Genomic DNA, 144,179 nt, shown 5'->3' with positions numbered 1-144,179 from the left:
TTCTAAGCTTGACTGCACTGTGGATGGTTGAGTCATGCTTCCTCACCTCATGGAAAAGTAGGAAGAGGAGGAAAAGAAAGAGGAGGAGAAAAGAAATTCTTTCATCCTTTTTCGAGGGAACCAGGTTTTTTGTGTGGATGTTCCTGAATTTTTGAGTGAATCTGTGCCTCTTTGTCTTTGACTGCTTTAAACTCTACCAAAGAAAGAAGTGAGAAAATATATGAAGATGGCACTCCTCCCCCACACTGGTTTATGTTGGGATACTATGTGCTTGGCACTAGGTTAGGCATTTGGTAGATGCAGAGAATGGTTGACTTTTTCCTGTGCTCCATGAATTCACAAACTAGTTCTTAAAGAAAGAATGCTGTATTTGAGGAAGAATATCTGTTTTCTGGAAACATAATGCAGCAATAGGTTGACATGAGTTTCCAGGTTAGATTAAATTAACATTTACTAGGTGTCTATTCACTCTATGGCATGCATTGCTGCAGGTGCTTTCTTATCCCTTATCTGTGGGGAAAACAAGGCTTTCTTTCCATAAAAGGAAATTGGGACCCAGAGAAAATGGCTTCCCCACATTCATAGAGTAGATGGTGGAGTTAGTCCTGAGTTTTGCTCATGATGAAAGTGGCTCGTGGTTCTTCAGTCATGCGACCACCATCATGGGAGAGGTGGGTTGCATGGGGGGGTAAGGAAATAGGCTGGCCTAACATGCTTAAACCGAACAGGCAAGTTGAAATGAGCCTCTAGTCCTGTAAACACCTACTTCTCATTCCTTCACTTTAGGTCAGGGAGGACAGGTTCACAGCGCTCTTGCTGCCTGGAAATCTGCAGAGTGTCATGCGACGCTTCTGAAGTATGAAGAGGATTTGTCTGTCATGGATTCTGTCATTAAAAATAGCACTTTGGAAGACTTAAAATGAAATTACTTTATTGAGACACATGAGGGCGCTCGAACAAACCAACACTAAGAAGATGTTGCCTTCAAAAAAAAAGTTGTGAATTCTGGTTATTTTAGGTTGGCCCATGTTTCAGGCCCTCAAGATGTGTTGTAGGGGATAATATATGATTGCTGTCTACAAACACACCTGACTTAGCAGGTAGCTTTCGGATTAGTGTGGTTTTATGTATTTGGAAGTTTTACCAAAGTACTGAGTTTCTCATTCTATTGCTAGCTTGTAAGAAAATAGGTTGCAGACAAAGTTTCTTAATTATTCTGCTTAGTGCTGAGGGGAAGGAAAAAATCTGTACTTGGATTGTTCAGGGCAGATAAGAGGAACATCAAAACTTTTTTCTGTGTGTGTGCAAACCCTGGTTTTACTGGTCTGATTTGTTAAGTCTCCTGCTCAGAGAACCAAAGGGCCAGCTACTGGTGAGTGGCTTTTTTTTTTTTTTTTTTTTAAGATTTATTTATTTATGTATTTATTTCTCTTCTCTTCACCCCTCAGCCTGGTTGTCTGTTTTCTGTGTCTATTTGCTACGTCTTCTTTGTCTGCGTCTGTTGTTGTCAGCGGCACGGGAATCTGTGTTTCATTTTGTTGCATCATCTTGTGTCAGCTCTCCGTGTGTGCGGTGCCATTCTTAGGCAGGCTGCACTTTCTTTCGCGCTGGGTGGCTCTCCTTACGGGGTGCACTCTTTGCACGTGGGGTTACCCTACGCGGGGGACACCCCTGCATGGCAGGGCACTCCTTGTGCATATCAGCTCTGCATGTGGGCCAGCTCCACAAGGGTCCAGGAGGCCTGGGGTTTGAACCATGGACCTTCCATGTGGTGGACGGACACCCTAACCACTGGGCTAAGTCCGTTGCCAATTGGTGAGTGTTTAGAGCCTTCCAAAGTCAAGAATGTGGATGGTTTAAAAAAGGGATTCTATTTCAAGGTGGTTGTAAGCACTGCTCCTCATTACTGAAAAAAAGTTCTTTTATCCATTTTTCTACTTAACATTCTCTCTTCCATTTCTGCACAGGGTTCAAGGTTGAAGAACATTTCACTCTAGTTCTGGCACTTTTTGTGTCTATCTTACAGCTTGGAAATCTTCCAAAGTAGTCTTGGAGGCCGACTTGGGAACAAACCTGTGCATGAGTGCCTTCCTGTTTCTTGGGCCTGACCCAATCCCTCTATTCCTTTGTGAAGAAGGGGTTTGCACTCCATTAAATGATGGTGTTGGTTTGGAACGCACGAGGGGGCAGGCTTGTCAGACTGCACATGGATGAGAAGGAATGTCTTGTACATAGTGGTCAGTGCAAACCTACGGCAATTAGTTCAAACCCCTTCTGTCAGAGGGTCAGACAATCAATTCATCTGTCAGTGAGTAGTAATTAAGTTCTTGGTGCCTGGAATGGTGTTAGTACTGTGAGAGTAGAGAACATCAAGTTGTCGGGCAGGACGTGGATGCATGAACAGAACACAAGGCGGCATATGTCCAGTGTTAAACTGTAGGCTCTAAAGAATAGGCCTGATTGATGATGCCAATGAGTGTGCAAAATAGAAATTAAAAAAAAATTCACTCCAACAACACGTGCTGAAACATCATTTTGACATATTTAGCCTAAAGCTAGCTTGTCATTTGCAAAATGCTGTCCAAGTATAAAGAAGTGTCTGCAGCCATTCCTGAGTGCTAGACAAATCTATTATTACTAGTTTATTGGCTGAGAAAAGGAGGTATGGAGAGGGAACAGCCTTTATGCAAAGGTACCTGGCAAGCCAGGCAAAGAGCCAGACTAGGAGATTATAGATTTCCTTGCCTGATGTTTGGAAATCTTGCCAAGAAATTTATTATGGAAATTCAGATACATTTTATAATAAAGTTGCATTTAATATGCTTAAGGCTAAAGTGCAGTTAAGATAAACCAGTTCCTGGCTCTGGGTGGTTACCATGGGAATAGCAACATATTCTGATTATTATATCAGAGTAATAAAGCTCAAAATGCAGAGTCAGAATTTATACTGTAAGGGTTTTATAATGGTAGCAAAAGTGGCCACCAAGTGCCGTTTCATCTGCTTTCATGGATCGTGGTTCTTGTCAGCTGTTTGGGAAATGAACTCTCACAGACCTTTTAAAAATTAATTGTAAGGAAATTTAGTGGAATAAATTTCCAAGTGCAAAGGAAATGCACTCTGACCTTAAGGCAAGCATTTTCTTAAGCATGTCATTCTGCACTCCCTAGTGACAATAATGGGAAGAGGGGAGAAGAGAGAAAAGATTACAGTTTTGGAGGAAGTGGGAAATCCTGAAGGCAATGAACGTCATCAGTATGGTCACTGCCCCTAGGAGAGGGAAATTTAACTCAAAGAAGCACGGGGTAATGGAATATTATTCTTTCCATACAGTAAATTTAATTATATTTTTATTGCTTCTTCTCATCTTTGGCCTTATAGTAGTTTCTTCAACATTGTTGTAACTGATTGGCTTTACTGTTTCTCTTTGTTATATTAACAAAGGAAGGGCAGTTTCCTGTGTGTCTGTCAGGAGGACAGGCTTTATCCTTTTCTTCATTTGGTGTTTGTCACTCATAGACTTTGGTTATATGGAAAGCAAAAGGAAGTGAGCCACATTGTTAAAATCAAACACAAGAAGCATAAAAACAGTGTATTGTGACCCGATATTAAAACAGACATTGAAAATTAGATTGATTTTAAGGAAGGATGAACGTTTTAGACTTTTTAAGTCATAAAGTCTCATTTTTTTTTTAAACTCCAAAAAGGCAGAGGAGCGGATGGACAGTCTAGACTAATTCCATGAACACAGATGTCTTTCCAGATCATAGAGAAAGATGCCTGGAAATGCAGTCATTTCTCCGAAGACCCATGTCTTTCCCTCAAGCACAAGCTCTTTATCCCATCCCAGGCTGAAGCTGAGGAACACGTGAGCAGTTGCCTCACATCCACAGTAAGTCAAGGCCCTGATAATTTGTTCCTCCAACTAATCCTTGCATGTCTCCTTTCAAACAAATGAAATGTCTATAGAAGACCTTTAGAAAGTGTGAGATTTTCTTTCAGTCCCTCTCAAACCCCTTAAAATGTTGCCTTTTGCCATGAATTAGAAAGAACCACTGTAAGCTCCAAGCTCCTTTTAGAAGCCCTGAATGGGAAGCCATCAGCTGTAAAATAGGTTCTGTGAATGGCTTTTCACAGGCAGGGGAAAATTTGCCGAGAAAGAGCTGTGCTTTCCTGCAGGATCCTCTGCCAAAAAGGACTTGCTACATAGCTAAGAATCTAAACTCTGCTGAGTCTGTGGGCACCAAGGGCTTATGGAAGGTGGGATGGGGCACCTCCCCACTCCACCATCAAATTAAATAACTGTATCCAGCTGCTCTTCTCAGGTTAGCTCTTAGGTTCATAATTTTGGTTCCTTTTTGGTTGGAACTCCTACAGCTCCAGGGTATGTGTTGCGTGTGTATATGTAACATACAAATGTGCACATCATAAAAGCGTACATCAAACTATGACCTTGTCAATGTAAGCAAAGGCTTTTATAAACTTTAAGCTCTCTTGCCATTGGAGCCCCTGAATCACAGCATAGCAAACATATTAAAGTGCATCCACGTTCCATGCTAAATATATTTTTATGTAATTGTATATAATGTATTAAACTGCAAGCTCACTACTTGACATAATGTTATGTTTTGTAGACATATACTTAAATATCCGTATTTAAATTTGCAGGGTTTTTATTGATTTTTTTTTTCCTTGGAGCCAGCCAACTTTCCCCCCAATTCTCAATCACCTTTAAGGCCTTGAAAAAGCTGGTATTGGCACTGGACACTGTTCCATAGTACCTAATAAAAAAGTGGCTCTGAGTTTGGGGTTTAGGAAGCAGTTATCAGATATGACCCGGAGACAGGTTTATTTAAACCAACTTTTCCCAGAGTGTTTTTTCCCAAGAGGCATTAGTGCTATGAAATGCACCAAGGAAAAAGGACTTCATGTTCAAAAGTATTTTGGGGGGAGTTCTCCATGAGCCCCACCATATTAAAGTTTCCCAGAAATCTTGCAGTAAGAAAGCATTTAAATTTTTTGATCCAATGTTTCTATATTTATTTGATTCAGAACCTTTTTTTTTTTTTTTTTTAATGAGGATCACTTAGTAATGTCCTGCAGAACTATTGTTCCTTGGAGCTAACTTTGGGGAATGCTGGTTTCAAGCCTATTAGCTTCCACTTAAATCCCCTGACTTTGATCCAGTATGAAACAAGCTTTCACCACCGCTTCCCCAGGCTTCCTTCTTTACAGCAACACTCTTAATTAGATCTACTTTAACTTGAGTGCCTACAAGGTTTTGGGTGCTTAACATATCTCATTTAATCTTTATAACAACAGTATAATTAATGTAATACAGGTATTATTGTGCATTTTATACCTACAAAGAAAATGAGGCTGAAGGAAGTACCTTCAATAAGAAGTAAAGTCTTTTTTTTTTTAAATTATTTATTTATTTTTAAAAATTACATTAAAAAAATATGAGGTCCCATTCAACCCCACCGCCCCCACCCCTCACCCCCCCCACAGCAACACTCTCTCCCATCATCGTGATCCATCCATTGCACCTGGTAAGTACATCTCTGAGCATCACTGTACCTCATAGTCAATGGTCCACATCATAGCCCACACTCTCCCACATTCCATCCAGTGGGCCCTGGGGGGATCTACAATGTCCCGTAATTGTCCGTGAAGCACCACCCAGAACAGCTCCACGTCCCGAAAACGCCTCCACATCTCATCTCTTCCTCCCATTCCCCAAACCCAGCAGCCACCGTGGCTACCCTTCCCACACCCATTCCACATTTTCTCTGTGGACATTGGATTGGTTGTGTCCATTGCACATCTATGTCAAGTGGGGGCTTAGATTCCACATGGATACTGGATGCACTCCTCCTGCTTTCAGTTGTAGACACTTTAGGCTCCATGGTGTGGTGGTTGACCTTCTTCAACTCGATGTTAGCTGAGTGGGGTAAGTCCAATAAATCAAAGTGTAGGAGTTGAAGTCTGTTGAGGCTCTGGGCCTGGGTGTCATATTATCAGTCCAGAGATTCAAATCCCCTAAATATATCTAAAACCCCAGCACCAACTACAATTCCAATAAAGTAGCGTGCAAGTCTTGTGAAAAGAGATCCCCTCTGAGTCCAATTCCATCACGCAGAAACACCACCTCCAAAGAAGGGCCATCTGCCATGGCAGTGAACCCCATCTGCCATGACCATAGAACCCGTGGGTCTCTTTATTCCTCAAAAGAATCAATACCTGGGGTTGTATCTACTTTATCTGTCTCTTAGACTCTGCTCAGTTGTGCATAAGGGCATTCCTTCTGACAACCTCCAGACTCTTTTTTAGAGACTCATAGCCTTATATTCTCATTTCTCCTTTCCATTTCCCCCTTACATTAGGTCAAACAGCATTTTGAAGTCATGTTATTATATGTAGACTGGGATATTCTGCTGATCCGTATTGAACCTTTAATTCAAGGTCATTTTCTAGTTGCATCTTCAGCTGGTATGTGGTAGTGATCCCTCGTAGCACTGTGCCTGGGAGTTTCCTCCTGACAGCCTTCATGTTACTCAAATGTGGCCACTCTCACAGCCAAACTCAGCATGTAGATGCAGTGCATTCCCCCCAGCGTGGGACATGACACCCGGGGATGAGCCTCCCTGGCACAGAAGTAAAGTCTTGATTCAACATTGAGGCAAGCTGCTTCCCCAGAATTTTAACAATTGGAATTGCTTATAAAAGCAAACTGATACACTTTATTCAAAAATAATTTTATTTATGAATCCAGGAATGACAATGTCCCATTTTCATTCTACCATCATTTACCTCCATATACATCCTCAATGTATTACTTTAGGAAGAGTAACAGAAAGGATGTGTTTCTCTTTAGATCCCTGAAAATGCTATCTTCTTCTGAACAAAACTCTTCCAACCCGCCTGATTGAGCAGAGTAAGGTGGGAAGTACCGTGGTCACTCCTGTATGGTGTTTCTTCTCCAGCATGGCATGTTTTCTCCGCTGCTACCAATGCTGTCAGGTTGTCAGGCCAGGCTGCACCCAGAGGCTTAGGAGTGCAGCTCCTTTTGGAGTTTTTCTGCTGGGCTCAGTTCCCAATTGGCTCTCTCCCTACCCTGCTCCTTCTAGTAATTGCTGCTGAGCTAGCTACTGGCTACCCAAAACACTGCAACAAAACAAACCCAACTGAGTTGCTCTTCTCCCTGTTTCTTTCCTTGTCCCGTTGAAATCTCTTATTGAGAATAGCCCAAGGTCTGGTTGTGGGTTATTTTCTTGACTTGAGAAACTAGAAGGAGGGGGACAATGGCTGTTTTGATGAGTCTGGTTGAGTGCAATTTTCCCTTGGCTTTCTCTCTGCATAAAGAGAGGACCTTTAGAGTTATAGTTCTTACTGCTGCTCATTTGAAGGATACCAAGTTCTCATTCCTCAGAATTGCTGGGAAAACTCTAAGCTTTGCCTTTCTCCAGGGGCACATCTGGTAAAGGTTGAAGAATCTAATTTTTTAAGCACCTCTTTTCAGATAAGGGCATTTTTCTGCCATCCAAATATTTGATTCTGGATTAGAGAAGCTCTGTGTGGTTATAACCTTCCCATGCCTAATTTTTTGGGGGAGGTGCAGAAATTTACATACACATGCTCTCTAGGCTTCATAGCTGTATGAAATGACAAACTAGAAGTCAAGTTATTGAAATGAAAAGCTTTATCCATATTTCTTCTCCCCCCCTCCCCATTACATGATATTGTAAGCCAAAATCATGAGCAGGGACAGGGAGAAAGTATACATTGTACAAAGTATACATAAGTATACATTATACTTAGGGCATTTGATATGTTATGAGGGAAAAGTTCAACTACGTTCTTATGTATAACATTATATTTAGTCCTTTATTAATATAATTAGTATGGCTACTGGAAATTACAGTCTAATTTTAAAAAAATAATTTTATTGACATAGTTTACAAACCTTATAATTCACACATTTTAAGTGTACAATTCAAGTGGTTTTTTTTAGTATTTTTACTCATTTTCTGCCCATTGTCTCCTTGTTTTTTCTTTAGGAGGCACTAGAAACTGAACCTGGGACCTCTCATATGGGAGGCAGGCACTCAACTGCTTGAGCCACATCTGTTCCACAGTCTCATTTTGAACAGATATCCATGAGTGTGCTGAGTACTACAATTCAAAAATTCAAGACAACATTCAGATGTAACCTGGTGTGGTCACAGAAGGTTTCCTAGAGGAGGAGGTGTTTAAGCTGAAGTGTGAATAACTGAGAAATAGTTAAGCAATGGTGGGAGCAGGATGGTGTGATTGCACAACTCCAGGAATCACAAAGCATAGTCTACATTTTCTATGAATATGATGCCTTCTCAGTTAAGTAGCCCAGAACATGAAGTGTATGAAATGGGGGGTGGGGGGAGTGGGGGAGGTAGGGAGAGGGTTCTCATTCTTTTTTTTGAGTCCATATTTAAAATTTGTTTTTCCTATTAAAAAAAATCAACCATCTATATTTTTATTATTCGGTACAAATTTCTCTATAGTATTCACTTTGCATTTGTTAAATCTCCTTTGTAGCTGTGGTAAAGAGCATTTGTTGGCTTTTAAGATTGTTTATTTGTATCTTCTCTATGTTTTTTGTTTGTTTGACTTGTTAAAGATTTGTTCAATTTATTGAGTGTTTTTAAAGCAACAGGTTTTTTGATTTTTCTTCTAGATTATGAGCTCCTATTTTTATCTTCATTAATTTATTTTTTCTGTTTTAAAGTTTATTTTGCTGTTAATTTTATAGACTTTTTGATTGGAATCTTAATTTATTAATTTTTTGTTATTGTGCTAAGTATATACATTTCTCCTGAAAACTATTTTGGCCACATTGCAAAGATTGTGTTTTGTGGTACTCCTATTTATCAATTTTTCCCAGTAATTTGTAATTTCAGTTTGGATTTCCTTTTTAAATAACTAAATATTTACAATTCCATGTGTGGGATGAAGGGAACCAAAAGGAGCTTGGTTTTGGACATAAGTTGGAGATACTTAATAGATATTGAAGTGGAGATGTTGAGTGAGCAGTTGTCTGTACAAGTCTAGTGTTCAGGAGCCAGGAGAGAGGTTTAGACTCTCAAAATGAAACTGGAAATCATCAAAGGATATTTAAAGCCTAGAGATTGGAGGAAATCATCTAGGTTCCCCTGAGGCAAGCCATCTCCTATAGGTCATGAAAAGGAGGACGATCAAGCAAAGGAGAGTTTGAAATAGTGGTCATTGGGGGTGGGGGTGGGGTGCATAGCCAGTAAAGGATGGGAGATTCCAGGAAGCTTCTTGTAATTTGAAACTGTCACTGGATACATAAGGACTTGTGAATCTTGTATGTAATTTATACATTTTAGCAATATAAACTATTCTCTATGTCCCATTAATTGCTTTTCATCGTGAAATCTATTCTGTCTGCCATATTTGCATTCTTTTCAGTTGCAATTGAGGAATTTATCATTCTATTTCCTTTTATTTTAAAATATGCCCCATGTTCCACTTCCCTTCTGAACCTGTATCTTTACGTTAATGTTACAAGTTCTTCCTTTAACACAAGATAATAACTACAATAACAATGGACTTTAGTCTGTGGTTATACTCCTCCCTTATGTTTTTTCATTCCTCATTCTTAGGGGATTAGGAATTATGTTTGCTCTTACTGCTTCAGTCTGAGAGAGGACTTAGATATTATGGGGCAGATGGAAGGAATTGTTTTGCTTGCAGTTGTAGATATTCCTTGTTTTGGGGGGGTGGACTTGTCTATCATTGTTTTGTTGCTTGTCCAGGGCAAGCTGGAAGAACAGGAGAGTGAGAGTTGGTCGCAACTCTGCTTGGACTCAGGGCTCAACTGGTATATGAACAATCTGAAAATTTAAGTCTCTGTGATTGATATGTATATATTTACAGGGTATATTGAAAAGTATAGGTTCAAACAAAAAAATAGAAGAACCATAATTAGGGCAATTATAAATGAGCATAACTATGTCATATTGGGGAAACTATCATATCTTTCCAAATAGGGCCCACAGAAGGGGTGTTGATTTCATGGGGCTGTGCACCTTGCCGCTAGACATCTGTAGAGCCCTTGGGAACACTCTTGTTTGAGGCTTTGTTTATTGTGGCATCTGTTTTTCTAATATATCACTAATAGTTTGACATATCTGAACTTATGTTTTTTTCTAGGGATTTGCTAGCATTAATTAGCATTTATATTCTTCCTTAAGAATATTAGCATGCTATGACTTCCACATTTTCCACTCTCACCACTTCCCAAATTGTTATCTGGGATTTTAGATACAGATTCATACTAATATTTTAAAGTTACACATCAGTAATTATTTCCATTAACAGCAAGTTTTTATTGAATTCTTTAGTGACCACTATTTAGGTATTTTATATTTTCTTCTTTTAAGGCACTTTTTTTCTTGTTTGTTTTGATGGAATATACCCTTCAGTCATTCTTTCAAAAAGGTGTCTGGTAAACTTTCTGAGTTCTTACATGTTAAGAACATCTTTACTTTCGTCTCATTTAATGACAGTTTGGTCAGATACAGAACTTTATATTCAATATAATTTTCTCAGATAATGGAGATGTTTTTCCACTACCTTTAGCTTCTTGTGGTGCTGTTAAGAATTTTGATGCCGATTTAATTTGCATTCCTTTGAATGCAACTCTCCATTCCTTTGAATGCAATCTATGTAAGCTACTTTTAAAGTTTCTGGATAATTTTGATTTTCCTGTTTATTTTTAGAGATCTAAAATTTTACTGGAATTCATTTAGGTATAGATTTTTTTGTTTTGATTTAAGTTGTTTCTTTTATTTTTGAAAATATTTGAATAATTTTAAAATCATTAATATGATTCAAATTTTTAAATGCACAAAAGATTATTTGGAAAAACTGTCCCTCCCACCCTCATTTGAACTCTCCATTTCTTCCCTGGAGTAACTGATGTAATCAATTTCTTATGTATCCTTCCAGAAGTATTGCCCTTCCCTTGTTTGTCCACCCCTCCAGAAATGGTAGCATATTATTAACACTGTTCCAAGTTTGTTTTCTTTTTCATTTCACATCTTGGAGATCCTGGAGATCAATTTAAATCAGTGCACACATAGCCATTTCTTCTTTTTGGTGCTTTTATAGCATCCCTCTATTATGGTAAAAATGTAACCCCAATTTTTAAAAGTTTCCTGTATTTGAATACCTGTGTGCTTCCCAACTTATTGTTAACTAAAACAATGTTGCAATAAATACCCATATATATTTTTTTATTTTATGCTTGTGACTATATCTTTAGGATAAATTCTTAGAATAGAAAAAATTTCTGGCAGTGAAATTGGTGGTTCAAAATGTACATTTAAAATTTTGACAGATTTTACCTAAATTGCTGGTCATAGACATTATATTAATTTATGCTTTACCAGTAATATGAATACCTATTTTTCTAAAACTATGACAAATTATTCACATTTACAAGTGTGATGGATAAAGAATAGCATGCTAGTGTTAGAAAAATTGTAGGTTTACAGAAAAATTGTGTGAAAAATACAACATTCCCATATATTCCCTCCTTTTCCCAATTATTCATACTTTGTCTGAGTGTGGTACCTTTGTTGAAACTGATGAAAGAAAATCATTATTGTAATAGTAATTATAGACCAGAGTTTACAATAGGATGTATTTTTTTAAACATTTTCATTTCTTTTACTTTGAATGAAGATGAGCATATTTTAATATATTTAAGGGATATTGGTGTTTCCACCTAGTGAACTGTATGCTAATTCCTTTCAATATTTTCTTCTATTAAATTATCGGTCTTTAATTTATCTGTTGGAGTGCTTTTATATATTTGGAATGTTGTCTTTTATAACAGGAATTGCAAATATATTTTTCTGAGTTTGTCTTTTGATTTCTGTTTAGACTAGTTTTTATTATGCATGTGTTTCAAATTTTCAAATTTTAAAAGTTTTATGTGGTCAAATATTCAACCTTCTTTTAATCAACTTTACTGAAGTATAATTTATATACAATTAAATTAATTCTATTTACCTACCTCCTATATTTTTTGAGATAATGTCATATCTTTTTCTTCTGTATGTTACAAACCACACTTTAGTGCTATTATTTTAACTCGCAACTTTTAAAAAATATATTATTTATTTATTTTCCTCTCTTTCCCTCCCCCCACCCTGCTGTTTTTGCTGTCTGTATCCATTCACTGAGTGATATTCTGTATCTATTTCTCTTTTGGTCTTCTCTTTTCTTTTTTTCCCCTCTAGGATTCACTGGGATTTGATCCTGGGGACCTCTGATGTGGAGAGAGTTTCCCTGTGAGCTGCGCCACCTCAGTTCCTAGTTTCTGCTGCTCTTCCCCTTCATCTCCCTTTTGTTGCATCATCCTCTTGCCTCATGACTCACTTGCCTGGGCACTGGGTCACCGCATGGGCACTTGGCTAGCTGTGCGGGCACTCAGCTTGCCACATGGGCCCCAGCTTGCTGCATGCACTGGCTCACAACACGGGCACTGGCTCTCTGCACAGACATGCTTTCTCTTCTTTTTTCACCAGGAGGCCCCAGGGATCAAACCCAGGAACTCCCATATGTTAGGCGGAAGCCCTATCACTTGAGCCATATCCTGCTTCCCAGCTTGCAACTTTTAAATAAATTAGGAGAAGGAAAAGCATACATTTTATATTTATATAGTATTTACCTTTCCTGGCTGTTTTCACTCCTTGTAGATCCTAGTTTCTATCTGGCATCTTTTTTTTTTTTTTCAGACTGAAGACTGTCCTTAAACATTATTTGTAGTACAGTTCTGCAGACAACAACTTTTCTCAGGTTTTGTTTTCTTGTAATGTTTTCATTTCACCTTTATAAATGAAGGATATTTTTGCTGGATGTAAAATTATGGATAAGATTTCTTTTCTTACAGAGCTTTAAAGATGTCATTTCATTCAATTCTGGCCTCCATTATTTTTTATGAGAACTTAGTAGTCATTATTTATGTTCCCCTACATGTAATATGCCTTTTTACCTCTGGCTAATCTTAAGACTTTATCCTTGATACTAATTTATGATGATAATCCTAAGTGTGGTGATCTTTATAGTCATCCTGCTTAAAATTCACTGAAACTTTTGGATCTAGTAAGTCAGTATTTTTCATCAAATTAGGGAATGCTTTAGCCATTATTGATTCAAAATTTTTTCTCTCCTCCTCCTGAAATTGTTATTACACATGTTAGGCCATTTGATATTTTTCTACAGATCCTTAAGGGATTTTTCATTTTTCTTCAATCTTTTTTCTCTATGTCCCATTGATACAATAATTTCTATTACTGTCTTAAAATTTGCTGACATTTTCTGCCATCTTTAATATAACATTATGCCTATCCAGTGAATTTTCTTATTTTAATAATCATATTTTTTACATGCAAACTGTATCTATAATAGCTAAAAGTATTATTAGCTGCAGAATTAACCAGCCCAAACTTTGTGAGTTAAAAGAACAATATATTATCTCTTTCAATTCCTTGGATGGATTTGAGCAGTTCTCATTTGGAATCTCTTATGTGCTTGCAATTAGGTGTTGGCTGGAGTTGCCATCATCTGAAGGGTGACTGGACTAGATATCCTAGATGACCCACTCACATTGTGGAAAGGTGATGGTGGCCATCAGCTGGAAGCCAGATTGGGGTTGTCAACCACAGCAGCTTCATGTTGCCTTTCCACATAGCCTGAGATCTCACAACATAGCAGCAGATTTCTCAGAGGATGCCTACCATGAGTGAGTGGTCCAAGACACACAAACTGGAAGCTATAGGGCTTCTTATGACCTAGTCTTGAAAGGCTCAGAATGTCATTTCCGTTTTATCCTGTTGGTCAAAAAGTTCTAATGCCAGCCCAGATTCCCTGGAATGGGAATTATTCTCCACCTCTTGATGGGAGAGTGGCAAGTCACTTTAAAGAAGAGCATGTGGGATGGAAGATATTATTGTAGTTCTTTGGAAAGTACACTTTGCCACAGCTTCTTTTTTTAAAGATTTATTTATTTATTCTCTTTCCCCACCTCCCCTGCCTTGCTGTTTGTGGTTGCTGTATGCTCCATGTCTATTTGCTGTATGCTCTCTGTGTCTGCTCATCTTCTCATTAGGAGGCACTGGGAAACAAACCTGGGACCTCCCATGTGGGAGGGAGGCACTCTATTGCTTGAGCTACCTCAGCTCCCTGCTTTGTTGGGTCTCTCATTGTCTTTCCTCTTTGTGTCTCTTTGCTGCATCATCTTGTTGCATCAGCTTGCCATGCCTGCCTATCATGCTAGCTCACCTTCTCCAGGAAGCACTGGGAACTGAACCTGGGACCTCCCATATGGTAGAAGGAAGCCCAATTGCTTCAGCCACATCTGCTTCCCTGACACAGCTTCTTTAGAGTCTTTGCTAAATATACCATCTGGGCCATCTTGGGTTTAGTTCCTATTGATTAATTTTTTCTTTGATGAGTTAAATGTTCTTGTTTCTTTGTATGTATTGTGGTTTTTAATTGAGCACTGAACATTTGGAATAATACATTGCAGAGATTCTGGATTCTGTATTCTTTCTCTGAAAAATTTTGAGACTTTTTTTTTTGCAGGCTGTGAAATTATTGGCTTATGATTTTGAATCTTTGTAGGCTTAATTTTACCCTATGTTTGGGTGGATGCATAGAAAACCCAAGATGTTTCCCAGCCCCTAAAGATCTTGGTAGGCTTAGTTTTAGGCTTTCTGGGAGTAGGTCCAGAATAAGTCTTACTCTAGGGCATGATTCTTACCAAAATGAAAACTTTTTTGGTAATTCAGTCTGATGTCAAGGTATTAATGAGGTGTGTTCACTGTGGCAGGGCCAGAACTCCCTGGTACTATTCTACTTTCAGCATATCTCAACCTCTAGAATCTCTTTAACAGTTGCATCTGCTAAGCCTTGAATGGAATTGTCCTGTGCAAGTATAGCGCACTCTTCAGCCCTTGACTCATGGAAGTCCCCCAAGCAAATTTTTGCCATTCCCATCCCTGCACATCTTCCTTTTCCTTTTATGTCTTGCCTTAAAGAAGCTATCATTTCAGCTGCTCCGAATCCTGTCTTCTTGTCTCTTCAGCTCAGCAGGACTGCTGACCTCTGCTTATATCTTGAGTTTTCCTTCTCCCAGAATTTGCAAGCTCATCTTCCCTGTTATCCAATGCCTTAAGAGAGTTGCTTTGTATATTTTGTTGAGTTTTATAGTTGTTTATGATGGATACACTAATGTAGTATCAGTAATTCCATCATGGCCAGAAGCAGAAATTTATCAGTCTCTTTATTTATGACTTCTCTCTCACTTTTGTGTTATATTTAGAAAAACTGTCTTCATTCTGATATTATAATAAGAAATGCTCCCATGATTTTGTTCTAGTACTATTTATGGTTTTACTTTATAAGGATTTTAATCTCTGATCCATATAAATTTATTTTGATGTAGGTTATGAAATATGGAGCCAATTCATTTATATTACAAGCTGGTTACTCTGTAGTCACAAAACCATTCTTTAAAGCATCCTTAACTTTTAACCATTAACTTAAAATATATCTTATGTAATTGACCATATTTTAATTCTTGTTTGAGTTTACTTCTGTACTTTCTAATTTGTTACATAGTTCTGCCTGTTCCTATACTAGTACATCATTGCTTAATTGTTATAACTTTATGATGCATTTTTAAATATGATAAAACTATTTCCTCCTTATTAATCTTCCTTTTCCCAATTGTACTGGCTCCTATTATTTATTTTTCCATATCATTTTAGAATCAATTTGTATAGTTGAAAAATCTCATTGTTATATTTTGCAGTTATAATTAAAGAGAATGGATATCTTCAGTTGTCATTTTATTTGCTTAAGTATTCTTTTGCTTCTCTCAGTAGAACATTTCATGTTAAATTTATATCTAGGTTCATGTTTTTTGTGCTATTTTTAGATCATTTGGAGGTCATTTCTCCAATATATCTTCTAATTGGTTGTTGTTTTTGTGTGTGAAATCCTTTGGATGAAATATATGGGCATCTCTTCCTCATTTCAACCAATTTTTAACAACTTCTTTAAATCGTACACGTTACCCTTTTAATCTAGCAATATCACCTTTGCAAACTAAAAAAAAAGTCACAAAACAGTAACAAGTACTATTTATTACAATATAATCCCCGCACTTTGAAAACTTAATAAATAATACTAATCCCCTTTGAGATCCTGAAGCAATTGGAGACTGTGAATGCTTTGGACAATCATTAAGCATCCCAGGATGATGATCATGGGCTATCAGCAATGTGATCATCAGAAACATCCAGTATGGCCAGTGCATTTCTTTCATCCCATAACTACATCTGGAACTCTGGGAAACAGCCATTATGGCCCTCACTTTCTCTTTACCACTCTTTTATGGAATTTGGATCCATTGCTCTTTGGATCCTCTGTATTCACCTCTGATTGCCTGACCAGCTTGGTAGCAGGCATAGCAGCTCTGGCACCCAAACTCCCAACTTCTCAGGCCTGAGTCTTGGGTTTCCCACTCCTTCATCTTTACTCAGGGAAGTTAAGAGCCTGATTGCTGGCATTCTTGGAAATCGGAAAAGGACTGGTGTCTCAGCTCCCACCTTTGTGGGAATTTCCTCTCTGGAGCTCTCTGTACCCACATAGACTACTGTGCAGAAAAAAAGGAAGATCATAAATACTCCTTGCAGCACTGAGGGTGCTTAGCTCTAGCTATGTCCAGGGGCAAGTTCTTTCTCTCTGATGCTAGTGCTATCACTGATATAAACATTCTCATGCTGCTGCTACTGTTACTGTGACACTTTTATGTCTTCTAATCTGACAATCTAGTGGGTACCAGGCCAAAAATTCAAGGTCTTGGAATAACTCATAACCCTGAAGGGATGGGGTCACTCTTGCTTCAGTTCTGGATGCATGCTTTTCTCCAGGTGCTTGTGGGCCATACCTCTTGCCTGTGGCTATTGGTCACCAGCTTGCATCATGGTCTTCCACTGACTGAGATGGCGCTCTTTCTCCTGTGCTTTCAAAGGGACTTGGTATTATGAAACTTTGAGAAATGATGAAGTAAAGCATTGTCTCTGGACAGTCCTTGTAAAAATGCCAATATGTTCCTTAGCAGAGTCATAGGAACTCCTTCCAGCATTCACCAACAAATCTGTTGATTTTATCAGATTAGCTAGGTTGCATAATAGCATTATGGTGGAACTTAACTTGGGGGCAGCTTAATTTTGATGGAGGAATAGGTTTAGATTTATTTATCTTCAATAAATGAGTTGCCGAAGAAGAGAAAGAGAACTATAACCATTGATTAAAAGACATATCCTGATTTTAAAGACGTTAAAATGTGAACAGATGTGCAACTTAGAATCAATGAATTATGAAAAAATTTGGATTCATGGCTTTCTTTAAACATGGAAAGATCTACCAACATTGGGACTGTATTGACATATCACAGTGATAAAGCTGGAGTAGAATACTAGCTGCTCCTTTTGTTGACTTTAAGTTTTGCATTTTCCACAGTCCCCAACTGGCTTAAGTTTTGTAAATTCTCCCATGGAAACAGAAGGGCTCCTTGCAATGTTGATGAAGATACTTAACATTTCATTCTGCAGCACTGGAATTGTGAAAACTTCACCAGTAGCTGAAGCTTCTATGGATAATAATAGATACTTTAATAAAGTTCATTTGCATGACTAAGAAGACTTACCTAGAGATGCCGCCCAGACTGATTTATCTTCAGATAAATTCTTACTTTCAGAGGAAGAACCACAGGAAGTATGGTTGTGGTAGTCTTAGAACAGCAAATTTGTCCCTCTTCCCTGATTCCAAATAGTCAGAAACATTGAGGTCCTTTCTCAGAGTACAAAGTCTAAAATGTTGTTTTAAGTAATTAAAGAAATGGACATTTATGTGTCTAGTGGGTTTTATTTTTAATGTACAACCAGGAACCTAAAATATTTTACTTTTCAGTTGAATACTAAACACGTAGCAAACACAACTACATATTTGTTGTGAATGCTACTCTTTAGCAACATAACAAGATCCTCTTTGGAATGTTTTATGCTTTTGATTATGAATTCTAACTTGTCTGCTATAAATACAGCTATCCTTGCTTTCTTTACTGCCTCTAACTAACCAGGCAGACCTTTGCTGACTCTTTTTTTTTCATTCTCTTATTAGTTTTTTTAAAAGAAAAAAATTTATTTAAGAAGTTGTGAGTTAACAAAACAATCATGCATACCATACAAAATTCCCATACATTGCCCCACCACCTTACAGGGTTATGACACATTTGTTATAAGTGATAAAAGAACATCATCATAATATTATAGTCCATCGCTTATATTTGGTGTGCTTTTTCCCCCACAAACAATTCCTATTATTAACACCATATAGTAGTACATGTTACAGTTCATGAGAGAACGTTATCATATTTGTACTGCTAACCACAGTTCATCATTCACCTCAGGGTCCACCGTGTTATATGATTCCCTGCCTTGTACGATCCATCCAAAGTATACCCTCAGTGGCTCTTAGTTCCATTATAGAGATGTGCTGTCATCAGCTCAGTCCATTTCAGAACATTTTCATTACTCCAAAAGGAAAAATCCTATAACCCCTTTAAACTCCCCCATTTTTGACCCTTAGCATAGATATAGTACCTTCTTTGCCATTGCTGTGAAAATATTACAATATTAACTATTAACTATAATCTCCTTAACACATTATTTGTATTTTTCCCATGTATTTCCATATTCTTGATACCTTTTAATAGAGGAACATTCTTGTATTTGGACTATTAACCAGAATTATCATCCACCACTTAAAACATTATGTTATATAGTCCCTAGATTATTCTCTACCTTTCTTTCAATTGACATTAACCTCCCTAGACTACCTCTTTCAGCCACAATCAGGTTTAAAATCAGCAGTGTTGATTATACTCACTAAAATGTGTTACCATCAACTCTAACCATTTCCCCGCATTTATAATCCCCCTTATTAAACATTCTACATACATTCAACATCAGCTCTCCCTTCTCTATCCATATTCTATCTCCTTCATGAGTTTACTCATTGTATTTATTTCATATTAGGAAGATCATACAATATTTGTCCTTTTGTGTCTGGTTTATTTTGCTCAACATTATGTCCTCAAGTTTCATCCAAGTTCATTTCTTCTGACAACTGAATAGTGTTCCATCATTTGTATATACCACATTTTATCTATTCATTGCTTAATGGACACCTGGGTTTCCATCTTTTAACAATTGTGAATAATGCCGCTATGAACATGGTGTGCATATGTCTGTTCATGTCTTTGCTTTCAGTTCTTCTGAATATATTCCTAGTAGGGGAATTGCTGGATCATATGGCAGTTCTCTATTTAGCTTCCTGATTTGCCGGCTCTTTTATTTTAGAACTTTCTGGACCAATTTATTTTAGGTTTGTACCCAGTATTTATAGAGGATGTTTGGTATTTCCCAGCATGTGTTTCTTCTAGGGTTTCTTTTGTCTCTCCCAGGCCCACAGTGCTTTATGCTCTTTCCCAGAAGGTACACAATTTCCTTTCTTTCAGCCCACTTATTTCTGTAAGATATCTTTTCCCACTTGTTTCAAATACTGAAACCCAGTTTTGAGGCCTCAATCAACTTTCCTCGGTGGAAATTACTACTAAAGTCTGATAGTAGATTGTCTCTAAGCCTTAGTTTTTGGTATTGTAATTACATTTTCATGTTTCTCTGTACCCTCAGTGAATGTGATATAGAAACCAGAAAGTCTAATCATGGGTCCTTCCCTAGCTAGAAAGGCAGTTACTAGCTGTGGGTTAATTTTTCTGATGACTTCATTTTTTTTTTTTTTTTTAATTCTGTTCAGCATGAATAATTTGGGGGAAAACACTTTTTTTTTCCTTTCAAGAAATTTCAAGTACATTATGACCATTATTTAGAAACAATACAATAGTTTGTTTGGGTCTTTTGCGTACAGTATGTGCATGTGTTTTTCTAAACAGATGCTGAATAATATCATCAGAAGGTCACATATGAGGCAGAGTACTTAGAAGAATGCTTCAAAGCACAGCAGACTTTAAACAACTTGCTAAATCCATTGTTTATTAAAATGAAACAATGGGAAAGAGGAAGTGGTGGAAAGTAGCTTGGTTAATATTAAATGAAAGTCATCCTTCTCTCCCCCACAAGATATGTCAAACCTCAGTGAATTATAAGCCAAATGAAGTTTTGAAAGCCAGTTCAGAATTCTTTGAACCAAACCAAAACAAATCACAGCTCTCACTGCTTGAATTTGATGTAAAATATTTTGCTAGGCTGTTTACTACAGACCAGAGGTAGATTCTCAGGGTCAACCTTGGGAGTATTTGCCAAATGGGAGAAATGGAAAAGTTGGTACAAACTCTAGAAAAGTAGCTTTAAGAAGACAAGGAAGATTTCCTATTTAAGGGAGATGATCTGGGTCCTAAGGTCACTCAGGGCTTGCTTTTTAATGTTCTTTCAAATAAGATAAAAACATCTTCTCCCATCAGGCTGAGCACTCCCCAGGAAGTCAAGCTACCAGGCAGAGGATACAGGGTTGTAGGGATACTGATTGCTGGTTTCCTTTCCCAAGCATAAAGAACAAAATACATTCATTCCTTCATAGGCCACCTAGGTGAATGCCAGCTCATCCTTTCTTTGGGAATAATTCAGTTATCATCCCCAAGCCATGCAGTCAGGTTGCTCCTGAATTTGAGAAGCTCAGACTTCTCTGTCTTTTGTTCTTCAAATCCTTCCACTCCTTCAAACACGGCTCAAGTTCCACTTCCTCCATCAATCTCTTCTAACTTTTCCTGTCCCTCAAATTCACTCGTATCTCTAGTCAGCATCACATTACAATGACCTATTTTCCAATATCAATTCAAATATGTGTATTAATTCAACATTAAGCTCCCGTAGAAAAGGGACCAAGCCTTTTAGTCATTCTGCACTATCCCATAGTGCCAACTAGAGCACATGAAGGCATCATAGAGTATTTGCCAATTGAAGGCTGAGGAATTGTCACCTGGGTTATGCAACTTAACCTGGGGTCTCCAAGTCCCATAGATACATGTTAAACTGCCTAGTCTGTCATATACTTTCTATTAGGAGGAAATGACACTGTCTTTGTATGACTTCAATGTGAACAATGGCAATGACCTCCTATCACTTATTGCCCATATCACTCCTTAGTAACTTGCCTTTTACTTTCTTGTAAAAACTCATGGTATATTTCCCTTTTGAGGCGTTGTTTGCTTGTCTTATGCTTTGTTATTTTATCAATTTACATATCAGAAGTTGAGCCAGTGTAGCTCAGTGGCTGAACAACTGCTTTGCATATAAGAGGCAAAGGGTTCAGTCCCAGGTACCTCCTAAAACAAAACAAAACAAAACAAAAACAAAAAATGAAAAACAAAAAACAAAAATCAATTTACATATCAGAGTCACAGACTTTTAGTATGCCTCACAGTGCCGTACACAAAGAAGGTCTTCCATTAACCAAGCTGTGATACAGATATCGGAAGCTGTGCTGTATTCTTTGTTGCAACCTTCTGCCATAGAACCACAGAATACTCTTCATCCTGCCTGAACGTGGCCATGGACCATAGTGAGCATGAAGAAGCTCAGGTTCAGGTCTGCCTGCATCCCAGAAATTGCTTTACAATTCTGTTATGGCTTTGTAGCATATCATGTTTGCCCATTAAACAGTTCCATGATTTCTTTGGACCATATCTGCAGGTTTTAGATAAAATATGTTTTCAGAAAATTTTAAATGCAGAGAAGATGAGAAAAATATTGGTAGGGAAAGACTCTCATTTCCATCAAAAGTCCATGCTTCTTCAAATTATTCAAGGACTTCTGATGGAAGCCATCTCATAAGAGATGCCTTTTCATGTTGAACTGAGGCATGTAGCTGTTCCTATGATCTTGGACTCTGAGAAGCTTCATTCTTGGGATGAGACCCCTGCCTCTGTCCCTACTTCTTGTCTCATCTCCCTTGCCCATGATAACTGTACAAAATACCAGTAGTTTTTTTTGGAAACCAAATCTAATATTGATTTATTCATCACATAACTGAGTACCTATGATATGCTAAGTACTTTGGGTGCTGAGCATGTTGCTCCTCTCCTTAAGAATCTATCTGACTTTCCTTTTGACTAAGTTAAAATGTATCTTCCAGCTATCAATCTCACTATTCCACCCATATTCCCTATGTTTGAGCCCCGCCAACATTCCATGCCGTTCATACCTCCCTGCCGTTTACCTGTAGCATCTCTTGCTTGAAACATGCTTTGTCCTCCTCTCTGTCTGGAAAATACCATCTTATTCCTCAAGACCCAGCTCAGATCTCACTCTTTTGAAAGGGCTTTTCACTCAGACTATTTTAGTAAGGGTCCTCAGGCCCCCATAACACTTTGCTCATAATTGTGTGTTGGCACTTGAATTGTGATTATGTGCTTCTTTGTATTAATATTTCTCTCACTCCTCTGCCTCTAGTAGGATACCTAGTCCTTGAGGGCAGAACCTGTGTGCTACTCATTTCTGAATCCCCAGTCCTTGGTGCATTATAGATAATACATGTTTGCTGAATGAATAAATGAAGAATGAGTGCTGTCAAAGCAGTTGAATATGCACAAGTTTTGATCTGTGAATTTGGTAGAAGTCCATGTAGTACAGTTTGAGGGGAACTCTCCCTGATTTCCTAAATACCTTTTCCAACTGCCCTCTGATACTTTGCATATTGATGGCAGAACATCTCCTTTAGTGGGGGAAAATTACCTTCATTTTGCTATTCAAAGAAGACTTACTACTACCAGGGCAACTGTGGTCATCTTGGACCTGCACTGCATAGATTGCTGCCCACACCTGAAACTCCATCCCCGCTCCAGGTAGGGGAGAAAGGAATGTGAAGCTTCATCAGTCTCTCTGGGCAACTATAGTCTAGGCCTGCACGTGGATTATTACACATAGCTGTGACACTGTCCCTAGCAAAGGAGAAAGTTGGAAGAAGCTTCATTGGTCTCTGGTGCAATGAGGGCAGTTTGAGACTCCACAGCTTATAGCACCAGCTATATACTTGGCTCCTACTGCATAACCAGCAAGGGAGAAACAATAGGAAGCCTTAAACTAAAGAGAAAAACTGCACCCAGAATAAATACTCTAGTAAGCCAAATGCAAAGACACCAACAAAAAATTACAATCCACACCAAGGAACAGGAAGCTATGGCCTAGTTAAAGGAACAAGATAAGCCTCCAGATGACATAAAGGAGTTGAGACAACTAATTATAGATATTCAAACAAATCTCCTTAATAAATTCAAAGAAATGGTGAAAGAGATTAAGGATATTAAGATGACATTGCACAAAGAAGAATTTGAAAGCATACATAGAAAAATAGCAGATCTCATGGGAATGAAAATTGCAATCAATGAAATTAAAAAAAACATTGGAATCATATAATAGCGATTTGAAGAGGCAGAAGAAAGGATTGGTGAGCTTGAAGAAATGGCCTCTGAAATTGAACATACAAAAGAAGAGATGAAGAAAAGAATGGAAAAAATTGAACAAGGTCTCAGGGAACTAAATGACAGCAAAAGGCATGCAAACATATGGGTCATGGGTATCCCAGAAGGAGAACAGAAGGGAAAAGGGGCAGAAGGAATATTTGAAGAAATAATGGTAGAAAATTTCCCAACCTTATTGAAGGACATAGATATCCCTGTCCAAGAAGTGCAACATACTCTCATCCAAAAAAACCCAAATAGACCAACTCTGAGACACATACTCATCAGAATGTCAAAGGCCAAAAACAAAGAGAGAATTTAAGAGCAGCAAGAGAAAAGCAATGCATAACATATAAGGGATATCCAATACGATTAAGTGCTGATTTCACACCAAAAACCATGGAGGCAAGAAGACAGTGGTCGATATATTTAAGATACTACAAGAGAAAAACTTCCAGCCAAGAATCTTATATCCAGCAAGATTGTCTTTCAAAAATTAGAATATTCACAGATAAACAGAAACTGAGAGAATTTCTAAGCAAGAGACCAGAATTTCAGGAAATACTAAAGGGTGTGCTAGAGTCTGAAAAGAAAAGACAGGAGAGAGGGACCTGGAAGAGAGTCTAGAAATGAAGATTATATCAATAAAAGTAACTAAAAGTGTCAAGAGTGGTAAAAATAAATTATGACAGATAAAACTCAAATAGTCAGAAATAAAGTTAACCAATGATGTAAAGCACTTGTGTTCAGAAAACTCAATATTAAAAGAAATTTAAAAAAAGGCCTAAAATTACTGGAAGAACATTACATGCTCATGGATTGGAAGACTAAATATCATTAAGAAGTCAGTTCTACTCAAATTGATATACAGATTTATGCAATCCCAATAAAAATTCCACCAGCATTAAAGAAAAAATTGAAAACACAATCTTTAAATTTATTTGGAAGGGTAAGGAGTCCTGAATAGCCAGAAACATCCTAAAAAGGGAAAGTGAACCCTCATCTCCAGACTTTAATCATAATACCTACCTATAGTGGAAAAACAGCATGGTACTGGCCTAAAGTCAGACACAATAGACCAATGGAACCAAATTTTTGGTTCAGAAACAGACCCTCACAGGTATGGTCAAGTGATTTTTGACTAACCTGTCAAACTCATACAGCTTGGGCAGAACAATCCATTCAACAAATGGTGCTGAAAGAATTGGATATCCATAGCTGAAAGAAGGGAAGAAGACCCCTATCTCACACCTTAATCAAAAATTAACTCAAAATGGATAAAAAAACTAAAAATAAAAGCAAGAACCATAAAACTTCTGGAAAAAATTATTGGAAAATATCTTCAAGACCTGGTGGTAGGTGATGGAATCTTAAAGAAGGTAAGGGAAGGATTGAGTGGCCTATTGATGTTTAATGTATGTAGAAATTTTAATTAGCTTTATTGTAAAAGTGTGGAAATGTATAGAGTGGATGGTAACACACAGTGAGTAACAGCTAGTTTATAAATGGGGATGTGACTGAAAATGATAGTCTAGTTATGTAAATGCCAATTGACAGAAGCTTGAGAATAATCTAGGAACTGGAAAGCACAGCAAACCAAGAGGTGGATGAGAATTGTGGTTGATGGTACAGATTCAAGAGTGTCCTTTGTTAGCTAGAATAAATGTGTATCACTACCGCAGGGTATTGGGAAAGTGGAGGAGCTTGGAAAATGTACAACTGGAGTGACCTATGGACTGTGGTTAGTAGTAATAATATAATATTCTTGCATCTATGCAAAAGATATACTGTGTTGATATTGAGGCAGTATGGAAAATGTGAGCCAAATGTACACTATGGGCATGGCAATAATCAGATGATATTATTTTATCTGTAGCAAATGACACACCACATTGTGGTGTGTTGATAGAGGGGTGTTGTTTGGGAATTCTGCACATGTGCATGATTGTTTTATAAGTTTACAACTTCTGCCATAAAAAAATATATTTAGAAAATAATAATAGGGTGGGTTGGGGGAAAAACACACCAAATATAAGAATTATGATTAGTAGTAAGATTTTGGCAGTGTTCTTTCATAGTTTGTAACAACGTCTCATGACAATGCAAGGTTTGGTGGAGGGTTGATGTGTAGGACCCCTGTATGATGTTATGCATGTTTGCTTTGTAAGTTCACAACTTTTACTATACACTTAATTGTTTATGTTCATATATAAATGATATAAAGATAATAATAATTGGATTGGTTAGGGGAAAAATACTTTGTTTAGTATTTTGACAATGCTCTTTTATCATTAGTTAAAAAGGTTTAAAAACAATGCAAGTTATTGGTGGTAGGGTGAGATGTTATATATGCTTGTTTGATGTTATATGTTTGTTTTGTAGATTCACAACTATTAGACATTTATTGTTTATGTATGTTTGTGTATGAGTGATATATTTCAATAAATTTAAAAAAAACACAAAGGAAGACTTAATATACAGTTACCCTTGTGAGAGTTTCATTCACATTGAGCAGTACATAATGAATACCAGAGTTCTGCCTGAGAATAGTCTTTGGTGGATGAATGGGAGGGAATGGGAGTGGAACATTAGGGTCCTGGGTACTTACTGGTTTGGTGGAAAATATCATGGAAAAGGAGGCTGGGTGTTCCAGGATGGTTTCTTTCAGTCCCTGCAGGAACTCCAAAGTGGGTCTCTAAGATCACTGTGGGAGAGAGCTGCTTAGTACAGGTATGTGTTGACTTGTCTTAGTTATACCATCTCTGATATAGTCTATTCACATGGTCGCCAATAAAGTATTTAACCCATTAGTTTCAGTCATTTCATTTCTTAATGGGGGTTATAACATATAACAGAGAAATCAGTTGTAAGGATTAAATGGGATCAGTCATATGAAAAATGATGCAGCTCTTTGCAAATGAAACTAATTAGTAAGTATTTTGCACTTTTTTCTGTTTGGCATATAATGGGTATGCTTTTTGAATGCCACATTTGCTTGTGCAGTGCGCAACTTGGATGACTGCACACAGTGGTTGGGATTTCTATAAACCTGTTTCAGGATTGAATCAGGAAAAGGGTTTACAAGCAGAATGTATGAACCACCTTTTCTTTGATCCAGTGGGTAATTATACTTCCTAGTTTCTGATGACCTGACCCAACCCAGCTGTCCTCTCTTTTTCCTTTTGTCCATTAGCACATACCCCTTATTTTCCTAGAACTCTATTGTCCCCCTTTGGATACCTAGTCTGCATGACAACAATGCAGACTAGAGAGGACGATGGCTGAGAAGGGCTTCTTGGAGCACAGTCATCAGCAAATATTTTCAACAGCCACAGGGGACTGGCCATGGTGGAGTCTTTTTAGGAGATTCCCCTGATCCAACGTTATGCCTGGTCTGGCAGTTCTTTTCCCATCTAGAGGTTTTCCTACTACTCCTGAGCTCATATTATTACTCGCTTTAATGCTGATTTGATTTTTGAGAAATTGTCTCTCCTTTCTGAGTTATTGAGCGGGAGTGTTGAGTTAAGTATAGGGAAAGACTCATTCAGGGAAAATAATGGGGTACAAGGAAGGCTGGAGCCCATCCTTTTGAATGCGCTCTTGGGCATCATGGAGAGGATTCCTTAGTGAAAACAGCCACCCTGTCTTCAGATTCTACCCCTGCCTCCCTGCTGGCAAGTGGTCTCCCAGAGCCAGAGTCTCCTAAATATGCCTTGGGAAATGGTAAACAGTGGCCCACAGGCTGCAGTTAGCTAACCACACTGTCAGAATTTCTTCAGTGAAGAGGGGATCCTAGAAAACAGGAAGCTCATTGTTGCAGGTATCAGCATCTGCTGCGCTAAATGTTCTGTAAGTGCACCTGAACCACGTACAGAAGTGGTCGGTGCCCTGGTCTCCATGTCCACACCTCAGCTTTCCCTGAGATCTGGTGATTGGCTGACATGAGTGGAGAAGGACTCAGAATTTGCAGAAAGGTTATTCTACCAGCATGTGTGGCCCTGTCTGGTGTCTGTTTCCTGACTCCTTTCTCATGTTTCCAGTTTGGCAGAATCAGAATTTCTGATACTTAAACATTGTCTGACCTAGCACCACATCCTGCCCTGTCCATGCTTAAGTATCATTGGCTTGTCTGACCAAAGGGGAAGTGGGATATCTACCTAATGGGCCTAATTGTGGCACATAAGGATAAAATCAACAGAATACTATGATTTGAAGGGAGCCAGTACAACTTAATGGCATAACAGAACAGGAACCCAACCAGAGATTTGGAAGCATAGTTTCTGATCTAGTTACACTCCTTGGTGTGTGTTCCTTAAACAACAATAAAATGTGCTTTTTAATTCTAGTATTCAATATTTTTTAGTGTGAGAGGTTCAGAAAATTTACCCAAATGCAAGTATGTGAAAAAACACATACTCGTTGTTTGTCATTTTATTGAATCATGAGGGCAAATGTCTCAGAATAAGTCTAGGGTACAGTGGGAGTCTAATAAGAATTACTCTTATGTATATCTGTTTTTAATTCAGGGATCAACCTTGAGAAAATCACTTAATTGCTCTGAACTCGAGACTTGCCTCTCAAAAAGTGGTCCGTGAGCCAGCAGCATTTGCATCACCTGGAAGCTAGCTAGAAAAATAGAATCTTACCCATTGCAACAGACTTCCTAAAGCATAATCTGCATTTTAACAAGATTGCCAGTTATCTATTTATACATGAAAACTTGACAAGCACTGGTATAGAGGAAAGAGCACCAGATTTTAAAATTTATTTAGACAGTATTGTTTTATGGGTCTTGATATTCCTGTGTGACTTTGGACATGCCACTAAAATTCTCTGACCCTCAATTTCTCTGAGAACTAGGAATAAAAATATCTTTCTTAATACCATGGGGTTTTCATGAATCTCAAATTAATTTCTAATTGCATGCACACTCTTTGAGTGACTTTTGTGAGTCTGGCCCTGTGGTAAACACCACAGGGGACAGAAATGAATAAGACATAGTCCTTGCATCCAGGAACTCAACCTCTAGTACAATGAAAAAAATATGCACGAAAACACTTTATAAATGCAAAGGGCTAAATGTTAGCTATTATTAGAATTAATAGAGGTAATAATACTTTTCCTATTTATGCTGCATACTTATTATTAAACTTAAGTGAGATAAAGCATGTCAAAGCCATTTAAAGAGCAGAAAAGTCCTGACGTAAGAACTTATTATTAGTATTATTATTGCCATCACTGAGTGAATGATAATTAAATCCAGAAGGGGAAAACCGAGATTTAATTACATTCACTCAGGCCACAGAAGATCCTAAGATTTAAATTCCAAACTTGGGGCTCTTGAGTTGAACATACCAAGGGATTCTTGCTTGGCTTTTGGTTCTGCAGGGGGGCTGCATTGAAAATGAAGTCTGTTAATACTTCTGCCATTACAGACTATCTGATCCTAGAAGCAGGGATTTCTTTGCAGTTTGTTGGGGACCCACTGAAATGCATCCACCTGTGAGGTGGAATGTTCAATCTGATGGGCAGCTTGACAACAGCACTACCCTGCAGATGAGGATGTGGTCAGGTAGAAAAAATACAGGAGGCTGAGTTAGTTCTGCAAGGCTCTCTGTTAGGACACGTGCTCAGGGGCAGGTTCCTGCTTGCTGCATTACTGACCAGGGAGCCCAGGGCGTCATGTTGAGCCTGGAAGCTTGGAGCTGGCCTCCGGAGAAACTTGAAAGTCATCTAGTCTAACCTCTGCATTTTCAGGCAAAGACACTGTCACCCAGAGATTCGACCTCTTAAATAACTTGCTCCAGTGAAAAAGTGGGAACTCAAAAACTTAAGTTCTCCTGACTCCCCTCCCAGTCCAGTGACCCCTCATTATATTGTGCTGCTTTGGAGGATGACCTTTTTTCTTTTTTTGCTTGGAGCAATGTACAGGGAGGGAGACAGGCCTGACCGCAGTTTTGACCTGGAGGTGTGTCAGGTCCCTGTCCTTGAAAGGCAGATGCAATCTCACTCATCCTCCTCCCTGGCTGTGGGTCTTCTCTCTTAATGCTGCTGGTGACATAGTCAGTGCACATTTTATTGAAGCAGGCAGAAGGACAAGGTTAACATTTCCCTCTCTACTGTCCTCATGCATGTTGTTTATTCATTTGGGACATACTTAACATGGGCTGCTTTGATTTTGAGGTATTCGCCTATGTGTCTGTCTTTCCCACTGGGTTCTAAGGCTCTAGGGCACTTGAGGTGGCAGCCTTACTGCTGAAATCCAGCTGAGTCACTTGGAAGCTCTGTGATCTTGGGCAATTCTTATCATCCCTCTGAACCTTATTTGTTTTGCACCTGTAAGTTGAGAACAATAATACCTACTTTACAGATTGTGAAAATTAAATAACATACAAAGTCACTGAACCATTGTTGTTACTGATAACTCACATCTCTGCTACTTTCAGATGGGGGTTTGAGAGGGACAGTATTTGATCATCCACAGCCATCCCTCACTTCCCCATGCTCCACTCATCCAAACAGCCTCCAAAAGGAAAATGGCCTGGACTTCTAAAATTATAGGTTTTGAAGGAGTCACTTCTTCCAGCTACTCATCCTTTCCTTTGCAGGAAGCCCGGGTCTGCTTCCTTACAGATCCTCAACTACCATCTCCTTTGACCATTTGTTATTGTGTTTAAACTCTGGATGTCTCTGGTCCCCTCACTTCCAAGTTCATACCCATTTTGTTTTGCAGAATGATGACGAATCTTTCAGGAGACAAATACTGCCTGCTTGCTTCTGCATGAAGTAATGTGTGCCAATTTGAGAAGATCTGGATGCCATCTGGCTTTGAACTTTTACCTAGGCCTTGGCTCCTTTTTCAGGCACATTTATAATCATAGGCCTTTTGAAGCCCACAACTGGAAGTGATCTTCTCCTTTGATCCTTTGTTTCCTGTGTTGCCCACCTGGATTATATGCATTTCACAGACAGGCAAGCTTTTTCTGTTCCAGCCCCCAAAGTACTTTGCATCTAGTAAGAACTCAACATATAGATGCTTAATTCCTGTTTCTTGAACTTGGTGTTCCTCCTTTAATCAAAAGATGTTACCCCCATAGCAGCAGCTATAAGAATTCATCTGAAGCAATGTTTTAGCTCCTTACCAAGGAAAATGCCTTATTAGCCCACTTAGGGTAGAAGTTGAGCCTCCAGGACCTGGGTGTCTTTTGTTGCCAAGGTTTCTGAAGGAGAAAGATACTTTGCATAACAGAGGGAAGAGTATTTGGAGTTAGGGAAGAAAGGGTGGGATTCAGGTGGAAGGTGGTAGAGAATGGGGAGAGGAAGAGAGGGACTCAAAAGACAGTGGTGAGCATGATGACAGAATTCTGTGCCCTTTCTGTTATCACCACTACCTTGATCCTCAAATTATACGAGAAGCTGTGGACATTGGTGAAAGGCTCATCCTGTCAGTTGGTAGGAAGACAGATCTATGTATGTTCACAGATGCATGGGGGAGGAGGATGGAGGACACACACTTTGGACTTCCCCAGACCATGGAAACCGAGGTCTAGTACGATGTGTGTTGGCAGTAGTAGTTCACGGAAATGAAATCTAGAATGTAAGGAGCAGAAGGCCCCTAAGCTGACCTCTGGATTATACTCATGTTGAGCCTGCAACAAATGAATATATTTAAAACTATATCCTACCAGGGCATTTTTGTTTTCCTTAAAAGGAAATTTCAAGGGGAAGCTGTTGGTACCAGAAGTTCACTTTGGGTCACCTCATCCAGGAGTGTGTGCAAAGTCCATCATGACCAGCCATTGAGCTGACTTCAGGGACTTGGGCCACTGATGTTCTCTGCCCTGCCCTTATATGGTTACATATAGGTGGTAGCTACCTTATGCTACCAGGCATTGGGATAGTCTAAATACTGATTGTGCCATTGGTAACTACTACTTGCCGTGAACCACCTCCTCTCAGGCTGAAAGCAGTGGAGCTAGGCTGGCAGGTGATCTTACAAACCTTTAGAGCATAGAGTTCACACTCAGCTTCATTCCCTGCATGATCAGGATGAGGAGACTACTATCAAATCCATGTGGATACTTAAAAAATGAACAGATGAAGGTTTTGGAGAGCTTTCTCAAATTATTCCTTTCAAAGAGCATCTCCATGGTTTTCCTGTGCTTACTGCAGGACAGCAGCAAATACAGTAGCACCAATGGTAAAAATTCAATATTAGAAATAAGAAAGAGGGTATATCTTAGAGAAAGAGGTGATTTAAAGTGTAAAAGAAATATTATGGATAACTTTATGCTAGCAATTCTGAAAATATTACACAAATGAATGATTATCTTAAAAATATAAACCACCAAAGTGACTTGAGAAGTATAAAACTGAAAAAGGATAGTAGCTGTTTTAGTTTCCTGGCTGCTAAAAGAAATATTTTACAATATATTGATTTTAAAACAGGAATATATTGGTTCATGACTTCAGAGGCTAGAAGGCTTGGTATCTTCTTGCTGATCAGCAATCTTTGAGGTTCCTTGATTTTTCTGTCACATGCAATACACATGGAAGTGTTTTCTCCCTTCTCTTCTGAGATTCCATTGAATCCCTGCTTCTGGCTGTTTTCCATGGCTTCTCTTTCTGTGTCCAATTTCTTTTGCTTATAAGGACCTCAACCATATTGGATTAAAACCCACCCTCATTCAGTAAATAATAATGTCTTCAAAAGTGTTGTTTATGAATGGGCTCACACCTAAAGGAGCAGGGGATGGGATCCAAACATGCCTTTTGTTGGGTACATGATTCAAGCCCCCAATAGTAGCTGTAAAAAAATTTTTAAAAAGTATTTACAGAACTACTTCTTAAAAAAAGATATGGGTATGGATAGTTTTACTATGTTCTCTTTTTAAAGAAACCCAGAAATCATTAAGGAAAAGAACTGACATTTGGTTACATAACTTAAAAACTTTATTATGGCAAAAGGTATAACTAAAGTTCAAAGAGAAAATGATAAATAAAGAAATACGTGCAGTAAAATGTTATATTTTTCATACGCTAAAAGCGTTTACAGATCTTTACCCTGTAGCATGCCCACGACCACTCTCAGGTTGTGTACTTATCTCATTTCCAGTTTTCTTGCTTCTTAATAAATGCTACTCTCTTGCCTACCCTATGGTGTGTCCTTAAATTCTTTTATATGACATAGCCAAGAACCTAGAGGCCCAGGATCCAGAGCATCCTGTTAACATTTCTACTTGAAAGGGTTGGTTATATCCCATGCTCCTGTAAAACTTGTAAAAATAGAATAAATAGCCTTCACCAAAAAATGCTTTTGCAGATTAATAAGAAAATTCACCTAATAAAATAGGAAGAGAATATGAATACATAAGAGATGGGATACACTTTGTTAATAATACACAAATAGATACAAATCCTTGCTAGGAATCAGGGGAAAAAAAAACCCTACTGAAGTACTGAAATACTGTATTTCACATATCAGATTGGCAAAAATGAATGACTTATTTGAACCTTTAAAGAAGGCTGACAGGAAAATGGGGAAACTGGTCCTCTCTTATACAGTTGTTGGGAGTGTAAATTATTACAACTTCTCCAGAAAGTAAATTGCCACTATTTCTTAAAAATAGAAATCGTGCCTACTTGTTGATCTAGCAAACCCAGTTCTAGGAATCTCACTTGCACCAATAGCTACTAGCTTTTAAAGACAAATGTACAAATGTGTTTATTGCAGCATTGTCTATTATAGCAAATATTATGGAAACAATTTGGATGTTCAGTATAAGGGATAATTATATAAATCACAAAGATTGTTATTACCCAATACTTTTTTCAGGTCCAAATCTTTGGAACCATCCTTTATTTCTCTTTTCCTCTGTATACCACATCTAATTCATCAACATATTTTGTTGGTTCTCCTTTAAAAATGATGCCAAATCTGAATGCACCTCTTCACTTCCATAGCTACACCTGATCCAACCCACTACCATCTCTGCCCTAAGGATCCTAACAGTCTTGTAGCTGATATCTGACTTCCATTCTGTTCCTCCAGTGGTCTATTATGTGTATTGGTGCCAGAAGGAGCTTTGAAAAGGTAAACTGAGTGCTACCTTCTTGCTCAGAACCCTCTAATGTCTGTCTTCCTATTGTACTTAAAATGCTTTCCATTGTACTTTGATATCATTGTACTAAAAATGATATCAAAGTTCTGAACAAGGTTTACAAGGTGTAACCGATCTGGCAATTGACCATTATTCCACCTCATTTCCTACCACTCATTCCCTTGCTCACTTCTCTACCAACACTGACTTCCTGCTGTTCCTTGACTATGTCCAAGGGTCTTTGAACTTGATACATTGTTCCCCAAGCTATTGATATGAGTTTCTCCTTTACCTCCTTCATGTCTTTGTTCAATTTTATCCTTCTTAGGCCATTCTATCTAAAATAGCAATTCCCTGTCTGGCCCTATCAATGTGATGGCACATTCTGAGGAAATATCAGTCCAAAATCCAAAAAAGCATTGAAGAATAGTTTAAGACCTTGCTAAATTCACTCAAAGAGCTCGCTTTCAAAGATGGACTACAAAACATAAAGTCAAATGCTAGATAAGCCCCTGGCTAGTCTCACAGCTCAGGAATGTTTCTTCAAGAAACTAAGAGCCTTCTCTTTGAAATGTAATCTCCAAGGAAGAGAAGGCTTTATCTTTCACTTTCCTGGGGAAGATGGACCTAACATCAGTAGTCACCTGACTCCAAATTGCAGACCCACTCTGATCATAAGGGTAGGAGAAATATCTTGAGAATGTGTATGTTTTAGGTTGTAGCCGTTTAAAGAAAAAAGGTGAGCTTTCTTTCATTCTTTGCAATCACTTTAGTAGAATGCCTGTGATGCAGCGCATTCTGGTTTAACAATAATAAAATAGCTTTTCTTTTCTATTGTTGTGGAGAGGTTTTCTGGGTTGGGGGAAGATTTTTCTTTCAGTTATACTTCCCCAACAATTTTGGTAATGCGGACCAGATTATCTGGCAATTTCAGAAGGGAGAGGACCAGCTGAAAATCAGTGAGACTCTGAATTACTCCATTCTTTTTGAATACTGGGCAGATAAGAGCCACCCTCTCCAAATTCAAGATTTTACTATTGAATACACATGGGTAATGTGACTCTGGTATCCTGTCAGCATCACCATAAGGTTGGAAAATATGGGAGGCCAGGAATGTTGTCCATGGGGCTTTCTCTCTTTCTCTCTCTCTTTTTAGACACAGTATTTATTTTGAAATTTCAAATGCCATTAAGGGAAATGTACTTTTCACATTTACTGAATAGAGCATGGGTTAAAAAAGGGTTCAAAAACTCTTTACTAAATCATCTATACTGTACAACAGACACTGCCACATCAATATTCTTGCCATGGGAATACTCACAGCATTCTGTATTCTCTCTAACCTCCTCCCAAATAGCCTTGTTCAAAAAGACCATTACTTTATAGCTTAACCAACAAAGAAGCACCTTGCATACCATAATCTAAGGATATGTTTCCATAAAGAAAAGAAGTAGCAGGTTGAGCAGCAGTCACTGACCCTACCTTTCAGCTGCTCCTCCTTTGTAAGCCAGGCTTTCCATTTCCTATGTGCTCTGTTTCATTATTTTCTTCATCCTTGCTTCTCTAACAGTTCTTCACTTTCTAATTATCAGACATTTCTCTTGATTTAATACCAAAATTAGCCAGTCTGCTTATAACTCAAGGTGACAATCTGACTACTTCCTGGCAAGAACAGATGTTTCTTAGTAATATAGATAAATCTTGCAGTTAATGTTGTGGGCATGATTAATAAATAGAATTATGGCAACTAATTTAACAGTGAATGGCATTTCATTAAATCTAGCCATGGAGATGTTAAACCTTGGACTTACTGACACTGAATTAAAATTTAGTGCTAACACTAGCAATAACACTGTGGGAACATTGTTATTTTATCAAGACAAACAAAGCAAAATTAATTTTCTTCATTTTTATCAATATAGAATATACTCACAGAACTATATGTGTATATATATACCTTTGAATATAATGAAGATTACAAATAAATCTTACCACTAACCAATAAACAAGTAATATTCCACTTTCCTCTTGGTCGAATGATTCTCAGTTAGGTAGTACATCATTATTTTTGCCAATTTATTTTTAAACTGTCTTATGATTTCAATGAAATGTCTTAGCTTTTACTTATTGCATAATTCCTTCAATCTGGAAACTTTTCATATGTCAAAGTATTTCTCACAAATTAATGTATTTTTCATGCCTTCTACTTAAGCTCCAGTCTTCCTTTTAAAGGACCAATGGCTGTATTATATTTGGAATGAGGATAGAACAATCTAGGCTTGCAGTTACCTGAAGGCGATTCTTTTGATTTGGATACAGTAACATATTTGCTGGAGTTTTCAGAAAGGCCTCATCCCAAGCAAATAAATTACTGATATTTATGGAATGAAAGTGATTCTAGGAGGAAAGTAAAAAGATGATTTGGATAACCAGAATAATCTTTGGATAACTGAGAAAAATGGAAGAATGTGAGAATGAAAGTACCTTCTCTTTCATAGAACTCCCTCCTCCTTTCTCTGCTGTTCCACTGTCTCTGTTTACCCTACCAGTCCTGATGCCTCCCTGTCTCAAGCTGACTCCTGGGAAGGGGAAGGGGATCTTTTGGATGGAAGTTCCTCTCATTACTGGGTTTTCCTGAAAAGATGGATGAGGGCACAATGTCTCTAACTGGTAATGAATTACCTGCTGAATCCACCTTATGTTTTAGCCCAGATTCTACCTCCATGAGCCTCTTATCATCCACATACCACATAACCAGGAAAGCAGGCATGATAAAGAGACAGCTTCAGGGGATCATTTGAGAACTTGGAGCAAAGACTGTGTCCCTGTATGAAGGCAACATGTTGGAGAGTGCTGCACTAGTCACTTGGGAAAAGACAAAGGGTTAAGCTGATGAATACCAATACGAGAAAGGAGACCAAAGTGCCATATAACTCTCCCTTTTTCCTCTCTCAATGTGAGGAAAATCAGACCTTCCTATTCAGCAGGCCAGCAAAGCTGAGGCCATTGGGAAGCTACCAGGCCCTCCTCTCCCCATGAGGGGAAAATGAAACAAGAATACACATGCCCTTTTTAATTTTTTAATTAAAAAAAATTTTTTTTTCATGCCCTTTTAACTATTCTACAGGCTTCTTTTCCTGTTACCTGGGAAGAAACCCACAGAAGTTTGTAGAAACACACCTCTGCATGTTTTCATGTTACAGCCCTGAACATGGGAATGTGCATTGGCTGCTGCAGAGAATTCTACAAGAAGATTTCACTTGTTTGATGGAGTAAGCTTGCTGGTGGAAGGATTACCTGCCACAGAAAGAGGTGTCCTGGCCAACAGAAGTTAAATATCCATCATCCCCTGCATCTAAGAAAGATCAAAGAGTGCTAGAGGCCCTATTTGAAAATGGTGAGCCTGGGCATTTAGCTGAAGAAATTCCCAAAGTAAACCCAGAGAATGTGGCTTGCTTTCTGCTTGTAGCTTATAGCAAAATGTTAGATGAGAGAGATATGCCGAGAACTGAACTGTCAGGCACAAGGAAAATAGAAATTGATTCTGGAAATTCCAAGTCTCTAGAAATCAAGCTCCCAGATGAAAGGGCCACATGGGAGGACTTAACTAAACTTGGAACTGGTAAATCAAGATTGAAGATGCAGTATTCTAGGAAAGACTTGTGGTAAGTCTTACTGTCTGATGACTTCGATCCCTGCTTCCTGCATGCTAAACCAATACAGTTTTTGAGAGAGCTTTATGAACAAAACCACTGTCAGCCTGGAATAAAAAGGACATGGAAAGGAGAGATTGAAGGAGAAACAGCTTTAAGAGGAAAATCATTGAAGCTGAGATCTGGAATTAGAACATCACCTTGGGCCAAGAGAGGAACCCCACTCATGTGTACACAGAGGGCAAGTTTGCCCCAGCAGTTGAAGAGGGCGGATTTTCCTGTCCAATGTTCTGAGAGAGTTTTGCTGCCCCAGGGTACAGAAAGGGTGGAGCACTTTCCCCAAGGATTAAGGCAGTTAAGGTTACCACCCCATAGGTCTGCGAAAGGTTAAGGAAAGCCAGGTGGTCAACTCATTGCTCTAAGAAGGTTGAGCCTGTATGCTAAAGGTTAGGGGAATGTTGTCTTCACATCACTGTACTAGGTGGTTAAGTCTCTAACCCAAAGATTTGGTAAGCTGTGGCAATCATCCCAACATTCTTGGAGGGAGAGCTCTGGAGCTTGGTCAACACCCAGATGCTTGATGAGAGCGAAACCAAGAAAATGGCCATTGGGCAAGCCAGTGGAAAGTGTGGGTTCCGATAAGGCCCCAAGGAGAAGAAACCATCTTCTTAAGAATGACTCTCAGACTTTGAAATCAAACAGAGGATTCCCTGCAGGTCTACTGAACTGTAGAGAAACTGTGAATCATATTTCCCTCCCAATTTCTCCTTATTGTACCAAAAATGTTTACCCTTTTTCTGTCCATTTGTTTATTGGAAACAGATAAATTGTTTTTGAAGATTCAGAGGTCTATAGCAGACAGGACTTTGCCCCAAGACAAACTTTACTTATTTAAATTGATTGTGATATGATTTAGTACTTGCAATGTAACTTATTTAAGTTTTTTTTAAATATTGTATTGTCTTTTTGGAATTCAGAGGGTACAGTATAGCAGTTTGATATTATGTTTGAATTCCAAAAAGAAATATTGTAAACTCGTCTTTTCCTCTGTGCATATGTGATTATATTGGACTCAGAGGTTTATTTGTTTACTTAATCAAGTAAACCTCTTGTGTCAATAGGGCATTGAGTACCCATCACTTGGTGGGTAGACACTCACAGATAAAAGGCATGGCAAAGGACAGAGTTGAGGGTTTTTGATGTTGGAGTTTGTTGCTAAAGCCTTAAGCTGGAGCCCTGGGAAGTAAGCTCACAGAGGAAACAGAAGCAAGCCCAAGGAAGGGAGTAACACTGAGCCCAGAAAAAAGAAGCCTGAGGAAGGGAGGAACTCAGGAAGCCTGAACCCTTGCAGAGACGCCAGCAACCATCTTGCTCCAACACGTGAAAATAGACTTTGGTGAGGGAAGTAACTTATGCATTATGGCCTGGTATCTGTAAGCTCCTACCCCAAATAAACACCTTTTATAAAAACCAAAAAAAAAAAAAAAAAGAGTGCTAGAGGCCCATTGGTAGGGGTTGCTGATGCTGTACTTGAAGCCGTTTTGCTAAAGGTGATCTGGGAGAAGTTGCTGTGCTATACCCAGAGATAGGTGAGTTGCCATTGATTTCCATCAGTTGAGCCTTTCTCAAAATTCACTGGCGTAGATCTGGGAGGCAGATCAAAATCATGCTCTAGTTTTAATGTTTGTTTTGCAAATGATCCAGTTCCGAATTAGGGAAAAGGTGGAAGGATGGTGAATCAGTCAGGGTTCTCCAGAGAAGGAACAGAACCAACTGTAGAAATATCGAAGAGATTTATTTTAGGAATTTGCTCACATGACTGTGGGGATTAGCAGGTTCAAATTCTGTAGGGCAGACTATAAGTCAGAAACTTGATGAAAGTGAAGTTCAGTTCTCAAGGAGAAGCAGGCTGGGTTTGATGGAGACAGAAACTCTTTCCTTACTGCTGAAGCTCTCAGTTTTCCCTTTAAGACCTCCAACTGATTGGATGAAAAGACTCTTCTCATTGCTGAAGGCAGTATCCTTTGTTTATCATAGATGCAATCATCCATAGAGGTAATCAGCTGAATAATGGTTTAAAGCCATCTAGGAAATACCTTCACAGTATCAGGCATCAGGCCAATGTTTGCTAGACCAAACAATTGTACACATAACCTAGCCAAGTTGACACATGAAATTAACCATCACTGATGGGAAGGACAGACTATTACTCAACTCCACAGTAGCTACTCAGTTTTGGAACAATCTAGAAAAAGACAAAGAAGAGAAAAACCTAAAAACTGCTGTATTAGAACTTTTTAATAAAAGAAACAACACCTATCCTGATCAATTTATGAAGAAAGAAAATAAAAAAGAAAAGGGAAAATTCTATGTTATCATTGTTAGAAGACAGGACCTTTGAGGAGGGATTGTAGAAAGAACCTCTAGAGGATTCAGAAATTGTAGGAGCAAGGGAATCAGGAGAGTCCTAAAAGCTAGGGAGTCAAATGGACAGATTTAGGGAATTTCAGAGATGGAAATTGGGATACTGTTTGTACTTATTCTACCATTTCCTTGGGGATTCTTACTGTGCATCTGATGAAAGATCACTATATGATGTCAATATTTTGGGTCAGTCTTGTTCCTTTTTCTATTTACTTTTTCTTGGCAGATCCTCTGACTAAGGAACATTTTAAATTTATTTTTCACTTTCTCCTGATTTCCCTGTAAACCCACTGGGGAGAGACCTACTGTACAACTTAAAGGCTATCACATACAGCACTCCTAATGTAGTGTCTGTGAAGTTCCTTGATTGAAAAAGCCATCTGAGGTGGTTACTATGTGCCTTTTGAAAGAAAAAGGGTATGGCAGAAGGTGGCAGTTTCAAACAGTGCTAGAAAAAGCACCCCAAGTAGACTCAGACCAGTGAATCATTTTGGGCCCTAGGGCATAATAATACTCATTGAATTTGTAGCCTAGAACTATAAAAATAGCTTACTAAAAGAATAAAGCAAGAGCCCAATCAGAAGGAATAAAACCGGTTATAAAAGAATTAGAAAAATAATGGCTAATATTAAAAGGACACTCACTCTGTAATACTCCCATACTCCCAGTCAAAGAAGGAAGGTAAATTTGATTTAAAAAAAATGTCTCCTGCTATATAGATTTGAACAAGAATTTAGAGAAGTAAATAAATTGGTCATTTCATTAACTCCTGTATTTCTCAACCCTGTAACGATCCTTAGTTCGGTACAGTTATCTATGTTTTCTTCTATATGTAATTGATCTATGCTCTTTTATTTTTACTTTTCCTTTATTTCTATTCCTCTACTGGATGCATCTAAATTTTATTTGTATTTATTTATGAAGGAGTCTAGTATTTCCAGCAAAGGAATCCTCAAGGGTTTTGGGACACCTGTACTATTTTCCCTGGTCATTTGCAGAAAAAAAACAACAAATGTATTTTTTCTATAAGAGGGATCAATAATTATTCAAAATGCAGATGGTTTGCTGGTAGTCTCAGAAAATAAAGAGTAATGCAGAACCAAAATTTTATTACAATTCTTTGCTTCACAGGGGCATAAGGCCTCACTAGGGATTGTAATATCGCCAAACTGAGGTACAATATTTAGGACATTTGTTGTCAGCTGAAGGCCACAAAGCATTACAATCTAGGAGTCAGCCCATTTTGCAGATAAAGATGACTTACTTCTTCCCATAATCCATATTTGATAATGTTGACTGATGGGTCAAATACTCGGGATGAAGTAGCATGCTTCAGGCTTCTTAATGTTGTGGTGACTTGGGAAATTTTTCGAAGCTTATGTTTTGTCAGGAATTAAGTCTGTATAAATATAGTTAATATCCATTACTAGAGCTGCAATTCTTGGTCCTGGATTTAAAGTGAAGTAGATAGATAGATAGATAGATAGATCATAGATATTTCTTGTCTGTCATACAAGAGGGCAAATTTGGAAAAATAGGAGATTCTTGTCTTTGATCAAAACTAAAATATCTCATGAAAAATTGATAGCTGATTTATAAGAGGCTTTACAACAGTACACTCGAATATCAGTAATCCATTTTAGCACTCACACAGGGCTGTAGGGCTTGACAAAGCTTCTAAAGTCTCTGTTATAACAGAACAGACACCAAACTTAGAAGCCTTATTTGAATACATGAAAAATCTTTTGTCCATTTAAAAATATATGCTTCACAGAAGAAAATGGATAAATGGATTGTAAAAGAGGCTAAAAGAAATTTGGGCTATGGGAGTTATCTAACAAAATAATTCCTACCATAGCCCTTATTTGCTTAATGTTGTTGTATCATCAACAAAATCATCTGAGTAAGAGAGGGATTATAAAGGCACTAAACTCTTACTATGCCTACCCAAAAGATGAAATTATTTACAATATATTAAGAAAATATGCTAATTGTCAACAGAATACTATTCAGTCCACTCCCAAGATAAGCACAGGAAGTTTTTCTTGACGAACTTTGCCAGGAACCTGGCAGCAGTGGGATTTCATAGAATAGATGCCTGCGGAAGAAACTAACTTAAAGTCATGAAGATCTGGATGGACCTGCTGGAGGAAGCCTGCCACTGACTGACTGGGAGATTTTGTCTACATAAAGGCATTCCAGCATAAAGACAGGCTGTCACTGCATTTGGAAGGACTCTTTCAAGTGCTGCTATCACCCATACTGCTATTGAGATGAAAGAAAAACTCAACTGAATTCATGTTTCCCATGTGAAGCCAGCTCTGCAGGAGGACTGGACTGTGGTTCCAACAAAGGACTGAAAACTCAAGTTTTCCACAGTAGCTGGTATTGGTAGTGAATTCAACGAAAATGAGGTATTCTATAGATCTTTTTACTATGCTTTTAGGCTGCCTTGCTGTCCTATTCATGGCAGTGAGTGCTTCAATTACTTTAATTAGCAATTAAACGGTATTAGAGAACCAACATGTTTGTTACACTGCCTTTTCTTTCTGTACTGCCACTAATGGTTCCCATAACCACATATTTCCATCATCCCTGCACTATGTTGCCAGCATAGAGGTAGTCTGGACTTAGGAATCACAATTATTGGCAGAGTACGGGGGAAATCATCTGAATGATTAATTTTTGATTATACTACAGCAAAGGTAATGAATATGCATCTAGGTACTCAGGAGCTAAATTTATCACAGAAATGTTTTGTCGATTTGATTGGAAGGATCTTTAGAGAATTTTGCTATACTACTTTCAAGGAAGGTGTAGAAGTAACCCTGCTAGCAAACTAATGGAAATTTGGTTCAATAAAACTACTGATAGTTGCAAAAGTAGTAGTGGTAAATTATACCCCAAATGGTAGGGATTCTCTCAACAGATTCCTTGAAAGAACATGGCAATCCCCTGTGCCTGTTCTAATAGCCCCAGGATTATGTGATACCAGGTTTCTCTTAATGTATCTGAGACCAATATCAGTTTTTACTATCAGACTTATGGTCATTATGGAAGCTGTTTGATAGGAAACCATTTGGGGCCATTCAAGGACAAGACAAGAAGGGATTTATTGAATACAATTCTGAGAAGCATAGGAACAAGCACAGATACAGCTAACTCTTGATATTGAGACCTTGACAGTAAGCTTAGTGCTTTGGGATGGTGACAAAAACACATAATACAATCGCAAACTGGGTGGGATCACAACATCCTACAAGATATTGCTCTGGAAGGTCCATTACAATGGAGATGGGGACAAATTTGGAATTAGACTGCTTAGAATAATTTAACATAGGAAGAGAAAATCGACACAAGGGTTTCAGAGGCACTAAATTGTATATAAAGCAACTAGCTATAAAGCAACTCTAGGATATCATCATTAGTTTGGAATTATAGAATTGTTCATATTTAAGGAAACAATGAGATATTGAGACTATGACTACTGTGAAAGTGATAGAAGGAAGGTGTAGAAAAGAGAAATGTCTAATTAATAGACCAACAGATGTCTGTTATTTACAAATAAAGACTGCAGAAAGCTTTAGGATTCAAGTTCTCCCAAGTTCCAGTATGGATGGACAAGCAAAGGTGGATGCCTATTATTCATGGAGATTTGGTGGATTGTTACAATAATATAACTATTGATTTAGACCAATGAAAAATGATCCATAGGATGAGTCTATCCTCAAGACTTAAAACAACTAGAGCTATGTGTTTTGAGCACTGCAGGTTCCATCTGTACTCTGAAACCAGTGCCTGATAATATGACTTTGCTGCTAAATAAATGGGTGTTTTTGTATTTCACATCTAAGAAACATTTTAGGGAACATGGAAAAATTACAGAAGGGCCTAAACTATGATGTAAATGTGATATTATTTATGCAATTGATGAGATTTCAGGAGAAATATACTGGGCCCTAAATGAAGAAAATAAAAAATTTAAATTACCTTGCTCCAGAGTTAAGATACTACTTCATCTTGGATTCAGTAAGATTTCATAAGGAACTATAAGATAATACTCAGAGAGTTAATCATTTAAAAGCATAAAAAATAAGGACATCACAACAGCTGGTGAAATAACTGTATGATGGAGAATTTTTACTCGTTACCAATCAAGACTTAATCATTCATCACTGGTATGATACATTTAAAGGTTATTCCCACAAGGCAAATATTACACTGAATTTTAAAATAATTCATCCTATTGTAAATCTGATAATTGCTTTGCTTTGCATTTTTCTATGGGTTTACTGGATATTTAGTTGACTGTAACTTGCCCAGACGAAGGTAGAAACAGCAGTGGAAATAACTAGATTTCAATACTACTGTATTTTAGTAATACATGGATGACATTGTAAGGTCAAATGTCCCTTGCCAGCCTCACAACTCGTAAATGTTTCTTCAAGGACCTGAAAACCATCTCTTTAAAATGAAATAACCAAGGAAGAGAATGCTCTATCTTATACTTTCCAGGGGAAGATGGACCTAATTTCAGTTGTCACCTGACACCAAATTGTAAACCCACCTCTGATCATAGGATGAGAAATATTGTAGGAACATGTCCGAGTTGTATTCACTTAGCTACAGGTAAAGGGTGAGATTTCTTTCTGTCTTTGCAATTCCCTTAGCAGATTGCCTGTAAAGCATCACATTCTGGTTTAATAACATAAAAATAGTTTTTCTTTCTCCTCTATTTTGGTGGAAAAGTTTTTCTGGGTTGGGAGAATATTTTGTTTTTAATTGTATTTCCCCAACAAGTAGCAGGTCCTATACCAATTAAGTTCTTAAATGCCAGAAACTTTACACAGATTGTCTCCCTTTATTCTTGACCAGAATTCTTTTATTATTATTCCTTATTTACAGATCATGAAGCCAAGGATGAGAGAGGTTAAACAATTTGCTCATGATTTCCTACAGTGAAGGGCATTTCTTTTCTTCTCACTCTTCCATTGTATCACAGAGCAGAGCAGCTCCTAAATTTTATGCTTTACTCTCAAAATCACCAAAAACTTCTTAAACTCAACCCAGACTGGTTATTTGCTCTCTCTCCCGCATTCTCCTTCCATCCTGATCTTTTCTACCTTGGCCATGTCCAATGTAAAACAATTTGGAATCTCTGGCTTCTCCATCTCTCTATCAATGGCCACTTTGTCCTCATTTGCACACACAAAAAAGCTCTAGCATCAGTCTGAGACAGGCCATACTCTTCTACAAAGACCAGAAGGTGAGATACAATCCTTGTTATACTTACTTCCAAGTTCTTGGGAAACTTCTGTCTCTGTAATCCTGTACTCTGTAATCCATACTCACTGAACCACTCCAAGTGGAAACGATTTCATGTTCCTCTGAATTTCTTTAGAAATTTATTTTTCATTCATTTGACCCTTGTAACTAATAACCCAAGGCACTGAGTGCCTGTGCTGCCTTTAACAAATTACTTAACCTCTTTGCATCTCAATTTCCTCTCTTTAAAATGGGGGAAATAATACCAACAATACAGGGTCATTGTCAGGATCAAATAACAAAAGATATCTATTAATAACTGGCATATAGTTGGTACTCCCATATAGTTGGTACTCATTAGACATGAGCTGATTTTGAATATGACTCTGAAAACATAATAGGTATCTTGTATCCTACATGCAATATCTTGTCATTATATTCGTCCTGGGGACTGGAAGAGAAGCCTAACATTCAGAGCAAAGGAAATGATTAGATTGAGATTACATGGCTAATAAAAATAAACTGGCAAACAAACAAAATACATATAAGCATATTTATACATCCTCCTATGCATGACTTCCAGGTTGGAAACTTCTAAATGTAGTCTTCTGTGATGGTGACATATACTGAGTGCTATGGATAAAGAAATTCACTGAGACAGGAGATCGGTGTTCTGGTCCCAACCACCCCTAACTAGCTCTGTGATTCTATTTAAGACACTTATTTCCCTAGGACACAGTTTTCTTTTTAATGGGAAGTAAATCCCCTAAACAAGGAACCAAACGAACATTAACAGAAACCTCTGCCTGCTTCATAGGGGGGCTGGGTAAAGAAAGACAACCTATATTAAGGTATTTTAATAAAAAATACTATAAGCAGGGATTTTTCTAATGATTTTACAATCTTCCTTTCAAGCAAAAAAAAAAAAAAGAAGTTCTAAGTTCCCACTGGTATTGGATTGTTAGGCATGTTCTGTAGATGTTATGCAGCTTCCAGTCCTCCTTTTGGGGATTTGCTACTCTAGTGTAATTGTATCAGCATTACAGGATTAGGAAGGGCATGATGAACAACAGGGTCTTGAATGACTGACCCCCATAGGCCACTTGATTGGTGCCTCTGCTTTTAATAGGACTGTGACTCAACCCTACAGGGATGAGCAGTGCCTGTTGGCTATGGAATGATTTTGTTTTTCACCATGGCAGACATTCTTGACCATTAATCCACATTCCTCTTTTTGCTGCAGAAGCTAGATTTGCTCATCATAAAATAGGAATGCTCCAGAATGGCTGCTTGCAACACACATGAAGACATCTATTTATTATATATGGATCTAGCTAGCTGGCTAGCTATCATCTATTCACCCATCCATTTGTCTATCCATCTATTTACTCAAAATCTGTTCAACTCATCCATTCAACCTTGCCTTCTAGAGTTTATACTTTTTAAAATGTTTTTTTCCTGGCTTTGATCCAACTTGGAATAAGAATCATGACTTCCATCAAAGGAAGCATCATTAAGCTTATTCTCAGCCAAGTGGCAGTCTATATTTGGAACCCCACAAGGTTTTGAGAATGTCTTTCAACCTTTGGGAAATTATCTGAACTGAATCCTAACCTTCATGCTTGAAGACTCTGCTCTTCTTAATTATGGCTCTTCTTCACTGCTGGTCAGTCACCTGGCTGTTTTCATTTTGCCTGGGAAATGACCTTGTACAAATTCCCTGGATTGTTTAAAACCAGCTGCATGGCAGAGGCTGGTTGATGATGGCACAGTGAACTGAAAAAGATTGATAGCTTTCAGGTCAGCCTTCCCTGGACCAGGGACCAGGGCTCCTGGCTTTGCATAAACTCAGATGCAATTCACCTAAAGCCGCTTTCCCTAACAATTGTTTATATTACATTCTGAGCCACAAAAGCCTCATGAGAACTTTGGCCCAGAAAGTTCATGGATGGGTGTGGTCTGGGCAGGGGGTGGACAGAATGGCTGATTATAGGATACACACTCCCTTCCCTGCCACCACTGATATTTCTTAGGTTTGGTAGTTTCATTTTAGTACGTTTCAAACTAATTTCGTCCCCTTTACACCGAATTCTAGTTGGGGATTTGAGAAAGAGCTTTTATTTCATTCTTCGCTTAAAAAAATAAATAAAAGCAATATGTTCTTTTAAAAAAGAAAACAATAAAACAGGTTTTGCAAGGGCTGGATTTTCAGTTCTGGAGTTTCTCACACTATCTATGAAAGGCCCTGCTTGGCAAAGGCAGCCCATGGTTCTCTAGGGTAAAAAAAATAAAAATAGAATCTTATACTTGTGTAGAGCTTTATACTTTAAAATATCTTTTCAACAATCATTGCATATTTTGTTTGCTAGGCAATGTGCTGAGGGTGCAAAGGAATAAAGCAAGGTTCTTGCTTTCAAGCAGCTTACAGTTTAGTAGACAGAGATGAACACTAATTAAAACAGATGAAACAATCCACTGCTCATGCTACCATAAATTGCCAGCCTGCAGAGGAGAGGAGGGAGGAAACAATTCTGCTGTGTTGAGGGTAGGGAAGTTAGAAAAGCAGGACAAAAACATTGTAGAATGTTCAAGCTTGAAGGGACCTTAGATATTATACAGTTTTACACATTCATTTTAAAGATGAAAGAACTTCCTCCTAGAAGTGAAGTGACCTGCCTGAATTCATACAGCTAGATTAGCAGGGCAGTCTAGGACGCTAATTTTACAGTTCTCAGCACTGTAGTCCTTGTCTTCCCTCACAGCCCTATCTGGCACCTTCATGTAGGAACAAGCACTTTGGACACTGGACACTTCTAGGAGGAAGTTCTTTCATCGTTTTCCAGCTCATGGAAAGGGGTTTGGAATCCATACTGCTGTTCACATGTGAACCCAGAAAAGGAAATACGGCCATTTTTCAGAAGACACAGAGAAGTGAAGTGACTTGTCCAGATTACACAGCTGACTTGGGTGATTGACTCATCACTTTTTCTAAATAAAAATGTTTACTGTATCTAACACATACATGAACAAACAAATGCACAATACATATATCTAAAATTGTTTTACCTTGCTGGCTGCTAAAGCAAATACCATGCAATGGTTTGCTTAAACAGGAGTATTTATAGCCCATGGTTTGGAGACTAGGAGAAATCCAGAATCAAGCATCAAGCTGATGCTTTCTCCCAGAAGACTGTGGGCTTCTGGGCTGGCTGTCAGTGCCTCTGGGTCCATGGTTCCCCTATCACACAGCAGTGCACAATGGCAGGCTCTTCTGGCCTCTCTGTTCTCTTCCAGGTTCTGTTGAATTTCAGCTTCTGGCTTCCAGTGGTTTTCTCTCTCTCTCTGAATTTCATTCTGCTTGTAAAGGACTTCAGTAACAGGGTTAAAACCCATCCTGATTGAATTGGGCCACACCTGAACTGAATAACCTCATCAAAAGGCCCTACTTACAATGGGTTTACAGCCAGAGGAATGGATTAATTTTAAGAACATGTTTTTCTGGGGTACATGATTCCAAGTCATCACAAAAAATATATGGTAATAACAAAGCAGAATTTATAACAGTTTAGAGAAAAGATACATGTTAAGGCTATAAGAATTTAATGAAAATAACGATTCATAAGAAGAAGCAATGAGTACTGGATTTGAGCACAGGCTGCGTGCTAAGGCTTCAAGTCAAGAACCACCATCAACCTGCAAGGGAAGGTTGGGCATATTGTTTCCTATAGCCCTCAGTTTCCTACTCTGTAAAATCAGGGGAAATTATTGCAGAGGGTTGTGAGAATTTAATGAAATTTTAAATTGCTTGGCACAATTTGGCTAGCATTCAATAAATGGTAAGTCCCTCATAATCTTAGGACCCTTTTAAAAAGCACCTGCATATGGTATCTTATTTGTAGAACTCCCAAACCTGGAATTAAGAAAGGCTAGCTTGATTCTCATTTTATGGATGGCAAAATCTAAGGTTCAGAGAGGTTATGTAGCCTTACATCCCAAGAAAGGGTCAGAGGATTAGATTTCATGTCTCTGATGTCTAACTCATCATTCTGGGATACTGTATCATATATGGTTTTGCCTTTTTCCCCTAACCCTTCCAGTTCATTCCCCTTTTAGTCAGCATTTCATTTCTTAATAATTTCACAGCAAGCCTTGGGAAATAACTGTCTCTGAGCTTGTGACTGATAAAGTACACTTAGACTTCTCTCCAGGAAACTCTAAAAACAATCTGATCTGTGAACTGCTTGACCACCTTTGTAGCAATAGATTCCTTAGTAATTACTGTAAAGATGTAACTTCAGCCCTACTGACAAGCATTGTAAAGGCGCATTTTAAGTAGTTATTGTGAAAGTGTGACTTCTCTCCCACTGGGAAACATTGTGAATGTCCATTCCTTTATTACCTGCCCAGAGCACTGAACTTTTTAATCATGCTCCCCGCTTATATGCCCTCCCATCTGCATGTAGACTTGTGTACTTAGACATGGGGATCAATATCTTGCTGAAGAGTGAAATATAAAGTCAGAAAAGAAAAATGGAACTGATCTCAGAAACAATAGCCCCTGAAAACTTAAAAAAAAAAGTTATGGCATTGACAAGACAACATTTAAATAATAGGAGATCTCTAAGACAAAAATATTTCTCAATCCTGTTATCTAATCAAATCATCCTCATGCATACTTAAAATATGGAAAATGTATAAGGCAAACCGAATCCCAAACTCATTTGTAAATAGAGACCCAATTCTAGAAAATGGCTGTGTAATTCTAGAGAACTGAAAGTACAGATTCTAAAACTTTCCTCATGAGTCTTTTATCAAGAAATTAACAGAAATCCTGATTAACTGGCTCCCTGGCTAATCGTAAACCCTACAATCTTATTTAACAGGGAAGATGGAAATGACATGTAAGGGATTTAATTGTGAAAGAGACTTCTAGTGCACTTGCAAGGGTCAATACAGATTCCTACACCCCCTGCAGGTACTGAAACAATCTGGTGTAGGACAAATGTTGTAAATGCTCCTTGGGCCTTGTAGATCTTCATTTTTCTTGGACAGATTTAGCTTGATTTTGCTAAGGCAAGACAGTAAACCCAGAAAGAATTGCATCAGTACTAAGGAGAGTAGGGAGGAAATGTTGCAAAAATGCTTTTGGGGGCTAACATTAATTGCCTGGAAAAATTAGTGCCCTGGATGCTCTAGTTAATGGGGTTTTATTGCAAAACACCCTTGTATATGGGAAAGATTGAGTAGGAGGCTTAACAAGGCTATACACTCCAGCAAGTACATTTTATAGAAGTTAGAGTTTCCTACAAAAAGCTCCAAGAGTCCATCCTCAGCAGAGCGTCCCAGGAGGTGTTATTAGGCTGGGGGATGTTTGATGGTTGTGGCCTCCATGGTTGCTCCCCTGAAGCACACTCAGCTTGTGGCAATGGAATTCTGCCAAATTAAAGTGAGGTTGTGAGAAGCCATGAGAAGCCCTGAGCAGACGCTCGGCAAACCTCTTTTTAAAAAAGTAAATTATTATTTTTTATTTATAAAAGTTTTAAGCCCACAGGAATGAAAGAAAAACAAGGTATCACAAACATGATGCATTTCTAACCTAGATTTTCCAACTGCTTTCATCTTGCCACACCACCTCCATCTCACTTTCTGTAAATGAACACACTGCGTTTGTGCCAAACCATTCATAAGTTTGCTGCAAACATCATGGCATTTTACTCCTAAATACTTCAGCATGCATCTCTCAAGGAAAAGAGCATTCCCAGACACAGTCACACCATTAGCAAACCTAAGGTAATTAACAGTAATTTAATATCATTAATAACAAACAGTCCATACTCAAATATTCCCAATTTTCTCAACAATATCCTCTAACTTTTGGCTATTACATGACCTAATATGTCTATTTTCCTTCAATTTAGAACAATCTGTTTTTGTTTCACAGTTGCTAAAACAAATAACATATCATGGGTTGACTTAACAACAGGAATTTATTGCTTCATGGTTTTGAGGTAAGGAGAAGTTCAAAGTGAGGCATCAGCAAAGTGATGCATTCTACTTGAAGAACATGGCATTCTGGGATTGGCTGCAGGTGATCTTTGGTTTTTCTTGCCTTTTCTGTTACATGGCAATATTTTTTGTTTTCTCTTCCAGATTCCTTTGACTTCCAGCTTTTAGCTTCTTGTGGCTTTCTCTCTCTTGGCCTTTCCTATAAGGCCTTGAGTAATAGGATTAAGACTTGGTCATACCTTAACTATAAATAACATCTTCAATAAATCCTATATACTATAGGTTTACATCCATAGGAATGGATTAAGATTATGTTGTCTGGAGTACATAATTCCAACTCACCATAAGCCCCATGTCTTTCTCTGTTTTTTTTTTTTTTAAATGATATTGACAGTTTTGACGGGTCTAAAATTGGTCTGACAATTTCCTCAAGATTAGATTAATATCAGACAATTATGGTAACAATACAACACATTATGTGTTGTGGCTATTCAGGACATCCAAATGTATGACCCTTGACTGAGCCATATAGCTTCCTGTTTCTTAGTACTGTTTGTAATTTTTTGCTGTTGTGCGAGCATCTGATTATTTTGATGTGCTGACCCTGAAGGTCCTTCTTCCTCTTGCCTGGATTTTATTATAGACTGGCTGTGTGTTGAGGCTCTCCTTCCACACTTGATCCAGCTTACACTGAAACTTCAGAGTACCCTGTGCTTACCTTTCAGATTTTCTCAGGTCTTTTGCTCCTGCTTCTTGCCCTGGATATGCAGTACATATTTTAAGATTGCCCTTTTATGTGCAAACATTTCACCTCCAGGAGAAAGCTTCCTTTCTTCCGTTTCTTCTCAGGGAATCCTGATCTATTCTGTATTTATGCAGAATTTTCTCCCCAGCTCCGTGATTTGTTCATCTGTTCTCCCTCACTTAGTGCCCCCTTTCCATTACACTCTTCAGTCCTGGGACGCGTCCTGTCTTTACAGCGGTTCAGTTTTCCCTTTTTATCCTCCCGTGAGTATTTTCTGCCTCCACTAACTTCCCCATTAGGGTACCCCACCCTGGGAAGTCACATGGGGTCAACTTTCAAAAAGGCCTGTTTTTTTTTTTTTCTCATCGAGGTGCCCCAGCAATCAGAGACCGGGTTCAGTGTATGTACCTCTTGCCAATAGTTCTGCCGTGGTCTCTTGTTTTCCTGGGGGCCTTTCTGTATGCACAGGCTCACCAGCGCCTGGGTTCCGTTCCGGGTCTCGGCGGCCCGGGTTTCCTGTGCCTGGATGTGCGTGGGCTTCAAACTCGCTCCTGTAAGTGCCTCTGGCGTCTGCATCCGCAGCAGGAGGGTCCCGGCCGAGCTGCGCTGTATAGCTTTTAAGCTGCCTGGGGCTGCGTGAGGGGAAAGGGTCTGAACTGGCAGGCTCGTGGCCTAGATCGTCTACGTTTTTTGGGGGGTACTTTATTATTATTTTTTCTTTTTCTTCAGTTTGGCTATTGTGGAGCTCTTCTCCATCTTCTCTGGCCCTCCAGAGTACAAGCAAGTGGGATTTGTACTTTTATTCGTTGTTTCCGAAGGGAGACTTTTGCAGGGGATATCTTAGGTCGCCTTCTTGATAACTATTTTGCTAAGTTTTGAAGCAAAATGAATTGCTCCTTACTCTTTATTTCGTTTGTACCATAATATAGTACTGACCAAGTTTCTCTTTTCTAATTGTAGCATGTTTCTCTCCTTCGCACTGTCCAATACAGATGTCACAGACTTCTAATGGCTCCTTAGATTTAGATTAAATAAAATGGAATAAAATAAAAAATTTAGTCCATCAGTTGATCAGCCCTTTCAGGCATTCAATAGCCACACAAAACTGGTGATTACCATATCGGGCAGCACAAATATAAGACATTTCCAATTCTCTGACTGAATTGCTGGAAAGCAAAGATGTTCATCTTTGTGTCACTAGGATTTTCACAGTGCTTGGAACAGAGTGAACACTCATCCTATCTAGGCGGTGTCAGGGAGATATGACCTATGGGCATAATAATACACTTTAAAAATATCTTCACTAGTCTAATCCTAGTATATAAAAGATAGAGCCCAAAATATTTTGGCGGGTTAAAGAATCAGGAGGTTAGAAAAAGATTATAAAAAGGCATGGCCAGGAGTTAGATACTGGATGAGTTAGCAACTCAGTGCCAAAGTCAAACAAAGAAACTTCGTCGGATAAAATGTGAGCACTAAGGTTGATATACTGCAGCTTAAAGGATTTTCTTGGACAGGTGTCTGCAGCCCTGAATAATTTCTATGAATCTTAGAGGAACACTGAAGGCATGGCTTCTTTTGGAAGCAGGGAGACATTACTCACTAATTGTGAAATAGAAATGGACAACATTGAAATGTAAGCTATATATTTTGAATATAACATATGTGCATTTTAAACTATATATACTCTGAAGAGAAATATACAGGTCAAAGGATGAATAGTTTCTGCTGCCAGAGGTTCACAGCTTAGATCAACAAACACACAAACAAGAGAGAATGCTAGAGCTATAGTAATATGCAAACAAGAGATTGAAACCCACCAGAAAGGCTGATTAGTGCTGATGCATTTTTAATGACCACATTCTTCCAAATGTGAATCTACTGCTTAATGCTGTCTGGTGCAGGGATATTTGTCAAATAAACGGACAAAATATCTCCTTCAGAGACAACCGTATTCCATATGATCATGCTTATTTCTGTTTCTTGTAATCTGAGCCTTTCCTCGTTATGGCTAAGATGCCTTCAAACTCCCAACTCTAGATCAACTTCTCCCTTAATATTTGGGTAAGTTTTTTTAATCAATAGACCATCAATGATATTCTATGTTGGTGGAGCATCTACTAGGCACCCTGCATATTGCTCGGTGCTATAGGAGATAATGTGTGTAGATCCTTGTTCTCAAATAGCTTTGAATTTTGAAAGGAAAACAAGAATAATTCACTTGGAAATATCATCACCAATATAATGCAGCATGTGTTAAATATAAGTGAGTGGCATAGACATTAAGTGCTAGGCAATTTTAGAGAAGGAAGGGATGATGTTCAGCTGGTGTGATCCAGCTGCTGTGATTAATCAGCATAAGGATGCCCAGGAGGATGGTAGGTGGGTCTGTTTTCTGAGGTCTTTAGCAGAACAGTAAGCCATTCCTGGGAGTTAGGAAACTGAATCCAGGGAAATGTCCCTCTCTGGCTTCCTCCTCTTTTCCAGAAAAGTGTTGACAAGTAGACTCTTTGTTGTAATTCAGTGACCAGCAGCTTGATACAACAGCCACAATTTGTCTTATTTGTTTACTTTTTTTTTTAGGAAATCCTGGGCAACTCTTTGGGAAGCTGCAGAAATTCTTCAGTGCCACAAAAGTACCATTCTGGTATCTAGTTCTTCTACATTATAATAGTTTCCCTTATTAATTTTGAGCTTGGAGAAAGTCTGTATCCTTATAAATTATTTGTAATTCATGGCAATATGGAGTTAGATTTGGATTTGAATTTCAGTTTGCTATTTATGAGCTCTGTGAACTTGCACAAGTCAACCTCTCTAGTCTTTCCTCATCCCCCCCCCACATATTTCAGCTTTTATTCCTGAGTATATAGGTGTTAAATAACATTACACAGTATCAATTCATCCAATAGTTATTCAGTTTAGTAAGAGCCAGGGACTCTTATTATTCATTTTTCCTTCTTAAACACAAGATTCTTTACATCTCCACCTTCCATTTGAATTTGGTTACTTTATACTAAGAGAGACAGTAAGACCTCCATCAAGATCACCTAAAATAAGGACTACATTTTAAAATACTAATAGAGTGGGAAGCGGACTTAGCCAGTGGTTAGGGCATCTGTCTACCACATGGGAGGTCCGCGGTTCAAACCCCAGGCCTCCTTGATCCGTGTGGAGCTGGCCCATGCGCAGTGCTGATGCGCGCAAGGGATGTGCCACGCAGGGGTGTCCCCCGCATAGGGGAGCCCCACGCACAAGGAATGTGCCCTGTAAGGAAAGACACCCAGCGGGAAAGAAATTGCAGCGTGCCCAAGAATGGCACCGCACACACTGAGAACTGACACAACAAGATGACGCAATAAAAAGAAACACAAATTCCCATGCTGCTGACAACAACAGAAGCGGACAAAAGAACACACAGCAAATAGACCCAGAGAACAGACAACTGGGGTGGGTGGGAGGGAAGGGGAGATAAATAAATAAACAAATAAATCTTTAAAAAAAATACTAATAGAGCGACACCCTCCTAAGTTTAGTGTCTATTATAGCTGTGCAATGGCATAGTGATATGAATTTTGTGGTGCTGAAAGATTTTCCAACTAAGGATGGAACACTTCATTTATTCTTTTTTGGACTCTCCCTTTCATTATGTGGATTTGAGTTTCTGACATACCATTTTCCTTCTCTCTGAAAACCTTCTTTTACAATTTCATGCAAGGCAGTACTGTTAGTGATGAAGTCCCAGAGTTATTTTAACTTGAGAAAGTTTTTATTTCTTTACTTTTGAAGGATAATTTTTCTGGGTATAGTCTTCTAGTTTATTGGTTTTTTTTTTTCTTACAACACTTTAAGTATTTCATTCTACTATCTTCTTGCTTGAATGATTCTGATGAGAAGTCCACTGTAAATTTTATCCATGGTCTTGTTTATTTTTTCTTAGACTTTGTTTTTCTTCTGTTTGAATACTATATGCCTAAATGTAGAGATTTTTCATATTTATCCTGCTTAGTGGATTCTGAACTTCCAGTAGTTTGATGTCTGTCATTAACTTCGGAAAATTTTCAGTCATTATTACTTCGAATAGTTCTTCTGTTCCATTCTGCAGACTCCTTTTGGTATTCTAATTACCCATGTATTATACCTTTTAAAATTGTTCCACAATTACGGGATGTATCGAGTGTTTTTTTTTTTTTTTTTTCATTCTTCTTTCTCTTTGCATTTCTCTTTGGAAAGTTTCTTTTGACCTATCTTTAAAATCACTGATTCTTTCCCTGGCCATATCTATGATACCATTAAGTTCTAGTAACCCTTGAAAAAAAGGCATTCTTCATTTCTATTAAAATATTTTTGAATTCTAGCATTTCCTTTTGATCCCCCACCCCTATGGACCATTTTTTTTTATAATGGAGAATTTGTGAGTTTACAAAACACCCTTTTAAAAAAAAAATAATTTACTGAAGTATGTCACTCATATATAACCATACATAAACAATAAGTGTATCATAATAGTTGTGAACTTACAAAACAAACATATAACATCAGACAGGACTCCCATAACTCACCCTACTGCTAATAACTTGCATTGCTGTTAAACCTTTTTAACTAATGATTAAAGAACATTGTCAAAATATTATTACTAAACAAAGTACTTTCCCCCAACCAACCCTAGTATTATCTTTATATCATTTATGTATGAACATACATAAACAATTAAGTGTATATTAAAAGTTGTGAACTTGCAAAGCAAACATGCATAACATCATACAGGCATCCTATATGTCAACTCTCTACCAACACCTTGCATTGTCGTGAGATGTTTGTTACAAATTGTGAAAGAATATTGTCAAAATCTTACCACTAATCACAGTGCTTATCTTACATTTGGTGTGTTTTTCCTCCAACCTCCCCTATAATTATTTTTTAAATGTATTTTTTGTGACAGAAAACTTATAAAATGTATAAAACAATCATGCACATGTGCAGAATTCACAAATAACACCCCTCCATCAACATACCACACTGTGGTGGAACATTTGCTACAGATAAGATAATATCATCTGATTGTTACCATGTCCATGGTGTACATTTGCCTCACATTTTCCATACTGCCTCATTATCAAGACAGTACGACTTTTGCATAGATGCAAGAATATTATTACTAACCATAGTCCATAGGTCACTCCAGTTGTATTTTTTTCCCAAGCTTCTCCACATTCCCAACACCCTACAGTAGTGATGTACATTTACTCTACAAAGGACATTCTTGCATCTGTACCATCAACCACAATTCTCATCTACCTCCTGGTTTACTGTGTAATTCAGTTCTTAGGTTATTCTCTAGCATTCTGACAACTGGCATTTACATCCCTTAGGCTGCCATTTTCAGCCATGTCCCCATTTATAAATTAGCTGTTACTCACTATGTGTTACCATCCACTCTATACATTTCCACACTTATACAGTAAAGCTAATTAAAACTTCTACATACGTTAAACATCAGTAGTTCATCTCAGTCCTTCTCTAATCTCTTTTAAGAATCCACCACCTACCACTAGGGCTTGAAGATATTTTCCTACAGTTTCTTCTAGAAGTTTTATGGTTCTTGCTGTTATTTTTAGGTTTTTGATCCATTTTGAGTTAATTTTTGGATAAGGTGTGAGATAGGGGTCGTCTTTCCTTCTTTTGGCTATGGATATCCAATTCTTTAAGCACCATTTGCTGAAAGGAATGTTCTGCCTGAACTATTTGGGTTTGACATGCTAGTCAAAAATCACTTGGTCATACATATGAGGGTCTGTTTCTGAACCATTGATTTGGTTCCATTGGTCTATGTATCTGTCTTTATGCCAGTACCATGCTGTTTTTACCACTATAGCAGGTAATATGATTTAAAGTCTGGAGATACAGGTTTGCTTTTCCTTTTTATGATGTTTCTGGCTATTCAGAACACTTTACCCTTCCAAATAAATTTGATAATCGTGTTTTCTTTTTTTTTTTTTTTAATGCTTGTGGAATTTTTATCGGGTTTGCATTTAATCTATATATCAATTTGAGTAGAATTGACATCTTAATGATATTTAGTCTTCTAATCCATGAGCATGGAATGTTCTTCCAGTTATTCAGGCCTTTTCTGATTTCTTTTCACATTGGGTTGCAGTTTTCTGAATACAAGTGCTTTACATTGTTGGTTAAGTTTATTCCTGACTATTTGAGTTTTATCTGTCATATTTTATTGTCACCACTTTTTTGACACTTTTAGTTACTGTCATTGATATAATCTTCATTTCTAGACTCTCTTCCAGGTCTCTCTCTCCTGTCTTTTCTTTTCAGGCTCTAGCAGACTCTATTATTTCCTGAAATTCTGCTCTTTTGCTTAGAAATTCTCCCAGTTTCTGTTTACCTGTGAATATTCTAATCTTGCCATCCTTTTTGAAAGATGGTCTTGCTGGATATAAGATTCTTGGCTGGAAATTTTTTCTTGTAGTGTCTTAAATATGTCAGACCACTGTCTTCTTGCCTCCATGGTTTCTGGTAAGAAATCAGCACTTAATTTTATTGGATATCCCTTATATGTTATGCATTGCTTTTCTCTTGCTGTTCTCAGAATTCTCTCTTTGTCTTTGGCATTTGATGAATGTGTCTATTTGGATTTTTTTGGATGGGAGTACGTTGTGCTTCTTGGACACGTATACCTATGTTCTTCAATAGGGTTGGGAAATTTTCTACCATTGTTTCTTCAAATATTCCTTCTACCCCTTTTCCCATCTCTTCTCCTTCTGGACACCCATGACACATATTTTTGCATGCCTTTTGCTGTCATTTAGTTCCCTGAGACCTTGTTCAATTTTTTCATTCTTTTCTTCATCTGTTCTTTCATATGTTCACTTTCAGAGGACATTTCTTCAAGCTTACCAATCCTCTCTTCTGCCTCCTCAAATCTGCTATTATATGATTCCAATGATTTTTAATTTCATTTATTGCACCTTTCTTTCCCATAAGATCTGCTCTTTTTCTTTGTATGCTTTCAAATTCTTCTTTGTGCTCATCCAGTGTCTTCTTAATATCCTTAATCTCTTTAGCCTTCTCATTGAATTTATTAAGGAGATTTGTTTGAACATCTATGATTAGTTATCTCTACTCCTTTATGTCATCTGGAGGTTTATCATGTTCCTTTATCTGTGCCATAACTTCCTGTTTCTTGGTGTGGATTGTAATTTTTTGTTTGTGTCTTGGCATCTGGATTACTACAGTATTTATTCTGGGTACAGTTTTTCTCTTTAGTTTAGGGCTTCCTGCCATTTCTCCCTTGCTGGTTGTGCAGTAGGAGCCCAGCATGTAATTGGTGCTGTAAGCTGTGGAGGCTCAAGCTGCTCTCATTGCACCAGGGACCAATGAAGCTTCTCTGAACTTTCTCCTTTGCCAGGAGTAGGAACAGAGTCACAGCTTTGTGGAATAATCCAAAGTGTGCAGGTCTAGACTGTAGTTGCCCAGAGAGACTAATTAAGCTTCATGCCTCTTTCTCCCCTGCCTGGGGCAGGGATGGGCAGCAATCAATGCAGTGCGGGTCTAAGATGACTGTAGTTGCCCCAGGAGACTTCCAGTTTTTAGTCTGTGCCAGCCAAAGGTAACCTGCTGTTACCCAGATAGGCTGGTGCAGGGCCTGCCAGCCTCCCTTTGCCAAAGGTAGGGCTGAAGCCTAGTCTAGGATTGCAGGCCAATCTGGGTGAAAGAAACTAGTTCCTACAATCACTGTGATTTTTGGTCAGCTTGGCTTCACCTCAGGCTGGGGGCAAAGTCAATATGACAGCCACCGGCTGCTTTCCAACTTGGGCAGATTCACACCCCAGCTGTTCCAGAGTTATATTTTAGCTGACCGAGTCTATCAATCAGTAGCCAAAATTGGCAGCCAACCGTCTCCTCCTCCCTTGTTTTTGGGAAATGGAACTTCCAATTCCAGTCACAGAATAGCTCCTGGGGCAGCTTGTGCTGCCAAAGTAGGACAATCACCAACCGGTAATTTCCTGGAAAGGCTGGCACAGGTCCCCACAGCTTCCTCCCTGGTGGTCATGGGGCTGGGGCCTAGGCTAGAGCTGCAGTCTTCTCTGGATGAAAAGAAGCTGGTCCCTACCAGCACTGGGATTTTCAGTCTGCCCTGCTTCCCCTTGTGCCAGGCGTGGAGTTAAGAGGGCAGCTCCCAGCCTCTTACGACTTGGACAGGCTCAAACTTTGGTTCTTCCTAGGATTATGCTTTATCCTACTGAATTCACTCATTAGTAGCTGAAGCTGGTGCCCAACTGTCTCTTCCTCCCCCATTTTTGGGAAGTGGAGCTTCCAATTCCAGTTGTGGAACAACTCCCGAGGAGGCTTGTGCCTCCAGTGGAGAATGGGCACTGACCTCCATGATGTGGTGTGCTCTCTTAAAAGTCTTCTCTGTAGATGGGCAGTTTCTCCTTCCATTCCTTCAAGTATGTTGCTGGATGCTCTTCTGGTCTCCTGGAGCCCCTAAACAGGTGTTTCAGCTGGCTCCAGATAGCTCTGTGTATTTACTAGCTGTCCTGTAGCAGGAACTGACTCTAAGAGATCCTTACTCCACTGCTGTCTTGCTGGTTGTCCTCTACAGAACATACTTTTTGTTCTTTCTTAGAGTCTTCATTTCTCTGTTACATTGCCTTTGGTTCTTCTGGGTTTTCTACTTTTTTAGAGCTCTTAAAATACTGATTATAGTTGTTTTTAAATTCCCTACCTGATAATTCCAAAATTGATGTCATATCTTAGTCTGATTCTGATGCATGCTTTGTCTCCTCAGATTGCATTTTTTTCTTGCTTTCAGCAGGGCTTCCAATTTTTTGTTGAAAGCTGGCCATGAGCTAGATAAATCCTTGGATGTGAGGTTTTATGTTAATCTGGCTACGAGTTGGGCTGCTTTTAATGTGTATAGTAGATGGGAAGCAGACTTGGCCCAGTGGTTAGGGCATCCGTCTACCACATGGGAAGTCCACGGTTCAAACCCCGGGCCCCCTTGACCCGTGTGGAGCTGGCCCATGCGCAATGCTGATGCGCACAAGGAGTGCCGTACCACACAGGGGTGTCCCCCGCATAGGGGAGCCCCGTGTGCAAGGAGTACGCCCTGTAAGGAGAGCCGCCCAGCATGAAAGAAAGTTCAGCCTGCCCAAGAATGGCGCTGCACACATGGAGAGCTGACACAACAAGATGACGCAACAAAAAAAGAAACAGATTCCCGTGCTGCTGACAACAGAAATGGACAAAGAACACACAGCAAATAGACACAGAGAACAGACAACTGGGATGGGTGGGGGCGGGAAGGGAGAGAAATAAAAAATAAATCTTAAAAAAAATGTGTATAGTAGATATAGATGAAGTAGGCTTTTAATTCCTCTAATGTTCTTGTTAATGTTTCCTTTATTGTCATTGTGCTTCCCTAAGAACTCCTTCTTAGACAGAGTCTCCATCTTACAGTCCTTTTGGTGGATAATTCACTGTCATTAGATTGGAGTACTGTTTGTGTGGCAGTAGGATGTGAGGGAGAAGTATCCTATAATTTTATGATTAAATCTCCATCTTATAGGCCTGTGTCCCTGGGCTGTGACCTTCAGAAGTATTTCTTAACTCCTCCCACCCCCCTTAGGTGAGACAAGAAGGCTGGAGTGGTTTAGAGTAGAGAAGAAATGTGGTTTCTAGGTAAGATAAGACCATAAATCAGTTTTATGGTGGAGAGTACATTGTTATAGAGAATATCCTGGAGTATTTCTTAATGGTTATTTTTTCTTTTACCCCTGCCAGTGCCAGGAGTAGGTCTTTCTTGGTTTTTCACCATGAGAAACTGGAGGTAAAACCCATGAAAGTGAAAAAGTCCCATTAAGACTGCAGCTCCCAACAATTTATCACTCTCAAGCTAATTCATAGCTCCAGGGAGTCATAAAAATTATGAAGTAAGTGTTCCACCACTTTTTGGCTATAGTGGCTTCTGTTCCTGGTAAGCAGATCTTGGCTGTGAGTCCCTGAATTCACCTTTCTCTAGATTTCAGGGTGTTAAAGATATACACTTCATCTGATTTGAATGGTTTCACATTGTTGGATTTTGCATACGTGTTCTTCTCACATGCACATCTTCTCACATGGCCTTAAAACTATCCCTAGTTTTCAAGACTTTTGCTTAGGTGTGTCCTAGGGGACAGAAGCAAGTGAACTTTGCATTATGTTTTGCGTTTAATAAACTCTTCAAATTCTGTTTTATTCCTTGGTCTTATAGCAACAAATTCTTGTAGTTACAGATGATCATCTTAGAAAATTTTGTAATTCCTTGTCTATGTTTGGGAATGAGAAAATAGTAAGAAAGCTGATGTTTATTTTGCTCTTTCTTCTGATAAGAGATCAGAGCATTTGGTGGTAAAACTCTCTTTTCTATTTCCCCCATTATTTCCTTGGAGCGCACTTATTCTGGAGACAAGGTAAAGGACTGACCTCTACCCAAATAAATGGAAGAAAGAGAACGGCCCCTCTCTTTCAAAGTCAGTGTTGCCTCATGATGACCTGAAGGATACATGTCCTTCCTTCAGGCCACACAGATACATGTATTGTAGATGTGTGTGTTGTAGCTATGTTTTTAAATTAGATGGTGTTTCTCAGGGGCAGAACTGCAACATCTCTGGCAACTAACACTGTATATGATATATCATAAGAAGTAAATCATTAAAAATACATTAAAGATATGAAATAATATTTTTATTACAATATTTTACAAAAACAGTAAAATGGGGAAAAAGTAAAAAGTCAGCTTGTCACAATTTCTCCCATTGAAAAGAACTCCTTCATTCCTCCATTTTCCTATGTATATTTTCCATATAACTATAGTTACAGAGCACTTATAATTTGTATCTTTCTTTCTTAAATTATCAATATTTCAATGACTGCACAATTCTTCGTATCAGAATTTTTCAAAGATTATTGTTTAGAATGCTAGTCCTGGAGATGAGATATCATGTGCTAAGAAAATAAACAAACAAATAAAAGACTGTGTTCTGGAGTCATGTAAGTTTGGGGATAACAAGGCTAAGCAAAATTGAGACCTCTCCATTTCTTTATGACATGTAAGAGTCTTTACTATACTAATATTCGTTGTTAACCTTCAAGTGACTGAACTCCATGTAGAGCACCTCTCTGAACCAGTGTTCAATGGGAGATAATTCTAAAAACACTGCATATTTTTTTACATAGATACCAAATTATTTTTCAATTGGGCATCCAAAGTGCTTTTATTAATACATTGTGATGAAAGAATAAATGAATAAATTATTTTTTTCTCTTTTAGAATAGATTTGAGTTGGAACTGCACTTGCAATAGGTAGGAAGGTTATATGAAATGTATCCAAGGATATTTATTCTTAGCTGAACTTTCATGGTTAACATTTCTGAACTCCTCTTCCTTTCCTTTGATTGTCCATGAGCTTAGGGAAGATCCTGGAGAGGGTGAATTTCTTGAGACTACAGTGAAGTAATTTTAATGTTGGGATAGTTTAATTGGGATATGCCGTTTTGGGGAATGTAAGGGAGAGTAATATGCTGTAACACCAGATGGAGAAAAATTAAGTAGAGTTGCTAAATATTCTGGGTCTTTTGTGTGTGTGTTGTGTGTGTGTGTGTGTGTTTGAGAATGTGTGTGTGTTTGAGAATATATGTGTATTTGGGGATAGATAATAATAGGTAGAGGAAGGGTTGTTGTGGGATCTTTGAGGTTGATTTCTGGATTGTGGGCTTCTACCCCTATCCTCTAGCCCTGTGTTAGGTGACCCAGATTTAATGGTATTTGTACCTGTGAAACCCGAGCATACCCAGACCCCAGTAACCTTGTAAATCCAATATTGCACAATGTGCTCTGCTTTCTTAGTTTTTTTATTTTTTAAATTTATTTTTATTTTTTTATTTTTTACCACTTTAAGCACTGGAATTTTTCCTGCAGTGGTCTGGTCAGACATTTACATGTACATGTACATATACATGTATGTGTATGGGTATAGGTATATGTGTATCTGTATCCATCTCTACCTCATCTATATTATTAACATATATATCTTATATCATGTTTCTTTGTCTTTATACCTGTTTTATATCTATACACATTTCTACATCTATATCTACATCCATAGTTATATCTATTCCTATGTCATCTATACATTTATTTAATCTTTTCACTTGGGAAATTTTAAAGGAATCAATGTGGTTGATTGAGATCATTCAAACCACACCAGGAAATTATAATGATAAATATTTTGGTATTCATTTGACTTAAGTGTAACAATATATGTAATAACACTAAACAGAATGGAGCTGTGATATAGCCATCTAACCATAAATGGCTAAGAAAATAATTTCTATTTTATAGTTCTATCCAACTTCTCTTCTTGCATAATCATGATTTTGACAGTTTTTATTGATGTAAGGGAAAACATCAATAACCACCTTGTACAATAAGTCAAGTTTCACTTTCACTATCAGCCTTTTTCATCATCTCCTTCATGAATGCTCTCCATATACCTGTGGTTACTTATTCATTACTCTGGGAATGCCTCCTTTCTCTGCTTTTGTGACTCCACATTTCTCTCTGATAAGCTCGACACGACATGTTCTATGTTTTGCATTTGTGTGTGCATTCATGTTCTTCTCCACTCCTTTTATTTCACTGCCTTTCATAGGAAGAATAACTTCCTTATGGGGAATTCAAGCTGAGAAAAAATATGAATCCCATGATTCCTAGATATATTTTATAGTGCCTGTGCACCAATACCCATTCATCCCCAGGCCTGGGAGCCAGCAGCCGTATCTTTTCCCATGTAACCTCACCTCCTCCAACCAAAGCTGGTTGAAGATGTGGCCAAAGACAGAGAGTAGGAAAGCAAAACTTGATAGTTTGTTGGGTAGATAAACAATGTGTCCAGAGAGTGAAAGCATGGGTTATTTACTGGCTGTGTTTCTATGGAGAGATGCCCACCCAATGGGAAAAGAGACAATGTTCACCTAACCTGCAGCTGTATAGTAGAATTTTGATGACATCTCTCAGGCAGATACATTGATCTGATATTGTTTAATAATAATACCCTTAATGATATCTGACTGAGTTTTACTTTTTAAATTGTGGCTTTATGATGGCATCATTAAAGGGCTTATTGAGACCGACTGAATCTGTTAAAATACAGTTAACATAGCATAAAGATATGTGGATACAATCACAAATAATACGAGATGGTTCTATTAACACCAATCCTCCTGCATGAGGGTGAAGAAACCCCTTGGTAAATACAGCAAAGACAAATGTCTCTGTCCTGGTCCTGCTTGTATTCTCTCTTTTTTTTTTTTAAATTCGTGAATTTTGTTGACTACAAATTTTATCTCAATAAAGGTGGTTAAAACATAAGTCTAAATCAATTGTTCTATTACATGTTTGAAATTAGAATTACAAGGTTCATTGGATGTTCCAATATGTCAAATTAACTCAAATAATGCAAAGACATAAACTACAAAATGAAATACTCAGTGCAAAATATTAATAACAGGTTTTGATTCTTTTAAATATTTCTATGGTTAGCACTAAAATCTTTTTTTTTGGTCTTTATTTTTTTAATATTACATTAAAAAAATATGAGGTCCCCATATACTCCCCACCCCCCTCACTCCATTCCTCCCCCCATAGCAACAATCTCGTCCATCATCATGAGACATTCATTGCATTTGGTGAATACGTTCTGAGCACTGCTGTACGTCATGGTCAATGGTCCACATCATAGCCCACACTCTCCCACGTTCCACCCAGTGGGCCATGGGAGGACATACAATGTCTGGTAACTGTCTCTGCAGCATGACCCAGGACAACTCCAAGTCTCGAAAACGCCTCCACATCTCATTTCTTCCTCCCATTCCCCACACCCAGCAGCCACCATGGCCACTTTCTCCACACCAATGCTACATTTTCTTTGATTACTAATCATAATAGTTCATGAATAGAATATCAGTAAGTCCACTCTAATCCATATTCTATTCCTCCATCCTGTGGACCTCGGAATGGTTGTGTCCACTCCAAATCTATATCAAGAGGGGGCTTAGATTCCACATGGATGCTGGATGCAATCCTCTTGCTTTCAGTTGTAGGCACTCTAGGTTCCATGGTGTGGTGGTTGACCTTCTTCAACTCCATGTTAGCTGAGTGGGGTAAGTCCAATAAACCAGAGTGTAGGAGCTGAAGTCTGTTGAGGCTCAGAGCCTGGCTATCATATGGTCAGTCCAGAGGTTCAGATCCCCTGGGTATATATTAAACCCCAGCACCAACTACAGTTCTGGTAAAAGTAACAGGAGAGGCTTGTGAACAAAGATCACATCTGAGTCCAGCTCCATCACACAGAAACACAAACTCCAAAGAAGGGCTGACTGACATGGCACTGAACTACATCTGCCATGACCATAGAACCTGTAGGTCTCTGTAGCCCTCAGGAGAACCAGAACCCGGGGTTGTATCTACTTTATCTGTCTCTGGGACTCTGCTGAGGTGTGCATAAGGGCAACCCCTCTGATAAACTCCCAGCTCTTTTTAGAGACTCATAGCCATATAAACTCATTTGTCCTTTCCATTTCCCCCTGATTCAGGTCAAAAAGCATTTTTAATCCTGGTATTATATGTAGACTGAGATATTCTGCTGGTCTGAGTTGACCCTTTTATTCAAGGTCATTTTCTAGTTAACATCATCAGCTGGTACTTGGTATTAATCCCTCGGCACCAGGGAGGCTCATTCCTGGGAGTCATGTCTCACGCCGGGGGGAAGGCAAAGCATTTACATGCTGAGTTTGGCTTTGAGACTGGCCACATTTGAGCAACACAGAGGCTCTCAGGAGGTAACTCTTAGGCACCCTGCAGCTGTAGGCCTTGTTCTTATTTCAGGTGCACAGGCTCACAAGCATAGTCATAGTATTCTCATTTTGTGTCCTCCCTTTCTTTCTTTGGTTCTGCAACATTTGCCTTTCCTTTTCTGGAGATCATGATATTCTGGGTCTCATGTTTGGCATCCAGATGTTTGTTACTTTAAAGTAGGGTTTTTGTGTCAATCACTTCTTAACATGCAGTTGCTCAGATTTCAGACTAAGTACAGAGACAATTTAAATTGAGACATTAAAGTCAGGCAACCTGGATTTGAATTTTAGGCTTCGCTGTACACAAACTCCATGATGTTGGACACGTTTCTTGACCTCTGTATACCCCAGTCTCCCCATTTCTGAAATGCACATAATAATAGTATCAAACTTATAAGGTGGTGGTGAGGCTTAAATAAGATAGCCTTGTGATGAGCATTTAGTATGATCTCAATATATCTTTGCTTTAAATGTTAATAATGTTTATAATACTTCTAGATATTCTAATTTACATAAGGTAATTATTCTCCTCTGAGCAAGGCTGGGCTCAGGGACATTCCTTCTTTTCTAGGCTCGTTCGAATGCTTGGTGCAGTTGATTATGAGCCAGGAGAGACATCTCTCTGTACTGCTTTGCATTCAGGTGGCATCTCAGCAGAATATTCTTGCTCTTAATTTTGGTAGAAAGAAACATCTTCAAAGTTGAGTAAGAAATGGAAACAATCTCTTTCTGTCTTGCACTCCCCTCACACCCACACTTACTTTGCAAAAGCCATTGACTGCTTTATCCCTCTTTTTAAAAAAGATTTATTTATTTATTTTTTATTTCTCTTCCTTTGCCTGCCTCCCCCAGTTGTCTGTTCTCTGTGTCCATTTGCTGTGTGTTCTTCTGTGTCCACTTGTATTCTTGTCAGTGGCATTGGGAATCTGTGTCTCTTTTTGTTGTGTCATTTTGCTGCATCAGGTCTCCGTGTGTGCGGTGCCACTCCTGGGCAGGCTGCACTTTCTTCCCACTGGGTGGCTCTCCTTATGGGGCACACTCCTTGTGCATGGGGCTCCCCTATGCAGGGGACACCCCTGCATGGCACAGCACTCCTTGCATGCATCAACACTGCACATGTATCCCTCATTTTTGACCATCTCAAACTCCATTTTTGGATGGAGTAGCTTGGATTTAGTGTTTCTTTGTTGCTTTACACTAAGTGCTGGCTACATGTGCACTGTCCCAAACAACTCTTCATTTTAAAGCTTAAGTCAGTTTCTCCTTTGAATTAACTGACTATTAACTACTTACTGTAGTGTTTTTACAACTAGCTATATCCAGGCAAAATTATAGAGATGTCCTTTGTCTGTTTTCCTATTTCTACATCTCTCTTCCACAGGTTCTAATACCTGAGCATCATTAAAAATCACACATATTTATTTGGAAGGTATTTTCAGATTCATCTAAGTCCTTCAAAATGTATTATATTCTGATCAAAAAGAGAAATTGAACTGAAGGTTCATTTTTACCCAGGAGTTAACAGGTTTATCTTCTTTTTCAGGAAACTTTTACTCAAGAAACAAAAGAAATAGCAATGCTTAGTCTGAAAAGGAAAGTGAACCAAGAAAGAGAGGAATCTATCAAGTGCCTCCTATGTGATGAGCACATGCCCATCTACATGAATTCTTTATGGATTAAATCTTTGCAGGGGGGTAGGGAGTATGTGATTTGACTGTTTTATAAGTGATAAACTATATACTCAGAGAGATGAAAGGACTTTGCCAAGGTTACCTAGTCAGTAAGTGGTAAAGCTAGGCTTTTAGGTATTAACTTTGCCTTTTCAAAGAGATTTGGCTGTACCTCATATCATACTTGCTGCGTAACTGACCTATGTTGATTGAGTATGCCTATTGGCAGTGGAGACTTCTGAGAGATGGATCAACAGGCCCTTCCTTGATGTGAAGTCATATTTCCTGATGGCAGTTATGGGAGGTGAGATTGGAAGGGGTTAACAGATGCGTTGCAGTTCCTTCAAGAACGCTGCTGACTTTTGTACAGTAAAATAATAAAGTTCCAATTTGGTAGAGAATTTGCTCTGTGACACTAATACAGCCCCAGGCTATTAAAGGATTAGATGAGCACAAAGCTTTATGAGCCATTGGTGGTGGCACTGGAGGGTGATTCAGTGTGTCGGTTGCTGGGAGGATAGCTGTTAATTGGAACAGGAGAGAAGGAGGCCTGGTTTGGCAGATCTAGTTTAAATGGGAGACTGACAAAGACATTTTCTGTTCTCATTTGGCTTTGGTTCAACACTTATAGTCAGACTGCTCTGCTCCCAGCTGGACTTTGCTTGTCTTGAAATGTCTTTTTGTCAGTTTGTAGTTCCAGATTTCATAAGAGCTTGGATAAGTGAGACGCAACGTCAATATATTCGACTTTCATCATTTTATCCTGTGCATTCTATGGGACCCTATTTTACTTTTTTCCCCCCTTCTGCTGTTAGTATTGTCCTAGGCTTCTTCCCTTCTAACTGTAGACCAGTTGTTGCCTGCATATTTATCTTCAGTTTAGTTTAATTCAACAAGTGTTTATTAGGTACCTAAAGAGATGGATGGAACAGAGGATTTGGTAGCTAATTACTTGAGCTCAAGAACTGCTTTTACTACTTGAATAAATGTCTTGATTGCTCAAAGCCTTAGTTTCCTCCTATTTAAAGTGGGGATTGTGAAATAGTATTCACCTGGCATGTTGGTCTTTGGCATTTAAGAGGTTCTGATTATCCAGTAGTAAAATTTGAAGACACCAATACTGGTATCATTGGTTCTGAATTTTGCCCATATACTCTCAATATTCATGAATCTCAAGAACCAAAACTCCCTGAAACTTTAAAAAAAAATTCCTTTTAGGTATAAAGAATCTCTGACACATTGAAGTTTTTTGAAAATTTTACTTTATTTTTTACTTTTATTAATATTTTTGTATTTTATTAGTTTATTATCATTATTTTCTAATTATTTTGTTTATTTTTTTGGCTTTGGTTTTAGATCACAAAAGGGTCACAACTGTGGCAGGGGAGGATCACTGGTGCAGGGTGTTGGGGATGGGGGATATGTGGGGAGGGATGTACCTGGGGCATGTTTCTATGGCATATGAATATATTCAAGTTGTCATGGGGCTTTGTTTTGGTGGGTGGAGACCAACGCAATAACTGAAAGAATATTGAATTCCCATCCCAGGAAGTCCTGCTATATTCTCTAATGAGCTGCATGAATACCCTGAGTTCATGGACAGTGCCTAGCTAAGGAGGACAGACCATTACGCCAGGCCCTTGATACTGATGGTTGTACTTAGTAACCTTTTCTTGTGAAATTGAAACTTAGCCTAGTTTTATGTCATTGCTAAGAGTTACCTACTAAAAGCCTTCTTGCTGCTCTCTTTAAGCCAGACTCAGCATATAAAAGCACCACCTTTCTCCTGGCATGGAACCTGACTCCTGGGGATGGGCCTTCCTGCACTGTGGGATTACTACCAAATGCCAACTAGCGATGCATTTGGAAAAAGTCCTTGACCAAAAAGGGGAAATATTAAATACAAATGAGTTTTTTTGTGGCTAAGAGATTTCAAAGTGAATCAGGAGGTCATTCCAGAGGTTATGCTTATATATGTCTCAGCAGGATCTCATTGTCTGCCGTAGTAAACTGCCTCAAGCAGTGGGGCTCCTGATGGCTCTAGAGACATCTAGATGTCATCGGCAGGGCAGACAATCTCAGGAATTCAGCGTTCTGTCAGTGGGTCTTACTTTGGAATATATGCTACCCAATGTAACAGAGTTAGACTCATTTATAATTTCCTTACACGGTGACTCTTCTGACTCTTTTATTTGAACCTATAATTAGCACTATACTCATTAAATTTATGTCCCAGAAACTTAAATCGTTGGTCTTTTCATATTCTGGTTGAGCCCTGAATCTCAGCAAAGTTGTGACAATTACTCTCCAGTTCATTGGACTTGGCCAGCACAACTAAGAAAAGGATGTTGATGAACAATGCCCATCCCCCAAAACAGAGTACCTATAACTGCAAGCAAGACAGTTCCACCCATCTGCCACATGGGATCTAAGCACCCTCTCGATCAGAAACAGAGTGGGCATCACTGTACCAAAATCCTCAAGATTGAGGAATGAGCAAACATAAGAGGGTAAGCAACTATGAACTAAGTAGACTTATTATTCTAGCAATGGAAGAACGTGTATCATTGATATAAAGGCAGTGACCACCAGAGGTTCTGAGGGGTGAGAGAGAGAATAGGTGTAACATGGGCATTTTGGGGACATTAGAATTGTCCTGCATGATATTGCAATATGGGTACAGGCCATTATACATTTTGCCAAAACTGATAAAATTGTGCCGTGCAAAGTGTAAAATATAGTATAAACTATAGACCATGGTTAGTAGCAATGCTTCAATATGTGCTCATCAATTGTAACAAATGTACAACATTGATGAAGGATGTTGTGAATGGGGGAAAGTGTGTGAGAGGGAGGGGGCAAAGTATATGGGAATCCCCTATAGTTTTGATGTAACATTTATGCAATCTAAAGCTTATTTAAAAATAAAAATATACATATTTTTAAAAATATCCAAATAAATTGCTTAAACCTTTAAAAATTTCCTTTTATGTATAACAAGACTCTGACTCTTTTGAATTTCTTAGCACATGATCTCTGTGTGGCTACCTAGGATATTCAGCACAGTGTAGCTAAAGGACAGAACACAGGTTTTGGACATAGACAGACTCAATAGTGTGACCTGGGGAAAATTATTTAATCTCACTGAGACTCAATTTCTCTATCTAAAATGAATACATCTCTCACAGGATTATTGTGAGAAGTGGAGGTATAATGCTTGGATTTCTGTATGCTAGCCTTGCATATAGAAGGGACTATAATAATTAACTTCTCCATGTCTTCTACTCCCTTATTTTTATTCTTACCCATTTCTTTCTACTAGATGATTAAGCTTGGTGAGTGTAGTGTTCATGTCTTATTCATGTTCATAGCCTTCCAATTTCCCCCTCACCCACACTGCCAAGTGCTTCACACTGTGTTTTGCAAATGGTATATTTTAAAAATTGTTGGTAAAATAAATGGACGTTGGGGTCTCAGGTCCAACAAAACTGTAGCATAAGATGCTCCAGGGTGCTATTCCCCTTCAGAATCTTTAAACAACTATCAAAAACTGGCAGATCCATCTTTCTCAAAACTCCAGAAAACAGTTAAAGGGTTACAGAAACTGGGTGAGGGTTGAATTAGGAAAACACAGCTTTAAAGATGTAAGGAGAAGTTCATGGCTGGTGCTGTGAATTTATCCCTGGTGCTGTGTGGAGCCAGCCTGTGCTCCCATTGTGAGTCCCTGGTTCTTTCTATGAGCATAGTGGGGTGCTGTATGTCCCTGCCAGTTTATCTTCTGACAGCCTGAAATACTGACCAGGAAACTTGTCTCAGACTACCTGTCCCAGAACTTGCTCTGCTGACAGAAGCAGCTTGTGTACAGCTAAAGTAGTGTAAGAAACAATTAAGTCAAAGTGGCCTGGAGCAAAGGATTGCCTGCTTTAAATCATCTAATGGAGCACCTGGGAGGGGGAGAAAATCTGTTTTATAGGGAGTAGATGGAACATAAACAGTATAAAGATATAATATGTAACAAGTACAACAAAAAAGGTGGGAGGAGGAGTGGTTTAGGGGTAAATGTGTGTTATTAAAGTCAATTCAAACATGATTGTTATAGATTAAGGTAGTTAAATTTTAGCCATATGGTAACCACAAAGAAAATATATCCAGAAAAAAAATCAGAAGAGGCTCAACATGGTACAACAGAAAAAAATCAAATAAATATGAAATTAGGCATTAATGGAAGAACCGAGGAATATAAATGGTATAAGGCATAAAAAGACCAAACAGAAAAATGGCAGAAGAAAGTCCTGTATCATCAGTAGTTACTTTAACTGTAAGTGGATGAAACTCATCAGTCAAAAGGCAGAGATTGACAGAATGATTAAAAAAAGCATGATCCAAATATATGCCATATACAAAAGACCCAGCTTAAATTCAAAGACACAAGCAGGTAGAAAGTGAAAGGATGGGACAAAATATACCTTGCAAATAGCACCAAAAGAGAGCTAGGATAACTATACTAATATCAGATAAATACGAGTTTATATTAGAACTGTTAAAATGGACAAACAAGGTCACCGTATACTGATAAAGGGACCAATTCAACAAGAAGATAGAACAATTATAAATGTATATGCACCTAAGAGCAGAGCCATAATGTATATGAAGCAAATATTGACAGATTTAAAGGGGAAAATGGATGGTTCTTTCTCTCTCTCTATTTATATATATATATATTTCTCAAATTTTAAAAAAGATACTTAGATTACATAAATGTTACCTAAAATATATGGGAGATTCTCATATGCCCCACTCCCTACCCCTTGCACATTTTCCCACATTAACAACATCCTTCTTTAAAGTGGTACATTAGTTAAAATTTATGTACATATTTTGGAGCATTGCCACTAAGCATGGATTATAGTTTACATTGTAGTTTACACTCTCTTCCACACAATTTTGTAAGTTATGACAAGACACATAATGGCCTGTATCTGTCATTGCAGTGTTGATCAGGACAATTCCCAAGTCTGAAAATGCCTCCATATTACACCTACCCTTCCCTTTCCTGTCTTCAGACCCTCCAGTGGCCACTGCCTCTGCATCAATTATAAAGGTTCTTCCATTACTAGAATCACAATAAGTCTATAGTAGAATAACAGTAAGTCTACTCTAGTCCATCATTCATTCCCCATTCCTGAGGATTCTGGGATAGTAATTCCCACTTCACTTCTAATTTAGAGGGGACTTAGATCCTATGGAACAGATGGATAGGATTATCTTGCTTGCAGTTACAGACTCTCTCTGTTCCTTGGGATGGTCATTATCCATCATCATCTCTTTGTTAGTTGTCCTGGGTGAGTCCAATGAACTGGAGAGTAGGTGTTGCAACTACTTTGTTGAGATTCAGGGCCCATTTGGCACATGGTCAGCCCAAAGATTTTAGTCCCTTGGACATACACCTATCAACTCTAATACTAACTACAGGTTCAAATAGAAGGAGCAGAAAGAGCCATGTGTAGGGAAACCACAACTTGGTCCAACTCTGTCACACTTGGGAGCATAAATTCCAAAGAAGGGCCCACTGGCAGGTGCCAAACTCCTGAGCTGTCTGCCCTAACTATAGTGTCTGGCTGTTTCCACAGCTCTCAGGAGCCCTGCTATTTGAGGCAATATTTACTTTGGCAGTCAATGAGACCCTGTCGAGATGTGCATAAGTGTAATGTCTAGAATGATGTCCCAACTCACTTTGAAATCTCTTAGGTATATAAACTCAGTTATCTTTATCCCTCCCCATTTTGGTCAAGGTCTTTTTCTAGTTGCATTGCCGGTTGGTGTTTTGTAGGAATCCCTTGGTGCCAGGGGGGCTCATCCCCAGGAGTCATGTCCCATGCTTGGGAAAAGGTAATGCATTTACATGCTGAGTTTGGCTTAGAGAGAGGTCACATTTCAGCAACAAGGAGGATCTCAGAAGGTCAACACTTAGGCACCCTATGTGGTTCTATATTAATAGCAGGACACTTGAATACAACACTTTCAATAATGGATAGAAATCTAAACAGATCAATAAGGAATCAGAAAACTTGAAAAGTACTCTATACTAACTAAACAGACATATAAAGAACACTTCACCCAAACACAGCAGAATACACATTCTTCTGTAGTGCACATGGATCATTCTCCAGGAAAAACAATATGTTAGGTCACAAAACAACTCTTAATAAATTAAAAAATATTGAAATCACATGATGTACTTTCTCTGACCAAAATGGAATGAAGGTAGAAATAAATAACAGAGAATTGGGAAATTCACAAATATGTGAAAATTAAACAGCACAGTCTTAAACAACCAATGGGTCAAAGAAGTAATCACAAGGGAAGTTAGGGCATATCTTGAGGTGAATGAAATAAAAAACACAACATACCAAAACTTATGGGATGCAGAAAATTTATTGCTGAGAAGGAAACTTTAAACTCTAAATGCTTATATTAAAGATCTCAAATGAGAGACCTAACCTTATAACTGGGGATTTATTAAAGAAGGAGCAAATTAAAGCTAAAATTTGTAGAAGGAAGGACATAAAAAATATTAGAGTGGAGATAAATGAAATAGAGAATAAAAAACAATAGAATCAATAAAACCAAAACTTGGTTCTTTGAAAAGATCAATAAAATCAACAAAGCTAGGATGACAATATTTCTTATAAATATAGAAGAAAAAATCCTCAGCAAAATTCTATCAAAGTGAATCACTGAAAGAATTATGAGCCATGAATAAGTGGGATTTTTCCCAGGTATACAAGGGTGGTGCAACATAAGAAAATCAATTAATGTCATAAACCGTACTAATAGAATAAAGGATCAAAGCATGTGATCCTCTGAACTGATGCAAAAAAGGCATTTGAAAAAACCCCAGCACCCCTTTTTGAGAAAAACAGTCAGAAAACTAGGGATAGAAGGAAACTTCCTCAATATGATAAAAGGCATATATGAAAATCCCACAGCTAACTTCTCAGTCAGTTATGAAAGACTGAAAGCTTTCCCTCTAAGATCAAGAATAAGACAAGAATGCCCACTGTTACCACTGCTATTCAATAATGTACTGGAAGTTCTGGCCAGAGCAGTTAGGCAGCAAAAAGAAATAAAAGGCATCCTAGTTGGAAAGGAAGTGAAATTCTGAAGATGATATTATCCTATATATAGAAAACCCTGAAAAATCTGCAACAGCACTACTGAGGTAATAAATGAATTCAGCAAATTGGTGAGATACAAGATGTATTAGCCAAAGGGGTGCTGATGTGAAAAACCAGAAGTCAGTTGGCTTTTATAAAGGATATTTATTTGGGGTAGAAGCTTATTTACCAGACCATAAAGCATAATTTATTTCTCTCACCAAAGTGGGCATCACCATTCCAGAATCCGCAGGATTGGGGAATAAAATATGGACTAGAGTAGACTTGCTAGTATTCTACTTCAGACTTATTGTGATTCTAGTAATGGAAGAAAGTATATCATTGATGTGGAGAGAGTGGCCACTGGAGATACTGAAGGCAGGAAGAGGGAAAAAGTGGTGTAATATGGGGGCATTTCTGGACTTGGAATTGTCCTGAATGTCATTGCAATGACAAATACAGGCCTTTATATATCCCATCATAACCTACCGAATTGTGCAGGACAGAGTGTAAACTATAATGTAAACTATAATCTATGCTTAGTGCTAATCCTCCAAATGTGTTCATCACTTGCAATGAATATACCACATTAATGAAAGAAGTTGTTAATGTGGGGAAGAGTGGGAAGTGGGGGGGTGGGTAGGGCATATGAGAATCCCTTATATTTTTTGTGTAAAATTGTATGTAATATAAGTATCTTTTAAAAATATATATATTTAAAAAACAAAACAAAACAAAAAAATCTGTTGCCATGTGTTGGAGTAAGATGCCTGCCGATGTCTGCAAGGGTTCAGGCTTCCTGGATTCCTCTCTTCCTGAGGCTCGTTTCTCTCTGGGCTTAGCTGCTCTGCTCTCTCCACAAGGCCAACTGTAGACTATCAGGTGAACAGCTTGTTTCTCTTCCCAGGCTCTAGGATAAAAAAACTCTCAACTCCCTTCTCTGTGGTGTGGTTTCTCAGTCAGTTCCTGCCCACTGAGGCGGTGGGTATTCAATATCCTGCTAACATGGCCCAATCAAAGCCTTAATCATTATTAAACCAAGTAAAAGTGAAACTTCTGTATCTAATATAATCTAATATGCCCCGAGGAACAAACAAGTTTACAAACATAATCCAATATCTATTTTTGAAATTCATAAGCAATATCAAAACTGTTACACAAGACCAGAACTAAAATCAGTAGTGTTCTGTACACTGGTAATTAATCTGAAGAGGAAATCAAGAAAAATTCCATTTACAATAGAAGCTAAAATAATCAAATATTTAGGAATAAATTTAAGCAAGGATTTAAAGGACTTATAGAACAAAACTGTAAAACATTGCTAAAAGAAATCTAAGGAGACTAAATAAATGTAAGGACATTCTGAAAATATCTATAATATATAAAGTAATCCTACAACTCAATGACAAAAGGACAAACAGCTCAATTTAAAAAGTGGTCAAAAGATTTGAATAGACATTTTGTTAAAGAAGATATTTTTGACCAAGTCAAAAATAATTTACTTCAGAGAAAAATGTTGCACAAGATAAGGAATGCCATCTTAGTATGCTACATGGTTCAGCTGTGAAAAATATTTCCATGATCTTTAGAATGCCAACACTAAAAATGAATTGAACAAAAGCATCTGAGAAGTCCATAATGAATGAAGGAGATGCAGTAGGCTGAATAATATCCCCTAAATATATCAGATGCTAATCCCTGGAACCTGTAAATTTTACCTTATTTGAAAAAAAGGCTCTTTGCAAATATGATTAAGTTAGGGATCTAGAGATGAGTAGATCATCTGGATTATCTAGGTGGGCCCTAAATGCAATCAAATGCAGATTCTTATAGGAGACAGGCAGGGGGAGAGTAGACAGATACACATAGAGGAAAAGGTGATGTGATGATAGAGGTAGATATTAAAGCAATGTGGTCAGTAGTTCAGGAATGCCAATGCCCAGCCACCAGAAGCTGGAAGAGGCAAGGAATGAGTTCTCCCCTAGAGCCTCTGGGTGGAACACAACCCTGTGAACTCTTGATTTTGGTACAATAATACTGATTCTGGACTTCTGGGCTCCCTAAATATAAGAGAATACATTTTCTTTTAAGACAGTTTGTGGCACTTTGTTAGAGCAACCACAGGAAAGTAATGTAGTGGGTGTATTGGAGAGAGCATGAAAGAGAGATAAATTTGCATCTTTCATAGTAGGAAGTGAAGAGATATTATCTGAAATACAAAACCAAAAAGGTAGTATTACATGCAGTTAATTACATATCATGTGATAACCATCATAAGAAAGAGTTATTAGAATTTATCTGAGGACATTTTCAGGGAGAGAAGGTCTGTTATTTGTTAGAAGATTTATAGTTTTATCTTTTTAAACTATATGACATTATATTGACTATACTAATTTTAAAAAATGAGAAAAAAAATGGTCAATTCCTACCTTTCTCAGACAGCTTGAGATTATTTATGAATCGCAGAAAGAGAAAAATTATGTTTATAAACTAATCTATACTTCTTGGTGTGATCCTCTGGATTGTATTAGATAGACCTGTAATGTCTGATTAAATTACCTGTTAAGAATACAGTTTTGATTTGACTACGTCACTAAGGCATAACTCAGGTTAAGTCCCTGTCCCCTTGGTGGGCATATATAAATGGACACTCAGTCAAGAAAACATACAGAAGAGATTTGGAAGAAGAGAGAACTTGGTCATTTCAGTCCTACCATGTGACAGAAAGGAAAAGGCTTAAATAGCTAAAGCACTGGGGAGAGATGAGCCATTCTTACGATAGTTTGAAGCTGAAGAGAACAGAGCAGCTGAATAGCTGAGAAGGCCCAGAAAGAAACAAGCCCTATGTCAGCCTGTAGCGGAGCATAAGGAAGGCTGAATCCTTGCAGAGATCATCCACAACCTTCCTTCAACACATGGCAGCTGACTTTAGTGAGAAAGTACCTCTTATGGTACCTTGAGCTGGATAATCCATGGCCTTGGGACTGTAACCTTCACCTCAAATACCCTTTATAAAAGCCAGCAGATTTCTGGTACTTTGCATTAGTATTCCTCTGACTAATACACAGTCTTCTGGATACTAAAAGTAAAATGGGTTCAATCTAGTGATTGGTGGAAGAGAGTCATATTTAAGCCCTGATTGTTAGCTACAGTTGGGGAAATTTGGCACTTTTTTATTAGAGAATTTGTATATTTACAGAAAAATCAGGTAGAAAAATACAGAGTTCCCATATACCCCCATCAAACATGCAATTGTCTCTATTAATACATCGCATAAGTGTGGTAACTTTGTTACAGTTCATGAAAGAATATTGTAATTGTACTATTAACCATTATAACTAGTTCATATTAAGGATCTCTGTGTTTTACAGTCCTATGTCTTTCAAACTTTTATTCTAGTATATACAACCTAAAATTTTCCCTTTTAACCATATTCAGATACATAATTCAGTCAAATATATAATTACATTCATAATGTTGTGCAACCATCATCACCATCAATTACTAAAATTTTTCCATCACCACCAACAGAAATTAAGTACCAATTTAGCATTAACTCCCCAATCCCTACCCCCAACCTAGGCCCTGGTAACCTGTATCTAGTTTTGAGCACCATTAACTTGCTCATTCTAATTATCCCATCCCAGTGAGATCATATTATACTTGATGGAGCTGAGATTGAGTCCTTTGAGGGAAAAGTATTTTCCAGTAGGTGTTGAAACCTCTGAGGGGTGGCATGAGATTGGTTCTGGGAGTTACAGAAAAAAACATCAAGAGCTTAGAGACTGTAACCAACTGCCACCAGAGAAAGAGCTTTACAGATGTGATGCTGACAGAAAAAGAAAGAAACAGGAAAGAGCCCTCCCCCCTCCTCCAGCCTTCCAGTCTTTGTCGAATGTCCCCCATTGACAGACTAGAACAGGAAGCTAGCCAGAAAAGTAGAAATGTGGTTGGCAGAGTCCCATCCCCGGGTGGATTTGAGCTGAAAGGGCAATAGCTTAATAACTGTCACAATTGTCTTCCAACTCCAGGAGTTGCTGGAAGTTCTTCGAATCTTCTCTGTAACCTTGTGTGATGGTTAATTTCTTGTGTCAACTTGACTAGGTTATGGTGTCCAGTCATTTGTTGAAGTAAGCACTGGCCTGATGTTTTACTGTAAGAGTATTTTGTAGATGGATTTGAACTATTAGGCAGCTGATTGTATATATATATAATTTTATCTACAACCAAAGGAGATTGCCTTTAGCAATGAAAGGAGTATCCACATCCAATCAGTTGGAAGCCTTAAAGCTAGAACTGAGGAGTCCAAGCAGTCAGAAATAAGGAATTTCTAACTCTACTTCAGCTAGACTACTTCTCCTGGGGAATTCAACTTCACTTTTATCAAGCTCCACAGCTGTGCCTGGTATTCCTGTGCTCAAAGCTTCTTTGCAAATCTTCCATCTTCTGCCAGAGTAGGAGATGGAAAAATTTTGACTGTCCATGCTGAGGACATCTACTTGCTCCTCGACAGATTTCCAACTGATTCTTCTTTTTTCCTCCCTCACTTTCACCCTGGCCTTCAGAAGCTCCTTCTGCTCTCACAAGCAGGGATCCCCAAGAGCTTATCTCTTCTGGGTTTCTTTATTGCCCATTCAGTACCAAAGGCCATCAGGCGTAGCAACAAGCTGATGCATCCCTGTTTTGATTGGAAAAAATATTCACCTGATAGTGGGAAATTTGCTAAATTGTTTTCATACTACAGTGAGTACTCTCAGAGACCTCCTTTTGACTCTACTTTATGCACTCACTTGGAACATCATGGTTTAGACAGGTCTTCGATCACTTATGTGCTACCTACGAAGTCCTTCCTGTGTCCCTGCCTTGTTTTAAGGACCCTGATGATCTGCATGTTCTCCACAATTCCTTCCTAACTACCCCGGTTAAAATTCCCTCTTTCTTTTTAGTACTTACTATCCATGGCTCTGGACCCTGTGCTTCCCTGACTCATTGCATTACTGTCTAGTAAGATTTATTTATCTTTTTAGGTGCTTATTTCTTTTGTGGATACTTTGAGGATGGTGGCACTGATTTGTTCTTATCCCCCAGTTCTGTATGGAGTGTCTTCTTATACATACATGCATGTGTGCACACTTGCTCACAAAAATCCTCCCATCACCTTAAACCAGTAGGTATGAGATTATAAATTAATAATTACTAGTCGGGGTATTAATAACCCATGTATGCAGCCTTTTGCATTTTACATACATGGGTTATTAATACCCCCACTAGTATTTTATAAGAAACCTTCACATACTATATCTCATTTAATTTTCACAACAATAAGTGAGGAAGATATGTGGTATCTTTTTGATGGCATAGACATTGAGGCTCAGCTGGGTTTGTCAACATGCAGGACTTGCTCCCAGACCTTGTAAGAGTCAAATGCTAGTTGCAACTCACTGTAGCTCACTCCCCCACAAAAAGAGGGCTGACAAGGGCACACACTTGGACCCATATTGCAAAGACAGAAAACTAGTCCCTCATGGGGGAGGGAAAGGACCATGCCATGACTGTGAGGGGGACCAGTCTGGCAGAGCCCAGGTGTCTTGTCTCCCAGGCTATTTAGACCCCACTTCCTCTCAGATGAATGTGGAATTGTTTTGTCATAAAAATACAAGTGTAGTCATAAAACATGTCTTTGTGGGGGGAAAATGTTCCCAGGCATAGGAATATGCGAGACGAGCTCAGACAGGTGTCCCCTATTCCCACCCCCTCCCCCTTGCCCGGCCCCAAGGCCAGCATGGCCAGGTGTGATCTCTGCCAACCTACAACATGATGGGGGCCTGAAAGGCCAGTGGCATCCGATACTCTGCTATTGGGCTTAGAACAGTTTTCCAAAAAATCTTGCATTCCCTGGGTCAAGAGCTCATTTTTTTTCCTTTCAAAAAACATGTATACTTCAGCAGAAATTTAATCCCTGGGGTTCCAACTCTTTCACACTTATGTCAGTTAAAATGGCATTTCTAAAGAGACATGTGATCCTGCAGAAGCCTCCGGAGACTGTGCTCAGCTTGGTATTCCTCTCTTTTCTTGACCTTAAACAAAAAAAGAGGAAGTCACGTTTCGTTTTCAAGATGATCTTGACAAAGTCTTTCCTTCAAACTGGCCTGGATGGAATATTTTTCTCTCATGGATTCTTTTTCCACATTGTCCTATTGCTGTGCATGATGGAAGCAGCTGCCAGACCTCAGGGCTGTGACCTGTAAGCTCTGTCCCTGAGTTCAAGCTGCCGGGCTCTCTGATAGAGCTGACTCAAGGGAGGTTGGGCCTCTGCCTGAGAACAGGGAAAGTTCAGTGCTCGATGGACCCCAGAGATTGCTTTTCAATTCTCTTCTCCCTGTTTTATAGATGAGGATGCTGATGTGCAGAGAAGAAGTGACTTCCTTAAGTCCACACAGATATTTAATAGCGATTTCCACTTTTTTGAGGATCTAAATGCCAGATAACGTGCGAAAGGTTCTATGTTTACCTTATTTATCTATTCAGTAATCCATCAATAAGTCATTATTATTCCCACTTTACTGATGGGGAAATGAGGCTTGGGAGGGTAAATGAGTTGTCCAAGTCTCATAGTTTCCATGGTAGGATGAGGATTAGAATCCATAGGTCTGGATGCCTATACCTGTGCTCTTACAAAGTACTCTACAGCTCCCAGGGCATGCAGGGTAGGTCTGGGGCAAGGACTCAGGGGGCCTGATATCCATTCTCTAATGCCTTTTGTGACTTTGACTTTAAGAATATTTTATATAAACTCTATAGACTTCAGTGTGTATGTCTAGTTCTTAAAAACTTGAATCAATTTTCACCTGATTTTGGGATTCTGAGAAATAGCTCCAATTTAGTTTCAATGTAACTGTTTTCCTTTCTAACCCATTTTAGTCCCTCTCCTTCCCATATTTCCTCTTCATCTTCCATCTCTTGCTGGCATCCTGTTCTCTCTTCCTTTTAGAAGCAGTTTACAAGAAAGGATCAAATATTGGTTATTTATAACTCAGTGTAAACATAAGCCAACCAGGATCTCTTGTAGGGATATTTGTCTTCTCTCTGACGGTAGAATAGAGAGATTCTAAGGAAAAAAGAAGAATGCAAGGAAACTACATTCATGGGTGCATACTCCATGTCAGCACCTTGCTAGATTTGATTATACACCTTTACTTGTAAAACTCTTTCTTTTCTACCCCTCCCTGCTTTTTACAGATATGGATATAGAAGTTTAGAGAGATTAAGTAACTTGTCCCAAATTATCAGGTAATTGCCTCTATCTGTGTGGTTCTTTCCATCAGCTAGCAGGGAAGGATTTTGGGGGTGTAGAGGGATGGGGGGAGGTTCTTCTCTTAAATCAATTATAAAAGCCTGACCTCTGCTGGAGTGCCTATCAGTTGAACACCAAAAGGAAAAAAATACTTAGCCTCCAAAGATCTTTTCTCACATTTTGAAGAGTAGTCAATTACACACACATGCACACACACACATACACATATATATATGCAGTGCCTACTACATACGAAATACTGGACTAAATGTCAAGATAAAGCCAATATAAAATGATTGGCCTTTGTATGTCACAGTAGGAACACAATGCAGGTATCCTACATCTGGTTGGTGGTCTCTACTTCACCAGGGGGTTATTTTCAAATGGCAAAAAGACAATATTCTCTTCTAGGGAGACTGGAAGTTTCACATGGAGCCAAGAAACCACCCCTTCTTGTAGGTATATTCTCCTTGTATAGTTCATGCTTTATATTTATGTATATCTGTGTTCTGTATCATTATTTTTGTCCATTTTTTTCATGCGACATTGATTCTTTAAGCAGCCACACTCACTGAGAGTCACATAAATGGATCTGAGAAGTAGAGGACTGAAAAGTAAAGTTTTCTTTACTTATCTGTCATTCTTACCAGTGGCCTTCTCTTCTGTCTCTGGTTACATTTTTCACTTAGCTAGCCAACTGAGATGTAGATGAAGGATGGAAAAAATTGGCAGATTGCCTTTAGCTGCCAGACAGGGGTCTTTTCTTAATGTGGTTTAGATTCACAGAGGGTTTTGTAGGCATTGGAAGTTTTGGTACAAAGTAGCCTGGTTTAAAAGCTGAAGCCTAGGGGAAGAATGAGGAAGTCCATGTCCTTGGCTTCATGTGGTCATTTTTTGATGTGAGGAAGTCACTTATGCCTCTTTTTTGTCCCTTTTCTGCATCTGGATACATTGTCTTTGATTTATAGTAGCTTATTATTATCATTATACTTTTTATTTGGAAGTAAATTCAAGCTGTTTTTGAACGATTGAACTTAGTTCTATGTATAGACTGATTGGCATCACATGGCAGCTCTAGATCATGCACAAGATCACTCTGCATATTAAAAGAAGCAATTTCTATTAATTTATAATTTTTAATTGTGCTTTTCTTATTACAAAAGTATTTCATGCTGAAAATTTGAAAAGTACAGATAAGCAAAAAATAAATGCATAAAAACCACTTGAATCCTGTCACTCAAAGATGTCCTCTGATAACATTTTACTTTATCCTTTAAGTTTTTCAAATGCCTATTTTAATATAAGCAGAATTATACTATTCACACTACATTGTAAATTGCTTTTTCTTTCAACAATATATCTGAATCTTTCCTTGCCATAATAATCTTCTACAATACTATATTTAATGGCTGCATAGTATTTTGTCATATAGATATGTAATAACTTATTATTTCCTTTTTAAGGGATATTTAGTTTATGTCCAACATTTTGTAATTTTAAATACTTTTGACCTGAACCTCTTTGTTGCTAAATCTTTGGGTGCGTTCATAATTATTTATTTGTTAGGATCAAGGAGCCTAAGGATGATATTTGATAATTTATTGCCAAATTGCCCCAAAAAAGTTTACCAATGTATTCCTCTACCAATTGAATATCATATAATAGTAGGTGATAAATCATTGAAAACATTTTTTCATTTTGAGATTAAAAGAGTGCTACATGGGGAAACGGTGCTGGCTCTATCAGTTGGGCTCCCATATGGGAGGCCCTGGGTTTGCATCCCGGGGACTTCTCGTGAAGGCAGGCTCACCTGCATGCTGGGGAGAGCCGTCTGGCCCACAAGAGCCGTGGAGAGCTGACTCAGGAAGGTGATGCAACAAAAAAGGGAGACAAGCAAAAACACAGAAGAGCTTGCAGCAAATGGACACAGAGAGCAGACAGCAAGCAAGTTACAAGGGGGGGAGGGAAATAAAAATAAATAAATACAGACACAGAAGAACACACAGTGAATGGACACAGAGAGCAGACAGCATGCAAAAAGCCACAGTGTTGGGGGGATAAAAAAAAAGAGTGGCATGTGTTTATTTAAATTTCCTTCGTTATTACTGAAATGGGCCAGTTTTTGTATTTATACAATAAGCTTACTGATTTTTTACTCATTAATAGCTCTTTATTGTAATTTGTACATTTTATATATCCAAGAATGGGCTTTGGAGACAAACTGTTTGGATTCCAGTCTAAGTGCTGCCAATTTTTATTATGCTTAGAAAGGTCTACCCCAAGGCTATACACAAATTAACCTCTATTATTTTCAGGAACTTTTGGGTACAATTTTCTACATTTAAAGAGCAAGCTTTTTAAAAGCTCCAATAGTGGAGGCGCTGCTTGTTTTCCGTTTGCCCCTTGAAGTCCCTTCCTATCCTTTCCAGCCTGTTCTGTGCTATAAGAGGCTGGCTGGCTGGGCTGCAGCAATGGGATGCCTTGCCTTCTAGCTTTTCGTTGGATCTAACCAATGGGCAACCATAAAAGGAGGAGTGACTGTCACATTAGGTCATAGAGAACTGCATATGTGGCTGGAGAGTTTGGATTTAATTCTATATTTAGTAGGAAACTGTGGAAGATTTTGAATAGGGGAGATGATCACAGATGAGAGTCGTCAATTAAGATAATTAGTTTGATGGCACTGGTAGGGCTGATGACCCATTAGGATGTAAGGATTGCATCTATCCAGGCTGAACTAGCTCATGTTGATTGTGAGAGTGGGAAATAAAGAACTGATTTTAGGGATGTTTCTAAAGAAAATGGACTGGTCTTAGGGATGGATATTTGATGTGTAAGTAATTGAATAGAATCACTTTGATTAAAGAATCTAACCTTGGCTGCCACCCTTTTAGGTGATACTATACATGGATCTTTGCAGGGAGCCCCTGCCCAGTGCCTAATAAAGAGAGAATAGCCTCCTTTGTCATCATGTTACATGTTACTAAAGCCAAACAATATTTCTGCATTTTCTCTTTTGTTTGATTCCTGGGCTTTGGAATATTGCACTTTCTTAAAAACTCATTCTTAAAATAATAATGGCTCACTTCACTGACTACCACACTCTTCTTTTTAAATTTTTTTAAGCACTCTACATGTTATCTCCTTTAATATTTTTACTCATAGCTAGTCTAAAGGTTATTGGATAATCAGTTCAAAATACAAATTTGGAGACAACCTGGTTTAGTGAAAAGAACTTGGGCTTGAGGTCAGGCAGAGCTCATTCCAAGCATAGTGGGACTAGCTGTGTTTTCCCTACCCATAGACTCCACAGCCTGCCTGTGTGTGGTCCTTTTGCAACTTCTTTTTCCTCTAAATACTTTCTCTGATAATATGATTTCATCTGGGTAGAATATATGAGAGGATGGGAAGGAGAGGGGAATTAGTCACTTAGAGATGCAGTAGACTTTGCTTTTCTTTCTTTTACGCATTTTCCAAGATAATAGCTTTGGTCTAATAATTTAGCAAGGGTAATTGCATTGGATATTCACATTGAAAGTGACTTTAGATATTATATAAATAATCCAACCCCTTCATTTTAACCAGAAGGAAACCAAAATTCAGAATTTCCTTCTTCTATCCCCTTGTACCCCGCATACTGGAAGTGTTTTGGTTTATGTGAATCTGCTCCATTAAATACTATTTGGATAACCTGGATATACTTGGTGAAATGTGACAACCCTCATGATGGACCTTGAGGCTCTTCTCTGGCCTTTTGGTAATTTCTCCATGTTCATAGCCCTTGTTCAGATTTTATGTTTGCTTCTATTTCTGAGGGTGTTAATTTTGGTGAGGAGGGCATGCTGGAAGTTATGTAAGGAACAAATGACCTTTGCTCAGCGGGATTCAATAGAGAAGTGGTGAAGGGAAGTAGACCTGTGACCTGGGAAACAAAACAGCAGAATTTTACTCAGGGAAAAATGGTCCCTCATAGCAGAGATTTTCCAAGATTAACTCTTTCAGTAGAAAGAGTGGTGGACTGGAATGCTTTTTACCAAAGTGTTAACAGAGGTTACCTCTGGAAGGGGGAATTTTTCATGGTTAAAATTTTCTTTGAGTATTTCTCTATTTTGAAAATTTTCTGCCATGAATATCTTATTGTGGTAATCATAAAATCTTATTTTATATATACATAGCAATATCTCTATATTTATTTATACCTATACCTATATCATATTTTAAAGAAATAAATGTTCAGGGAAAGCAGCTATGACAATTTTCTAGGATTTTCAAGAGGATTGAAAGGGAAGCCTTCAACAGCATTTTCTAGAGTGTTCTTTAGGGAGGGGTTTGGTTTGTGATCTTGGAAACACCTTCCTGTGGTCATATATGTCTGGAATAATGTATCCCAGCCCTTCTTGGAGACTTAGAATGCCTGATAAGGGCTCTGAAACTTCCTGAAAAAAAAAAAAAAAAAAAAAAGAAATGAAACAAAACCCCCAAATGCTCTTTAAATTCCTTTAACTCAATGTTTCCTAAACATATTTGACTCTAGGCTACTTTTTTTTTTTTTTAAGATTTTATTTATTTATTTATTTAATTCCCCTCCCCTCCCCCGGTTGTCTGTTTTCTGTGTCTTTTTGCTGCGTCTTGTTTCTTTGTCCGCTTCTGTTGTCGTCAGCGGCACGGGAAGTGTGGGCGGTGCCATACCTCAGCAGGCTGCTCCCTCCGCGCTGGGCGGCTCTCCTTATGGGTGCACTCCTTGCGCGTGGGGCTCCCCTACGCGGGGGACACCCCTGTGTAGCAGGGCACTCCTTGCTCGCATCAGCACTGCGCATGGGCCAGCTCCACATGGGTCAAGGAGGCCGGGGCTTGAACCGCGGACCTCCCATGTGGTAGACAGACGCCCTAATCACTGGGCCAAAGTCCGTTTCCCTAGGCTACTTTTTATTTAAAAACATTTCCCCAAGACCAGCATTTTGCAGAACAGGACTTACATTGTGAGAACTTTTCTTTCTTAGAGTCCCACGGTCACCATTTTACTTGTATTCACAGCTCTTGGATCTCAGGATAAGCCTCCTAGGGACCTGAGGCAAACCACAGGCAATTTTCCCTTCTCTCCTTTCAGCATCCAAGTGAAAGCCAGTTCAAGAGAATAGAAGGGCTTGCCTGGAAGGGGAGAAGACTTAATCAGGACAGTCAGACTTCTGGCCTTGAGGCAGGGACTGGCTGCTTCAGTAGGCTGAGGGGCTGCTTCTTCCCATCTTGGGTCTGACAGCTGCAGCTGCTTAGCTGCTCCCAGCTAAGAGCGCTAGCCCCGAGCTAGGAAAGCAGCCACTCTGATTCTGTGCTGGAGGCCACGAGGATAAGGCAGTGCATGCAGCAAGAGTCCATCCTGTGTGTGCAGCACGGCTTCAGATGGGCTGGGGCCAAGGAGGGAGACTGCCTCTGTCTTGCCTTACTAACAGTCTAGTTGAGGAGATGAAGCATGTATGCATGCGGTATCAGAAAACCTAAGATTGTGTCTTTATCATGTGTTAGAGGGGAGAGCAGCCATTGATTAGGAAAGACTTTCCCAGGATGTGGGAAATAGGGTTGGAGGAATGAATAGAATTTGAGAAGAGAGAGATGAAAGGGGAGGGCAGCCAGGTAGGGGAAGCCATGTAAGGGAAGGAGCAGGGCCTGAAAGGAACAAGAGATTAGTCCAGGGGCAGCATTAATAAGTTCTGTTAAGACTTGAGCCACTCTGAAAAATGCTACACTTGGCAGAACTTTACAGTTAAATTTTAGGGGTGATGCAGACATGAGGGGTGAAGAAGATCAATTCTTTCTTGATCTTTCCAGTCTCTTCTGAGTGGTATGGCTGTTATGGTAGGGTAGCCCATTTGTTATTTGCAGTTATTGGTTTGCTCTTTTGGACTGTGAGTACGTTTTGTCTCCTGGGGAGGCCTAGGAGCTCTTTGGGAGCATGGACTATGATGGCTTTATTGCTCTGCTTCCCCTTCTCCTATTCATTCACTATCAGCATCCCATATGATGCTCTGCATAGAAAATGTGCTTGATAAATGTCTATTGACTGTAAATGTCTATTATATTCTGAAGAGCAACTATTGCTTAGATGTATATCTTTAAGCTCCTAGTGTCATTGGTCAGTGTTAGTGTCCCTGTTTCACTGGGGGTTAAAGAAGAGGAAGGAGAACCACTGCACACTCTCCAAGGTTGCACAACCTTAGATAGTTCTAGACCTTCATCTAAAATCAAACTCTGGGCTCTTGCCTGCCTTATTCAGTGTAACCATAAGCATTTAAAAAGCCATGTCCTCAGTCCAGTTTGTTGTATATGTGCATGTGTCATGTGCAGAGGTGGGAGTAGAAGGGGTAGAAGGAAGCGCAGAAGGTAGGATGGAGCCCCTACCCTCAAGAGGCTTATACTCTGGCACCATTTCCTGAGGAAGCAGGGTAAATACTACCATCTTGCTATCTATAGATAAACTGCCAACATTGTGGGATTCAGGAGGAGTTCCTTGTGGGTTGATACATATTTTTCAAGAAAGAGGAGTTGGGGGTCTTCTGTTGCTTTCTGCAGAGTCTCTTTTTCTCACTGACACTGAGTAGCTTGCTCCCAACCCAGGCTTTATTCCCTCCCTCCCTTCTGCCTTGGGGCAATGACTGGCAGGTTTTGCAGCTCCATGGCAATTCCAGAGCAGCCCCTGTACCTCCAGGCACAGTCCACCAGATGGTGCAAAACAAATGAAACACCGTCTTTGTGGTCTAACCAGTTTATCATATCCAAAAGTGGACCCCTGAGGAGAAGACTTCCTTTCTGGGAATTTTCCACTTATGAATTCAGCCAGAATGGTGTGAAAATGGGCACTTGAGACCTGACTAGAAACGGTAGAAAACTTTTAGGGTTTAAAAACTCATATTTGAGGGTCTGTCTGGGGTGTCTGGAGAAAGGTCTAATGTGTAGGCAGAAGGAAGACACTTGCCTACATGTGATGTCAGGGACCTAGGAAACTGTCTGCCCTCACCCCATATATTCTTCCACCCCCTGGCTCACTGCTAACCTTCCATACCACAAAGTGGTACAGGTATTAAAGTATTAAACCCTAGGAGAAGTCATAATCACTTCTTATATTTATTTTGCATGTACTTTCCATATGTATTGTTTCATTTGGACTTCACAATTCTGTGAAGAATGTGATTTTGTTATATTCATTTCACAGGGGAGGGCAATGCAGGTCAGAGACCATGAGAGAGCTCCTCAAGTCTACATACTTGGAGAACGGTAGAGCTGCGAGATGAAACTGAGATCAAATGCAAGTCTTGTTCTTTTTCACTACACTAGGCTGAATCCACCCTATAAATGATTAGAATCTAATTTTTATTTTATTTTTATGCTTCTGTTTGAAAATATTTCCATTCTACATAATTTTTTTTAAATTGGAGAAGTCGTAAGTTTACAGAAAAATCATATAGAAAATGTAGAATTCCCATATGCCCTCCCCATTACTAACACCTTGCATTAGGTATGATTAATGAAAGAACATTATCAAAATTGTATTATTAACTATAGGTCATGGTTTACATTAGTGTTCCCTGTACTGTTTTTTTAAAAAAATTTATTCTAGTTGCATATATAAACCTAATATGACCCCTTTTAGCTACATTCAAATATATAATTCAGTGCTGTTAACTATGTACATTGTGAGAGGGAGAAAGCCGAAGAGGGAAGAGAGCTGAGCACAGCAAAGGAAGGTTAGAGGCCCACAGACAAAATGAGCTTCTCACTTTTTCTTGGAGCAGGTAGCTATGTGTGTGTGTGTGTGTTTAAGAGAGAGAGAAGAGAGAAAGGGAGGGAGGCACACATACTTACTCATTCACACTTACAAAGTGAACATTACCTTACCTAGATACCTTTTTATTCATCTTGGTAGTACTTGATTCTGCCGAAGCAGTGAAACATATTAGAAAACCAAGTTGTGAGCAAGAAGTAATAGAAAGTAAATAAAGGAAAGCTCTTTCCTAGCTAAATCAAGCTTATACCAATACCATAATATGATACAGGCTTTTCCTGGTTTCAATGTCCTTTCTTATTCTCTAAGCTGCCCACCATTTTCCCTCCTGGTGTCCACACAGGCCTGCTTGTTCTGAGTCCATCATCACACATGCAGCTCTCCTTCCAGTCTTCCTGCAAGACTGTCACAGCCCCAAGAGCCTTTCTTTAAACAATGTTCTGTAGTTTCAGTATCCGAGTCTTCCACTTCTTGTTAAATTCTAAGTATTTTACTTCTTTATTTTCTTGTCAATGAAATTGTTTTCTTAATTTCATTTGTGGATTGTTCATTGTCAGTATAGAGAAATACGAGTGAATTTTGAATATTGATCTTGTAAACTGCACCCTTGCTGAACTTGTTTACTAGTTTTAATAGTTTTTAGTGGGTTACTTTAGGATTTCTAATACACAATATCATGCCATTTGTGAATATAGATTTACTTCCTCTTTTCCAATCTGGATACCTTTTACTTTATTTTTATTGGCTAATGATCCTGTTCAGAGCCTCCAGTACAATGTTATATTATACTGGAAGTGGTGGGCAGACATCCCTGACTTTCCCTATCAACATTAAATATTATGAAAGCTATGGATTTTTCACAGATACACTTTATCAGATTGAGGAGTTCTCTTCTATTCCTAGTTTGTTGAGTGTTTTTATGATGAAAGATTACTGGATTTTGTTAAATGCTTTTACTGAGTTTATTGAGATGATTATGTGATTTTGTCCATTTTTATAACAGCATGATGTATTTCCTTCCTTGATTTCAAGATGTTAAATCAATCTTGCATTTCTGAAATACATCCCACTTAGTCATGGTATGTAATCTTTTTTTATATGTTTCTGGGTCTGGTTTGCTAGTAGTTTGTTGAAGAGTTTTGCATCTATATTCATAATAGATATTGATAATTAGTTTAATTTTCTTGCGATGTCCCTGGTTTTGGTCTAAGGGTAATACTGACCTCATTGAATGGGTTAGGAAGTGTTACTTTTTCTTCTATTTTCTGGATGAGTTTGTGAAGGATTTGCATTAATACTTGTTAAAATGTTTGATAAAATATACTAGTGAAGCCATCTGTGTCTGTGCTTTTCTTTGTGAGAAGCTTTAAAATTGCTAATTCAATCTTTTTATTGTTGCTGTTATAGATCCATTCAGATTTTCTCTTTTCTTGACAATGCCTGCAATCTGTCTAGGATTTCTAGGATTTTTCCCATTTCATCTAAGTTGCCTAATTTGTTGGCATACAGTTGTTTATAGTATTCCCTTATAATTCTTTTTATTTCTGTAAGGTTGATAGTAATGGGCCCTCTTTCATTTCTGATTTTAGTACTTTATGTCTTCTGTCTTTTTTCTTTTTTGGTCTAGCTGAAAGTTGACCAATTTTGTTGATAATTTCAAAGAACCAACTTCTGGCTTTATTGATTCTCTTTCTTGCTTTTTCTATGTTCTATTTTATTGATTTCCACTGTAATATTTACTATTTCTTTCCTTCTTGCTTTGAGTTTAGTTTGGCCTTCTTTTTCTAGTTTCTTACATGAAAGGTTAGAATTCACCAGTGAAATGTAAGGGGGAAATGGAAAGGAGAAATGAGTTTATATGGCTATGAGTCTCTAAAAAAGAGTCTGGAGGTTGTCAGAAGGATTGCCCTTATGCACACCTGAGCAGAGTCTCAGAGACAGATAAAGTAGATACAACCCCAGGTATTGGTTCTTTTGAGGAATAAAGAGACCCACAGGCTCTATGGTCATGGCAGATGGGGTTCACTGCCATGTCAGTTGGCCCTTCTTTGGAGCTGGTGTTTCTGCGTGATGGAGCTGGACACAGATGTGATCTCTTTTCACAAGACTTTCAAGCTACTTTACTGGAATTGTAGTTGGTGCTGGGGTTGAAGATATATCTAGGGGATTTGAATCTCTGGACTGACAATATGATAGCCAGGCCCTGAGCCTCAACAGACTTCAACTCCTACACTCTGATTTATTGGACTTACCCCACTCAGCTAACATGGAGTTGAAGAATGTCAACCACCACAGCATGGAGCCTAGAGTGCCTACAACTGAATGCAGGAGGATTGCATCCAGTATCCATGTGGAATCTAAGTCTCCTCTTGACATAGATGTGCAATGGACACAACCAATCCAAGGTCCACAGAGAAAATGTGGCATTGGTGTGGGAAAAGTGGCCATGGTGGCTGCTGGGTGAGGGGAATGGGAGGAAGAGATGAGATGTGGAGGCATTTTCGGGACTTGAAGTTGTCCTGGGTGGTGCTTCAGGGACAATTACCAGACATTGTAGATCCTCCCAGGGCCCACTGGATGGAACGTGGGAGAGTATGGGCTATGATGTGGATCATTGACCATGAGATGCAGCAATGCCCAGAGATATACTTACCAAATGCAATGGATGTGTTATGATGATGGGAGAGAGTGTTGCTGTGGGGGGAGTGGTGGGGTGGGAGTGGTGGGGTTGAATGGGACCTTATATTTTTTGAATGTAATATTTTAAAAAAATGAATAAAAAAATTAAAAAAAAAAAAGAATTCACCAGTGATGTCTTTGGTGTAAATTCCATTATTGATTTGAAGTTTCTTTTTTTTAAAAACAGATATAGGCATTATTATAAGCACCGCTTTAACTACATACCATACATTTTGGTGTTTTTTTTTCAATCATCTCAAAGTATTTTCATTTTGTTGTAATTTCTATATTTTAGTTGTAACCCTTTGGTTATTTAAGGATACGTTGTTTAATTTCCACAAATTCATAAATTTCCCCAATTTTTTTCTATTATTGATTTCTAATGTCATTCTATTGTGGCTGAAGTGCATACTCTGAATGGTTTTCATCCTTTTAAATTTATTGAGGTTGCTTTATGGCCCTTGATATGCTCTGTTCTGGAGAACGTTCCATATGTGCTTGAGAATAATGTGTATTCTGCTGTTGTGGGATGAAATGAACTATAGTTTTATATTATATTTATGTTTTTTTCCATGTTTTCTACATCCTTGTTGATCTTCAGCCTAGTTGATTTTCCATTTTTGAAAGTGGAGTTTTGAAGTCTCCAATAATTATGGTTGAATTGTCCCCTTCTTGCTTTGATTCTGTCCCTTTTCCCTTCTTGTATTTTTGGTGTCTGTTATTAGGTACATATATGTTTATAATTGTGATATCTTCCTGATGCTTGACTCTTTTTCATTATCCAATATTTCTCTTTCTCTTTAGGAGCACTTTCATTTTAAAGTGCATTTTGTCTCATGTTAGTATAGCTACTTGAGTTTTCTTATGCTTGCTGTTTGCATGGTATATTTTTTATATCCTTTCACTTTAATATACTTATATCTTTGAATCTAAAGTACGTCTCCTATAAATGGTGTACAGTTGCATCTTATTTTTTTTAAATCCATGCTACCAATCTCTGCCTTTTGATTGAATTGCTTAATCCATTCACATTTAATGGTGCTGTTTTTAGAGCTGAATTTGGTGTCTACCATTTTCCTGTCTTTTTAAAAAAATATATACCTCATGTCTTTTTTGTTCATATGTTTCTCATTTTCTTCTTTTATTTGCATTGAGTGGATATTTTCTGTTTTAACATTATAATTCCTTTAATAAGTTTTAACTCTGCTTTGTGTGTGTGTGTACTTTTTCCTTTTATTTTATTACAGAAGTTTTAGGTTTACAGTAATATCATGCATAAAGTACAGAGTTCTCATATGTCACCCTATTACTAACACCTTGCACTAGTGTGGTATATTTGCTACAATTCATGAAAGAACATTTTAATAATGTACTATTAACTATAGTCCATTGTTTATAATAACAGTCACTGTGTTGTACAGTTGTACAGTCCTATAGTTTTTTAAAAAAATTCTTATTCTAGTAACATATATACAACCTAAAATTTCCTCTTTTAACCACTTTCAAATATATATTTCAGTGCTCTTAATTATGTTCACAATGTTATGCTACTTTCACCACCATCCATTGCCAAAACTTTATGATCAGCCCAAATAAAATCTCTGTACAATTTAAGCATTAACTTTCTATTCCCTATCCCCAGTCTGTCCCCTGATAAACTATATTCTTTTGAACTGTTTTCTTAGTGATTGCTTTAGGGCTTACAGTATATATCTTAACATTTCAGAATCTCCAGATTTATACTAACTTGATTCCAATGAAATATGGAAACTTTATTCCTATATATAGTTCTCTTCCCTCACTCTACTTTTTTGTACTATTATTGTTGTACATCGTATGCCTATATATGCTATAAACCCAATTATACATTTGTTATAATTATCACTTTATGTTATTTTTTGTCTGTAAACAAGCAGAGAGAAGAAAGGAGAGGTAGTACATTTTTATAGAATTTGTTATATATACCTTCTTATTTACCATTTCTGGTTCTTTTCATTTCTTCCAATGATTCAATTTACCATCTCATATCATTTTTACTCCAATACAGCTTTTTTCCCCATAAATATTTATCATGTATGTTATATTTTTATATATTTTGGGCACAGAAATAAATTGTATACATATTGTTTCGTGCAGTTGGTTTTTAAATCACTTATGATAAGAGAGGAGAAGAAATATGCAATTATACTGCTTTTTATAATTACCCACAAAATTATCTTCACTGGCACCTTTTGGTTTTTCCCTGTGAATTTGAATTAATGTCTCATGATGCCTGATTTCAGCCTAAAGAATGTCCTCTTGTATTTTTTGTAAGGCAGGTGTGCTAGCAATGAATTATCTCTTTTAAAAAATGTAATAATTTATTTTGCATTTATTCTGATAAATAGTTTTGCTAGATAAAAGAATTTTTTATTTATCCCCCCCCTTGCAGCTTGCATGCTTTCTGTTCTCTGTGTCCATTCACTGTGTGTTCTTCTGTGTCTGCTTGTCTCCTTTTGTTGCATTATCTTGCTACACCAGCTCTGTGTGGGCGTGGGCTGTCAGCTTTCTGTGGGCACGGGCCATCAGGTCTTTGCAGGCATGGGCCAACTTGTCTTCACACAGAGGCCCTGGGACGTGAACCCAGGGCCTCTCATATGGTAGATGGGAGCCCAGTTGATTGAGCCACAGCCGCGTCCCTATATATAAGATTTTGTTTGACACTATTTCTTTCTTTCAGAACTTTGAATAGGTTATCCCACTGTCTTCTGGCCCCCAATGTTTCCAATGAAAGGTCAACTGTTTATGTTATTCATATTTCTTTCTCTGTAATGAATCAATTTTCTATTGCTGCTTTCAAGGTTTTCTCTTTGTCTTTCAATATTTGATTCTGATGTTTCTTTGGTGTGGACCTCTTTGCATTTACCCTACTTTGAGTTCATTGGGTTTCTTGGATGTGCAAAGTTTTCAGTCATTATTTCTTCAAAATTTTTTTCTGCTCCTTTGTCTCTCTCTTCTCTTTCTGGTACTCCTGTTGCATGTTTGCCTGACTGTTTAAAGCTATCCCACATTTGCCTGAGGTTCTATTCATTTTTCTTGATTCTCTTTTGTTTGTGTTTCAGATTGCATAATCTCCATTGATCTATCTTCATGTTCTCTCGTTCTTTCCTCTGCCAATTTACATCTGCCTAATCTCTCTAGTGAATTTTACATTTCAGTTATTGCACTTTTTAACTCCAGAATTTCATTTATTTCTTTTAAAAAATATTTCTATCTCCTTAATGATAGTCTTTTTGATGAGACATTGTCATAATACCTTTCTTTAACTTGTAGATATGGTTTCTTTTAGTTATTTAAACATATTTAAAATCCTTTTGAGTTTTATCTATTAAGCCTGGCATGTGGTATATTTTACAGGCAGTTTCTGTTACCTACTCTCCCCCCTATGCATAAAGCACACTTTCCTTTTCTTTGCATGTCTCATAATTTTGTTGAATCTTGGCATTTTAGAAAACATATGGTAGCAACTCTGAATCCTGATCTTCCCTGAAATCTAAACTATAATAATGAGCAGTGGAAATGAATACAATGTTGGATCCATCCTCTAGTCTGTTTTCTCACCACTTTTTTTTTTTTTCAGGAAATTTTCATAGTAGGCATTGAAGACATACTGAGGAAAGAGAAATATAGAGATAATTAGGAAAGAAAAAATTGAGAAGAAGTATAAAAATTCTCCATTCAAGAGGATGATAGATATCTCTTTCCTCCCTCCCTATGTTGGTTATTAATGGATTTTTTGGGGAGAGAGGACAGCTGGAGGGAGGACCAAAGGAAATAAAAATTGTTTCTCTTTTCTCTTATTGAGAGCAGTATTTTGATTTTATATTAAACCATTTTTTAAAGGCTTCTGTGCTTCTGGAAAACTGATACAGATAAGTCAAAGCTCAATGGAGAAGAAAAGGGGAACTGACTACTTAGGCATGTCTCTGGAATCTAGGCTAAAAGAGACAGATCCTTTGAGTTGTCCTTCTATATCATCTAGTATATTGTATTAGTCAGAGTTCTCTAGGGAAACAGAAACAACAAGAGATATCTATCAATAGTATGAGATTTGATGAGTCTCTCCTGTGACTGTGGGGATGCACAGGTCCAGGTTCTGCAGGTAGGCTGCAACCAGGGGCTCCAGTGAAAGTCCAGTGAAGGTTCTTGATGAGTTCTGGGATACGTTGGCTGTCCAAAGATAAGCTGGGAAATTCTCACTCAATGTTGGACTCACTTTCCCTTTTAAGGCTTTCAACTGATTGGATAAAGCGTCACTCATTGTTGATGGCAGTCTCCCTGATTGATGTAATTGTAATCAGGTAGCATGATTTACCACTGCAGTAAATTCAAAGGTGACTAAAGTCCTTAAATGCCCTTGTACTACAGTTAGCCCAGTGCTTACTTGACCAAACAACTGGGCACAAGTACCTGGCTGAGTTGACACATTAGCTTAACAATCACAGTCCACTCCTTGTCAACTTGACAACTATACACATTACTTTAAACCATAATTAGTCTCTAAGCAAAAACAGTAACAGACATGCATAAATGTATTTTTCTGTCTAACAATGATCAACTTTCCTGAGTACAACAAGAAATGCATTAATTGCATACAGAATAGGGTGCAAGTTCTTGGGTAAGATTCACTCTTAAACTTGACATCCTCAAATATTTTGACATGAAACTGATATAACTTGTTATATCATAAGGGAAAGGGTTGAGGGAGAAGACAAAGAAATTCATTTTGTGTACATATATAATCATAATTATAATGAAACATGGAAGAAAGAATGACTATTACAGTCCTCATTTCTGTAACTGGTGATGTGGTCAAAGTTCATATTTATCACTACCTTCTTCCACTACCCATTCCATGTTTCCATTACCCTTAACAAGTACTTCAACTGGCCGTGGTTCTTTGCCTGGTGGGATGACCCAGACTTTCATTCCTGAAGATTCTGGGCCATTGTTAGTCCTGCTCAGATTGAGTTGTTGCAGTTTTCCATTGACTTTAATCATGGGACATGGCAGTACTAGGAGATGCCCAAGAGGATCTCCTGAATTCCAGACAAACTCTTCTTTACCACCATTATGTAGATGCAGCCCTATTTCTCTTTGATAGTCAGAATCAATCACCCCAGTCAGTATAGTAATTCCCTTCTTTGACTGTTGATTCAAAGGTGAGAGAAGCCCAAAGTGGCCAGGTGGCAGTTTTACCTTCCAGTTCAATGGAATCATTGTTGTGTTCACTGGTAACAGCACTCTTCCTTTTGGGACTAAAACCTGTAGACCAGCAGAATTTGAGATTGCAGGGACAGGAAGCAAAAATTTTCCTAGTGGGTCACTAGGGGTAATAGTGAAGGGTGCCACTCTCATTTCCACCCTTTGATTCCTGGACCCATGGATCTTGGTTATGGGAGAAACAGCACCATAGAGTGGATGCTAAGTTAGAGCATAGACAGCCTCCTGGAGAACATTACCACCGCAGCCCTGCAAGGTATTGCTATGTAGGTTGGCACCATAATTGAGTCTTCAAAAGGTCATTCCACCATTCTATCAATCCAGCTGCTTCAGGGTGATGGGGAACATGGTAAGACCAGTGAATTCCATAGACATGTGCCCAGTCCACACATTATTTGCTGTGAAATTGTTCCTTGATCAGAAGCAATGCTGTGTGGAATGCCATGGCAGTAGATAAGACATTAGGTAAGTCCATGGATGGTAGTTTTGGAAGAAGCATTGCATGCAGGAACCCATATCCAGGGTTATGTGTCTATTCCAGTTAAAACAAATCACTGCTCTTTCCATGGTGGAAGTGGCCCAATGTAATCAACCTGCCACTAGATAGCAGGCTGGTCACCTTGAGGAATGGTGCCATATTGGGGGCTGAGTGTGGGTCTCTGCTACTGGCAGATTGGGCACTCAGCAGTGGCTGTAGCCAAGTCAGCTTTGGTAAGGGGAAGTCTGTGTTGCTGAGCCCATTCATAACCTCCATCCATACCGCCATGCCACTTTGTCCATGAGCCCATTGGTCAATGTCAGGAGTGGCTGGGGAAAAAGACTGAGCATTAGCCACAGAGCAGGTCATCTTATCCACTTGATTATTAAAATCTTTCTCTGCTGAAGACATCCTCTGGTGAGCATTCATGTGGGACACAAATATTTCATGTTTTTTGCCTACTTAAAAAGGTCTATTCACATACCTCTTCCCCAGACCTCTTTGTTACCAAGTTTCCAATCATGTTCCTACCAGTTCCCTGACCATCCAGCAAAACCATTGGCAACAGCCCATGAATCAGTGTACAAATGCACCTCTGGCAATTTCTTCTTCCAAGCAAAATGGACAACCAGGTGTACTGCTCAAAGTTCTGCCCACCAGTAGGATTGTACTCACCACTGTCTTTCAGGGATGTCCCAGAAAGGGGCTGCAGTGCTGCAGCTGTCCACTTTTGGGTGATAGCTGAATATTGTGCAGAACCATCTGTAAACCAGGCCTGAGTTTTCTCTTCCTCAGTCAACTGATTGTAAGGGACTCCCCAAGAGACCAAAGCTGTGGGCTGGGAAGGAGAAGGTAACATGGCAGGGGTGGTGACCATGGACATTTGGGCTACTTCCTCATGTAACTTACTTGTCCTTCAGGACCTGCTCAAGCCCTATCTCATATATACCATTTCCACTTTATTATGGAGTGCTGCTGTGCACACCCAACTTTATGGTTTGGTGGATCAGACAATGCCCAGCTCATGATAGGCAACTCAGGTTTCATGGTAATTTGATGGCCCATGGTTAAGCGTTCAGTCTCTACTAAGGCCCAGTAGCAGGCCAAAAGCTATTTCTTAAAAGGGAAGTAGTTATCTGCAGAGGATGGCAGGACTTTGCTCCAAAATTCTAAGGGTCTGCCAAAGGCTCCAGACAGCATCTCTATTTGCCACTGAAACTTTTAGCACCATTGGATCTGCTGGATCATATGGCCCAAGTGGTAGTGCATCTTGCACAGAAGTCTGGACCTAATGTAAAGCCTCTTCTTGTTCCAGTCCCCAATCAAAACTAGCAGCTTTTCTGGTCACTGGGTAAATGGACTGGAGTAGCACATCCAAATGAGGAATGTGTGTTGTCTTCAAAATCCAAAGAGACCAACTAAGCATTGTGCCTCTTTTTTGGTTGCAGAAGGGACCAGACAACATCTTATCCTTCACTTTAGAAGGGATATCTTGACATGCTCCACACCACTGGATACCTAGAAATTTCAATGATGTGGAAGGACCATGTATTTCAGTTGGATTTATCTCCCATCCTCTCTCATGCAAATGCCTTAGCATCTTTGCTACTTCTTGCTCACTAGGTCCTATCAACATGGTATCATCAATATAATGGACCAGTGTGACATCTTGTGGGAAGGAGAGATGATTAAGATCCCTGCAGACAATATTATGACATAGGGCTGGAGAGTTGATATACCCCTGAGGCAGGATGGTGAAGGTATACTGCTGGCCTTGCCAACTGAAAGCAAACTGTTTCTAGTGGTCCTTACAAATACCAATTAAGAAAAAAGCATTTGCCAAATCAACAGCTGCATACCAGGTACCGGGGGATGTGTTGATTTCTCAAGCAATGATACCACATCTGGGACAGCAGCTGCAATTAGAGTCATCATCTGGTTAAGTTTATGATAATCTACTGTCATCCTCCAAGATCCATCTGTTTTCTGTATAGGCCATATAAGAGAGTTGAATGGGAATGTGGTGGGAATCACCACCCCTGCATCCTTCAAATCCTTGATGGTGGCACTAATTTCTGCAGTCCCTCCAGAAATCCAGTATTGCTTTTGGTTTACTATTTTGCTAGGTAGGGGCCATTCTAGTGGCTTCCGTTTGGCCTTTCCAACCATAATAGCCCCTACTCCACAAGTCAGGGATCCAATGTAGGGATTCTGACTGAGTATGTCTATTCAAATTATTCATTCTTGGGAAATAATCACAGAATGGGTCTGGGAACCCACTAGACCAACTCTGAGACAGACCTGAGCTAAAACTCTATTAATCACCTGACGTCCATAAGACCCTACTCTGACTGGTGGACCACAGTGATATTTTGGGTCTTCTGGAATTAATGTCACTTCTGAGTCAGTGTCTAATAATCTCTGAAATGTTTGATCGTTTTCTTTTCCCCAGTACACAGTTACTCTGGTAAAAGATTGTAGATCTCCTTGGGGAAAGGTGGGAGGAAAATTAATAGTATAAAATTTGGGCAGTTTAACAGGATCCTTCCCCAAGGAGACTTGGCATTCTCCTCATTCAAGGGGCTCAGGGTCTGTAAACTGTCTCAAGTCTGGAAAATGATTAAGGGGCTGTGATTCTCTGCATCTGTCACTTGAGTTAGGGTTTCATTCACCCGACCTAGTAACTCTTCTGTTTGTACAGATTCAGAAGAAATTCAGTAGACTGTCCATGTATTTCACTGCTAGGCAACCCATGACGTATTAGCCAATGCCATAACTGTACACGACTCAGACTATTTTGAGTGCTTTTCTAAATCTGCCTTTCATTGCAGTAGCCATGCCCACCTTGACTTTGGCGATTAACTGCCGAAACTTGACTTTTACCAGACCGACATCCAGTCGTCCCCATAATGCTTAAGGATTCCAATTCCATCACAGCCCTCCCTACAGTAATATGTGGAATACAGAGAAGAGCAACCAGAGAGCTCTTCAGGGAAGATGGAGTTAGTCTTACAAATTTATTCCTCACAGTCCTGGTTAAAGGTGTGTCCTCTGGAAATTCTTGGGGTGGGTGGGCAGCTCTCAAATGGTTAATCCATTCTAGCATTCCAACCTCCCTAAGCCTTTGAATTCCCTCTTCTACTGTGTACCAAGGCAAATTGCCATCTCAACCTCAAACATGCTAGGCCATCTTTTCATCCATGTTTCAGTCAGCCACCCAAACAAACTGTTAAAGCCCTTTCTAACCCCTCAAGCTACAGCATTGAATCCAGAATTTCTGCTTAGTCGGTCCATATCAATAAGTTCAGCCTGATCCAACTTTATATTCCTTCCACCATTATCCCATACTCTTAGTATCCATTTCCACACATATTCCTCTGATTTCTCTCTATATAAGTTGGAAAACGCATGCAGTTCTTTCTGAGTATACCTTACTTCCTCATGGGTCACACTTTTGTATTTCACCTTTGGGGGCTTGTTGTGATTTTAGCCTAGTAATAGGTCTTGAAGAAAAGAGAGGTGGTGAGGGTGGGTAAGGAGAAGGATTAGAAATGCCTTGCAAGCTCCTGACCTCAGAGTATTCCTTGCATTTTCTTCTGGTGAGACAGGATTAATCTCTTCTGGCAGGGACTGGAAGGCAGTTTCCTCAGGGCAGACTGGAGGCTGGGCAGTGCAGGCTGGAAGTTGTTTCAGACTCAGTGGGGCAGGCTGGAGGCTGGATGATACAAGGTTGACAAGGTGTGGTCTGGGCAGGGCCGGCCATTCACAGGCTTATTTCTTAAAGTCTCAGCAGAATTCAGGTTTCCATTGTCTCCACCAATATTATCATCATCCCATATGTCTCTATACCAATAATCTGGATTCCACTCTTTTCTAATCAATGCCTTCACTTTAACTGCTGAAACCCTGTGGGGTTGAGATTATAGTTTCTTTTGTAAATCTGCTACTTGTACAATGAGGTTCTGAGTTTGGTTCTCGGATATTTTGAGACAAGATTTTCTTTCAGAGCACACATAGAAACTTTTGCATCATTCATGCAATGTTTAAGTTTCAAATTTGAAGCCTTTAACTCATCTCTTTCTTTTGTAACAGTATCCAGAGTATCTAGGAGGAGCCAACGAATATCATTATACCATCTGACTCCACAAAACTCTGTTAAGGTGTTGAAAATCCTCTCACCCAGATCCTTGCTTCTTATAAGCATGGAAGAAGGGGAATCCAATGATGCTATTTTGCATATCTCGATTGCCAACTCATGCCATGGACTGTTAGCAGCCTCTTCGTTATTGGAAAGGGAGTCGTGAGTAACCTCGAGTCCAGAGTATGAGACTCAAGGGTCTCTCGAGAGTAGAGAGCCAATTGCAAAACTCCCAGAACCACCTCAAACACCCCATGTTTAAGACTCTGTTCCCCAAGACCCACTCCCGGTACCAAGCTGTATTAGTCAGGGTTCTCTAGGGAAACAGAATCAATAAGAGACATCTCTCAATAGTATGTGATTTTATGAGTCTCTCACATGGCCGTGGGGATACACCAGTCCAAGTTCCACAGGCAGGGTGCAACCAGGGGCTCCAATGAAAATCCAGTGAAGGTTCTTGACTAGTTCTGGAAGATGCTGGCTGTCCAAAGATGAGCTGGGAAATTCTCATTCAATGCTGGAATCACTTCCCCTTTTAAGGCATTCAACTGATTGGGTTAAGCGTCACTCATTGCTGATGGCAATCTCCCTGCTTGATGTAATTGTAATCAGCTATTTATGATTTACCACTGCAGTAAATTCAAAGGTGACTAAAGTCCATAAATGCCCTTGTATTATAGTTAGCACAGTGCTTGCTTGACCAAACAACTGGGCACAATTACCTGACCAAGTTGACACATTAGCCTAACCATCACATATATTATCTAGGTAGGAGAGTAGAGAAAACAATATTTTTGAGAAGCCCCCACTCAATAAGAAGGGTTTGGATTTGGCTGGATTGTGGTCCTGTGTTGCTTTGGTCTACTAGCATCTTTGCCACACTTTTTGACATCAGCCTCCCCTTTCATTTGTGGGAACCTTTCCTTGCCCACTTAACATGTTCAAGTGGAGCAGTTAATCACAGTACCTACCTACCTACCCTCACATACTGGGCCTGTAACCCTTGTTGTTCAGTCTTTCTTCTATGTCTGTGAACTTCACTGTATTTATGTGATAAGTGCTTTTTCTATCCTTTTGTCAAAGTCTGTTTCTGTTGATTACAATAAAAAAATCCCTAGGTGCTCAGATCCATGTGGTAGGTATCTCTTTGGCACTTTATTATACCATGTGAAAACCCCTAACACATGGTAATATTAACTGACTAAATAAGTAGCATTGATAATAAAGCAAACATCTATTTCAAATTCAAAGACAGTAAGATGGCAGTGATTCTAAAATGAACAACTTGATTGAGAGCTTAATACTACTGGTTCTTTAAGTACCAGTACAGAAGACATATATTGAAAGGGTTGTTGTATGCCAGAATGGCTAAATTCAGAATTTGAACATGAGACTGGAAGAAGAGTGGGAAGAGACCAAGCTATTCTTTTAAATAGCAATAAAGTGGAAAACATGGAACTAACTGTAATGAAAAACACCATATAAGAAAATCTTATGCACACTGCTGCACCCAGGCTGTTTCTTTCACATGTCCTACTCTACCCGTACCTTTCTCTTCAATCTGTGGCAGTCCATGTATTTCTTTTTGCATCAGGGAATTGGTCTGTCAGTTGGAGCACCTCCTGCTGGAGAGGCTGCTGCAGCTGCTTCTGCTACCAGGGCTGGCCTTGGCAGCTTCTGCTTTGCTGCTACCCTGGGCCTTTTCCATTCCTAACTCTTGTCTGTCACTGTGTTTCCCCCTTTCAGCTATGCCTTTGTCTTCCCTGCTCTGCTGCCAATATAATGCAGCAGGACTTTACTCTTTCTGTCCCATGTGCCCCTGCTCAAGTCTCTCCCAGAGATGGCAGGACTCTGTCTTCCCCTTTGATAGAAAAGGTAAGTTCTTCAGCAGCTCTCTCCATACCCTCCCATCAAACAAAAACAAAAGAGCAAATAATCTGGCTTTGGATCACAAACATGCGTTCTGTTGGTTATTGTGGCAGTTTGAGATTGTTTATGAATCCCAAAAGAGAGATTATGTTCGTAAACTAATCTATTCCTCTGGCTGTGATACCCTTTGAATGCATTAGATTCAGCTAACATGTCTTGATGAAATTACCTTTTATGATTAGAGCTTTGATTCAACCACATCAGTAGGGCAGAGCTCAGGGTTTAGTCCCCTTGGTGGACTGATAAAAACAGGCACTCACTCAAGAAGACACAGAAAGAGAGAGAGCTCCATAGACATGGCAGAGGAGATAGCTCTGTCCTGTTGCTCCTGGGGCCCTGGGGAGAGATGAGCCATTTGCCTGATAGTTTTCAGGTGACGAGAACTGAGCAGCTGAGCACCCGATAAGGCCTGGAAAGAAAGAGCCCTATGCCAGACTGATATAGGAAGCTGTGAGAAATGAGCTCTATGCCAAGCCTACAGCTGAGATCAGAAGAAGCTGGGCCTATGGAGCCTTAAGAGGAAGAAGGAAGGATAGACCAGGGAGAGATCACCTGCCATCTTTCTTCAACATGTGGCAACTTACCTTGTAAGAAAGCAGCCTTGAGGAGGACTCTTTAGGGCCTTATAACTGTAAGCTTTTACCTGAAATAAATGCCATTTATAAAAGCCAACAGATTTCTGGTACTTTGCATCATCACCCCTTTGGCTGACTAATACAGTTACCTTTTACATTCATTGCTTCTCAGGACTAAGAAAAGAGAGAATCCTTAGCTAAAAAACAGGTCCAATTCTGTAACACCAGGCTTTGACCTTGCTTCTTACTAGGATGAGAAGGGATTCTATTGGGCTGTCTGACCCTTCATGCAGAAGCATTGGATAAAGTCCCTTACACTTTCTGATTCCCATGTTTCTCAATGGAGGACTATAATCAACTCCATTGTCCTACAGTGATAACTCCACCATACCCCATACAATCTACAGCATGTGCTCTTTTTCACCCTCTTCCCCCACTTCTTTTACCCCAGTAGTCCAGCCTATCATTAGGAAGAGCATTCTCTTTCATCCTTAAATGTGTTTTGGTTTATGGTCCCCCCCTTGCTCCCCCTACCCTCTCCAGACATATTTAATTAAAGTCAACATCATCATGACCTGTCTCATCCTAAGAAATTGTAGATCCTCAGGTTTTGATGCCAAGTTTTTTTGGGACTGAAAAATTCAAGAAAGCATTTAGACCTTTTATTGAATAGCAAACTTGACACATCTCCAACAAATTAATCTATCTATCTTAACAGACTCCTTCAGCTCCAGAGATAAATGAGTGTCCCTACACTTGGGTCATTCCCTTCTCTGAAAATTCTAGTATTTGGGCATTAGGAGGTTGCAAAAAAAATTTTTTTTTTAAGATTTATTTTATTTATTTATACCTGCCCCCCTCCCCATTGTTTGCATTTGCTGTCAGCTCTCTGTGTCCATTCACCGTGTGCTCTCTGTGTCTGCTCATCTTCTCTTTAGGAGGCACTGGGAAACAAACCTGGGACCTCCCATGTGGGAGGGAGATGCTCAATTGCTTGAGCCACCTCAGCTCCCTGCTTTATTGTCTCTCATTGTCTTTCCTCTTTGTGTCTCCTTGCTACATCAACTTGTTGCGTCAGCTCACTGCACCTGTCTTGCTTACCTTCTCCAGGAGGCACTGGGAACTGCACCTGGGACCTCCCATGTGGTAGGCAGGAGCTCAATAGCTTGTGCCACATCTGCTTCCCAAACCTTTCTATTTTCTTTTGCTTTACACAGAATCATTGTCTTAGACACGGCAACCAATGAACTTCACAAATTCATTAGAAAAAAATGGGGGAGAATGGACGCAGATATATTAAGGAAATGAGAGAGGCAGTTCAGTATTTAGGAAATTAGTTCTAGTATTTTATTTCATTACTTTTAAACAAATGTTAAATAAAAAAACAAATGCAAAAATGACAATAGAAGGTGGATGAAACATGATAGGTTTTAGGAAAATATCTTTAATACTGTAAGACTGAATAAAATGTCCTAAGGAAACTTACCAACTTTTTGATAGTGAGGGAAAGATTTAACAAACAAAAACTTGTAAAAGCAACTTTTAAAAAGCTTTTTTTTCAGAATGAATTCTACATGTATGCTCACATAAAACAAATCAAGTCTGTGTTGGAAAGATTCAGAACACATCACTCTGAGATTCAGTTGGTATTTTTGGAAGCTTATTACATCTATAGATTTATGCCTGAGGCTTTCACATATATTATCTTATCCAACACTCAAAATAGTCCTATGAAATAGTTATTATTATTTTCATTTTATAGATGAGCAAATTGAGGCTTGGACAAATCAAATGATTTCCCCAAAGTCAAATTGAAGAGTCAGATGAAATCCATCCTAATGTTCTCAAACTGTTGCACAACGAGTATTGATACTAAGACTTGAAAGAAGACTAAGGAAGTGACTGACAATGAAAAATGAACAGATCTGCTTCTCTAGAGAAGGGGACTACTTGCAAGCAGTCAATTATACTGTTGCCTAGGAGAAAACAAACTTTCTGTAAGGACAGTCCTGATGACTTAGTCACCTAAGCTGATCCATCAGGCAGAACAAGGGTACTGGGAAGAGGACACATGCCCATGACTTTCCAGAGAGCAGTATTTGTAACTGTTGGGAATGTGACAGGAGTAGGAAAAACATAAGAACTCAGTCTCCTAAATTGTTCATGAATCTATTCTGTGATTGTGTAAAAGATGCAAGTTTTCATGATGAAAGAAAATAAAAGCAAAGAAAAACTGTGAATACTTGTGCTTCAATTACTCAGGTGTTCTGCCCACCTGGCAGCCTGCACTTGCAGAGCTTCACCAAGACTGGAAAGGCAGTATCTTGTTCCCATCCAGGTGTTCTTGGCTGACTGGTAAAGTCAAGTCTTGGTGACACTGCCCTCTGCCCCCCGACTTGCTGACTGCAGATGCCCCACTGCTGACCACATTAAAATGTTCCAGCTGCTCACCTGCCTCTAACCAAACATTTTCAAATATTCATGCTCTATGTAGGTGAAATCTCTAAGAGACACTGATTCAAAAGCAATTGTTCTACAAAATGCATGTAGCATATTATCTCGGTTTGAGTGAAAATGGCTAATACACAGGCTCTTTTTTTTTTATTGACTTTGTAATAATATTACATTAAAAATATATATATATATGAGGTCCCATTCAACCCCACCACCCCCACCCCACCTCTCCCCCCCCCAGCAACACTCATTCCCATCATCATGACACATCCATTGCATTTGGTAAGTACATCTTTGGGCACCTCTGCACCTCATGGTCAATGGTCCACATCATGGCCCATACTCTCCCCCATTCCATCCAGTGGGCCCTGTGAGGATTCACAATGTCCAGTGATTGCCCCTGAAGCACCATCCAGGGCAGCTCCATGTCCCAAAGATGCCTCCACCTCTCATCTCTTCCTGCCTTTCCCTATACCCATCAGCCACCATGTCCACTTTTCCCAATCCAATGCCACCTTTTCTATGTGAACATTGGATTGGTTGTGTCCATTGCACCTCTATGTCAAGAGGAGGCTCAGATTCCACATGGATGCTGGATGCAATCCTCCCACTTTCAGTTGTAATCACTCTAGGCTCCATGGTGTGGTGGTTGTCCTTCTTCAACTCCATCTTAGCTGAGTGTGGTGAGTCCAATAAATCAGATTGTAGGTGCTGGAGTCTGTTGAGGCTCAGGACCTGGCTATCACATTGTCAGTCCAGAGATTCAAATCCCCTAAATATATCTTAAACCCCAACACTAACTGCAACTCCAGCACATTAGCATGAAAGTCTTATGAAGAGAGATCCCATCTGAGTTCAGATTCATCACACATAAACACCAGTTCCAAAGAGGGGCCATCTGACCTGGTAGTTAACCCCATCTGTACACAGGCTCTTTTTGAAAGCAGGTTTGGGTGGTGGCAAGGAGGCCTTGCTGCAGTGATTTAGAGGGATACATGTACTGGCCCAAGAGTCAGGAGACCAAGATGCCAGGTCTGGCATTCAGGGTTACTGGGTGATTTTAAATAAGAGGTTTCTATAAAGTGTGCATATCATATAAATATAGTACTTAATGGGCAGATAGATAAGAGAAAGTATGTGAAAGCATTAGGTATGGTACCTGGAACACAAAAACCTTTTGGCATTGATCAATTAAATGTAGGGGTGGAAAGAGTCCAAAAGGTGAAGCTAGGTGATTGAAGACTCATTTTACTGCTTGGTGATTTTTTCAAGGTCAGACCCTAGGAGAGTGCCAGAGGTAGATATTCTCAATATGTATTAGTTTCCTTTCTGTTCTCTTTTTATCAGTTGAGCAGGCTTGATGGCCATCTATGATGTTCATTGCCTCAATGACACAAAGGTTTCAGTTTTTCCAAGTGAAAAACAGGGTAAAGACTGATTCTTTGCTAAAGTCCACTTGATGTCAAGAGGAATATGGTGCTTCTTTTCAGGCAGTGTGAGAATTTACCCAGAACTAGACAAAGAGAATTTCCCAACAATACAAATTCCTATGATGGGCTAGTGGGTAGAGTTTTAGAAGGAAAGTATCTTTTCTCCCCTGTAACATTGCTCTGGGAAGTTTAGATTATTGAGATGAGGTGCAATTGCCTTTTTTTTCCCCTCTCCCCTTTTGTCTGCTTTCTATGTCCATTGCTTATATTCTTGTCAGCAGCACCAGGAATCTGTGTCTCTTTTTGTTGCTTCATCTTGCTGCATCAGCTCCCCATGTGTGCAGCCCCACTCCTGGGTGGTCCCATTCCTGGGCAGACTGCACTTTTTTCACGCGGGGCAGCTCTCCTTACAGGGCGCACTCCATGAGCATGGGGCTCCCCTATGTGGGGGATACCCCTATATGGCAGGGCACTCCTTGTGCACATCAGCACTGCGCATGGCCCAATTTCACCACATGGGTCAGGAGGCCCTGGGTTTGAACCTTGGACCTCCCATGTGGTAGGAAGATGCTCTATCCATTGAGCCAATTCCACTTCCCACAATTGATTTTTAAGCTAGTCTAATAGGTCTCACTTCTACAAGCGAGCTCTTAGACTTTAACTTTGGCTGAGCAAGAAGACATAAGAAAAGGTGGTATTGACTCCAGAATGTCCACGTTGGTGAGGCCTTGGGGCAGTAACCTTGCTACAAGTATGGGTTGAGGCAGTGGAGAATGTGTTGGGCTGAGCCAAGGATTTGTTTGGTGTAATAGACATATTGCTTTTACTTAAAGTGTTTATTTCACTGGGGTTGCTTGGTATCATATTGTTTCTCATTATGGGACAGGGCACTCAAGCCTCATCAGCAACTCAATAGTGCCAACTCTTAAGAGATGAATTGGAGAAGCTGGGGGGGGGGGGGTGTTGCTTGTGAAGTGTAATGGACAGTACATTCTGCTGGGGAGGCTAGTTGACCTGGGTTGCAATCCCCGCTCTGTAATCAATCATAACTCTAGGTCAATCAGATTCTCTCCTCTTTAGATGTTAGGTTAGTTATGTATAAAAATGAGGAAAATAGTCTAGAGTAGCACTGTCTAGTAAAACTATAATGTGAGAAATGTATGTAATTAAAAATTTTCTAGTAGCCACACGTAAGAAAGTGAAAAGAAACAAGTAAAGTTAAAATATTCTATTTAACCTAATATACACAAAATATTGTCATTTCAACAGGGAGTCAATGTAAAAATTATTACTGGGATATATTACATTATTTTTTTGTGCTAACTCTTTGAAATCCAGTGTGTAGTTTATGCTCTGGCACATCTCAATTTGACTCAATTTTAATTGTTTAGTGGTCCCACTGTGACCATATAGAGAGTGCTGTTATATGGATAGTGCAGCTCTGGATGATTTCTAAAAGCCTGTCCAAGCTCTACCATTCTATAATTCCATGATTGGCAGTCCATGTACTTCTTAGTCATCCTACTTCTGGGTAGGAACCCTGTGCCAAAGAAATGACCTCATCACAGGAAGAAGTAGTTGTGACTTAGATCCCCCCACATTGGTTAGCGACCTCTCAGGAACAGAACAATTAACTCCCCTACTTATGTTGGGAACTTGGTTTGAGATGCCATGTGAAAAGAAATGATAAATACAAATGCGAAGTAATTAGTCCACGAGCATTTTTTCTTATATAGTCACAGACGTAAGTGCAGTCTGTGATGCATGTTCCTGCCTGAAGCTTCAGGAAGCTTAATTAGCTATCTCCTGTAAAGTGCTACTGTTGCTCCAGATGAAAAGTAGCTAGTCAGAGCCAAACATCATCCTGAAGAACATTCGATCGTGCCCATCCCCAGGCTGTACTGATTATATGCCTGGACTGATGTCACTTTCTGTAGTTAGGAGTTCTTCTGCCTGGGGAAAGATATAATGGGAGCAATGATGCCCCCCCAGGTGACCAATTAAAAAAGAAAAAGACCCAGACTTTTGCTGTGGGGCCTTGCTTGGTCATATTCTAAGAGGCCATTTCCTACTTACCCCAAATTGCATGCTTACTGCCTAATTGAGGTCTCTTCTCCTTAAGCTGAAGTCACTTAGGGTGATAGATGAGTCAGAAACAGTAGTGAGGTTTAATTTGCTTTAAAAGCAGTCTTTCTCTTTCTTTCTCTCCTTCCTCCTTTCCTTCCTTCCTCCCTTTTTTGGTCAAACTGCGATGATCTACAGGGGAAAAAGTGTGAAAAAAGTGGAGTCTATCTTTAGCACTCACCTGCCCTTCAAAGACCCAGGCATTTAAAAGGCCATGTGTGCCCCTGGCCTCTTTCCCACTTCCCCTCCTGGCCTGCCATTTCCAAAGCAGGCCCTCGATTCATTTTTCTCCTCTCTCATCTACAAAACTGCTTTTATATAGTTGGTATTTATAAGGATCTAATTACATTACTTCTCTAAGGTGAGAAAGCAGAAAGGATTTCATGCATTCATTCATTAACATTTATTTAATATCTGTGGTGTACTACTTTGCTTCATAGTCAATGTACTGGAATGCTGAGGAAAGAAATGCTTCTTTTAATGATTCCTTTTTTTTTTTTTCCTGCCTGTCTTTTAAATGCTGTTATCCTCCTATTCTCCTCATTGCATATACTGTTACAGACCTAGGTTGAATTTTGTCCCCAGATTTCATGTTGACCTGGAACCTCAGAAGGTCACTTTATTTGGAAATTGGGTCTTTGCAGATGAACTGAGTTCAATTAAGATGAGGATATACCTGGTTATATTTGGCCCTAAATCCAAAATGACTGGTGTCCTTATAAGAAGAGGTGAGGTTACAAAGAGGCACACAGTGGAGACGGCCATGTGATGACAGAGGTAGAAATCTGGGTGATGCTTCCATAAGCCAAGCAATGCCGAGCATTGCCAACAACTATCAGAAGCTAGGAGAAAGGCATGGAAGAGACTCTCTCAGAGACCCCAGAAGGACAACACTGCAGGCACCTGGGTTTTAGACTTCCAGCCTCCCGAACTGTGAGAGAATAAATTTCTGTTGTTTTAAGCCACCTTATTTGTGGTATTTTACTACAGCAGCCTTGGAAAGCAAATAGACTTTCTCAGGGCTACTACTGCACTTGGCTGTGAAGGTTGTGAACTGCATAACTTCGAGTTACATCAGAATTGAGATGGGTTCTCAATTGAGACATCTCATCTAGTCCAATGCCAGCATCACCAAAATCTGTATTGCCAGGCTTCTTATACTTAAACCTTAGGCAGATGTCTGGAGTCAGGAAAGCGTTAAAAGTTGCTGAGAATTCTTTAAAGAAAAGATTAACTGCTGAACAGGAATTAAAATTCTTCCTTATTAGCTATACTATTATTTATTCATTGACTATTCACTATACTTAATCTGTGTGGAGTATTGTGCTAGGTACTGAAGGAAACAGAGATGAACAGACATGGCAACTCATCAGTTATTGCTGCTCCTTCTTTATCATGAAGATGACCTATTTCATGAGAAGAGTTGTTAACTTGGACACGGAAGAACCAAACCAAGAGTTTCAGATACTAGCTTCATGTGCAAAGGTCAAGGAGAGAGAAAGTGCGATGAAAGAAACATAGCATGGTGTAATTCTAGAAGTGTGGCTAATGTCAGGATGTAATGTAAATCTCAGATCTGCATCTTACAGTTGTGTGACCCTGGAAATTTGCTTGCACTCCCTGAGATTCCTTTGTGGAATGGAGATATTAATACTATTTCCTAGGTTTGAGCTGAGAATCCATGGGATAATATATGGGGAAATGGAGGAGAGAATGTGATAATGATTCTTCAGCTATTAATTTTGCATGCATTTATTGAGTATCTGCTATGTGTTAAGGCCCAGGCATAGAGCAGAGAAGTAGACAGTGACCAGTAGATGGAGGAGGTCGGGTTTGCTGTACCATACATGGCAGTAAAATGTGGCTGTCCAGGGGGGTTGGTTCCGGCTTCTTTCTGCCTTGATGGCCTGGAGCCAGGTTTGTATCAGATGGCAGGCTGAGAACTATGAGCCACATTATCTTCAGTTAAGTCACATAAGTTAGCTTATATATTTCATATATTTTATTCACCATCAAGACTGTTACTTGGGATGATTGATGTAAAACAGAGATGAAGAGAATAGCTAATGTGACAGGTTGGATATCAGTTCCGTTAGCTCTGATATACCTACAGGACTGTCAGCATCTTTCAGGGTATCCCTGGATTCAATTTCCAATGTGCAGAGAGGCCTTATCTTGTATAGTTGCTTTCTTAAGAAGTAACATATAAATTAAAGGAAAAAGAGATCTCATTTTAAACTCACTAGGACAGTTGTGGGTTATATGTGCTCAAACAGCCCTAAACACAAATAAATAATCAGTCCTTAATTTACATGAATCTGGTAAAGTTAATCAATCGAGTCTTTGATTTTATCAAAGTGAGAGATATCCCTGTATTTAATATCAAAAATTAACAGCTACCACATGGGTTTGCTAGGGGCAGTTAAGAGCAGGTTATTCAGCTCCTGCCTTAGATAAGCACTAGATAAGAATGTCAAGTCTGTAACCCTACTGCCACTTTCTGACTCTCCACACCCCACCCCTGTTCTCCCAGATGTTTCAGATTCCAAGAATGTTTGCATTGATTAAACATTCTATTTTTTGCTTGTTTCCCTATCCTTGAAAATGTTATCTTTACTTTTATTGCTCAAGATCAGGGCTATTTCTGGAAAGTGTGGGGTTCAGGGAAAAACTACATTTTGTGCTCTTTTCTCCCTTGTTTCCTTTCCTTCATATAGGTGGCAGCTAAAGTGACTTCAGGGGCCACTGTTGGAGGAGACTATCCTTGAAGAATTCTGTTGGAATGTTCTTCAAGGGATGGGTAAAGGAGTGTTTGTGGGCTTATTGCATATAAATGATTTTGCCATCTTTTTTAGAACCAGGTAGAGTTTGCTTAGCAATTAAAGTATAGAGTAAATCTGTGTGTGTGCAGTTAAGTGGAGTATGTAGGGGTAGTAGTGAGGATGATCATTTCCCCATATTTTAGAGAAGGAAGCAAAGGACAGCAGTGCTGAGGAGCCAAGCTTCAATAAATAAGTCATGATCTCTGGGGATTAGCCTATTGGTATCTAGCAGTCTAATTTCAACTCTAATTCACTTCAGTGATTTGGTACATAGGTCACTGCCCTCAAGCTATGCTTGGGTAAGTGATTAGATTCAGCTCTGTGATATAATAAAACAAACTGTGGCTTCAAGGCAGGAGCTTTGGTGTAAAAGTAGATGTTACCACTTCCCAACTCTATAGCTTTGGACAAGTCAGCTAACCCCTCTGGAACTCAGTTTCTATATCTACTAAAGTATAGACAATACCACCTGCATTATAGAATTGCCATTTCAATGTTCAAGTGAGGATTAAGTGAGATAATATATGAGACAGTTCCAATCGAACTTTCAAGAATTTGAAGTTCCCCAAGTATCCTTTTGTTGGAAAGGGTTGTATACATGGGGGTTTCTATGCTCCAAAATCTCTTTAAAATGAATCTCAGCTGTATAAAAGGAAAACTGATTTGGAAAATTCTGGATCAAAGCAGTATTAAAATGGAAATTTTCAGTAATATTTCCTCAGTGACTATTCCTTTTAAAATTTCCCTCACTTGCTATTGTGTGAAATAGGTAAGGTTTGCCAAGACTGAAGCACCATAGTCTTAGGAATGCCTGGGAAGGCTTTAATTCCCAGCTCCATTATATTAGGTTGGGCTTATGGAATTACTTAGGTAACTATGGAAAATGCAGATGCTCAGGTCCCAGACCTACTGCCTCAGAATGTCTGGGGCCGGCACTTAGAAATATGCATTGAAAATCAATAATTCTCAGGCACACCAATGATTGAGAACTACTGTTTTAAGCTGTCACTGGTAATTACATGGGCTGAACATGGAATTTGAGCACAGATTTTGATTGGTATGGAAGGAAGTTGGGTAAGGAAAGTCTGCAAGGGTAAAGTGAGAAGTGGGAAGTAGAGGTAGGAATAACTGAAGACCAATTTTGCTGACTTCATTGATTTGAGGTCCAGTTCCTTGCCTTATTAAAGAGGTCCCCATTCTGTAGTTTGAGAACAGAACGCTGATTCCCAAGCCCTTGAGCCTGGACTGAGTCAGTAAATTAAGCTGTGTACTTTTTTCTAGGGTTTGATTGTGCAGGGTTTGGCAAAGGCTCAGTGTTGGGCTTAGGGAGGCTCAGTAGAAAGAGCAGAGAATGTACTCTGACCACGATTGGTATCAGTGGGAACTTTTTTCTTCTTTTGTAACCTTTTTGAATCTAAATTTCATTTGTGAGTAGCCTAAGAAACAGGCATGAATTAAATAATTGAATTTAATTCTGCCTTTCTAATGTTCAGCACATATGATTAAAGGACAGATTTTCCCAGTGATAAGTCTATGGTTCCTCCCTCTACCGCCTTCCCAAACATCCTTCAAGAAAAGGAAGAGAGCTTTAGTATCAAGCACACAACTTGCTTTTAAACAATTTAACAGGCTGTGGTGGTGTTCTGGGAACAGAGTGTAAAGCCTAAAATAGTTATCTGGGAAGAAAAAAGGAAGTGGTCACAAAGAACTGACTTTAACATTGTAGGATCCTTTTGCCACAATTGAGTCACATGAATTTTTGGTCTCTGCCACCGAGAGGGATGTTTCCCATGAATGGATTAATATTCTCTGTTTCCATTCTGAAGAAATAGAGGAAACAACTCTCGATGATCTGAGTATTTCCTGCCGTCAAAGTAGTAAGAACTCATTAATTTTAGGGTCACACAGAAGTATCAATGAAATAAGGCAGGACTTTGAGATTCTGCTCCTTTTAAAATTCATAAATTGGCAAGTATTTATAGAGTGTCTACTATATGCCAGTCAATGTACTAAATGAAAAATAAAGAAACAAGAAAGAAATTTCTTCTGTCATTAAGGAGTTCTTTGTCTATCAGAGAAGACAGATGATGAATAAGGAATGCTGTAAAATATGGACAAAATACAGTAGGAACCCAAAAGACCCCTCTGATTTTCTCTGTGACCCTTTGCATGGCTACATCCAACAAGAAGGGCTTCACAGTTTATTTGCTTTTTGCAAACTGTTTCATTGCCCATCCCCTTGTCTTGCCCTTAAATCTATTAGAAAGTGAATGCAAAGTTTCTTCTCATGTTTGAATGCTACAGGCAACAGCTAAAAGGCAGAAATGGACAGGAAACAGTTCAACATTGCAAAAGTTCCCAGTTACTTCTTTGCCTTATACTCTGGTATTTCCTAATCATGTAATTCTTATTGGTTCTTAACACTTCAATACTGATACCTCTCTTGCCTGGTGCTGTCTACTTCTCCATTCTTACCTGCTATCCTCCTTCACTTGAGTTCTCCCCCTCATCCTTTCTAAAAAGTCTTTGCTCCTCAGAGCACTCTCTAGTAGCCAAGCACATTAACCTACTAATTCATAGTCCAGTGATTCATTGACAAAAATAAGTTAAGAAGATAATATTTGTATAAATATGTGAGAGTTTTAGCCCCAGAGATTTCCAGTGGTTAAAATTTTAATGCTGGAAAAGATACATCTAATAAACTTTTAAATTATATTGAAACAGAAGCTGAGGTTAGTGTTCATGATTTGTTCAGTACATCACAGCTGGTCAAGGCTAAAGTTGGGATTGAATCAAAAGTTCTTCCATTTACCTCCCCACTGTGTAGGACAGGGATGGAATGGCTGTTACTCCATAGATTATAGGGACATAGATGCCAGAGGTTAAGGACTTCTCTTTCAAGTTGGCTTATCTGGGAAAAAATTTAAAATTCTACTTTTCTTCCTTTTCCCCAGTCTCATTATTAAGCGGATGCCAGATGGTGAACTGCAGATTGTATTTCAGTTTCTCGATTCACTCAAAACTTTTACGACCTTGGTTTCATAGACACAGAGGAAAAATGTTTCCAAAGAAGCTTGAAAATTATTGAGGGGATTGAATGTCCTTCCAGTAGCACTCTGTGACACATTTATGGGTAAACTTATAATTTAAACTGTTCATTTTGCTCTGTCTACATGGCTTTCTGGACTTAACATTTGGAAACAAAAAAATAAGTTATCTTATTCTAAGCAATATGTCCTGATGGATTCCCTTTTTCTTTCTTCACCCTCCCCAGATATGACTGCTGGTGATGCTTATGTATAAAAAGAGAACTCAGGATTTTTAGTGGGCCAGTAACCCATCACACTGCTGCCTTACAACACTGGCACCGACATCACACTGCAAGCTGAGGAACAGGCCAGCTAGACATGAAATTATCACAGTAGTCATAATCAACCCATTTCTACTCCCAAAGGTATGCCTGGGTGAAAGGACGGATTTCTGCGTGGCTCTACCAGTTATCATAGGTATCACTTAGGGCCAGTTACTTCACTCCTCTGGCCTGAGTTCTCTCATCTGTTAAATAGTGATCACTCCAACACCCTTCTCAGGATACTCTGAGGACTGGAGATAAGGTACATAATGCAGTGCTTGGCAAAGAATAATTATTTCGTATTTGGGAACTATGCTTATTATTTTTTGCTTATTATGACCATTTGCATCTCTCTATTAACAGTTAGTCTTGAACACTCTGAAATCTCAGATTGGAAGAAATTTCTCTTAGGCTTATTAATTAAACAGGTTAAACATCTTTAAGGATGTGGATATGACTCAAGCGATTGGGCACCTCCCTCCCACATAGATTGGGCACCTCCCTCCCACATAGGAGGCCCTGGGTTTGGTTCCTGGTGCTTCCTGAAACAAGAAGAGGAGATACAGAGAGCACACAATGATCAGACACAGCAGATGGAGTGCAAACAATTGGGGTGGGGGCTGGGGTATAAATATAACCTTTAAAAAAAAAGACAGAAAAAATCTTTGAGTCACCTTCAGTCAAATTTTGGCTGTGATTCATTTACTTATAAATATATCTGGACTGACTTGTGTCTTCTGTACAGGCCTCAGACATCCCAGTGTAGGGCCTGGGTAGGGAGAAGCAGGGAAATGGAGTGAGGATGGCTCTTTTTAGGCCAGTGTTGCCTAGGTCAGTGTTCCCTCAGAGATTCAAAGGGGACATCCCAGGGCAGAGAAGAGCAGTTCTTGTTAAAATAATAGCAATGCCTCATTGTTTGTCTGGCCCCTCTGAGAGAGGCAGACACTCGGTCCTTACAGCAATCACATCAATTCTCTTTCTGTAATCAGTTACGGGTGCTGCTTGGTCTGCTTCCTTCTATTTTTGCATTCTGTCTGATAAGATGGGTCACTATTTCCCTTCCAGTCCAAGAGGATTTATAGTTTGTGGCCTTCTGTGCTTAAAGTAAAGATTATGGCTCATGTGTTATTAGGCTTGCTAAAGGGTCTGAAAGTATCTAAGATTAAAGGGCTCAGTACTTAATATCTTCCTTAAGAAATCAGTTTGGGCAAAACACTAGCTATCTGGCTAGTAGGGAAAATGAAACGAGTTATATATGAGCAAATGAATTGTAAATGAAACTGTCATAACCTATACAGGAACATGTGTTTCAGTCTAAACCACTGGGCAGTTACGTTACACTGGAAAGACCTCAGCATTTGAAATCTGAAAATTTGAGTTGTGTCCCAGCTCTGCTTCACACTAGTGCTGCTATATTGGGCAAGATTTGAGCCTCAGTGCTTTCATCTATAAATGGGATAATAATGCCTGTCCTACCTGACAGACAGGTTGTGATAATCAAATAAGTTTAATGTCTGTGAAAGTGCCCTGTAAACTAGAGAATCCGACATAAGTATTATTGTCAGTTATAGCCTAATAAAAAAGGGGCTTCACATCTAGTGGTGTATATTTGGTGTGTAAATGATCTTGATCTCCAAGGAAACTGGGATCAGTTAATGACTTAATACAGACAACTAAAGGAAGGTGTTCGCGAAACTCAAATCACCTTACATGGCAGCTTTTTGTCATTTCCAAATGAATCTAGGAAGAATTTAGCAGCTGAAGCAGTTTCACTGCTTCATTTGCTTTCAAAACCTCAAGTCATCTGGAAAATTACAGGGTTGCAGTGGTTAAGAGTGCAAAGCCACCAAGGAGGGCATTGCTGGCAAGCCCTGTGGCCCAAACTGCTGAGTTCTGCTATGCCTGCCATAGAGAAGTCAGCTGTTTGCAGTGGGAGAGCAGGGTTGGAGAAACTAAATTAACTGGAAGAGTCTTTCCATTTTCAATCTCTAAAAATCTGAGGAGGAGGTTAATTTGCTCAAGCTTGTTCAGGGACCTTTTTGGTGCAGTGGGGAAAAGGAAAAATCCATGATGAGGAGGAGGTGGGAAGTTAGAATTCTAAATATTCCCCATCTGAACTGCTGGAACCAGAAGCCAGCACAAGACAAGAAAAATCAAATGGGCCCCCCCCTGACTCAGTTCCCTGATCTTGGCAGGATGTGCAGGCAGAATTTGTCTTGCTAATGGAGCCCATGAAAGATTCAGCCAACCCTTGGGCTCATGCAGGAAACACATTTTGAGTGGTTTTCTTTCATTTCATGATAGTGGTGAAATTATATCAGGACCATAAGGTATGCTTTTCATAGTGTGCCCAGTTGAAGGATTAATACTTATGATGTTTTAAGTTTATGATGGTTCCCGTTTCGGAACTATGGTGTTAGAGAGCACAGAATATGCTCAGTTTTTAAGGAAGAGGATTAGGCCCACCTTTGGAGAGATTGAAGGGAGCTTACTCATTTTGAATAGAAAACATGTCCAAAATAATAATAGCTTCATTTGTTTGCTGGGTTCTATACTTTGTTCACTGTGTCTTGCATGCAGTTTTCATATTTACCTAGCACAGTAAAACTTATGAGAGAGGCATCATTACCTCATCTTTCAGGGGAGAAGACTAATACTGACAGAAGTTACATAACTAGCTCAAAATCACACAGTGCTCTATCTCAGAGACAGGATTTGAACCCAAGTCTGTTTATAGTAGACAGTGTACTACATCCACCAAAGATTTGTTGAGAATTCCTCAATCAGCAGGGCACCATGGAAGGTGCTGTGCTGTCTTCTAATCTCATAGGATAAGAAAAGATCACAGGGAAGTGGATGTGGCTCAAGTGACAGTCTCCACCTACCATATGGGAGGGCTCTGTTTCAATCCCTGGGACCTCCTGGAGAAAAAGAAGAGAAAGCATGCCTGTGTGGTGAGCCAGTGCCCACATGAGCTGAGAGCCTGCGTGACAAGCCAAGTGTCTGCATGGCAAGCCAAGTGCCTGTGTGGGTGCCTGCGCAGCGAGCTGAGTGCCCACATGATGAGCTGAGTGTCTGTGTGGTGAGTTGAGTGCCTGCATGGCGAACCGAATGTACACACACCAAGCTGAGTGCCCATGTGGTGAGCCAGTGCCTGTGCAAGTGAGCCACGCAGCAAGATGATGACACAACAAAAGAGAGACGAAGGGGAGAGTCAAGGTGAAGCTCAGCAGAGACCGGGAACTGAGGTGGCACAATTGACAGGGAATCTCTCTGCACATCAGAGGTCCCCAGGATCGAATCCCAGTGAATCCTAGGTGAGAAAGATGAGAAGAAAAGACAAAAAGAGAATTAGATACAGAAGATCACACAGCGAATGGATATAGACAGTAAAAACAGCAGGGTCACAAAGGGGGAGGAGAAGAAAAAAAGAAAAAACACAAATATCTGTAACACCGGGCATAACATGGTAAGCATCTTAAGGAGGGACATATTCAAAATATGTAGCAATAGGCAGTGGACCAGTCAGAAAGCTACTGGCACTAAACTACTAGTCATCCTGTACCAGTCAGTGCAACCTGACCAGCAGTCCTAAGTATTGAATAAATGGTTTGAAAGTCATTTTCACTATCACTGGTCAAAGGGATAAGTTGAATCATGATTATGAGGCTACATTTGAATGTAAGTTAAATGTATTGTAACTCAAATTATAATTAAACAAATTGGTGTGGGAAACTAGCACCTAACCCAAGTGTTCCCCAGATATTTCTGCTAGTTCCCCACATGTGTTTGTGTAATGATCTTTGGAATTTGCATCACTGGGTTCCTAGTCTGCTTGACATAGTTGTGTTTTGGTGTCTGGTGCAACTACTACAACCCTGGTCTCCATGGAGGGGCTGCTGCTCTCCCTTCACCTGCAATAGGCCCTTTACTTTTTGTGTTGTTCTGTTCACAGAATCTTTTGCTGTTTAAAGTTTATTTTATCCAGTTCTCAGGGATCTTTATTCTCCCTTAGCTGTGTAGGAGAATGCTAGAAACATGGTGTAACATCATCCTCTTTAACCAATTTTATAGCTGTACTAAAGGAAAAATCACAAAGTACACTACACATTGAGATCTCACTGTTAAGCTAGCTAGGTACCATATAAAAGGCATTACAGTATACCAAATAAGCTTACATTAATTAAAAACTGGACCCCAGTGAGAAAAGAAAAGACAAAAAACGAAGACATGTTCTGAATCATGAGGAATTTCTTACCCTTCCTAGAGAGGCAAGATCAATGCAAATGTGGGGAGGAAGAGCATTAGGAAGGAGCTGGGCAATCACATCTACCCTGTGCTGGTGATATTACCTTGCAAAAGTTACTTAAATTCCTGCAGCCTTCATGTCCTTATCTGAAAATATAAGAATTGGCCTCGATGATCACTCATTGCCTGTCTAGCTCTATTTTTCTGATTCCATTAAAACACAAGACAACAATGAGAATCAGTTTATAGCCTAGTGTGAGAAAGAGGCAGTATGTGTTCTAGGAAAGAAAAGAGTTGTAGTGAGCTGGGATGTCTGTGGAAGCTTGATGGATGACAGGGGACTCAATTGTATATTAAAGAATAATTAGGCATGGATTAAAACCGACAGGAAGAATTTGGTCCATTTCTGTTAGGAGTATAAGTGGATCATGTTTGAGGGGTTACTATCCAAAGTAGAATTTTAGTTAGTAGAGGTGGTTTGGAGGTAGGTGGGCACTTTGAATGAGTGGTCTACATTTCTGTTCCCAAGTTGTTTCCCTAAAACTTAGTTCCATTTATTGTGTTTCTTTCCTGCCCTCTAAAAAAAATAAGAGTTGGCAGTACTTAGTGTGTGTGTGCATTTCTACCATTTTTTCTTCAGTGTTCTAAGGGAAAGGAAGGTTTATATGCCTACTAATAACTCGCCATTGTCTTTCTTCTTAGAACCCCTTCCCAATATTATCAGCTCAACTTAAGGTTGTTCCCAGGTGTAAAGAATATTATGGTAGCTAGTCTTCAAAAATGACCCCCTAAAGAACTATGCTTCCCCATTATCACACACTGTAGAATCCTTTCTTCTTGAATTCAGACTGATGCTGAAATTCATTGTTGGCCAACAGAACATGGCCTAAGTGCTACTGCATAATTTCCAAGACTAAATTGATTAAGAAGCCTTAAAACTTCTGCCTGAGTCCCTTCGAACTTTCACTCTTAGAAAACTCCCTGTTGGAAACCAGCCACCTAGTAAGAAGTTTGATATCTTGATACCATTGTGCTGTCAAGATGTGGAAAACCAGGAAAGGTAAAAGGTCATATGGAGAGAGAGAAAGACCAAGGAGCACCAAAATGGCAGACAGATAAACGAAGAAGCCTTCCTGAAAGTGGATCTTCCAGCCCCAGTTGATCCTACACTGATCAGAAACAAACCTTCCAACCAAAACTTTCCCAAGTCCCTGACCCATAAAACCATAAACAATCAAAAGTGGTTGTCACTAAGATTTGAGTGTAGTTTTTACAACTATACTAGGTAACTGGAACAGTGCCACAAAGGCATAACATTATTCCTAGAAATGTTTTCTCCATCAGCTTAGAAATTTGAAAAATAATAGAGAGTGGTTAGAAAGGTAATTCAGACCAGACTGTATCATTCTAAGGCATTAGGACTTTAACCCATTGACAAAGGAAAACTATTAAAATTCTTGATTAGGAGAATTAACTTGAAGAAAAATTAACCTAAGGCATCTGGCTGATGCATCAGAGAGGGAAAAATCGGATCCAGGTATATCAGTTAGGAGGCCCAGGAAAGGAGTAAGGAGGGCTTAAGATAGGGAAAAAGAAATGGAAATGGAGAGAAAGGAGTGAGCAAAGTATACTCCAGAAGTATTATATGCAAGATTTGATAGCTAATTAAATGTGGGGTACAAGGGGCAGGGGAGGATATTCAAAGAAGATCCTGAATTTGGAAACCTTGATGACTTGAAAGGATTGAGCCATAAATAGAACTGGGGAAATTCAGAGGAGATGGGGGAGGGAGGAGAATTACAAACTCATTTTTGGTATGTTTTATTAGCTATCGCTGCATAACAAATTATGCCAAAACTTATTCACTTAAGACAACAAACATTATATCACATAGTTTATCAGGGACAGAAATCAAAGAATGGTTTAGCTTGGTGGTTCTGACTCAGGGTATCTCATGAATTTTCAGTCAAGCTGTCAGCAGGAGCAGTTGTTATCTAAAGATTTGACTGGGACTGGAAGATCCATTCCAAGCTTACTCATGTGGCTATTGACAAGAAGCCTCAGTTCCTCACCATATATGCTTCCCAGGGGCTTCTCCAAACATCGCTCCCCCAGGGTGAGCAAAATCAAAGAGAGAGAGGAGGGGGAGGGGGAGGGAGAGAAACAAAGCCATAATCTTTGTAATTTATCTTAGAAGTGACATCCCATCACTTCTTCTATATTCTATCTGTTAGAAGTGAGTCACTAGGACAACCACCACACCATGGAGCCTAGAGTGATTACAACTGAAAATGGGAGGATTGCATCCAGCATCCAGGTGGAATCTGAGCCTCCTCTTGACATAAAGGTGCAATGGACACAACCAATCCAGTGTCCACATAGAAGAGGTGGCATTGGATTGGGAAAAGTGGACATAATGGACAAAGGGTATGGGGAAAGGCAGGAAGAGATGAGAGGTGGAGGCGTCTTCGGGACATGGAGCTGCCCTGGATGGTGCTTCAGAGGTAATCACCGGACATTGTAAATCCTCACAGGGCCTACTTGATGGAATAGAGGAGAGTATGGGCCATGATGTGAACCAATGTATATGAGGTGCAGAGGTGCCCAAAGATGTACTTACCAAATCCAATGGATGTGTCATGATGATGGGAACGAGTGTTGTTGGGGGGGGGAGAAGGGGGGTGGGGGGGTGGGGTTGAATGGGACCTCACATATATATTTTTAATGTAATATTATTACAAAGTCAATAAAAAATAAAAAAATTAAAAAAAAAAAAAAAAAAAAAAAAAAAAAAGAAGTGAGTCACTAAATCCATTCCACACTCAAGGGGAGGGGAATTATGCTCTACCTTTTGAAGGGAGAATTTGTGAACATATTTTTCCAGACCACCACAAATGTGTTAAGATTTGATTGTTGAAAGTCTATCTAGGTGAAAATAGCCAATGGTGCTTAGGAAATGTAAATAGGGTACTCAGAATTGTAATTAAAGAGTAAACCAGGGATCAGTGAATTTTTCTTTGATTTTACAAATATTTGTGAGCAAGTACAATGTGCCGAAAGATACAAAAGTAAAAAATAAAAAAAATTTAAAAATTTAAAAAAATTTTTAAAAAAGTAAAAAATAAATACAACACACAAAAACCAATGTGCCAGGCTCTCTTCTATGTGAGGGGGGATATAGTGGTAAATAAGAGAAGCAGGGTGCCTATCCTTATAGCACTTACTGTCTGGAGGAAAATTCTATTAAGTAAATAGGAAATTATAGTACTATAAGTCAAGCTCAAAGTAATAGACATTGAGGAGTCAGAGGGTAAAGTTTAAGATGAGATCTGAAGGATGCCTAAGAATTAACCAGATGAAAATGAGATGGGAGGAGACACTGAGAATGTAGTTGGCAAGATAATGTGTTGGGAACAGGGACCTGAGGCATTGTTTTTAACCAGGTTAGTCATAAACACAATCTGGTCCATAGACATTTCATTTGGCCTGCATTCTGTTTCTTTTAAAAAATGAAATAGTTGCCACCATTTAAAAATCCTGGATTTCTAGTTTCTCTGAGTTTGCATGCTTTTATGGCATATCCTGCTGTTGCTGAGTCAGAGTTGCTTGTCCTGGACAGTGTTTGCTCTCCAGTTTGTCACCGTCACCACCACTCCCAGTTAATACCAATGCCATCACTGTTTCCTTTCTCATTTATTTCTTTAGATTGACTTGTTTTATTCATTTGTGCTCTCTGATTTGCCCTTGTAGACATTTCAGTTTACAACCCTCGAATTGATGTTTGGATGAACCACTATTTATATCAATGTTAAAATTATCCAAGATGATTGCAGAAGTAGGATTTCTGGAAGGCACAGCCACAAGGCCTGAGAGGGAAGGGAGGGAGGGATTGAAAGAGAAGGAAAGATTTGGGAATATTATAGTGCTTAAAGAACTACCATGATTAAAATTTGATTAGAACTTAAAGAATATTTATTTATCCTCCTTCCTTTTACAAGACAATTTGGCCTGTTATTCAAGGTCACTCTGCTAGTTAATGGAAGGGGTAGAACTAGTAATGTAGTCTGCTAATTTTTGTTATAATTTTCTTCCTTTCCCTTTCTGCCTCCCATCCTTCCCTCTCCTTAAACCTGTATGTGAGTAAGTGTGTGCGTGTGTGTGTGTGTGTGAAAGAGAGATAGAGAGAGAAAGAGAAAGAAAGAGAACTTTCTGGAAGTCTCTCTATAATAAAAGCCCATCATTATAAACCTTTTAAAGTTGATGGATGAATTGAAGGTGTAACATTAGGAATATACTGTTAATTTGAATTTAGAAAGTCAGGGAATCAAGAGACACATTTTAGAAAAGTTTTCATCTATAATGTTTAAATGAAATTTGGTGCTTAAACATGTCAAAAAATCTTTGGCCAGCTAGAAACTTTGGCTGTCCAGACCATCTCCTTCCCCAAGATTACAGATATAGTTCAGCCTTTATTATATTTCAGTTAGTTGGTAAATGTGACGACTCAGCCTTTCTAAGTATTTGGAGCAAGTAGGGAGGCTCCAGGGTGAAGGGATGCCCTTGCAGGCAGTTAGTTTCTCTTGACTTCCTGCCCTGCACGTTGCTGGGGATTGATATACAGCTGTTCTCCAGTTGCCGGCGCTTCCCCAGAAGCAGCTGCATCTCAGCGGGGCCCCTTCTATCAATGTGGCAATCTGCTGAAGGCTTTGGAACCCTTCCAGACTCAAGGCATGTTGAGGCTATAAAACATAATCATTAGCATTATCTCCATTTTCGTTTTAGAGTCTCAGCTGTTAAAGTTTCTTGTACAGATTTAGTGCTTAATTGTTCTCATTTTTCTTCCTAGGTAGCTTCCTTTAGACAGCATGGGATCTTCCCTTGGAGCTGGATTTCCTAAAAAGAAAGAAAGAATAGTTTATGAGTAATGTTGCTTGCTTCTGGCTGGCTGAGAAGGTTGAGATTAGAGAGCAGTCTTTCCCCAGCTGCAGTTGTATGCGTGTCTGTGAGTTAAACATAATTGTTCATGGCTTTCTTTTGCTGAATCACAGGCTTTCTTTTGCAGAATTCACTTGGAATCAATTTCTTCTTTCTTTTTTCATTTTCTCTCCTCCCCTCCCTTTGTTAACACTGTCCCTATCTTATGTATTGCTTGGAGAGGAACTCTTGTTCTTGGGATCTGTGTTATATTTAAGAAAGACAATATTTTTTTTGGAGGGGGGGTTACTTGCAAATTAAAAAGTTAATTTTTCTTTGCAAAAAAAAAAAAGGATTTCATATTAAGGGTGGAGAAAATTAGCAATATGGAACTTGAAATGTGAAAATATAATCATGAACTTGAAGGTCTGTGAAAGTGTTACACAAAGGGAACCAATAAAATAATGACCTTGAATAAATTGGTCCATAAAAATTCATCTTATTCATTTACACTGTAGTCGTTTTGTCTTAAAATGCAATTCCTCAGTATACAGACTCAGAATCACACTGAGTTTTCATGGCAGGTTTAGAAATACACATCTCCAAGCTGACCTTTACAGGCAGGTAATTACGGCATAAATGGCAAGCATCTCCATGCCAGGTGCTGCTGAGAATGATTTGTTCCCACAAGGAACCCAGTAATTGGCCAGAAAAGAGAGGCTTATACATACTGATATCCAAATTCACGGCAATATTTTACAAGCCCTGAATTCAGCATTCAAAAGGTCCTTGTCAGTTTCCTAAGCAGTTTAGAAAATGGTAGACAGGCTCACGTGGAATTGTTCAGCTGCAGGCCTGTCTGGTGGCTGGGTGCCGGGCCAGATGGACTCTCGATCCACTTTAAGTCTGTCTTCTCCAATCAGCTACAGTCTCTGAAAAGAATGATGCATGGGCTGGGCAGAAGGTCCTGAGTCTTCAATTAGAAACTCCTTATTTCACCTAATAATACAAAATAGTATGCATAATAAGATCCCATTAAAAAAGAATATGTATATATATATACACATATATACATACTCAAATATAATGTGTATTTTAAAGAAGATTGTGAGATACAAACTAATGTTGGTTTTTTCTGGGTGAAAGGATTATGGATGATCTGTATTTTCTATTTTAAAATTTTTGTGTATTATCTGATTTTTGTAATTAACATGAGCTTCCTTTATAATCAGAAAATTTCTAGAGATATGTACAAATATACTAAATATTTGAATCTCAAATTAGCATCAGACTTGGACAGAATTAATGTTGAGATTCTTTTCTCTACAAGTCGACTAGAATCTCATTTACTCATGAAATTGTGTTTGTATGCTATAAAAGCTAGGTCAAGAAGGAACAGTGTAAAAACCCACAACGAACTTTTTAAAATTAGTGTTGCTGATGGGCTTCTAAATATTCATAATTTTGAGAACTTCACCTGCTTTCAATATCACATATATTTTTGAAATGTGACAAAAGAAGAAATTTTTACAGATGAGAAGTTAGGCTGATAAAAGTCAATGAATGGAATTCTAGCGAATATTTAAATCATATACTCATCCAGAAAGGAGGGGAAAAGGGAACACTTTCCAAATCATTTTATGAGGCTAACATTAACCTGATACCAAAACCTGACAAAGATATTATAAAGAAATGAATTATAGAACAATATTTCTCTTAAAGATAGATGTAAAAATCCTTCACAAAATATTAACAAATCAAATCAGGAATATATATAAAAAGGAAATCACATCATGACTTAGTGGTTTCTTCCCAGGAATACAATACACCACACACTCTGAATAAATGAAAAACAACAACAACAACAAATGCAGTAAAAAACATTTGATGAAATCCAGTAGTACTTCATAATAAGAAGGCTCTGGAAACTTAGAATAGAAGGGAATTCCCTTAAAGTGATAAAGAGTGTCTACATAACATTTGCTCTTTACATTATACTTAGTGATGAAACCTATCATCATTATATGCTTAATGAACATAAGTAATGTTTGGCCCCACCACTTCTATTCAACATTGTATTTGAAGTTCTAGTTAGTGTAACAAGGCAAGAAAACTATCTTTATTGGAGACTAGCTGATTGTATATGTGGAAAATCCAAAGGAATGTATAAACTGCTGGAACTAAAAAGGTAATTTAGAAAGCTCACAGGATACTCAAATATTCAAAAATCACTCTTATTTTTAAATTACTAGCAATATATAATCAGATAAATTAAATATCTATTCCACTTATAAGAACATCAACACTGTAAAATGTATAAAATAAATTTAATAGACTATGTTCTACCACTACATTAAAACTAAAACCATTGCAGAGAATTAAAGAAGACCTAAATAAATGCAAAGGGATATCATGTTCCAGAAAGGAAGCCTCAATTTTGTTAAGATATTCATTCTTCCTGAATTGATATATTTAAACCCCATCAAAATTCCGGCAAGTGTTTTTTTTTTTTTTTTTTGAGAAAATAACCAACCAAGCTGATTCTAAAAGTAATTTTACATTTTTGCATCTAATTTAAATGCAAAAGATTTAAAATAGCCAAAACAATATTGAAAAAGAACAAAATTGGAGGAGTTATTCTATATGATTTCAGGACTTACTATGAAAGTATAGTAATCAAGACAGAATAAAAAGCAATAGAGTGCAAAGTAGACCTACATGTGTACAGTTAATTGATTTTTTTTTTTTAGGAGTTACCATGGATTGAACCCAGGACCTTGTACATAGGAGCAGGCATTCAACCACTTGAGCTACATCTGATCCCCTCAATTGATTTTCGACAATGGTGCCAAGTCAATTTAATGGGAAAAGGATATTCTGCTGGTTGAAGTGTTCCGTTAGGTCTAGTTAGTTTATAGTATTGTTCAAGATTTGGAGTCTCCTACTATTAACGTAAAACCTTCCTTTTCTCTCTTTAAATCTGTCAATATTTACTTGATATATTTTGGGGTTCTACTGTTAGGTGCTTAACTATTTATAATTGTTAAGTCTTCTTATTTAACTATCCCCTTTATCAGTATGTAGTGACCATTTTTGTTCCTTGGAACAGTTTTTAACTAAAGTTCATTTCACATGATAGTATATTTTTATGCATTGTATGTTTGAAATCATAGCTTTATCATTACTTTTTATGTATTTGCATTTTAGAATCTAAAAGAAGTAAAAAATTGATACAATAATACAATAATACAATACAATGGTACAGGGATTTATAATTACTCATATGGTTGCCTTTACCAGGAATCTTTATTTCTTTATCCCTCTTTCATCTACTGTCTATGTCTTTTCCTCTTAATCTGAAGAAATCCTTTGAGCATTGCTTGTAGTGCAGTCTAGTGGTGACAAATTCGATCAGCTTTTGATTATCTGGGAATATCTTAATCTTTCCCTCATTTTTGAAAGATAGTCTCACTGGATATAAAATTCTTGGTTTGCACTTGTTTTCTTTCAACAATTAAAATATTCATCCCAGTGTCTCCTTCCTTCCATGATTTCTGATGAGAAATCAGAATCTTATTTAGGTTCCCTTGTACATAACACATTGCTTTTCTCTTGTAGCTTTCAGAACTCTTTCATTGTCAATGTCATACTACAGATTGACTACTATGTATCTGGGCATGGTTCTTTTTGAGTTTATCCCCTTGAGGTTCATTGGGCTTCTTGAATGTACATGTTCATGTCTTCCATTAAATTTGAGAAATTTTCTACCATTATATTTTTGAACATTCCTTCTCTGCCTTTCTCTCTTCTCCTTCTAGGACTCCCTTTATGTGTGTATTGATGTGCTTGATGGTGTCCTACAGGTCTTATAGACTGTGTTGACTCTTTTTCTTTTCTTTTTTCTTTTTCTCCTCACCTTGAATCATTTAAATTATCCTATCTTTGGGTTAACTAATTCTTTTGTCAGCTCTAATCTGCTATTGAAGCCCTCTAGGGAATTTTTTATGTTGGCTTTCATGGTCTTCAACTCAGTATTTTTTTTGGTTCCTTTTTGAAACTTCTATTTCTTTATTGAGGTTCTAATATTTTTCATTCATCATTTTCCCAATATTCTTTCTCCATGTTTTTCTTCATCTCCCAGAATTATTTTGAAGATCAGTTTTAAAAGTCTTTGTCCAGTATGTCCAGAGTCTGCCCTTCTTAGTTCACGGTTTCTGAATTTTTATGTTGTTCCTTTGGATAGGCCATCATTTCCTGTTTCTTGGTTTGTCTTGTAATCTTCTGTTGCACACTGTACATTTTTTTTATCTCCCCCCCCCCCCCGGTTGTCTGTTCTCTGTGTCTATTTGCTGCGTGTTCTTGTTTGTCTGCATCTGTTGTTGTCAGTGGCATAGGAATCTGTGTTTCTTCTTGCTGCATCATCTTGTTGTGTCAGCTCTCCGTGTGTGTGGCACCATTCCTGGGCAGGCTGGACTTTCTTTTGTGCTGGGTGGCTCTCCTTACGGGGTGCACTCCTTGCACATGGGGCTCCCCTATGCTGGGACACCCCTGTGTAGCACGGCACTCCTTGCGTGCATCAGCACCACATGTGGGCCAGCCGCACATGGGTCAAGGAGGCCCAGGGTTTGAACCGTGGACCTCCCATGTGGTAGATGGATGCCCTAACCACTGGGTCAAGTCCGCTTCCCCACACTGTACATTTTAACATATTTTAATGTGATAACCCTAGGATTTATTCCCTGAGGTATCTGTTGTTTAAGTTTGTATCCAGCTAGTGATATGACAGAGATTTCATTGAATGCCAGAAGCTAACATAAACGACCAAAACAAGGCATAAAACTCCTCCCACAGCCTTTGCAAATTGGTCTTTGTTGATTGGTGCTCTCCTTCAGAGTTTAGTTCTCTTGTCTGGAGATCATCCCAAGGTAAAAGTAATATGCAGGGTCCTCACCATCTTTTCTGAGCCTGTGTCTTCCCCTTCCCTCCTGGTTTTTGGAATTCTCCATTTATAATAATCTAAATATCTCTTCTATTCCCTATGAAATTGATTTTGCCCCCCTCCTGGGTGCTTTATTTTATGTTTTAAAACAGATCATCCTTTGCCCCGCCCACTTAAATTCATGTATTTCTTACACTGCTTTATCTGTTTGCAAATTGCTTCTGCCTTCAGACTAAGTTCTGGGATGGCAAGTCAGAGAGGAGTTTCTTGACTCAGTCTTTCAGGCTGTCACTTAATAGAGTGGCACTGACATAGAGGCATCCCAGTATGCACATAGAGTGTACTTTATTTCCTCTAGAACAGGTCCAGAGACCCTTAGTGGGAGCACAGGCTGGCTCCATACTGCACCAGGGAGGGGGTGGGGTAAAGTCAGCAAGGGTGAAGAACATTCTAGGCAGAGGAGACAATCAGTGCAAATGTTTTAGAGTATTCCTGGGGTATTTGTGGAACAGCAAGGCAACCAGTGTGGCTAGAGACAAATGAGCAAAGAGAGAGGTAAGAGAGGAAGAGCCATAGAAATGACAGGGGACTTGTAAATTATTGGAAGGACTTTGGCTTTTACTCTGAGTGAAATAGGGAGCAGTTGCCAGTTGTTGGTTTAATTTAGGTTTTAAAAGTATCACTCATAGCTGGGTTGACATTAGACTGAAGAGGGAAAAACACAGAAGCAGGGTGACCACTTAGTATCTATTAAAGTGATCCAGGAGGTGCTGAAGGCAGGAAGAGGAAAAAAGAGGTATAATATGGGGGCATTTTCAGGACTTGGAATTGTCCTGAATGACATTGTAAGGACAGATACAGGTCATTATATATCCTGCCATAATCTACAGAATTGAGTGGGATAGAGTGTAAACTACAGTGTAAACTATAATCCATACTTAGTAACAATGATCCAAATGTGTTTATCAGTTATAATGGATGTACCACATTATTGAAAAAAGTTGTTAATGGGGGGAAGGGTAGGAGGTGTGGGAAGTGTGACATATGGGAATCCCTTGTGTGTGTGTGTGTATATATATATATATTTGAATAAAGTGACCCAGGACAGAAATGATGGAGGCTTAGACCAAGGAACAAGATGGGTTTTAGTATTTACTGATGAATTGGATGTGGAATGGAGAGAAAAAGGAGTTAAAAATGATTGCAAGGGGATCAGCAGAATATCCATGTCTACATAAAATAACATGACTTTAAAATGCTGTTTGACCTAAAGTAAGGGGGAAATGGAAAGGAGAAATGAGTTTATATGGCTACGAGTTTCTAAAAAAGAGTCTGGAGGCTGGCAGAAGGTTTGCCCTCATGCACAACTGAGCAGAGTCAGAGAGACAGATAAAGCAGATACAACCCCCAGATATTGGTTCCTTTGAGGGCTAAAGAGACCCATGGGAGTTATGGTCATGGCCGATGGGGTTAACTACCAGGGCAGATGGCCCCTCTTTGGAAATGGTGTTTATGTGTGATGAATCTGGACTCAGATGGGATCTCCCTTCATAAGACTTTCATGCTAATGTGCTGGAGGTGCAGTTAATGTTGGGGTTTAAGATATATTTAGGGGATTTGAATCTCTGGACTGACAATGTGATAGCCAGATCCTGAGCCTCAACAGACTCCAGCACCTACAATCTGATTTATTGGACTTATCACACTCAGCTAAGATGGAGGTGAAGAAGGACAACCACCACACCATGGAGCCTAGAGTGATTACAACTGAAAATGGGAGGATTGCATCCAGCATCCAGGTGGAATCTGAGCCTCCTCTTGACATAAAGGTGCAATGGACACAACCAATCCAGTGTCCACATAGAAGAGGTGGCATTGGATTGGGAAAAGTGGACATAATGGACAAAGGGTATGGGGAAAGGCAGGAAGAGATGAGAGGTGGAGGCGTCTTCGGGACATGGAGCTGCCCTGGATGGTGCTTCAGAGGTAATCACCGGACATTGTAAATCCTCACAGGGTCTACATGATGGAATAGAGGAGAGTATGGGCCATGATGTGAACCAATGTATATGAGGTGCAGAGGTGCCCAAAGATGTACTTACCAAATCCAATGGATGTGTCATGATGATGGGAACGAGTGTTGTTGGGGGGGGGGAGAGGGGGGGTGGGGGGGGGGGTTGAATGGGACCTCACATATATATTTTTAATGTAATATTATTACAAAGTCAATAAAAAATAAAAAAATTAATTAAAAAAAAAAAAAAAAAAAAAAAGAGACCCATGGGAGTTATGGTCATGGCCGATGGGGTTAACTACCAGGGCAGATGGCCCCTCCTTGGAAATGGTGTTTATGTGTGATGAATCTGGACTCAGATGGGATCTCCCTTCATAAGACTTTCATGCTAATGTGCTGGAGGTGCAGTTAATGTTGGGGTTTAAGATATATTTAGGGGATTTGAATCTCTGGACTGACAATGTGATAGCCAGGTCCTGAGCCTCAACAGACTCCAGCACCTACAATCTGATCTATTGGACTTACCACACTGAGCTAAGATGGAGTTGAAGAAGGACAACCACCACACCATGGAGCCTAGAGTGATTACAACTGAAAATGGGAGGATTGCATCCAGCATCCATGTGGAATCTGAGCCTCCTCTTGACATTGAGGTGCAATGGACACAATCAATCCAATGTCCACATAGAAAAGGTGGCATTGGATTGGGAAAAGTGGACATGGTGGCTGAGGGATATGGGGAAAGGCAGGAAGAGATGAGAGGTGGAGGCGTCTTTGGGACATGGAGCTGCCCTGGATGGTGCTTCAGAGGTAATCACCGGACACTGTAAATCCTCACAGGGCCCACTGGATGGAATGGAGGAGAGTATGGGCCATGATGTGGACCATTGACTATGAGGTGCAGAGGTACCCAAAGATGTACTTACCAAATCCAATGGATGTGTCATGATGATGGGAATGAGTGTTGTTGGGGGGGGGAGAGGGGGGGTGGGGGGTGGGGCTGAATGGGACCTCACATATATATTTTTAATGTAATATTATTACAAAGTCAATAAAAAAAAATCAAAAACAAAAAAACAAAAAAAAAAAAAAAAAAAAAATGATTGCAAGGTTTTTGGCCTAAGCAACTGAAAGGAGGAAGTTCCTGTCAACTGAAATAGGGAAGGCTGCAGGTTAAAGACGTTTTTAGAAGCAGCAAGATTAGTAGTTCAGTTTTAGACTTTCTAAATATGAGCTGTCTATTAGACATACAGTGGGCAGACCCGGTGTCCGGTTAAATGTATGAGTTTGGACTGTAGAACAAAGATTTGGGATGGAGGTAAAAAATTGAAGTCATTGGCACAGTGCTGATGTTTGAAACCGTGATACTTGATGAGAATGTCTAGGGAATGGAAAGAGACTGAGAAGAGACATGATCCCAGGCTTAAGCCCTGAGCCTTGGGGGCACTCCAGCATTTATAACAATCAGCTATGTCTTCCAGACTCTTGGGCTTCCCTTCCCTGCTTTCCACCTCCAATCTGGGCTCTGGAATCTCATGTGTCTTCATAAACAAGTTCAGTCAACTACCATGTGATGTCTACTGGACACTGAGCTATTTACTTCTGATGTGCCCTACTTCGCAGGCTCTGTTACCTCAGCCAACCATCACTGCCACCTGCTGGGCACACATGGGGCTTCTGTGTACAGCAGCATCTACTGGGTACCATGCTGCTGTCTCCTGCAGAGCTGTTGATATGCTGGATACATGAGGTACCAGAGGTGGTTGTGTGTGAGGAGTGTAGAGGGCTAGCAGAGGAGTGCAGCTTATGCCCCCAAATTTTACAATTTGCCTCATTTTATCCTTTCAATGTCTGACCAGTGCTAGGAACAATGGATGTGTTTAGAATTAGAATGTGCTGTTATTTGATCAATTTGTGCCATTCCCAGTGGTTAGGGAGACATAGAACTTATTGCTCCACAAGCTATAGTTAAAAAATAAAATCATGAGCAATAAAGGAAATCAATTAGCAGTCATTGCTATCCTCAATTCTTAAGGGGCCCCAAACAATAATGTGGTCATTTGGGTTTGTAAAGAGATTTTTTAGGTAACAGTGGAATAACAACAACAACAAAAAACCTTACTAAACATTTTGGAAAGTTTAGCCAGAACGGTTTATCTCAAGAAAGTTTTGTTTACTTAATCATTAGCATTCTATAGATCTAAATACTTTTGAGAATTGCCTGATGTCAAATCTCAACCCAGATTTCTGCAATTATAGTTTGCTAACTGTAGAAACTCAGTGACTAAAAGGATATAATGTAAGCTCCATGAAGGTAAGGATTTGGTACAAAAAGGGTGCTTGTGGTAGATTGCAAAAATGACCACAAATTACTCCTCTCCCTTCTCCACACCCTTTTGCAATGTGACTTTATAGCACTTCTCATCAAGTATGGACATTAACTAATGTGATGCAAGCAGAGACTTGAAAAGTTGTTTTTTTTTTTTTTCCTCACTGAAATATTCTCTCTTGCTCTTCTTGCAATAGCAAGCTGTCATGTGAACAAGCCTGGGTTTGCTGCCTGCATGAGAGACATGTGACCCAGTTGCCTCTGTCTCTCCAGCCAAGAGTCATCCAAAACGCAGAAGCAGAGACACCTTAGCTGCTTTACCACTGACTATAGAGAAATAAGTGAGCCCAATTGAGATGAGCAGAAGAACCACTCAGCAGAACTCAGCCCAAATTGCCTCCCTGCCATGTTGTGAGCTAAATAAATGGTTGCTGTTTTAAGACACTAGGTTTTGGGGTGGTTTGTTTGCAACAAACACCAGCTAATACATTGCTCAATAAAAATATATCACATAGGGAAACGGACTGGGACCAGTGGATAGTGCGTCCGCCTACCACATGGGAGGTCTGCGGTTCAAACCCCGGGCCTCCTTGACTGTGTGGAGCTGGCCCACGCACAGTGCTGATGCATGCAAGGAGTGCCGTGCCACGCAGGGATATCCCCCATGTAGGGGAGCCCCATGTGCAAGGAGTGTGCCCGTAAGGAGACCCACCCAGCGTGAAAAAAAGTTCAGCCTGCACAAGAATGGCGCTTCACACATGGAGAGCTGACACAAGATGATGCAACAAAAAGAAACACAGATTTCCAGTTCTGCTGACAACAACAGAAATGGACAAAGAAGAACACACAGCAAATGGACACAGAGAACAGACAAGTGGGGCAAAGGGGGAAGGGGAGAGAAATAAATAAAATAAATCTTTAAAAAAACGTATTGCATAGATAAATGAATGAAAGAATGAATGAATGAAATGAGACAGGTGCTTATTTCATTTTGTCTTTCTATTGCATGTAAGGAAACTTAAGCCAAGATTAGTTAAATAACTAATATTAGGCAGTGAATTGTTAGACTGACTAGTAAAACTGTTATTTTTTCCTTTAAAAATAATGTTCTGTGTCCCTGTTGTCATTATAAGCAACTCAGAGCAGGGACAAAGACTCTATTTTTCAAGTGAACAGTGTCTCGCATAGTGTGTCATGCATTTTCTATTTAAACATTAATTTTTCAATTTATAATTCATGCACACAACATATAGGTCAAAAGATACAAAAATCTTCAGCAAAAATTAAATCTCTCTCCTACTCCTTTCAATCAGTCCCTCAATTCTCTTCCTCAGAGGCAATCACTGTCAAAAGTTTTCCTACGTTCTTGTTTCATTGTTTTTTTTTGTTTTTTTTTTTTTAAGGAGGTACCCGGGATTGAATCCAGTACCTTGTACATGGTAAGCAGGCACTCAACCACTTGAGCTACATCTGCTCCCTGCATTTTATTTTGTATACTTTCAGAAACCTATCATACATTTGATATTGATGATGGTGACTAGAACTCAGAGTTCGTTCTTTTGCAGAAACTAGGGAAAAGCGTTTGTTCTTTTGCAAAAATCATAGCCCAGCCCTATGCCTCCCTCCCAGTCATCTGCTATGCTATCTATAATGCCATCTTGCTCCAACAGGTGAAAATAGACTTTGGTGAGGAAAGTAACTTATGCCTTATGGTCTGATATCTGTAAGCTTCTACTCCAAATAAATACCCTTTATAAAAACCAGCCAATTTCTGGTATTTTGCATCAGTACCCCTTTGGCTAACTAATACAATGTCTGAGAAAAACATTTGGTGCGATTGGAAAGAGGCTATTATACCATTGACATATAGTACATTTTAGTAGGAGTGAAGAGGTTGAAGTCTGATTGCTAGGAATTAAGAAGTGAGAGACAAAAGGAGGGGGAAATTGTATAGAAGGCAGCATGTGAAGACCATGTGCACAAAGAACCTTTTTTTTTTTTTTTCAACTTTATGACAGTGAAAGATGGAATGATGGTAGAAAAGGGGAAAACATTAAAATAAAGCTTCTTCTTTGTGTGTGCGTGTTGGGGGGATAATTTTTAAGATAGAGAGGTCCAGAACATGTTTGAAGATGGCAAGAAGCCCAAATGAAAAGGACCAAAGAAAGAAAATTTGTGTGAGGGAAATCTTGGATAAGGGGGACTTGGGGAAAGTCAATTGTATTAATAGTACCTTAAGTATAACACATTATTATTTTTTTAAAAAATGCTTCCATGCCCTTATCTTACAGGTTTTTCCTGTTGTAAATATACTTTCATGCTATACAAATTTATAGATTCCTCTGTCAAGCAAGTAAAAAATTTTACAATTGCATTTTAGCTTCTTAATAAAAAAGTAAAATTGTATTTTCTCCCTTTTATTTCTCTCTCTTTTCCTTAATACACTATCCTCTTATAGTTGCCTCTTTCACACATGCTTAGCTATTTCAACATTTGTCCTGCTTTCTGCCAGAGATCACGAAATGTTGTCCATCCCCATCCCATCCCATCATTTTCTTTTTTTAAATATATTTTTTATTTTTTAAAAAAGTTACTTAGATTACATGAATGTTGCATAATAAATAAAGAAGTTTCCCATATGCCCCTCTCCCTATACCTCCCACATTTTCCAGCATTAACAACATTCTTCATTAGTGTGGTACATTTGTTACAATTGATGAGCACATTTTGGAGCACTGCTACTAAGCATGGATTATAATTTACATTGTAGTTTACACTCTCACTTGTGCAATTTTGTAAATTATGGCAAGATATATAATGGCCCGTATCTGTCGTTGCAATGTCATTCAGGACAATTCCCAATCCTGAAAATGCCCCCATATTACACCTGTTTTTCCTTCTCCCTGGCCTCAGAACCTCCAGTGGCCACTGCCTTCACATCAAGGATAACCATTATTACATTGCTAGAATCACAATAAGTCTGTAGTTGAATACCAGTAACTCTACTTTTGTAACACCTACTCTCTAGTTCATTTAACTCTCCCAGGATGGTTGACAAGGAGATGATGATGGACAATGACCATCCCAAGGAACTGAGAGGTCTACAACTGCAAGCAAGAGAGTCCCATCCATCCCTGTGGGATCGAAGCACTCTCTCAATTAGAAGTGGAATGGGCAGCACCATCCATCATTTTTTTTAAACACAGTCCCCCAAAGTTTTCACTGCCAAACCTTTACAATGGATCTCTTTTCTACAAGTGCACTTAGGCAGGTATTATTTCTCCTGTTCCAAGATGGTGTGAGTTTTCACCAACTATCTGATAAACACAACATTCTCTGTACAACCTAGTCTTTCACTGCGATAGTAACTGTGTAGGACAGGCTAACAGTAGCAACATCACATTCTGGAGACACAGAAAACTGGACTTTCTTATGTCAAACGAGAGTTGGCAGCTGAGGTGAGCATGAATCTAGACTTCCTGACTCTTAGTAGAGGGCTTTATCTGCCACCGTAACATATCAATTTGGTGTGATAAGGGTTCTTTAGGTCCTGGTGGCATTTTCATATGTGCCAGGTTTCCTAAAGACAAGACAACTGAATTTCTTTCCACTGATGCCCATTGCTCACAGCACCTTCTCAACATCTCCCTGTATTTGTTGAGTCTAGTGTACTCCTGTTGCCTTGCATCAAACTATATTTTCTCTATGGAGGCTAATAGTGGGTATGGCTTACATAATTTTCTCCCAAACAGAATCAGATTCTAGAACAAAATCAAAAGATCTCCTACTTGCTACACAGGATTCTTGTTTCTCCTCCTACTTTTCTCCCCCAAGTCTTTTACTGGTAAAATCTGGCACAAACAGTCACAAGAAATTGTCGGTAATTTTAGGGAAAGTGAAGTACTTGACCTGATCCTGGAATGACCACTTCTTAGACAACATGTGTCCTGAAGGGGGAGGATATGTTTGGGCAGGAGCAGTATCTCCCCCACATTCTCCTGCTCACTCAGAAAGTTGCCACTGACTGCCTGCTCATAAGACTGGTCCTGATAGTACTTTCAGTTCTTATATAAAGACTGAGCCTGCCTTTTAACCTCAGTGCCTTTGTTTAATGATAACTTCTCTCTATCCTCCTCACCACCCCTCAACCCCACTGCACTCTGCCATGATGACCTCTTGCATATAAGGGTTGTACCATAACTAGTATGTTCTGACCCTGGAAACTTTGGCATTCAAATTCCCTGAAGCAGAAGAAGAGAAAAGAAGCAAAAATAATCCTCCGCGTTTGAGAATTCATTCCAGCAGAATTGCCCAGCACTGAGTGGTGCCTTCCAGGTCCAACCCCGCCCCCGCCCCACTGCCCGCAGCTTCCAGCATAATATCTGCACAACCCGAACCCTGTGTCAGCTTTGATAAGAGCCGGGTGTAATCACCGCAGCCGCAGTTCTCTGGCTCTGATTTCCCCTCGTGGCTTCTTCATTCCTGTTTATAATTAAAGGAAGCTTTTCTTGCCATGCCGAAGGCTATATAAAATAAGTTAATAAGTAATAAAGCAGCTGGCTTGGAGCCAAGAACTTGCTGCAGCTGGTATCATTCCTATCCTTGAGGTAAAGTCACTGAGGGGGAAGCTTGGCTTTCAGAGTCAGCCTTTCAAATTGGATAGCTGGGAGAGTCAACTCTGCTTGGCATTCCGCTAAAGATGTAAGAAGCATAAAGAACATTCTGTGACCGTCTGTAGGGCCTTGGCCTTGGAATGAGATGGATTGGTCCTTTTCCTTATTTTCCCATTTCATCTTCTCTCCTTTCAACCCATAAATTATTTCTCTTTCTCATTCTTCTAACTGTACAACACACTCCACATTATTAAGTTTAAAATAAATGCAGTGGGGTCTTGGTCTCCAAATTTTATGAGTATTCAGCAAACAACTTCTCTGTATTTTCAAGGTTGTACTCTGACACATTAATGATGACTACTTTGAAAAGATGATTTTGAGGGTTGCCATATGTTAACGTATGCTCTCTTGAAATGGCCATGGGCCATTTTCCTCTTCTTATAGGCCTTGGATAAAGCCCCCATTATGAGGTTTAGGCTCCATCACAGCCAAGGAAACTTCCAGTAAAGTGTGTGTGCCAGGAGAATTTGGAGTAGTGGTGAACCTGTTTTGATTAGTCACAGATGTCTTGTTTGCATTCAGTCTGCCTTTGGCACAAAGAGAGAGAATAGTTGAGGCCATCATTCAGATTATTTGGGTTGAAAAAGTACCTGTACTCAACTTCCTTGTCAAAAAAGATGGTGATTTTGGTAGTGAATGAGCCAGGATGTCTGTTTCAATGAATGAGTGTACTAGACACTCAAGATATATATTTGCTTTTAACAGCTGCCAACATTGTTCTTTGGCATAGAGAAGGCCCAATACTTCAAAGGGCTGGAAGGAGAATTCCAGGAGCACCCCACAGTAAGGCTTCAAAAGCAACACTCCTGAGCCTTTACATCTCCAAAATGCACTGACTTCTAAGTACAGCATTAGTAAAATTGCCCCTTTCACCCTTAAAGGCTACCTGAAGTTTCCCTCTGACTCTGGGATTTGCCCTGGAATTATCCACAGCCCATCCCTTTGTTTTCAGTTTCTGGTTTCATAAATTTCTCTCCATCCATCCCTTGGTACTGATCTTATAGTTACATTCAAAATCTCTCTAGCGACTATTTTCATCCTGAATATTGATGTATCATTTTATACCTGCTTTGTGGATACCGTCCCAGTGTTAATCTTGGTTGATTCAGAAATCCCCCTCGGTCTGCTACCCTAAGTTGGTATCTGACTCCAGCTCTTCTTCTTAAGAAGTGAGAAATTTGACTGCAGGGCAGGTGATGAAATTTACCACTAGACATCCTGAGAGTTCAAATACATAACCATGATAACTTTCATTGGGATGAACCAGTCAAATACTAAGACCAGGGCTTCCACAATGTATACAGTGCCACCTAGAATTGTGCTATGTGAAAACTTTGTTAAAAGCCTTGTCTGTGTACACCAATTCTCCCTTCAATGCCAGTATGCACAACTATATTTTAGAAGAATCTGAAAACACTGACATGTTTGGTGATTCTAAGATTTTAAAGATAAGACTTGCTAGAGTTAACTGCTCTATTATTGTCTTCAGTGTCTACCTTCCTGGTATAGGGGAAAGAGCCACATTCAAGTTGGCCACCTACAATATTATAGAAATAGAAAACATATTATATATGTGCACATTATTTCCTTCCACAGCACTTCAGCACACTTAGGTATCTCTAGCCTTGTTTTTCTGGATCATTCTTCTCAACCTGGAACATTCTCTACTATTCAAAGTCTCTGCCAATACCTTTCCTAACCTATACTAAATCCTACCTCCCTTCTCTTTTTGCTCAAAACACATTTCTACAAAGGTTTTTCTTATTTGCTTCTTTAGTCATGGCCTTTGGCAATTTTGCTTAGTAGTTATAGTTTCCATTGTAACCTTTGGAATTCTTTCATTGTTGGAAGGCTGGTAGAGATTTTTTTTTTATTATCAGGAGGACCAGGGTTAAGCTATAAGCATATCCTTCGTATGTGGATATATTAATATGACTTTTGTGAGTACTTTATCACCTTTTATTTATTTACTCTTGCCCTAAGAGGATTGGACTATATAGCTCCATCTATATGTTTGATCGGCGAACATTTCATTTATGATGTGTTAATATTTTTGTGTGCCTCTTATTGCGAAGTTCTATGCTAGAACTATAGCAGTGAACAAGAGAAATGTGGATCTGATGTTATATAAAGGAAGACAGGTATTTCACAATTTACTACATATTTCATTATAGTTCTTCTAAAGTTCCTTGAATGAGAAATATAATAGGTGGCGGGAGCAGATAAAAGGGGAACTCTCTAGTATGATGGCCAGGAAAGTCTTCCTTGAGCTGAAATTGAGATTTGAATTAAAAGTAAGAATTAATTAGGTAAAGGGGTGAAGTGATGGTGATGAAGGAATTGGGGAGTAGAAGTGAGCTGGAGAGGGCATTGAGTGTCCTAGGTAGAGCCCAAGGCATGTGACGATCCTTAGAGAGAAAGAAACATGCCATACACAAGGAACTGAAAGTAAGACAGTGTGGTAGGAGACTCTGAGATGCGAATTATTATGTTGGACATTTTCTGGTGTTCTCTAGGGCTTAAAACCCATAGTGGAGTGAAGGAAGGAAGACTAGGCAGAGCAATAAGTTGAATATGATGCAGGCTTAAGAAACAAATCAACTCACCCTATAGGGATCTGGAAAGGCCCTTTAAAGAATTGTCCCAAATCATTTCTTTTATTTTTTTGAAGGAGGTACCAGGGATTGAACACGGGACTTTGTACATGGGAAGCAGGAGCTCAACCACTAAGCTATATCTGCACAGTGTTGTCCCAAATTTAGAGGAGGGCACTGGGCCTTTATACTCTTACATTTACCAGTAACCAGCAGTCAAATGAGGGCTGCCCCCCTACCCTGAATCCCAGAAGTGGGCATTATCTTGTTTGAGGTGACTCTTTTCACCTGAGGGCAAGATCTGGAGAAGATCTCAGGTGAAAACTGTCAGCTACTGCAGTCTCAGTAGCTGGCAGGAACATGTGTTGCTCCTGAAGGAGAGAATCTAGGTGGCACACCATGGCATCCACTACAGACTTTACTCTAAGATTGGGAAGAACAATAGAAAGTTTTTATCCTGGGAGTAATATCTTATTTGTGTATTTGAGAGATTATATTGGCTGTTGCATGGAGGATGGATTGAGAGGGTGGCAAGATTGGAAGGTGTCTATGGGAGTAACTCAGACAACAGATACTAGATTGGGCTGGAGTGGTGGCAGAGAAGACAGA

At 39.0% G+C, this 144,179-nt stretch overlaps 1 long non-coding RNA gene across 1 annotated transcript; it reads left to right on the top strand.

Annotated features, from left to right (window-relative positions):
- Window positions 1-52,109: 52,109 nt before the first annotated feature.
- Window positions 52,110-138,707, top strand: LOC131275980 (uncharacterized). The gene is made up of 3 exons (XR_009183443.2): window positions 52,110-52,364; window positions 54,395-54,458; window positions 136,501-138,707. It is a non-coding gene; the product is annotated as an uncharacterized lncRNA (long non-coding RNA).
- The last annotated feature ends 5,472 nt before the right edge of the window (window positions 138,708-144,179 follow it).

This window comes from Dasypus novemcinctus, chromosome 25 (genome assembly GCF_030445035.2).
Source record: "Dasypus novemcinctus isolate mDasNov1 chromosome 25, mDasNov1.1.hap2, whole genome shotgun sequence".
NCBI classification, from domain to species: domain Eukaryota; kingdom Metazoa; phylum Chordata; class Mammalia; order Cingulata; family Dasypodidae; genus Dasypus; species Dasypus novemcinctus.
Note: the sequence above shows the minus strand (reverse complement) of the source record. Positions and strands in the feature narration are given on the sequence as shown.